Source organism: Myxocyprinus asiaticus, chromosome 2, assembly GCF_019703515.2.
Source record: "Myxocyprinus asiaticus isolate MX2 ecotype Aquarium Trade chromosome 2, UBuf_Myxa_2, whole genome shotgun sequence".
Classification (NCBI taxonomy): domain Eukaryota; kingdom Metazoa; phylum Chordata; class Actinopteri; order Cypriniformes; family Catostomidae; genus Myxocyprinus; species Myxocyprinus asiaticus.
The window spans coordinates 10,453,552-10,597,730 of record NC_059345.1 but is presented as its reverse complement, the minus strand read 5'-3'; the positions used below and the strand labels follow the sequence as shown (position 1 = coordinate 10,597,730).

General features: G+C 38.5%; 1 protein-coding gene across 1 annotated transcript; it reads right to left on the bottom strand.

Moving 5' to 3' along the window:
- Positions 1–44,705: 44,705 nt before the first annotated feature.
- LOC127412749 (copine-7-like) lies at positions 44,706–139,154 on the bottom strand. The gene is made up of 16 exons (XM_051649365.1): positions 139,135–139,154; positions 137,497–138,037; positions 105,176–105,358; positions 104,228–104,302; positions 101,951–102,025; positions 90,318–90,401; positions 90,136–90,225; positions 89,353–89,451; positions 89,081–89,167; positions 83,954–84,013; positions 82,851–82,984; positions 62,995–63,049; positions 60,099–60,150; positions 59,660–59,793; positions 56,533–56,769; positions 44,706–45,847 (listed from the first exon to the last, which is right to left on the bottom strand). Exons 2-16 carry the CDS (start codon positions 137,668–137,670, stop codon positions 45,707–45,709), a joined length of 1,680 nt encoding a protein of 559 aa, XP_051505325.1. The 5' UTR covers positions 137,671–138,037; positions 139,135–139,154; the 3' UTR covers positions 44,706–45,706.
- Between the last annotated feature and the right edge of the window lie 5,025 nt (positions 139,155–144,179).

Below are 144,179 nucleotides of genomic sequence, written 5' to 3'. Positions count from 1 at the left end.
AATACACGAGTTTCACAATTTGAGTTGTATTACTGAAATAAATGAACTTTTCCATGACATTCTAATTTATTGAGATGCACCTGTATAACATTAATTTGGTGCAAATGGGCCACCGCATGGCACAATGCCTATTCACCATCTACTCCGTTTACGCAGCAATATTGCGTACTGCTCTGTGCAGCGCTATTCCTAAAGGACTCTGAGTAGCACTTATTGATTTGAAATTGCGCCAAACCTGAAGAATTCTGAACACTCGCAGTCATTTCGAAATGCTACCAAACAATTTAAAATTAACTGTACATATGTTTCCATTGAACATGGTATAAATACTGGGGGGATTGTACTTGCTAGTTGTGATTATTCATCCCCCCCACACACACACATACACACCCCTGCAGGTTTGAAATGACAGTAGAGTAAATAAATGACAGAACTGTCATAGTTGGCTGAACTACTCCTTAACAAAGAAGCTTTTGTTAGCAGGAAGAGTAAAGTGTGGCAGTTTGTCAATTCAACAGATGAAATAAACCTGTGTATCCCTGTGTTTATCAGTCTGTTTTTGTCTCTGACAGCTGTGAATACAATGACAAAGTGCAATGTAACCCAGGTGGAGTCACATAATTCAGGGGACACTCGGCGACACTGCTGCTGACATATTTAGCACATCTGAGGGCCCGTTGCCTTCACAGTTCAGTTGACAAATACACACACACATACCCAGAAGGGTCGACACACAGCATTTCACTCTCTCTCTCTCTCTTTCTCTCTCCCACACACACACGCACACACACACATGCACACTCCAGACCATGGTGATTGGCACCCCTGTAGTCCTCTCTTAACCCTTGCAGGAGGCTTACTGGAAGGAGAGCCTGTTTGCCACATCGCCTGAGGAGGAAGAACAGCTTGTTTCCTCTCTCCACTTCACAGCAGCTCTGACACTTCCCAGTGGATCATGGATGCAATGGAAGACTGTTTAAAATAAGACATTTTTTGCTTCTGATTATATAGCAAAGCAAGACCGGTCAGAAGCACTAAAATAATTAGTTTCATTTGATTTTTATTACTGAATATATATTTTCATAGAAATAAATTGCCTCCTTTGTGCCATTTACCAATCAAAATTGGAGTTTAGTAGATGTGTATTAGCTTTGAGGCCATCTATATGCTAGTGTACTCCTTAAAATTGACACAGCAATGTAATTTTTTCTGGGAAAACAGGCCAAAAATATTTATGACATCATCTTGCACTCAAGGCTGTATCAAAAGTTTTGCCCAATCAAATAGCCTACTCTCTAAAATGAGGATGTCCCTCCCCCTAATACCACCTGACTAGCAAAAGCAAGTAACAAATCATGGTTCATGGCCAGGGTAAATTTTGAACACAGATTTTTATTTTAGTCATAATTTGTCTTTTGAAGAAATTGTCCTTTAAATTTAGTGAATATTTCATCATGTGCATATTAATTTATTTTAGTAATTTTTACTTGAACTGAAATGGCATATAATTTAAGTCAAGGAAAATAATGTTATAGTAGGCTAATATTAATAAAGCGCATGTGGCAGGGAGGAGGGCGGGAGCTGGGTCGTGATGTTGCACACCTGGCCCCTAATCAGGCTAATCAAGCCCTCGAGAGGGATAAAGGCGACCGGAGGGGGGCTCCTGGCCGACTGCCTGGAGTGGGAAAACCACTGCCAGGGGCAGAGGAGACCCCTACCGTTCACCGAAAATGCGGCAGGGCGTTCCGTCTTCTCCAGGTGGTTGGCCAGGAGCCCCTCTTAAAAATGTGGGGTGACAAATTTATTTTAAAAGGTTCAAATGATCCTTTAATGTCATGAACTTGCATGTAAAATAATATGATCTGTCCTTTCATGTCAACTACACATTTTAACACAAATTATTTAGATGAAACTCTAAAACATTGAGCAGAATTACACGTATACCAATGAAACGCTTGTATCACAAAAAGTGCAGTGTGTCACAGCTATCCGAATGTGATTTGCCAGGTCCAGTTTACCTCCATGAGTGTCGGAAAACACCTCACTAGCATTTTCACATAGTTAAGGGGTGTAGACTCACACCATCAACTCTTGGTGAAAAATCACACATAATCCATTTTGATCTACTCTTCTCAATAGCTTCAATACAAACAGGAAATTAGATGACAAAATTTGGAAGAGAGGAGCATGGAAAGGTGGCGGGTCTGAATAAGGTGAATAGCACATTGTTACAGCAATGACTATTATTAACAACCTGCGATACGCATTTTGACTAGCATAGGGCCCTGTGATTTCCGCGATGTGGAAAACACGCCCGGAATCTTCGGAATCCAGTCATAATTGGTGGGCCTACCATCTGTGTACCTAAGCAAAAATCTAGATTCATCAGACCAGGCTATGTTTTTCCAGTCTTTAACTGCAGCCTCAGTTTTCTGTTCTTGGCTGACAGAAATGGAACCCGACTTGGTCTCCTGCTTTTGTAGCACATTCGCCTCAAGGTTTAACATGTTGTGCATTCTGAGATGATATTCTTCTCACTACAATTGTACAGAGTGGTTATCTGAGTTACCATAGCTTTCTTTCAGCTCGAACCATTCTCCATTGACCTGTCTCATCAACAAGGCATTTCAGTCCACAGAACTGCCACTCACTGGATGTTTTTTTGTTTTTGGCACTATTCTGAGTAAACGCTAGAGACTGTTGTGTGTGAAAATCCCAGGAGATCAGCAGTTACAGAAATATTCAAACTAACCCGTCTGGCACCAACAATCATGCCACGGTCCAAATCACTGAGATCACATTTTTTCCCCATTCTGATGGTCGATGTGAACATTAACTGAAGCTCCTGATCCATATCTGCATGATTTTATGCAATGCACTACAGTCACATGATTGACTGATTAGATAATCGCATGAATAGGTAGGTGTACAGGTGTACCTAATAAAGTGGTCGGTAAGTGTAATCCATCCAATCTGATATTCTTCACACGATTAGAAATCTGTCATCAGTCACGGTGAACAATATTCACATTAAACAGCAGTTCAAAATCTCTAAGTGAACAGAGGGTAAAATGCATAATTGTTGTGCTCTCTGGGGTGGAATCTTACCCTTTACCCTTGACTGTACTAACCTGCTTTAGAACTCTCCCTTGACATTCTCTTTCTTCTCACTCAGTGTCACAAGTGACAAGAGATCCAGTCTGGTGTTATGGTGAAAGAAAAATTTTCAATGTCCAGCTTGGTATAGGGTGCAGTTTATACTGACCACCTCTCCTTGCTGCTAATTACGGCCATATGTGGCCAACTCTCCTGCATGACTGCCCTGGTCTTCCAATGCCATCATCTGCCTCACTGCCCAAATGTTCTAAGAGACACAAAAGAGTCAAAGTGCTCACCCTGCCCAATTATCCACAGCAAAGACTCCATGCTTTGTGGTATGAAATACAAATAGCTTCCACCATCTGGAAATGTGACATTTACCATTTTCTGTTAAAAATTAATATAGAAGCATGTTAGCATTGCAGTCATGCACAGTCTGCTCCCACCTCCTTGTGCATTTATTATTTTAAAGCTCTGCCTTTAGTGTGTGTTATCCTAATTAAATGAAGGTCGTTGGAAAGTGATGAACTGACAAGCAACTGCAATGCTCCTATGACTCATTGTTTCCAGAGACTGATTACAGTACATACCCTGCTGAGAAATACAGCTTAAACCAGCCTAAAATGGGTTTCTGGTCTTATCTGGTCTCCCAAGCTGGTCTGTTGGCTTGTTTTAGAGGGCTTTTGGACAATTGTCAGCTGGTCAGTCTGGCCGACCACCTTAACCAGCAGAAAAACAGCTTGTCCAGGCAGAGAGATCATCTTAAACCAGCCAAGACCAGCAAACCATCTTAGGCTTAATTAAGCAGGTCTCTTCAGCAGGGAATACAGTAAATACATATTGCATATAAACTTTTGCAGTCATTATGTTACACAACCCTGGAATATTTGATTCTGACTGGTCAGTTGTGATATTCTGCGTTCTAATATTTTTGTATTACAACCTCTATACTGTCCGGTTTATGTCAGGGTTTATTTTCCAATAATGACTGGCTGATGCACAGGTGCATCTCAATAAATTAGAATGTCATGGAAAAGTTCATTTATTTCAGTAATTCAACTCAAATTGTGAAACTCGTGTATTAAATAAATTCAGTGCACACAGACTGAAGTAGTTTAAGTCTTTGGTTCTTTTAATTGTGATGATTTTGGCTCACATGTAACAAAAACCCACCAATTCACTACCAATAAAAAAAACATTTTTAGTGAATTGTTGGCCTTCTGGAAAGTATGTTCATTTACTGTATATGTACTCAATACTTGGTAGGGGCTCCTTTTGCTTTAATTACTGCCTCAATTCGGCGTGGCATGGAGGTGATCAGTTTGTGGCACTGCTGAGGTGGTATGGAAGCCCAGGTTTCTTTGACAGTGGCCTTCAGCTCATCTGCATTTTTTTGGTCTCTTGTTTCTCATTTTCCTCTTGACAATACCCCAAAGATTCTCTATGGGGTTCAGGTCTGGTGAGTTTGCTGGCCAGTCAAGCACACCAACACCATGGTCATTTAACCAACTTTTGGTGCTTTTGGCAGTGTGGGCAGGTGCCAAATCCTGCTGGAAAATGAAATCAGCATCTTTAAAAAGCTGGTCAGCAGAAGGAAGCATGAAGTGCTCCAAAATTTCTTGGTAAACGGGTGCAGTGACTTTGGTTTTCAAAAAACACAATGGACCAACACCAGCAGATGACATTGCACCCCAAATCATCACAGACTGTGGACACTTAACACTGGACTTCAAGCAACTTGGGCTATGAGCTTTTCCACCCTTCCTCCAGACTCTAGGACCTTGGTTTCCAAATGAAATACAAAACTTGCTCTCATCTGAAAAGAGGACTTTGGACCACTGGGCAACAGTCCAGTTCTTCTTCTCCTTAGCCCAGGTAAGACGCCTCTGACGTTGTCTGTGGTTCAGGAGTGGCTTAACAAGAGGAATACGACAGCTGTAGCCAAATTCCTTGACACGTCTGTGTGTGGTGGCTCTTGATGCCTTGACCCCAGCCTCAGTCCATTCCTTGTGAAGTTCACCCAAATTCTTGAATCTATTTTGCTTGACAATCCTCATAAGGCTGCGGTTCTCTCGGTTGGTTGTGCATCTTTTTCTTCCACACTTTTTCCTTCCACTCAACTTTCTGTTAACATGCTTGGATACAGCACTCTGTGAACAGCCAGCTTCTTTGGCAATGAATGTTTGTGGCTTATCCTCCTTGTGAAGGGTGTCAATGATTGTCTTCTGGACAACTGTCAGATCAGCAGTCTTCCCCATGATTGTGTAGCCTAGTGAACCAAACTGAGAGACCATTTTGAAGGCTCAGGAAACCTTTGCAGGTGTTTTGAGTTGATAAGCTGATTGGCATGTCACCATATTCTAATTTGCTGAGATAGTGAATTGGTGGGTTTTTGTTAAATGTGAGCCAAAATCATCACAATTAAAAGAACCATAGACTTAAACTACTTCAGTCTGTGTGCATTGAATTTATTTAATACACGAGTTTCACAATTTGAGATGAATTACTGAAATAAATGAACTTTTCCACGACATTCTAATTTATTGAGATGCACCTGTATATACATTTGTTGCATATTATCTTTTAAATTGTTGATACTAACCCAAGAAATGACATAGAAATTTGATTAGGTGTTGTGTTTTTAATGTGCAATAAAGAAGTGCATTATATGCAATCACTGTATAACAGAACACAGAATGTCTAAAAAGCTTAAAGGGATAGTTCACCTCAAAATGAAAATTCTTTCATTTACTCACCCTCATGCCATCCCAGACTTTCTTTCTTCTGCTGAACACACAAAGACTTTTAGAAGAGTACTTCAGTTCTGTAGATCCATACACTGCAAGTGAATGGTGGCCAGAACTTCAATCCTTCAATCCGGATCCGGACCGGAGTCCACCTATTGAGTACCCCTGCTTTAAAGCATCAGATTGCACCATTAAAGCTATTTCTTGGATTGAAAAGGACATAATAGTCAACGTGGCAACACGGTCAATAAAACAGTCCTGTATCATGTCTATTCAGCTACTGTTATGACCCATGAAGAGTTTATTGAGTGTAACGCCAGATGAGCTAATGAGACTGGCAAGGGCATACAGGCCTTTGTAAGTGTGCATGTGTATTAAATGAATGTTCTGGGTTCCAAATAATTTGTAAAAACAAAGAAAAAAATCACGTTTACGCAATAAACTTACAATGGAAGTCAAAGTCCACCTATATGTTAACAAACATATAAACTACACAGTTCTGCTTTCAAACCCTCTAGAATGGCTTATTTCCATTGTAAGTGCATAATTGTAAATAGAATATTTGTTTTTTTACAAACTGAGGGACGAGTTAAAATTACTTTCTGTGCTAATCGACAGCATGCCGCAAATGTTTTTGATAGAGGTAAAACTGTACTGATCCCTGGAAATGTGACTACCATTAATTTGTCCACAATTATGGATTACCTGTCGATCTTTTTCAGATTATACCAAACAACAAATAGCATATAGAATGCATTCATAAATCATCTGTACGAAACATTTCATTCTTTCTATCATGTGCTCCCTGATAGTGATCAGTGTGGACTGAAATCCAGACAGAAGATGGATGAAACTGGGATATGTGATGAATGGCTCCATTTAGCACCAAAAGAATAAATAAACATTTACGGGCTCATTAGTTTCCCATGTTGGAATCTTTTTTTAAACTGAATTTATCAAAATATTGAGACAATTAACACACTCAACAGTGCAGCAAACGAATGAGACATAAACAAAAACAGACTAAATACCCCCCAAAAAGAAAGACACATTCATGTCATTGCTTTATATACCCCCTTCATTGTTAATTTTTCATATCAAACATATAACTAATTTCACTATACTTTAAAATATTAAATCAAATGTATCTCTATGTATCCTTAAATGACTTATATTGGTCTTCTTTATGTTATCTTCTCCATTGATGTATGGTTTCCATTTCCTTCAGCTATCTCCCTATTTCTGGTCTGTTTAATTACTTTCAATCAAGGGCATATATTTGGCTTGAACTTTGGGGGGGTTGCAACGTGAAGCATTTACATGTTTCCATTGATCATGGTATAAATATTGGAGGAGCTATAATTGCTTGTTTTGATTAATTGGGGGGTTACCTCCCCCCAATCCCCCCTGGAATCTACACCCCTGCTTTCTATCAATATTGTGATTTGCTTGAAGAAAGAACATATTTTAAATATATATTTAATTCTGTTCCAGCAAGTCTTAAGAGGATATACATGTAATATTCAATTCCATGGTGGCATATTTACATGAACATGTTCTATCTGATTAACTTCTTTATTTCCAAATACAAAAATACAGAGTCCCTTCAATCTTTTTCCATTTGATATGGAATGTTGTCATTATAAGGTCTTACACAACAAATAAAAGTGTTTCAGTGCTTTAAGTGTCGCTACATGCCTATATCCAATTATTAACTGAAATAAACTAATTTCATCCTGAAATAAATTCAATTCTACAGACCTTTCCTCCAGGCCTAATCTGTAATCTGAGGAATTCTGTGAACCTTACACCAGTATATTGTATAATTTAAATCAGACCTCTTCTATTACAAGGAGAGTCAAGTCAAAGGAAAAATAAATGGCATGTTTAATAATTGGTTCTGAGAAGAAAATATGAAGCTTCTTATCTGTTGGCTGCATATTGGTAAAATGTCTCCTATTTAATAACTAGTCCCTGAAAGGACATACAGTTTGCAAAGGAAAATAGATCTGTTTTAACTCCCTGTTTAGCCTAAGTCAGTCTGCTCAACACAGTGTAAACCTCCAAATAAACCTCAAAATTTCTCCAAATAGGACTTTAGCAAGAAATGGAAGTCTAAATGCATAAATATTGATGTACTTCATGTTGGACAAGAAACATTTCCCCATTTTTCTAAGATGTTAGGTTTAAAGGCGTAAAAGCATAATTTCAATGTCAGTTTCAATGTCTTAATTGCTTTAACCATGACAAAGAATCTTGAACAAAGAAAAACATAATGGTTACAACCATTGACCTGGACATATACCATAGAAAATTAAAGACATTAAAGTCCATCTCAACCATATGATATAGGTGTCTAGACATTTTGGATATGGTAAGGGAATATTCTGAAACAAATACTGGAATAAATGTAGTATATTTCCTTTCGAGGTAGATTCTTCTACCTTTTAGGGAAAAAAACCACTGTTCTATTGAATTTGAGATATTTTAAAGGATAGAATAATTTTTACATATCAATACTTTCCACCTGAGGTATTATTTTAATGGCAGGTGTAAAACATCCAGTTATATTAGTAATCTTGCGTAGCCAGACTTTTGACTTGCAGTATAAAATCTGGTCCACATTAAGGGTTACACAACTGCTCATTTTTATTAGTTGACAAGTCGAGCCCATTAGTTTTGAATTAGAAATTCCTCTCCCCTACCCACTGAATTTTACAGTAAACAATAGTGTATTCAACATAAAGATCTACTATGTTCGCTACAATGTAATGGGTTTTAGCTAGTTATATGTAATTAAAAAATAGCAAGGTAACTACGTGTCATCAGGCATTAGATAGTCAGCTAGGCTGTGCCTGGGAGCCTATAGGTTGCCATGGAAACACATGAATGTCGTTTGACACCTGAGGGGAAAATTATAAAGTGACAGTCTGAGCATTGTTTTGTATGTGAACGGATCAGACAGAATAAACATCAACCATTATGTTATCTCCTCGCAAGCACCTATTTGTTTGAAATATGAAACAATAGATCGAGCTGTAATGTGGCTAAAAGTTAACATAAGTGTCTTGTGATGCCCCCCCCCCCCCCAAATTATGCATCTGTCCTTGTTTATATATTTTTATCAATGCTGAAAATAATTTTGTATGAGATACCTTGCAATTGCATGGCTGTGTGTCTGTCATATTCAGACAAAAAACTGAAGTCCCCCCTCCATTGTACGAGTTGGTATCGACGGTGGTGTCACGTGGTACCTCTTACTTTTCTCAGCGCTGGACAGCATGCAGAGAACAGAGAGAGCCTTTTTCTACCATTCCCTCAGTAAAATCTGCTGGTGGTGAAATATTTACCTCGGCCATTGATATCAATAATGCTTTTAAATAATTCTATCTTGATCTCTATAGTTACACGTCTTCGTCTATTGATGAGGATATTAGAAATGTGTGGAACTATTAGAACTTTCTAAACTGACGGCTGAGCAAAAAAATTCTCTTGATTCTGAGATAACCTTGGAGGGGCTTGGCGAGGTAATTAAGGCCTTGCCCACAGGCAAGGCTCCGGGGCCAGATGGCTTTGCCGTTTTTTAGATCTTGTGCTACAGAATTGGCTCCACTTTTGCTACAAGTTTATACGGAATCATTAAAGCCCAGATCAGCCTGATTCTTAAAAAGGACTAAGATCCAAGCGAATGTAAGAGTTACCATCCAATTTCCCTAATCCAGCTAGATGTTAAAATATTGTCAAAAATGTTGGCTAACCGATTAAGATTATGACATCTCTTATACATATAGATCAGGTGGGGTTTATTCGGGGCTGTAGCTCTTCTGATAACATTAGGCGTTTCATCAATATCATGTGGTCAGTGGCAAATGATCCGACTCCGGTCGCTGCCATCTCACTTGACGCCGAAAAGGCATTTGATATGGTAGAATGGGATTATTTTTTTAAGATTTTGGAAATGTATGGGTTTGGGAATACTTTTACTGATTGGATAAAGTTACTTTATAGACACCCGGTAGAAGCGGTACAAACGAATGGATTAATTTTAGATTATTTTACTCTGGATAGAGGCACCTGGCAGGGTTGCCCTCTTTCCCCATTATTGTTTTGTCTTGCCCTGGAACCATTAGCAGCTGTAATAAGAAAGGAGGATGATTTTCCAGGGGTGGTGGCGGGAGGTGTGGCGCATATGCTTTTGCTTTACGCAGATTATATTTTATTATTCATCTCCGACCCTACTAGGTCTATGCCTTGCCTCCACAGAATTATTAATTCCTTTTCTGAGTTCTCAGGATACAGAGTTAATTGGTCTAAATCCAAAGCTTTGGCTCTAACAGCGTACTGCCCATTAATGGCTTTTCAGTGGCCCAAACAGGGCATTAAGTATTTGGGTATTTTATTCCCAGCAAATCTGTGTTATTTTGTTAGTTAATATTGACCCTTTAATAAAAAGGTTTTCGAGTGATGTGGGCAGGTGGGCTTCATTACTTTTATCTATGATTGGGAGGGTTAATGTTATTAAAATGAATTGTATTCCAAAAATCAACTACCTGCTACAGTCTCTCCCTATAGATGTTCCCTTTTCTTATTTCTAGCAATTTGATAGCATTGCGAAGTCCTTCATTTGGAATGATAAACGTCCCAGATTACATTTCAGTAAATTGCATAGGCCGATTGGCAAAGGTGGGCTTGGCCTACCCAAGATTTTGTTTTATTATTATACATTCGCTCTCAGACATTCGGCTCATTGATCACTTCCACCTGAGAGAGCCCCTCCCTGGTTTTGTATTGAACAGGAAGTTCTTGCCCCTATTTCGACATTACAAAGCCTTTCTATCAAACTAACCGGAGAAGTTAAGTTACACCCCGTTATCTTGCATTTGCTCTCAATATGGACAAAATACCTGCAGTGTTTAATTCGGACATTTATTTAAATGTAGCCTCAAGCATAAGACTGAACCCAAAATGATGTATTAATAAGTCCCCTTTCTGCTGGACAGAGTGGATTGTGAAGGAGGTTAATACGCTTGGTGACCTATATGAGAGTGGAGTGTTGAGATCCTTTGAAAATTTGTTTCAGCATTTTGGGATTCCCAGGTCTCAGTTCTTTAGGTATTTACAGCTGCACCATCTGCTCTGTTCTATTTTTGGGAGTAGAATAAAGTGGCAGATACTCTGGGAGTGGTGATTACTGCTTTTGGAAAAGGTCATGAGGCATCAGTGTATTACTCCCTGCTAATTCAGAGTCTGGGGGACGGAGCTTCGGCTTCTCTCAAGAGATTATGGGAGAAAGATTTAAACTTGGTATTGGAGGAGGGAGTGTGGGCTAGGATTCTAAAAAACATCAAGTCTACATCTAGAGATGCAAAGGGGCGCCTTATGCAATTTAAGATTTTACATCGATTCTACTGGACCCCTCTTGATTGTATAGGCTTGGTTTTAAAGACAAACGCACCTGCTGGCGATGCTAATGAGAAGATGGGGACACAACCCATGTTTTTTGGTGGTGTGTTAAGATCCAAGATTTTTGGTTGAAGGTACGGAGTTTTATGTGTGACGTATTGGGCACTCAAATTTCATTTTGCCCCAGACTCTGTATTTTAGGCGATGGGGCGGTCATTAATATAGGGGATAAACACATAAAGAATTGAGTACTGGTCCTGGGTCCTAGTGAATGTTCGGGGGGGAAGTGTTTAATTTTATATAATTTGATTCTGCATTTTCTGTTACGTTTATTTAATTTGTTTAACGGAATCAATAAAAATTGTTAATAATAAAACACTGTTTCATGAACAAAAAGGCTAATGCCCAGCAATAGTCCAATCAAATCCCTGATCTCTTCTGTAATTAATATTTAAATGTGAAAATGTAGGAACACGCTATCAATCCAATCATCTAGCCAACATCTATCTTGTTTTGTATGTAGGTTAAGAATATTTTTCATCATACATCACATTCAAGTCACTAAATATTTATTTTGAGTTGTCAGTGCTTTGAAATAATATTTCAGTGCTTTCAATAGTCTCCCATTTAGTATTTGTCTTTTCATTGACACTCAGCTGGAGAGAATAAAGAAAAACAGTGTGTGGACTGACGCCATGTATTTTTTGTTATGGGATATTGATTGAGATGTTTTAGGTAACGTGTTTGATACAGAGGCATGGAGCTGACACTAATTGATTCGTGTCAAGAAATCAAATCAATATCAAGATTTAGCACGCTATTTTTTGTTACATAGACAAGTGACATTTATAATCTGTGAAATGTAAATGCATCATGCAGTCTGGCAGCAAAAACACCATAGCAAACTAGAATATTAGAAGAAAAGGTCCACTTCAAAGCACACAATCTAAGAACAAAAGAAAATGAAATTATATTATATTACATTTGCATATTCATAATTGTATTTTCATTGTTTTAATGGTTAATTATTTAGTTAAATTTCCTGCTGTTAATAATAATAAAAACTTGAAGCCTTTCATCAATGTTTGCGCAAAAAAAATAAGACATACCAGTTATCACAAAACCAACCAATTCTAAGTTTGTTGCAGAAACCTGACCTTTGAAATGTCAGGAAAATGTTAAAGATCTTGACTTGATCAGTTCTTTAGATTAGAATATAGCTAATTTTTTTCTAAGAGTTAGTCTTAAGGGATTTTAAGGTATAAAAAAGAACACAGTATTTTAATGTTGTGCTTATTGCATCAGTATGAAATCTGTTGTACTTTGTTTTCACTTTCTACTGGAGTCATTAGATAACCCACTACTGTATGTTTGCTTTTGTATCCAGGGATGTGGTGATGTGCTATGTCACCTGGACAGAGCTCCATTCTCTGATATAATGAGTAGAGATTAGGTGATGGTGAATTAGGCATCTGTAATTGCATCCACATAGTCTGTTTCATCTATTATCTGTAATCCCGGGCTAAAGCAACCGAAGCACAGATGGTACCCAAAGCAGTGGGCAACACAGGCCAGAACCAACAAGATCCAGTAATCCTGTGTCGGTTCAAGAGAAAATACTGTTATTGGCTTCATTTATAAAGCTGTCCCCGCCATCCGCTATCTGTCCACTGTGCTGCTGCTCAATATGACTGAATAATATATACTGTATATACAGTTGTGGCCAAAAATAGTGGCACCCTTGGTAAATATAAGCAAAGAAGGCTGTGAAAATATGTCATATATATATATATATATATATATATATATATATATATATATATATATATATATATATATATATATATATACACACACACACACACACACACACACACACACACACACACACACACACACACACACTGATGAGCCAAAACATTATGACCACCTGCCTAATATGCTGTTGGTCCCCTGCGTGCCGCCAAAACAGTGCAGTCTCGCCAAGGCATAAACTCTACTAGACCCCTGAAGGTGTCCTGTGGTATCTGACATCAAGACATTAGCAGCAGATCCTTCAAGTCTTGTAAGTTGCGAGGTGGCGCCTCCGTGGTTCAGACTTGTCGGTCCAGCACATCCCATAGATGCTCAATCGAATTGAGATCTGGGGAATTTGGACGCCAGGGCAACACCCTGAACTCTTCACCATATTCCTCAAACCATTCCCGAACAATGTGTGCAGTGTGGCAGGGTGCATTATCCTGCTGAATGAGGCCACTACCATCAGGGAATACCATTGCCATGAAGGAGTGTGCCTGGTCTGCAATGATGTTTAAGTAGGTGGCATGTGTCAAATTGACATCCACATGAATGGCCGGTCCCAGGGTTTCCCAGCAGAACATTGCCCAGAGCATCACACTCCCTCCACTGGCTTGTCGTCTTCCCACAGTGCGTCCTAGTACCATCACTTCCCCAGGTAAATGGTGCACATGTACACGGCCGTCCACATGATGTAAAAGAAAACGGGACTCATCGGACCAGGTGACCTTCTTCCACTGCTCCAAGGTCCAGTTCCGATGCTCACGTGTCCATTGTTGGCACTTTTGACAGTGGGCAGGGGTCATCATGGGCACTCTGACCAGTCTGTGGCTACGCAGCCCCATACGCAGCAGGGTGCACTGCAATGTGTGTTGTGACACATTGCCCCCGTAACCACCATTAAACTTTTCTGTGACTTGTGCCACAGTAGACCGTCCGGTTCGGACCAGACGGGATAGCCTTTGTTGCCTTCGCATATCGATGAGCCTTGGATGCTTAACACCCTGTCGCTGGTTTGTGGTTCGTCCTTCCTCGGACCACTGTCAGTAGTTACTCACCACTGCTGACCGGGAGCACCCCACAAGCATTGCTGTTTCAGAGATGCTCTGACTCAGTCGTCTGGCCATGGCAATTTCGCCCTAATCAAAGTCGCTCAGGTCTTTTCTCCTGCCCATTTCTCTGCATTCAACATGTTGACCACAAGAACTGATTGTTCGCTTACCATCTAATCTACCCAGACATTGACATGTGGCCTTGTTAGAGATGATCAATGTTATTAATTTCACCTGTGAGTGGTCATAATGTTTTGGCTCATCAGTGTATATACAGTATATAGACATTACATGGCCAAAAGTATGTAAAAAACCGAACACCACACCCATATGTGCTTGTTGAACATTTTATTTCAAAATCATGGGCATTAATAGACAGTTGGTTCTCTCTTTGCAGCTATAACAGCTTCAAAAACTCTGGAAAGGCTTTCCAATGGATTTTGGAACATGACTGCAGGGATTTGCTCCCATTCAGACACAAGAGCATCAGTGAGTACAGACGCTCATGTTGGATGATCGGGCCTGACTGGCAGTTGGTGTTCCAACTGATCCCAAAAGTGCTCATTGAGGTTTAGATTTGGGCTTTATGCAGTACAGTCCCATACAAAATGAACTGCAGTAAAACAGTTGTTTTAAGTCCTATAGTAATTTGAATACAAGTACAAGTGTTGTAGTTTGGCTGCAGTATTATTGCTACTTTTTAAATGTAGTATAAGTTTTTTGGGATATTCTGTGTGTGTGTGTGTGTTTTTTTTTTTTTTTTTTTTTTTTTTTTTTTTTTTTTGCCATAAATTAAATTCGTAACTTGGATGGAAAAATAATTGACCAATATGACCACTCTTTTGATAAGCATTTGTTAGTAATGAGTGTAGCTGAAACAGACAAGCCTGTTAATTAAAATTAGGTGTGCACATTGCACATACTTTTAGCAACCTAGTCTAATAGAATGAATGTTACTATAACTAAATTTTTGCAAATTAGTTTTATGTGCCGCTTTTGTTTTGCTGCAGTTTCCTGGCGCTACAACAACTGTGCGTTTTATTCACTTTCACAAAATTCACAGGTACTATGGCTGTTTATGCCTAAATAAACACTTATTTTTCACTCTATTACTAACACTGCTGTTATTATATAAATAAAAAATTACTGTAATGCATCATTTGAAAAACTATACATTTTAACACTTGTATTACAGACTCACCTACATTTACACACTTATTCCAACATGATTAACGTCTGTGGTAGCTCCCCTGATAGAGTGTTGGACTTTGGACTTGGAGACTGAGTCTCAAGCCCAGCCAAGGAGGCTTGAAATGAAAGTGAAATGAAAGTGCCATAGAAGTGACATGAAATTACATTGTTGCTTCCGTAAATGTATTTTTCATGTCGAATTTGCTTTTAAAACACTTTCGGTTAGGTTTCGGGTAAGGGTGTCTGTTTTGTTCACCTCTTATGTATTTTTTTGAACACTTTTGGTTAGGTTTAGGTTAAAGTTTTAGGTTAGGGAGGTACATTTTACTTATTAAAACATCTATCTAATAGTCACCTTAAAAACTTTGTCTGATTACAACATAATTTCACTCGCTTTTGGCACCCCCCATTGGACATTTCACTGGGAGACTGCAGCCAAACATGTAATGAAGTACGCAATTTTGGTTTGCAAAAATGTTGCCATTGTCACGCAAATTTCATGAGTTCAGGCTGACTTTTAGCCTTGTAGTGTGAGTTATATATTCAATAAATGCAGTTTTCGGATATTAGTTTAACTCTGTCGTGGTTCATGCCTGAGCAGTCGTACAAGCAGCTTTTCATTGAGGGTGATACCCAGACAACACATACACTCTCTCTCGAACAGAGAGCAGAAGACTCAATAACTGCTCATGCTTTTCATTTTCTCACGAAGATTATGACCCTATACGGCTACAGCGCCATGAATCATTCAGCCCCTGAACTCTCTATTTTGTATCTCTTGCTGAGCCCATTATCCCGAAGATGGGCTGTGGAAGAAAATACTTTTTGAAGTGCTATTTGAGCACAGCCTTGTGTTTCAGTTACTCTAACTGACTCACCTACAATGAGGGGCCATGTCATTTTTTAGTTAGTCATTCATGTTCACAGCTCTGTAAATATAACACATATAGTTGTAGTCGACAACATCTTTCTATGTCAATGGAAATTTAACCAGCTATATGCAGCTATCTCCAATTACCATAAAATAACACCTTTCAGTTTTAGCTTTTACGTTCAACCGATACATGAGGTCAATGTGTTCAGAATGTTTTCAGAGAAAAAGATTAGATTAGAAAATCTAGTCCAGGATTTGACTCATATATCCTGGCAAGATGTGAGGAAATCTTACCAAGTGTAAGACTAGAGGCAGAAACATTTTCACTTGCTTTTCGCAGGGAGGGAGCAAATAAACTGAGGTGCGCAAAATTGTTTTTCCAATGCGAGCGTTAAACTTGACTTTTATTGCATTACACACATTATTGCAGGATATTAAAGGACTTTTAGACAAATCTATTCGAAAGTAATGGTCAGTCTTGTGTTTCATACATGTGAGACACCATTAGGATCATTTCTGATATTGTGCTGCTGAAAATGGAGCACAAAAGTTACTGACCTCACCAAACATGACTATCTATCTATCTATCTATCTATCTATCTGTCTGTCTGAATCCAGGGCGTGCAGAGTGACTCCAGCCAGGTCTTCTAAGCACCCAAATTGGCCCGGTTGCTAGGGAGGGTAGAGTGACATGGGGTAATCTCCTTGTGTTTGCTATAATGTGTGGTTCTCGCTCTCTGTGGGGCGTGTGGTGAGTTGTGCGTGGATGCCGCAGAGAATAGCATGGGTCTCCACATGCGCTACGTCTCCGCGGTAACGCACTCAACAAGCCACGTGATAAGAAGCACGGACTGACGTTCTCAGATGCGGAGGCAACTGAGATTCGTCCTCCGCCACTTGAATTGAGGCGAGTCACTATGCCACCACGAGGACTTAGAGAGCATTGGGAATTGGGCATTCCAAATTGGGGAGAAAAGGGGAGAAAACAAACAAACAAACAAAAACAAAACAAAAAAAAACATGTCTATTCTTTACAGTAAGTTTTTGATCAAAAACAACAAAAAATAAATATTTAATTCTAATCTCACATAGCACCGATGAGATAAAGCCATTCGAGTCTCTCTCATTAACAGGTGCTCTTTACAGAAATGCATGTTTTTTAAAGACACAGTGCCGGTTTTCCTAAAGAGACAGTGCCGGGTTTTAACATGTGTTCAACAAATCAATGTAAATACTTCTAAATAGTACAAATTATGCAATTAAAAAATAAACATGTAACAAAATATAATATATGCAATATATTATAATTGATTGATTGAATACATGGATTTGTTCATTTTTAAAAAGCTAAAATGTGACCAAAATTATAAAAAACTAATAAAATATAATTAGTCAAACTAATATTTCATAATGTCCCTAGTTAGAAGGTCCTCTGTATAATTAACAGCATTAGCTGGGAGAGAATTTCTTTCATTTTACAACTGAAATATACCCCCATATGAATTGATAACGAATCGAATCGTGAGCTTGTGAATCGAATCGAGAAATCTGTATCAATACCCAGCCCTAATGCTGGGTCCACCAACTAGACCTCCCCAAACCAGAACTAACCAACATAAACCAAGCCTGGACCCACATGGAAATTCATGCTGGTCTAAATTTGTCTGTTCAGTAGGGATTCCTGCTCAGGTGGAAGAGAGAGAACAGATAGACCAGAACAGATTAGGCATGTTGGAAAGGACAAGAGTGCATAAAGGAGGCATTTTATAACCTGTCAAAATCAGAGCTTGCACATGGGCGAAAACAAAATAGGGACAGAATATCGAAATTGCTTTTAGTTAGAGTCGAGCACACAATGCAAGCAAATGAACCTGCTCCCATCACCTCAAATGACTCGACTGCATGACTTTTGTAGCTGATTTTTTAATCCATCCCACTGACTAATTAGAATGTAATTAACAGTTAAGAGTTGACAAATGCTAGATGGGACCATCTTAATACAGTGCTGATGAAACTGGGGGTTTGTAGTGTTAAAGATTGTGGGAAAAACCTTCAAAATATTTTATTAACATCAGCTAATCCTTCTGTGTTAAAATATTTATCAACAAACCTTCCCTAGAGGTAAGGCGATATCTTTCTGTGCAGACATGGGCCTCTGTGTTGTTTCTGCAAATCTAAGAGGAAATGGTATAAATTAGTATGAGGAACAGTACTGCATGACATTTGCTCCCATGACTTGCGTAGGCAATGTCAAAAGACAGCTGTACTTGAGTCTGGTTTGACTTATAAGGAAACAGCAAGTTATGTCTACTGAAGATGGAAGATCATGACCTGGAGCAAGATAACAGGTACAGTTCACTTGTTCTGCATATTCATGTAGTTTACTGTTGCACTTATGGGACCTTTAAATATGTAGTCTGTTGGTCTATTGATTGCCTTGCAGAGAAAGTTATCCATTATTCTCTCTTTGTGTCCTCATACATTCTACTAACATAAAAATACTATGATATAACTGTATAAGACAATAAAGATAGTCAGGACTGAGTTAGGTGGATATAGTATTAGGCTCATTCCATGTCAGCCTTTACAGTGTAATCCAATATATTGTAAAGGGGGATCAAAACAACAAGTTTCACCGATGATTTAGAGCAAAACTACAATTCAAAAAACGTTAGAAAGGCGGCAGTATAATTTACTTTTACAGATAGATAGGTAGGTATATTACTAAAATCAGTTGACTTCAGCACCCCTTGTTGCATTATATGCCAGTGGTGTGTTGTTTTTCCAAAGTAGGACTGCCCATCACTTCAGACGTTTTAAAAATATCTTAATATTCTTTTAGATTCTGGTAGTTTACCCAAAAATGAAAATTCTCTCATCATTTACTCACTCTCATGCCACCCAGATGTGTATGACTTTCTGTCTTCAACAGAACAACAATTAACATTTTTAGAAGAAAATTTCAGCTCTGTAGGTCCATACAACGCAAGTGAATGTTGGCAAGACCTTAGAAGCTCCAAAAATCACATAAAGGCAGTAAAAAATAATCCATAAGTCTCCAGTGGTTAAATCCATATCTTCAAAAGCAATATGATAGGTGTGGGTGAAAAAATAGAACAATATTCAAGTCCTTTTTTACTCTTAATTTCCACTTTATCTTTCAGAATGTGAAAGTGAAACTAAAAAGACACCACATGTGACTTTCAGAAGTAAAAGTGAAAGTGGAGATTTAGAGTAAAAGAAGGACTTGCATATTAATCTGTTTCTCACCTACACCTATCATATCGCTTCTGAAGATATGGATTTAACCACTGGAGTCATATAGATTATGCTTATGATTCCTTTACGTGCTTTTTGGACCTTCAGAGTTCTGGCTACCATTCACTTGCATGGTAAGAACCTACAGAGCTGAAATATTCCTCTGAAAAAACATGTTTGTGTTCAGCAGAAGAAAGAAAATCATACACATGTGGGATGGCATGATGGTGAGTAAATGATGAGAGAATTTTCATTTTTGGGTGAACTATCCCTTTAATGCCCTATACTGTATTAATAAATACCCGAAATATGGGGCTTTCAGTGTGGCTCAATGCATAATTTGTTAATTGTTACACATTTTCAAAAACCAAATGTGGGTCCAATGGTATGAAGCTAGTTTTTTCTTTGACATCAAATGGTTTTTTTCTCAACTGAAATTGTGAATCCATGGTCATTTTTAATCCTGTGTAAACATAATCCTGAGTCATCCTGTTCCATTTTTACACTGTTCTTACTTTTCCCTGGGCAAGGGATAAGGTTATGACTATGTTTGTTTGAAAAGACTGATGTTGGACTTGATAATGATAATACTAGACGTCCGGGATAAATTTAGCAGTGTTAAGCATTTAAATGATAATGTTTAGATGTTTAACGCATAAACCTTGGGAACCTGAAAATTCTAAAATTTAAATATGCTGAAAAACTCGCAATAAGCCACTTTCTGGTCTTTATATAAACGTAGTCTATGTGTCTGTAGACTTGTTCTCAGTGAAACACTATGACTCCTCTCATCCTGACAGGTAAAGACAGATTGTGACAACTATACAGTACATCAGTTCTCACACTCACTGTAATGTGACAACAAATAGATCAATGTCATTGATCAGTCTGCTGGGAGGATATTGATATACTATTGTAGACCAATAAGGCACGTCATCTAATTCAACTTTAACCTACCTGCCGAGGAGAGAGATAATTATAGAAAAAAAATTCATTAAACTGACTCGAAAGGTGACTTATGCGTGTTATTCAAACAAGCCAATAAATTGCTTTTTGTTTGGATCTTTATGGCATTTCATGCCATATGCCTAACCATGATGTATAGTTAAGTCCACTTTTAAACCTGGGTTATGAAACCCTGCTCCAGTTTTGTGGTACCCAATGTATAAACAATGTGAAACAATGCGTTAAGAATGTTAACCCTTGGTTCACAGATGTACGGTGTGAAATCTCGAGACCTGACTACCCAGGATTAATTTACTAAGTATGAACAATGTGAAACCCATAGTGTGATTTTGCCAACTAGGATGTGTTCCTGGATCAACTTCCTTGTCGGTTCTAGAACAACATTTCCATCAACCTATGATATATGTGTGGCCTTACAAGTCATGCACTAGTAAATGTGCCTTGCTGTCATTAGAGAGCATTGTTTGAGGAGCAAGTTGAAATGTAAGTGTTTATGGACTGTTAATCTAACCTTTTACTCCTGATTTGTGTGAAAGTGAATAAAACTCTTTGTTGTTTAGCGCCTCTAGCTTTCATTTTACCAGGAAACTGCCACGTTACAGCGAGCCACGTACAAATATAGGTGCAGTGTTTCTATGAGACCCGGCTGACTACAGGATGTTTGTTTGAAAGGAATGTATTCCCAGGACCAACAATGTATGTCCTATCTGGCAAAATAATATCACCTTTGTCCCAAACTGAGCAGTTCAGGTGTTGTTCAATGACAGGTGAATGCGGTAAGGTCAGTTTGGAGGTCAGAGTCCATGAAAAGCATTCGGGTAGAGAAAACTGGGAGGTAGGTGACATTAACGGCTCATGAATTTGGACTGTGGAGGCAAAGTATTAGGATATATATCTATATATATATATATATATATACTGAATATTCACAGGCGGCCAAAAGTTTGAAGTAATGTACAGATTTTGCTGTTTCGGAAGAAAATTGGTACTTTAATTCACCAAAGTGGCATTCAACTGATCACAAAGTATAGTCAGGACATTACTGATGTAAAAAACAACACCATCACTATTTGAAAAAAGTCATTTTTGATCAAATCTAGACAGGCCCCATTTCCAGCAGCCATCACTCCAACACCTTATCCTTGAGTAATCATGCTAAATTGATAATTTGGTACTAGAAAATCACTTGCCATTATATCAAACACAGCTGAAAGCTATTTGGTTAGTTAAATGAAGCTTAACATTGTCTTTGTGTTTGTTTTTGAGTTGCCACAGTATGCAATAGACTGGCATGTCTTAAGGTCAATATTAGGTCAAAAATGGCAAAAAAGAAACAGCTTCTGTAATTGTATCTGCAAAGCTGTCATTGCTGCACATGGAGGATTTTTTGATGAGAACTCTGAAGTAGTTTAAGTCAAATTGTAATAGCAATTTTTCACATTATTAATGTCCTGACTATACATTGTGATCAGTTGAATGCCACTTTGGTGAATAAAAGTACCAATTTCTTTCCATAAGAGCAAAATCTGTACATTATTCCAAATTTTGGCCACAGTATGTGTGTGTGTGTGTGTGTGTGTGATATATATATATATATATATATATATATATATATATATATATATATATATATATATAAGATTGAATCATAATATGTTGTGCCCTCAAAAATGAAGGCAGTGTGGGATTCATTCAAGTGTATATGGAGTTCTCTCTCATATTAATATCGAGCAGTCAGGTTTTTTTTTTGGTTTTTTTTGCTTGAAATATTGTCTGTGTGTGACACTGCAAACAAAACCATTAATCTTTTGCAAAACTTAAAGCAAAAAGTTCCTTTCTTTGTGAGCCTCCACTGTAGTTTATACTTTTTGTCTGCTCTTTCTTATCAGGTGTAGACAGCAGACATTAGAAATGGGAGAAAACGTTCTTTTATTTGCAAAGCTCCTTCATCTACACCTTCTCAGGCTTTCTCAAAGGAAGATTGAAGCCAGGCTAAGGCTATGCTGTGCATGTTATTTTCTTATCCTGCTCACCTGCTTCAGAGAATTTAGCTAATTTATGGCACTAAACATATCTGCTTGTACCCAGAACGCTCGTGATATTTCAGAACAGGATGCCATAAAATCAAAATGATGGATGTGAGAATCTCTTTAAGCTTCCTGTCAAAAGTTTTGAACTGCATTTTGTTAAGTACACATGAAAACAATTGACTGGAAAAGTGTGCTTTGTTACTCAATAACAACAATAGGTATACCGGATTACTACAGGCCTGTAATCCTTAATAAGGGCGCAAAATGTAATGTCATATTACAGTCTTAGATGTCTCTGTGTCAGGCTTATAAAGAGACTGTTATATTTGGTATCACAATAGAGGAAGTATTGATTGATTAGTTATTAGATGCTAAAAACAAGATGTTGTGGCTGTCAGTGTTAGGTGTAATCTAATTACAAAGTAATTCATTAATGTAATCTAATTACTTTTAAGTACAAAAGCAGTGTTGTGCATTACATTTCAAATTCTTGTTATCAGATTACTGACTTTCAAATAAGTTAATTACTTTTAATACTTGGGTTACACCTCTTTCTTAAATAGTATTATATATGTAAAATACATTTTTAAAATGTTATGTTAATATATACATCTGCTTGTGCTTCTGTGACAGCTGAAGGGCTTGCTTCCTCTAAAAAGTCAATAGACGAGGAAAAAAGACATTATTTTGAATTTGTTGAGTGGAAAAACAAAAGCTTTTCTGTGAAAAGAGTTTTAGAAAGTAACTTAAAAGTAATCATTAATGTTATAAACTGTCAGTAAACAGATAATAGATACATTTGAACTATATGATATAAAGTCCCACATACTGTAGCTTGCAAAAATTACATTTATTGAAACTGCAGTATTCAGGGCACTGATGTATGGTGATTTACAAGCAGGATATCAGATATCAGATTTGAGTCAAATCTTTTACATTTGTTTCCTTTGAACTGAACAAAAAGATTCAAAAAGCGATCTGAATGATTTGTTTTGCGAATTACGAATATGAATCAAAATCACAAGTGAAGCGCGTGCCGGATTACATGTTCCGTCCTCTGTCTCCTCTGGGGAAGACAAGAAAGTGCACAATGTGAATGTAATTTTATTTATTTTTTGACTAATTAATTTGATAAGTTTATGCTTAAACATTATGAAAGCTGTTAAATAATGAAGTTATGTGTGATCAGTCTCCCGTCTTTCCAGGAGACCTGTTCATATATCACGTGCATTCACATTTTACATTTAACCAAGGTATGATGTGTATGAATAATTACCAGTGCTCATGAAAATGTCCAACAATATTTATTTTTATATTTTATGAATATGTGAATGGTCTTTGCCTAAGCAAAACTAGTTTTCTGGTGGTTGCTAAAGTGTTACATTTGCATTGTAGCACATTTATACTACAGTATGTGGTAACTTGGGTTTTCTGGGTGGTTGCTAGGGCATGCTGTGTAGTTGTCAAGGTGATCTTTTCTGTGTGTTTTGGCGCATTGCTTCAGTATGTGGTTGCCAGGTTGTTACTATGCTGTTGCTAAGTTGTTTTCTGTGTTTTTGTGCATTGCTCTACAGTTGACAGGGTGTTCTAGGTTGTTGTCAGGTTGTTGCTCTGCTGTTGCTAAGTTGTTTTATCTGTGTTTCAGCACATTGCTATGCAGTTGCCAGGATGTTCTGGGTGGTTGCTTATTGGCCCAAATGAAAAGAGCCCACCCCCACAAGTCTCTGTTCTGTTCACTAATATGGCTCAACTCCCTCCTTCTGTGTTCCAATTTGTATGGCCTGTGGTGTTCATTTACACTCATCCCATAAATATGATCATTCTGATGTGACTTGAATGTGCCATGAAAGGGATTGTTCATTTAAAAATGAAAATTCTCTCATAATTTTCTCACCCTCATTTGATCCAAGATGTGTATGACTTTAATTTTTTTTCTGCAGAACACAAACAAAAAAAGATTTTCAGAAGAATATCACTGTTATGTAGGTCAATTCAATGTAAGTGAATGGTGGCCAGACCTTTGAAGCTCCAAAAAGCACATAAATGCAGCATAAGAGTAATCCATAAGACTTCAGTGGTTTCACCAATGACTTCTGAATGGATCCAATTGGTTTTAGGTGAGAATAGACCAAAATATAACTCCTTTTTCGACTATAAATCTTGACATTAGCATTCTCCTTGGCAATCAGGATTTCAAGCTTGATTACACTTCCTATAGTGCCATCTAAGGCTCTGCGCATGCGTCAAGCACTAGAAAGTGAACTCAAGCTTGAAATCATGATCATGCCTAGAGATTGCAATGCCAAGATATACATATATATATATATATATATATATATATATATATATATATATATATATATATATATATATATATAGTGAAAATTAGTTACAATTTGGTTTGTTCTCACCCAAAACCTGCTGAATTGCTTCAGAGGACATTGATTTAACCACTGCAGTAATATGGATAACTTTATGCTCCCGTAATGTGTTTTTTGTAGCTTGGAATGTCTGGCCACCATTCACTTGCATTGAATTGACCTATAGATCTGAAATATTCTTCTAAAAATCATTGTATGTGTTCTGCAGATGAAAGAAAGTCATACACATCTGGGATGGCATGAGGGTGAGTAAATGATGAGCACCACCAATCAAATAAGTTGCCATGGGTTTAATGAACTGTTTCGTAATTTATGCAATTTATTACTCAGCTTGCTGATGATAATGGAATTTTGGTCAAATACAAGCTATTTTTACGGTGTAAAAATGTACAACATGCATCAAATGGTTGCTGATATGCATAAATGAATATGACCAAAACGGTAAGTGCTAACAATTAACTGTATATAAAAAAAATGAATAAAACCTGTCATTCACTACAGAAACCGTAGTCTCCTCCACCATGTTAAAAGTTTAGGACTCCTCCCATCTCAGAAACTCGGGTATCAAAATGATCTCCAAGGGTGCGTCTCAGTCAGCTCCCTAGTTCAGTAGTCAGGGAGTCGAACATTTTTAGGGCTGTCTCATTCGCAAAATCATTCCAGGGCACTGAAACTTTCGCTCCCTAATATATCCCACAATGCACCGTAAAAAGCAGGGAGCATCATTGCTCACTACGTTCCCTTACCAGAAACGTTGACATGTCTTCTGAAGTCTCTCAAGTCATTAGATGACGAGCACAAGTGTATAACAATCTTTTAAATATTTGAGTAGTTAAAATAAGGTATAAAATACACTCCTATATATATTTTTGTTTATTTATGCCATTTGTTTGTTTTAATAACACGGTACGTTTGAATATCTTCAACGAAAATGAACGACAGTGTCATTTATCCAGCAATGGTGCTGATTAATAACAGCTGCGCTTGAATGCGTGAGCTCATTGTCCTGTCGCAGATGATTGAGTCACAAGTGTCCCAATGTTCAGTGGATGAACACCCTTGCCAGTGCCCAAATTCATTTTCACGATATACTGATTCATGACATAGGGATCTAGGGAGCTGATTGAGACACAGGGTGAGTTTCCCAGTCGTAGTTGCGACTTGAGGGTTCGTTCATGTGCATCTTCTGAGTGGGAAACTCGTATTTACGATAATTCCAAAAGCACGTGAATGCCCTCGGGCAGCTATTTTTCTATGCAAACAAGAAGCATACAAGTGCAGCTCCTATCTACTTCTTGAATGGGGAAAGATAGAAATCTCGAAAACGGTAGTCAAGTGTACAATTAAATAACATATTTCAAATCAGCAGTAAAATCTGACAACACTGGAATCATAAAATGTGCTTCTTTTTATTTTATTTTTTATTGAAAAATCACAATACATTTTACATAATACAATAACATAAGAAACAAACATCAACACAAAAAACTAAACCACACAAAAAAAAACAAAAAAAAAACAACAAATATATATATAAATTGCTTTACTATTTTTTAATCCAAGAAGTAACTCAACATAATGTTCCATTTCTATTTTAAATAACAAAATATCTGGGTTTCCTTTAGCCCATTTTTGCTTATGAGTGTGGTATTTGCTTATGAGTGTGGTATAAAAAAAATATATTTATTTATTTATTTATTTTTTCAGAAAGGTGCAAAGAATGTCTTCCAAATCGATCCAAATTTTTTTACTATACACGCGGTTCAAAAATAAGTGAACAACAGTCTCCTTATCCAAACTACAAAAATCATATTTAGTATCAATATCAGTTTGAAATCTTAGAAAAAGTGTTTTAACAGAGTACACCAAATGAATTATTTTTCCCTCACCTTGTTAGTTATGCAATACTTTTTTGGTAACAACCATGCATATTTCCAATCAATGTAGTCAACTTCTGATCGCCAGAAAGTTCTAGAAGATATGGGGTTTCTCAATAACAAATGTTAGCTCAATAGCACGAGATTACAGGGATTGAGCACAATTTTAATCATTCCCACATGTTTCACTTTCAAAATACGGGGAATTCCCTCTATCGTGTCGCCCTCTCTCCCTCTCACCTTCACTCGTGGTGCAGCGTTCAGCAGCTTGTGCGTGCGAGCAGTGGGGAAGCGCATATTTACTGAACTTTAGATTTTGATTTTACATATATAAACGGGTATAAACCTGTTAATTGCACATGCGTATGGTGTTGTACCACGTCTCTATAAGCGAGCAGTGCCATAAAATTATTGCTCCTGTTTATAATCAGCAAAGATGCCTTCATCGCAAGCACACAATGTCACATTGTGGCGCTCCCTCATAAAACAGCAAGAAAGGCAGAAATTGCAAAAACACTTTGTGTAATAAAACCATCTGCAGAGTGGAGAGAAACACTTAAAACAGACATGCACCCATTACATTTCACATCTTTCTAGAGCTCCATCTAATATATGTATCCGAGGTATTTTCTCTGCCATGTGAATCAGTCAGTTTTAATAAGTATATAACAATATACATTATAATAATATGAATACTATAATATTAATAAATTACACACAATGAAAACATATTATCTTTCTTTAATATGCATATCTGTTTTGCATATACAACGTAACTGATTTAGCAGCAAGGCTGTGACTAAGTTTACTTAGGACTGTATTGACTGGTTTAGGGTAGCTGTGTTCGCACTGGTGTGTCGGTCAGGACGCAGGAGGCAGGAATCTAATTAAAGTTCAGCACAAACAAACAGGCACAGCCAAACCACAGGGCATTGCTTGAATAACTGTACATGTATGTCTGAGTGTGTGTGTGGTATGTTGTCACTGACGCACAACTCAACACATATCCACTCTAACACAGAAATAGCAAAGTTCAGTCCATGTCCCACAAACACCACGAGGCACTCTGGTCTCTCTGCTTACCGGAAACTGTAAGTGACTAACGTCACCCAGCAACCAACACTCTGATAGTTTGGGCCTTCCCAACATTGCTGCCCCCAAATATGTTGAACATATTTGCTCCCTTAATGGCATAGTCAGTTAGGGGGATCTGAGTCTTTGGCAGGTTCATCCTTGTTTGCAAAGTCAGGAAGTGGGATTAGTCTAGCAACTGGCCGAGTATAGATTTTATCCTTCACTTGGATTTTCATGGCTCTGATGTGACCATCTGAAACAGGAAAGGTCTTAACTACTTTACCCACCAACCACATGGCCCGTGGAAGGTGTGGGTCTACAAGCATGACAATTGTTCCAGTGGAAATGTCACTAACATCTGAATGCCACTTGCGACATGTTTGGAGTGTAGGTAAGTAGTGGTGAATAAAGCTTGACAAGAACTGATCTGTTAGAACCTGGCTTTACCTCCATGTCCACTGCCACATAAGCTCTGTGATTGGGTATACAACTGGGGGTAGTGAACTATCAGGCTGCCCCATGAGTAGGTAATTTGGTATAACAGGGTCAAGATCAGCTACATTGGAAGAAGTGTAACCAAGCGGTTTACTATTTAGGATACCTTCAACTTCAGTGAGGACTGTCCAGAGCACCTCTTCAGTTACTACCTGTGAGCCAGTGGTGATGCAAAGGGCATTTTTTACAGAGCGAATTTCCTGTTTGGCCAGTTGCTGTTGTAGTTGAGGACTGAGGGAAGCAAAGGTCTCTTGAAGTTCTCTTTCCCCATCATGGAAGTTGGTGCCCTGGTCTGAGAATAATTCACAAGGCGTACCACAATGGGCTACAAATCTCCTCAGGGCCATCAGGAATGAATCAGTGTCTATGGAGGTAAGTAGGTCAAGGTGAACGCATCTTGTGGTAAGGCACTTGAAGATTATCCCCCATCTCTTCTCACAGCATCTACCGATTTTAATTTGAAATGGTCTGAAACAGTCCATGCCAGTACTATAAAAAAGTGGTTTCTGAAGTCTCAGTCTGGCTGGCGGCAGATCTGCCATTTTTGGAATGACTGGTTTGCCTTTCCATCTGTGACAATCTTTGCATAAATGTTGTTGTCTACGGATGGCTTCACGTCCTCATAGTACTCAGAAATTTCTCCTCATCTCTTTAAAGATTCTCTCTGTTCCTGGGTACAGACAGCTCTGCAAGCGTTTTACCTCGGGTGAGGTCATCAGCTGGGTTGCTTTTGGAGTCCACGTACTTCCATGTACATCCAGTAGTCAGTTCCTGGATTTCTGCTATCCTTGTACCAACAAACACTTTGAATCTGCATGATTCAGAATTTATCCACGCAAGGACAGTTGTGGAATCTGTCCACATGACTGATTTCCAAAGTGAACTCAGTTTTAAGGAATTTGGCCAACTGAGCACCATTCAATGCGGCACATAATTCCAGTCAGGGAATAGTTTGCCGTCGCTCAGGGGCAACTCTGGATTTTGCCATAATAAAGGCAAGCTGAATTTGCCCTTGGTAATCTTCTGTGCATATATAGGAGACAGACCCATATGCCTGCTCAGAAGCGTCACAGAAGATGTGGATCTGTCTGGTAACCTTAGACTGGTCAGTATCTGATGTCACAAGACAACGATGCAGGGTAATGGTAAGGAGTTCTTCTTCTTTATCCCTCGCGCGCCCCATCAGGCTGATTGGGGACCGGGCATGTGTCATTCCAGCCCGGCCCCGCCCTCCTCGGCTCTACAGTGACTTTGGGCTTGTGGTGAAACAGGAAGTTTACATGGGGATGGTACTGGATGAGCTCGAGGTGCTGGTCTAGGAACAGGCTTATCTGGCTCTCTGTAGATAGTTCTTGGTGAGGGTAATGGAGGTGTTGGGGCTAAAGGCTGTTGCTTAGGAGATGGAGAAGCTTGACTTGGCTGATTTCTCATTAGCATCTCTTGCATACCTCTTTGAATTTCTAACAGCTGTCTGATTTCCTCCCTCATTGATTGCTGTGATTGACGAAGCTGTCTGTTCTCTCTTTCGAGGTCATGCATTCTTTCTCGTGATTCTAGAGTTAAGGAATAGCTCTCCATCTGTGGAGAGTATCCATCTCCTTCACTCCACTGGTCTTTTATGAGATACCATGTCTCTGTTTGTGGGCCCCTTGTATCCAACGAATCAGGTGTTCTCCTGCCAGATCCCTCATCTGAACCATAGTGGCTGAAATCGTGCTGATGAGCCATCCTTCTATCACCGAGCTGGTAATCTTCTCGCCCATGTGGCTGCTGTGCTGTTAAAGAAGCTCTTGTTTGATTTGAATACTGAACTTCAAAATCTTCCAAGCATGCTGGATGGTGGACTGAATGTTTAAGATGTGCTCCATGAAACTGGTATTCATCCATACTGGTCCAGTGTAAACACAGATCTGGCTCGAAGGACCAATTTTGTGACCAAGTTTACTTAGGACTGTATTGACTGGTTTAGGGTAGCTGTGTTCACACTGGTGTGTCAGTCAGGACACAGGAGGCAGGAATCCAGTTACCAGTCTTTAATTAAAGTTCAGCACAAACAAACAGGTACAGCCAAACCACAGGGCATTGCTTGAATAACTGTACAGGTATGTATGAGTGTGTGTGGTATGTTATCACTGACGAACAACTCAACACATATCCACTCTAACACAGAAATAGTAAAGTTCAGTCCATGTCCCACGAACACCACGAGGCACTCTGTGCTCTCTGCTTACCGGAAACTGTAAGTGACTGATGTCACCCAGCAAACAACAATCTGATAGGTTGGGCCTTCCCAACAAGGGTTCTCTCAGGATTTTATCTGTTAACATTTTCAATGCATTTTGTCAATATTAAACAGCCATTTTTAATGCAACTGGTGAGAACTGACTTCTACTCTCAAAGAGATTATTTACCCAAAAATGAAAATTTGGTAACATTTTACAAAAAGGTTCCATTTGTTAACATGAACTAACAATAAACACTTTTATATAATTTATTAATCTTGGTTAATGTTAATTCCAACAGACAGTATATTAATACATTTTCATACATTAAAATAAAAAGTGGTATATGTTAACATTAGTTTATGCAGTGGCGGTTGTATGGCGCCCTGGGGGAGGTGGGGGGGCGGTGGGATGGGGTTGGGTATGTGTGGGTGCCTCGTGCCGCCCCCCCCGCAAGATAACTATCCAATGAAAGTAGGGAATCTCAATGATTTGAAAACACCCACTAATTGGGAAAAGCCCATTTTTGTTCTGCAGAGATGTAAGTCCACACCTGGGGTAAAAGGCCCCTAGGAGGGGTTATAGTGATATAATGTACATACCAGGGCAAAAGTTATAATACACAACTTGTCAACTTATGTAAATACTTTTGAGACCACAAGATGCTTTTTTTTTTTTTTAGGAACACATTTAGATAATGCTTACTCAAATAACCAGAAAAGGGTGCATAATTTCTTGGTCATGTCAATCACATTTGACATTGGATCATTCAATGTCAGCCCACTTTGAACCTTTTTCATATCAAATCTAGTCGACCCACTTAAGAAAACAATGAGTTTAATAGGGATCTTTAGCCCCTGCAACAGGGTGTAACGGATGGTTGCCGAGATGAGACGGGAGACGCTGGATCTAAATGCAGGCTTTTAATGAAGACAATAGTGAAACAAACAGACATGAACTCAAAGCAACAAACAAGAACTGACAAAGAAATGCAGAACACAAACACACACACACACACACAGGAGGGAATGGAAAACAGGTGAGAACAATGGGGAACAGATGGCAGTGATGAGGGCAGTGCATGATGGGAAACGTAGTCCGGGGGAAGCACTTCAATATAAGAGTCCTAGGAAACACGAGGGAGACAGACTGTGACATGGGGAGCATTTTACCCCAAATACTATCATTTCACTTATTTGACAGTTATTAAGAAATGTTTTATTGAATCACCTTGAACAAAATTAAAAATGACAAACAAGTATTTTGTCTCAAAATAAATGCAATATTTCTAGGATATTCATTTGCTACATAAATAAACAACATTTAAAAAACATATTAAATATTAGATAAAATTGCCTCAAAATCAACCTTTAGACATTACATGCAATGATCTCATTGAAGAGGACAAATGTGCAGTTCATAGAGACAAACTGGTGTTTAGGAAAATACTGTTCTGGGAGAAAATCAAATCAAGGAGCCTTTTACCCTGTGGAGCCTTTTGCCCTGTTGTACCCTATACTTTTATTTGGTGAAAAATTATGTTTATAAACAAGCAACCAGGAGAGTAGAACTTGTCTATGAAAATGACTTAATTTAAATGCAATATAAAATGTGCTTCTTTACCTCAGATTACGGAGAAGAAAAAAAAAAAAAAAATTCCCGGCTTGTGTAGCTAATGCACATGCGTGCTCTTGAGTGGAGTGACAGGCGTTTCTGTTTCCGTTCTGTTTCTTAAAGGTGATTGGCTCTTTTACCAGTAAAAGACTTCCTTTCTACATCTGCTTACCATTCTAGTTTCTCCCATTCATTTTAATAGAAGTGGCCCATCTCTATTAAATAGTCTCTTGTAATAATTAATAAAACAAGTATGGAAATTGAAATTTGATTATAATCAAAATTCTTATTGATCTTTGGAATAAAATTGTAGAACTTTTAACTTTAGAATGAAGATTTTTTATAAACATGAATTGTTACTAAAACAACACAATTTCACATTTTCAAACATCAATTATTAATTTTCTGTTTTCCATGGACATGAATTTAGATAATTAACCTAAGGGCTGTACAGACTCCACAGTTTTGTTTCAATTTGGCCTTAACAACAGCAAGTTCTTGTTCTGTTGGTATTATATGGGGTGTCGTGTAAAATTGAACCATTAGATGATCTGTGGAAGGTACATTAGTGCAGTCAGTCAATGAATGAAGGACATGAAAAGATGACCTACACATCACTGACATTAGATTTCAAGTATGTAAAAAGAACTGAGAGAAAGGTTGTATATCTGCCATATTTGAGCCATATCCATATTCAGGTGGTGGACTAAAAGATGTTAAAAGCAGCCACCTATGTAGGCAGTTCACTACGTTTTAGAACAGACCTTCTAACTACTATTTATTATGGTTAAGAGATGTCTAACTGCTAAATGTGGCTTTTAAAACAAGATTAAAATATTGACTTACTAAAATGTATTTGTTTTATAACTACTGGTTGCACACTTGATTTAACACCTCTTATCATATCTTGCAATGGTTTGCTAGCTTGGTGTTTTCGAAAGTACTGAGAAAGATGTTAGTCACAATAATTGCACATTAGCATTTATTGCAGAGGAAAATTAAATATTAAACAGATACTGCATGCAGACTACAAATCTATGAACAATTTAGCCCCAAGGGATCATCTTTGTGTGCAAGCAGAACAAGCTGGGTGAAATTAGCAACATTAATCTCATATTCTGTAGTGGCCACAATAATTAACAGAAACAACCTCTTACAAAGGACAATTTAAAAACTAAATTTTTACTGGATAATAGACCAGATAACATCATGTTTTAGCTTCTTTTTTCAGCACGATCATATTGGAAATATAACCAAACATAATTTTGCAACTGATAGGTTTGCAATTCATAATCCACTGATTATGAATGCGTACCATAAACCTTTAAGTGAGCCTTATCTAAATAACCTACTAATATCCAGTTTCAAAGCAGACTCCTGTATTTGCTTTTCCAGACGCTGCCCCAGCTGGCTAGAGAAACATCTCTTTTTGGCCATTGTAGAGTCAGTAGGTTGAAATACCACGGTTCTGATGTGCAGCCTGTGCCTTGAACATTCATTTACATCAGAAATGCAAAGTAAAGAGGGCAGACATCAAATACAATCAGTTCAATTGAAGTTTGTATTTTGTTGTTTGTTTGTGTGTTTTATCAAGACATGGATATGGAACTGCCTACAACCCAGTTAAAAATGTTTGTAGTAAATGCACCTTGTAGCACAATGCCAATTAATTTGTCTTATAAAAGCTCAAATGAGAAAACACATTTTTGACTGATAATATTGAGGCACTGTTCCAAAACTAGTTGAATATTTTCATCCTATTATCAGTGGTCACTATTTCTGTTGCTTATACTTTGGTTATATAGGCATAGTCTCGAAAACGGTTCAAAGATCTGATGCCACATACAAGCAATTTTTTACAAGCTACAAGCAAAACAAAGGTAAACCTTGCATCCCCATAGAGGACTAATTACATCTCTCCACCCCTTACACTCAGAAATTATTATTTCCTCATTAAATCTGTCTGATAGACAATGTAATACCCATCAATATAAAATGCCATTGCAGAGAAGAATCCAGTGTATAATGGTCTGATGCACTGTTTCCCCTCAGTAGCGATCGTCTCGGGGCACGGTGCGACCGCTCTGGTTGCACCGCCCTAAGGATGGCCCTGTTCAAGTTGTACCATATCCAATCGCCATTCTTAAGTAAAATTAATTATGTAAAAGTTAAAGTAGCTCATGATAAAAATCCTTAAGGTATTAAAGTAACTGATATTAAATGTACTTAAGTTTCAAAAGTACAAGTAAATGGCTTTAAGTTAATTGTTTCAGCTTAAATGTTTTGCAAATGTCATTATTGATTCATGCATGGTACCTTGGTTAAATGTAAATGGTAACCGCATTTAATGAATAGCTAAGTATTACATAAATGAACAGTTCGCGAAAATGGCGGAAGACGAACAAATCTTACTGCACATAACTTCATTATTATTTGACAGCATTCATTAAAGCTGAAGTATGTAACTTTTTTCAGTTAAAATATTATTCCTATCCCAGCTTAATATGTAGCGACAGACATAAGTAAGCAATTCATAGGTTAATTTTCTTGAAAACTGTAAACACTGTGTCTCTGTAGTGCAATGAAAATTCCTCTGTTTGTTCTGAGTGACCCGTCTCAAGAGAGACAATAACATTGACTCGACCAGTGACGTGAGTTGTGTGTGGGACTATCTGTTTGTTCGACCAAAGGCAGAAGTGGAGCGTATTCAGAAAGCGGTTTTAAAAAAACGTTTATTTTGCAATTCCGTTTGGTGGTGCAGAAATGACATACTTCAGGTTTGGAAGCCCTGAACCACAAGATGAAAAAAAAAATTATTCACTTGGAAAAAAAACAAAAAAACTTTAGGTGTTTTAGATTATTTTTTTGTTGAGAAAAAAATAAAAAATGATTTGAGAAGAAAAATTAAAAAAAAACAAAAAAAAACACCCCTTTTCAAAATTTCAAAGATTATTATTATTTTATAAGACAGACTCAGGAAGGCATTAAGACACCTAAAATAAAAAAACGTATCCATTAATTTCTAGACAAAAAAATAAATAAATAAATAAAAAACCCACCACACACACACACGTATTCACAGCCTTTGCTCAATACTTTGTTGAAGCACCTTTGGCACCAATTACAGCCTCAAGTCTTTTTGAGTATGATGCTACAAGCGTGGCACACCTATTTTTGGGCAGTTTCTCCCATTCTTCTTTGCAGGACCTCTCAAGCTCCATCAGGTTGGATGGGGAGTGTTGGTGCACAGCCATTTTCAGATCTCTCCAGAGATGTTCAATCGGGTTCAAGTCTGGGCTCTGACTGGGCCACTCAAGGACATTCACAGAGTTGTCCTTTGTTATCTTGGCTGTGTGCTTAGGGTCGTTGTCCTGTTGGAAGATGAACCTTCGTCCCATTCTGAGGTCCAGAGCGCTCTGGAGCAGGTTTTCATCAAGGATGTGTCTGTACATTGCTGCATTCATCTTTCCCTCAATCCTGACTAGTCTCCCAGTTCCTGCTGCTGAAAAACATCCCCACAGCTTTGATGCTGCCACCACCATGCTTCACTGTAGGGATGGTATTGGCCAGGTGATGAGCGGTGCCTGGTTTCCTCCAGACATGACGCTTGCCATTCAGGCCAAAGAGTTCAATCTTTGTTTCTCATGGTCTGAGAGTCCTTCGGGTGCCTTTTGGCAAACTCCAGGCGGGCTGTCATGTGCCTTTTACTGAGGAGTGGCTTCCGTCTGGCCACTCTACCATACAGGCCTGATTGGTGGAGTGCTACAGAGATGGTTGTTCTTCTGGAAGGTTCTCCTCTCTCCACAGAGAAATGCTGGAGCTCCGTCAGAATGAGCATTCTTGGTCACCTCCCTGACTAAGGCCCTTCTCCCCCGATCGCTCAGTTTGGCCAGGCGGCCAGCTCTAGGAAGAGTCCTGGTGGTTCCAAACTTCTTCCATTTACGGATGTTGGAGGCCACTGTGCACATTGGGACCTTCAATGCTGCAGAAATTTTTCTGTACCCTTACCCAGATCTGTGCCTCAATACAATCCTGTCTTGGAGGTCTACAGACAATACCTTGGACTTCATGGCTTGGTTTGTGCTCTGACATGCACTGTTAACTGTGGGACCTTATATAGACAGGTGTGTGCCTTTCCAAATCATGTCCAGTCAACTGAATTTACCACAGGTGGACTCCAATCAAGTTGTAGAAACATCTCAAGGATGATCAGTGGAAACAGGATGCACCTGAGCTCAATTTTGAGTGTCATGGCAAAGGCTGTGAATACTTATGTACATGTGATTTTTTAGTTTTTTATTTTTAATAAATTTGCAAAGATTTCAAACAAACTTCTTTTACGTTGTCATTATGGGGCATTGTTTGTAGAATTTTGAGGAAAATAATGAATTTAACCCATTTTGGAATAAGGCTGTAACATAACAAAATGTGGAAAAAGTGAAGCGCTGTGAATACTTTCCGGATGCACTGTAGTTTAAGATCATTTTTGCGGTGTTCTGTTGAAAAAGTAATGAATGGATCTGAGAAATGTATCAGAGTGAAAGTTTTTTTTCTTCTTGAAAATAAAGTGAAGTAAAAGTGAAAGTCATCTAAAATATTTCATATATTGCATTTAACTAATGTAAATGCATTCAAAATTTAGCTATTGTATCGCTTCAGAAGATATGGATTAAACCACTAAAATTGTATGGATTACTTTTATGCTGTCTTTATGTGCTTTTTAGAGCTTTCAAATTTTTAACCCCACTGACTTACATTGTATGGACAAATACACCTCATACATCCTTCAAAATATCTTTGTTATTCAGTAGAAGAAAGACAGACAGGTTTGAAATGGCAGAGGGGTGAGTAAATAATGAGATATTTATAATTTTTAGGTGATCTATTCCTTTAAAAGGTTTTCTAGGTTTTAACTTTTTACATTGTGGATGGGCCATGTGCTATTTTATAAAACCCTTTTTTGCTGGTTATGCACATTGTCAAAAACTGAGACTTATGCAATTCTGTGCTATTCTTTGAGAGCTCTGAAATTCATTCAAGGTTGTTTGGCTCTCTTAACAATTAAATTCTTCAGCTCATCTCACTCTGTTTCTTTATGGTTGCCCTCTAAGCACCCAGCACAATCTCCATGGCAACTACAATCATTTATGCAGTCACCCAACGATCTGTAAATGGAGTGACGCAACTGAAATACACTGAGATGAACCCATCATCTTCCATGATGACACCAGTGACCCTACTGTTGGTTTCCTGGAGCTGGGAACTTGCTCTGAAATCAAATAATGTGAATCTAAATATTCAGTTAGGTTTTAGGTTTAGTGCAGAACATTAGGAGATCTCAATTGAGAAGGATGAAAAATGACTTGGTTAACATTCAAGATATTTTTGTGTGGTTTGAAATTGGCTTTATTACTGTAAAATGAAAAAGTATAAAAATGTGTACAAAAATCATGCAGAACAGTATTGTATGACCTCTAGACATAGAAGAGAAAACAGGAGTTGAGGGTGAACATTTGACCTACCTTGGATCTTTAGCAGAGCAAATTAATTCCCATGAAATATGACTTTTTTATATCTATTACAAATGGCAGGACCTTAATTGCCCTTTATCACAGTACTCAGTGTAAAAGCCCATTATGTGACAATACTGTGGTTTACTGTAGATGTGACCTAACAGGCTACTACTTGTTCAGTTAAATTACAATCAGACACCCAAACATAATACCTTGCTAACCTCGTGCCATACTAACTGATAATTACATTGGCAAGAAAAAGTATGTGAACCCTTTGGAATTAACTGTTTTATTTATTAGCTATTATATGCATTAATTGGTCATTAAATGTGATCTCATATTCATCAAAGTCACAAGCAGATACAAAGCACAGTGTGCTTAAGCTAACAACACTCAAACAACTATAATATTTCATGTCTTTATTGAACATATCCCATTAAACTTTCACAGGGCTGTGGAAAACGTAAGTGAACCCTAGGATTTACTAACTGGCCGATCCTCCTTTGGCAGCAGTAACCTCAACCAAGCGTTTCCGGTAGCTGCGGATTAGACCTGCACAACATTCAGAAGGAATTTTGAACCATTCTTCCTTACAGAACTGCTTCATCTTAGCCACATTCTTAGGATGTCTGGTGTGAACGTCTCTCTTGAGATCATTCCCTAGCATCTCTATTGGGTTAAGATATGGGCTCTGACTGGGCCACTCCAAAAGGTCGATTTTAGTTTTTTTAAGCTATTCTGTACTGGATTAACTTAGATGTTTAGGGTCATTGTCCTACTGCATCACTCAACTTCTACTGAGCTTCAGCTGGCGCACAGCCACCCTGACATTTTCCTGTAGGATATCTTGATAAACTTGGGAATTAATTTTTCCCTCTATGATGGCAAGCCATCCAGGTCCTGAAGCAGCAAAGCAGCCCCAAATCATAATGCTCCCTCCACCGTACTTCACCGTAGGGATAATGTTTTCATGTTAGTATGCGGTGCCCTTTTTGACGCCATACATAGTGCTGTTTGTTTTTCCCAAACAATTTAACCTTAGTTTCACAAGTCCACAAAACATTTTCCCAGTAGCATTGTGGAGTGTCAAGGTGGTCTTTGGCAAACTTCAGGCGCACAGCAATGTTTTTGTTGGAAAGCAGCGGCTGTTTAATGTTTTCCATATAGTAGACTCATGAACAGAGATGTTAAACAGTTGCAATGATTCCTTCCAGTCTTTAGCTGTCACTCTAGGGTTCTTTTTTTACCTCATTGAGCATTTTGAGGTGTGCCTTTTGAGTCATCTTGGCTGGATGACCACTTCTAGGGAGAGTATCCACAGTACTAAATCGTCTCCATTTATTGTCAATTTGTCTAACTGTGGACAGATGAATATCTAAGCTCTTCGAGATAACATTGTAACCCTTTCCAGCTTTATGCAAAGCAACAATTCTTGATCGTAGGTCTTCTGAAATCTCTTTTTTGCGAGACATGGTCCACATTAGCAGATGCTTCTTGTGAATAGCAAACTCAAAATGTTTGAGGGCTCTAACCCACATCTCCAATCTTGTTTCATTAATTGGATGCCAGGTTTGTCAACTCCTGACTCTAATTAGCTTTTTTTGTCATCTTTAGCCTAGAGATTCACTTACATTTTCCACAGCACTTTTAATGTTAAATGGGATGTGTTCAATACAGACATAAAAGATTATAATTGTTTGTGTGTTGTTAGCGTAAGCACATTGTGCTTTGTCTATACTTGTCACTTTAACAGGAGTGGTGGTGGTGTAGTGGCTAAAGCACAGAACTGGTAAGCAGAAGGTTGCCAGCTCAATCCCCATAGCCACCACAATTGTGTCCTTGAGCAAGGCACTTTACTCTAGGTTATTCCGGGGGGATTGTCCCTGTAATAAGTGCACTGTAAGTTGCTTTGGATAAAAGCATCTGCCAAATGCATTAATGTAATGAAGATGAGATCCCATTTTATGAGCAATTAATGCAGAAAACCAGCTAATTCCAAAAGGTTCACATACTTTTTCTTACCACTGTATCTTAATCATTTGAACAGTAACTGCAGTCTAATGCACTTTCTTTGATGCTTGGTTCATCTAACATCTATTTTGTGGTCTGAATGAGCTTGATTTTTAACTTTCCACATAAATATGTATCTCTGGCTAAGCCCCAGCTCTCTTAATGCCAATGGTTTTTAAATTAAATGTTCAGCAAGCACAAACAGTATAAGTGTGATGTTATGGTGTCGAAATACTTTTGGCCATGTAGTGTATGTCACCCAGATATCTATTTGCTGTCTACTTTTTTGTTTGAAATGTATATAACGTGTAGAGTGTTTACTCATCTGTAATACATCAACTGTTAATTCATCAAAAATACTTCAAATGTTTCCTGTTGGATGTTAGAACGACATTTAGATTATTTATAATGTATGCTTATCTACTTTTAAGCTTTATCAGATGTTAGTGCAATAATTAGAATAATTTAGGCCTATTAGATATAATTATTATTATAACAATTAGAACATCAAGCTTTAAAGATGATGCACTTTTTAACAGATGTTAAAATCATGCTTTCCTTTGATGATAGATACTGTATGAGTGGCCTCTGCCTTAAATATAGAGTCACTATTTCTACATTGAGATAAATATGGAGTCTTGTTCATTGCAAAAACAATTGTCTGCCAAAAATTTAAACACAGTGGGGTTTCATCAGATCAGCCTCTTCTCATTCACAATATCTCCTCGCAATAATACACGATGCACACAACCATTCAGTCAAATTATTAAAAGATTTATTAGCTTCAATGCAGGATTATGAGTCTAGACTACAGGAAACAGGGCTGGTGCAATGGCAGACTTGCATCCAACAAAATAACATTGAAAAGAAACAGACAGGTTTATCTCAATACAGAGAAAAGCATGCAGTAAATCACAGCTTTTACTTCCAGTAATCTCACTGGCTCAAATCAAAACACATTGTCAAAGGATAGGTGCGACAAAACATAGTTAAATGCTTGAATGACTCCTCTTGCTCCCTGCAATCCAGTGCTTTAGGGAGTCATGTGCAATGATAACAATACACTTTAATGATAATCTCTTTCTGGCCAGCATGATCTGTCTATCTTCTCTTTGATAAAAATGATTTAGCCTGCAGCAGACAGCCTTTAATGACTCAGAGCTCTGTGTCTAAATATTTAAAGCTGATGTTCTGTCGGTAAAGAGGCAATGACCTTAGGCTGTAGAAAAGAAACTCATGCTGAACATGTTCTATCCTTCAGCTCGTATCTGAAAGGACACCTCCACACGAGAGGCAGCAGGTAACACCCCAGGATACACTTAGCATGCCATGCAGCCCATTTGGAATTGGATTAAAAAAGACAAGCAAAGAGAAAATGTACAAAATGCAATATACAAGACTAGATGCACAGTTTATACTCTGAAAAACCATCATAATCCATTTTTGCACAATCAGAGCACAACTGAATTATAATGTTGCATTCGTGCAATACTCCTGCACTTCAAATTAATTTATACTAAACTCATCAAGGGATATATTACCTTGCATATGACACTTTTTTTGGAAATTAAAACTGTCATAATCTTAAAAGAATATGCAGGTTCAGTACAAGTTAAGCTCAATCATTTGTGAACAGCATTTGTGGCATGATGTTGATTACCACAAAAAATGATTTCGACTCAAAAATCAAGGTTACAGTGAGGCTCTTACAGTGGAAGTGAATGGGGCCAATTTTTGGAAGGTTTAAAGGCAGAAATGTGAAGCTTATAATATTATAAAAGCACTTAAATTAATTGTTCTGTTAAAAAAATACATATATATTTTTTATTTTTTTTATTAGCTGTGAAGTTGTAAATTGTCATTTTTACGGTTGTTTAAGAGTTTTAGGGTTTACAGAGTTACGTTATCATGACAACAAAGTTGTAAAACTGGATATAGCTTTACACAGACAAGGTTAATAAGCGATTTTATCAAACTAAAATAATTGTAACAGATTGTATTGTTTATGTCTTGTGGCTATACTTTTGAAACAGTGAGTATTTTAACATTTACGGATTGGTCCCATTCACTTCCAATATAACTGCCTTAAAGAAACCTCAATTTTTGCTTTTTTAAAGAAAAGGAGGGACAAGTTGAAATAATTTGTAATGTCAATCAACATAATGCCACAAATGCAGTGAATTGAGCTTAATTTGTATTGAACCTGGAATTTTACTTTAAGGGCAAGATGATTCCATGCTCAAAACCATAAATGACCATTCTAAATAGGTTAATATAGTAATTCTAATATGTTAATTTGGGTTCATAGCATAAAAACATTGTTTAAATATTGTTGCATTGTTTAAACACATTAATATGATTTTTTTATTCATATTTGAAGTCGTTTTAAAAGTACATTATCAGAAGCATATCAGACTGCCTTAGTTTTCATGTTGATGCAACCTTTTGACTAACTGCCATCAGATGCATAGTGTTGGATAACCCTAAATCAATTTATATATCTTATTGTATGAAAGGTTGCAATTCATAGCTGTTATTCACCCAGTCTCAATTTCTAGATATCTGAAACCAGACATACAGTATAATGGGCTGTAATAGTAAAATTTGATCGGTTGGACGGGCATTTCAATGCTGTGCATAAATGCAATAAAATGTGAGAAACTGCATTTATACCTTACCTATGCCTTCAATGTGATAATCTTTATATAATAAGTTGAGTGACTTTTCTCACTGTAGCCATCCTATCTTTATGGTCTTCCATTTAAAATGAAGTTCTGTTGTTTACATGTTTGTTTGTACATGAACAATGTTAGAATTTGTGGTCACGCATAAGAACTTTGTAACCATCCGTATTTAACATGGCTATGTTGTTCATGTTGTTTTAGGTTAAATTTAGATATTATATTTATTTATTTTATTATTTTTTTTACTTAAATGAATAGGTCAATATTTATATATTTCCTTCATATTAACGACAAATTTCTGCAATAAGCATGGCATGTTATTTGTTCTGAACAGCAGTAAATGAAAGAGCCATATCTGATTCCCATTGGAGTAATTAGTGGGCTGAGCCTGACAGAGTGTGTGCAACCCAAATATAACAATGGAAACAACACTTTACACGTATTTATCTCACTTTACTGTGTTTACATATGTAATGAGGGTTGAATGCTTGCTTTGCATAACTTCAAATGAAAATTTCTTACTGTAATTAGAGCAAAGATTTGCGAATGGATCATTTGTGTCTTGTCTTTCTTGTGGTGTAACTTTCAGCTGTTAATGTTGATTCAGAGTGTTTCCACAGTACCTGAGCTGCAGAACGTGATAAACACAAATGTTGAGATAAAGACCCCATGAAAGCATTTGATGAGCTTTCTGTTCAGTGTTGAAGTATTTCCTTTTGAAACAGGAAGTTTGGGCAGGCCACATTGAAAGGCTCATCACTTTTTTTTTTTAAATAGACAATGGGCATTAGGTATAGATACGTCACAACCATGAACACGATACGCTACTTGCTGGTTGGTTGCAGGGGAGGGACATTCTCTGGAAAGCATTTGATTCAGGGATTAAAAGCAAAATATTTTTTAATTTCGTTTCGATCTGAGCAGAAACTGTATTTTTTTGCTCTGGCGTTCTGCGTCCTCCTTTCCAAATGGATAACAATAATGAAAAAACTATTAACATTCTATTAAAAATGACAGCATGCTAAGGGTGGGTGATATTGCTGTTGCAGTGCTACCAGATCTCGCAATAGAAAAACAAGCCCCAAATAACTTGCCTCACCCATGTGGGAGATTGATCTGTATAGTAATCATAATAAACATAAAATACAGTAGCCTATGTAAAATAATGTCTTTTCAATAAATATCCTTAATATTAAATATATCCCCCAAATTAATTAATTAATTTAAAATATACAACTGGCCATCTAAAAACAATTTATAAATCTCTCATGCATGCACACACTGCGTGGCCAAATTATTATTATTAATTTTTTTTTAAACCTTGGTGTACCCACAGAGAGTGCATTCACAGAGCATGTTCTTCTGGAGCTAATAAAAGTCCTGAATCAACTTTATACTGATTTAATAACCAACACTGGGGTAAAAACAGAAGGGAGCCCACTCACTGGTCTTGGCTCTTTAGCTGTAATATGAAACAAAGTAAGGCCTAAATAAAAATAAAAAAAATGTATGGATAATTTAATTTTAATTACAGGTCTGCATCAGATCTGCATTGATTAGAGCTGTCAGAACTAACACGTTAACACATGCGATTAATTAATTTAATTTAAATTCATTTAAGTTTAACGTGTTAATTTTTCTTAATCGCGATTAACGCACGCACCCACACACACACACACACACACACACACACACAGACAACTTCCGTGTCAGTGATAAAATGATGGAGAAAGGACCTCTTAATGCTATTTTATGTACAAAACAAGCCCAGATGGGACATGTAATAGAAATCTATTATTTTTCAGCCTATGTAAGGTGCATTTTAATTACCATAGAAGCATGTCAAATCTTAACTATCACCAAAACGCACAATGAGACGTTTTGTCTGCGAGCACTTTTCATGTGGAGTTCAAAGCGGCACTTGACACTGACGTTGACGCCCTGACACGAATCATGAACGCGGCTTCACGATTGCTATAGTAAAGCGGATAGCCACAGTCTACCGTCAGATTAATATTGTGGATGATGAGAGTTTAAGAGATTTAATGCACATTGCAATGAAAATGCAACCTATGGGGAGACTAGTTCTTTTAATTAGACAAACTCCCACTTAGGAAACATTTATTGTTACTTGAATTGGTGCTATTTTAGCACATTTCTATCTTTATACTGTTGAAGGCTTTGTTTGGAAAATGTTAATAAAGCATTATACTGTTACATATTGTTTTGTTTTCTTTCCTAAGATGTAACTAAATGCATTTTGACAGGAAAAGAAGTATATATAGTGTCAAATTTAAACACTTTCAAAATCTAGGATTAATCATGATTAACTAAAGAATTTATCCGATTAATCATGATTAAAAATGTTAATCAAATGACAGCACTAGCATTAGTGCATCATATCCAACAATAATTCAGTAAAGACTTGAATCAAGAAATCAAAGCACATGCTTTTTCGGATTGCTTTTTCTGATATTTCTGAAATTTTACTGTGATAAACTCTTCAGTTTCATGAAAATATTACTGGAACACAAGTAATAGTGTTATTAACTGGTTACCAGCATTTAAAAATAAAATTTTCACTCTGGAACAATTGAAAGGGACTTTCATTTCAAATTTCATTTTTCGGTTTTCGTTCCTTTCTTGTCCCTGATATTATTGAACAAAAATATGCGTAGTTCAGCATGTCATCAATGTTTTTGGTCTGTTTTCCTGGAAGAAAAAAGTGCATTTTGTCAACCACTGTAGCATATAGATGATCTCAAAGCAAACACACATGGACAAAAAGCCACAAAATTCTCATTTTGATTCCATGGGGTCTTTAAACTAAAATTGCTCAATTTAATCTTCACACACCTTATCTTTACTTTCATCTTTACTTTTATCGAGGTGATGATGATGTCTGCACTAAAATATGCATATTTGTCCGGTAAAACAAAAAGCTACCTCAATCTTTCAGAGTCAATTTACATGTTATAATCTATAGGAATATTTTTACATTGTATACTTCTGAACATTTCTGCTCCAGTCCTCCAGGAGTCCAGAAATGAAAAGAGCACACAGGCAGGCAGAGCCCTCAAAGAGCTCTAAAAGGCATAGAAAACCAGCAGAATGCAGAGGTGGCCTTGTGCATTTGAAAAGAGCCAGTGGGGATCAGAAGCCTGTGGCCCTGATGGGAATTCAGTGATTTGTTTGCCCTTCCGAGGAGCCTTATGCAGGCAGAGGGAAAAGGGCTCCAGTTTGCATGCTGGGGGAGCAGTCATTGTGTCAAGGGCAAGATCTGACACCAAGATCCAAATTCTCAGTCTGTAAAAACACCTTATTTATGAAGACATAGTAATCAGTGTACTGTGTGGTAATGGCTGAACAGCCCAATCCCAGCTCTCACCATTTTCAGTACTGTGGAGGTTGTACAGGGCTTATTCTGGTGTGTTGGCAATGGAGCTGGTTGTAGAATTCAGCACAGGATTAATGGGCGGTATCGCCTTGTGGCTGAAGTACTCCACTACCTGTTTAGGCACCTCTGCAAGTACGCACTTTGCCAGTGCAGCTGGTGAAGCCTGCAAAATGAGAAGCACATGAGAGGAAAAAACATTAACAATAACAGCAAAAGGCAAATTAGCCAGATCCATGGCAAATTGTGTTGTAATCACACAAAGGGATGAAGAAAACACAATCTGTGATTTAAAAGGTTTTGTTCGAAAGCCAAGCAACTGGCTGTTGAGTGCATAATGGGTAAGAGAATAACAGTTTGAAAGCATTTGGAATAATTTTTCATCTTTGTTTCTCCGAAATTAAAGTTTTGTTCCCTATCTGTCACTCACTCAACGTTGTGTCGATGTAGTGACACTAGGGGTCTCTCTTGGGAGCCCGAGACACCTCTGGTCTTTGATAAAAGGCCAATGAAAATTGGCAAGTGGTATTTGTATGCCACTCCCCCGGACATATGGGTATAAAAGGAGCTGGTATGCAACCACTCATTCAGATTTTCTCTTCGGAGCCAAACGGTCATGCTCATTGAGCTGAGTTCTACTGTTCATTCACCTCTGCTGGATCTGATGGCGCATTTCAGCGGCTTCTCCCTCCTCTGCACTGGTGCACTGCAGAGAACGCCCCTGGGCACTTCGGCAGAAAAAAAGAGAGTATATTTTCTGAAAGAGCTTTTTTCCTCTAAAAGAGTATGTATTTCTCTAAATGAGCGGCACACACGGAACATCTTTTTAAAGACGCGTCTTTTTAAAGATGCATTTCCGATTGTGTGTTATTCCTGGTTGCGGTCGTTATCTCTCAACTTTGGATGGTCATGATCGCTGTCTTTCGTGTCTGGGCGCGACCCACACGGAGGCAGCGTTTGTGGATGGTTCATGTTCTCACTGCGAGAACATGACCATGGCAGCGTTGCAGTCGTGGCTTGCTTTCATAAGAAAGCAAGCCACCCCAGCGGCTCCCCGCCTCGGTCCTTCTACCTACGTGTATGAGGCCAGCGCGGCTAGCACTGGGGGCGATTTGGGGACCCCAATGGGATCGTCTCCACCGGGTATCCCCCCGCAGACCTCTCATTCCCCAGCATGCTCGTCTGCCCCAATCGGGCTTCCGGATGAGTTCGCCGGCTCATCTCATGGCGAGTCTGGCTTCTTGTTCGGAGCCCTCAAAGATGATGAGCTCTCGAGCGCAGCATCGGAGAGCGGGTTTGTCCAGTCGGAAGTGCACGAGGAGCTGATGAAATCGTGGGAGGCACCTTTTACTGCCCGGACCCGATTCCGCAGTTCCCCCGCTCTCACTACCCTCGATGACAGGGCGGCCAGGGGCTATATGGCGATTCCCCTGATGGATAAGGCGTTCGCAGTGCACCTATGCCCGCAGAGTGCCGCCACCTGGCGCGGATGCCCTAAGCTCCCGTCCAAGCCCTGTAGGCTCACGTCGTCCCTGACGGCTAAAGCCTACAGCACTGCTGGACAAGCCGCCTCTGCCCTGCACGCCATGGCTCTCCTGCAGGTCTATCAAGCCAAGGCATTGAAAGAACTGCACAAGGGTAGTTCCGCCCCAGATTTGATGCAGGAACTGTGCTCGGTGACCGACCTCGCTCTCCGAGTGACGAAGGTCACAGCGCAGTCTCTCGGGCGGACGATGGCCACACTAGTGGTCCAGGAGCGCCACCTTTGGCTCAACCTGGTCGAGATGGGTGAGGCCGACAAGACACAGTTCCTCGCTGCCCCCATTTCCCAGGCTGGCCTATTCGGCGACACCGTCGAGGACTTTGCCCAGCAGTTCTCCGTGGTGAAGCAGCAGACGGAGGCAATCCGGCACATCCTGCCCCGGCGTGGCTCAAGATCCCGCACCCCATCTGCTCGTCGCCAAGGGCGTCCCCCTGCGGTGACTGCACCGGCTCTGCCACAGCCCGCCCCTTCGGCCCACCCCTTCGGACTGGCTAATCCTAACTCACTCTCGAGACATGTTGTGCGCACACAGGGACCTGGCGCTCTCACACCTCAGCCGACAAGGGCTTCGGGTCAACAGGGAAAAGAGCAAGCTCCTCCCAGTTCAGAGCATCTCTTTTCTCGGTTTGGAGTTGGACTCAGTCTCCTTGATGGCGCGCCTTACGAACGAGCACACCCAGTCGGTGCTAGCCTGTTTGAAGGTGTTCAAACAGAAAACAGCGGTTCCACTGAAACTTTTTCAGAGGCTCCTGGGGCATATGGCATCCTCAGCGGTGGCCGCCCCACTCGGGTTAATGCATATGAGGTCGCTTCAGCACTGGCTCCAGACTCGAGTCCCGAGATGGGCATGGCGCTACGGGACACATCGCGTGGTCATCACGCCGGTCTGTCACCGTCTTTTCAGCCCTTGGACCGACCTCTCGTTTCTACGGACAGGTGTTCCTCTAGAACTGGTCTCCAGGTGTGTCGTGGTCACAACAGACGCCACCAAAATGGGCTGGGGCACTGTTTGCAATGGGCATGCAGCCGCCAGCCTCTGGACATGTCCGCGACTGCATTGGCACATCAACTGCCTTGAGTTGTTGGCAATTCTATTCACCCTGCGGAGGTTCCGGCCGTTGATCCAGGGCAAGCACATGTTAGTTCGGACAGACAACATGGCAACGGTAGCATATGTCAACCCCCAAGGCGGTCTGCGCTCTCGTTGTATGTCACAACTGCCCGCCGTCTCCTCCTCTGGAGTCAGCAGCACTTCAAGTCGCTGCAAGCCACTCACATCCCGGGCAACCTCAACACTACAGCGGACGTGCTGTCATGGCAGGTTACCCTCAGGGGAGAGTGGAGACTCCACTCTCAGATGATCCAGCTGATTTGAAGTCGATTCAGACGGGCACAGGTGGACCTGTTCGCCTCCCAAGAATCCTCCCACTACCCGCTCAGGCTCCCCTCGGCATAGACACGCTGGCACACAGCTGGTCACCTGGCCAACGCAAATATGCATTTCCCCCAGTGAGCCTGCTTGCGGTGGTAGACACAATCACTCAGGCTAGGGCCCCCTCTACGAGGTGCCTGTATGCCTTTAAGTGGCATCTGTTCGCTAAGTGGTGTTCTTCCCGACACGAAGACCCCCAGAGATGCGCAGTCGGATCAGTGCTTTCCTTCCTGCAGAAGAGGTTGAAAGGGAGGCTGTCCCCTTCCACCTTGAAGGTGTACATTGCCGCCATAACTGCACACCACGATGCAGTCGACGGTAAGTCCTTAGTGAAGCACTACTTGATCATCAGGTTCCTAAGAGGCACCAGGTGGCTGAATCCCTCCAGACCGTGCCTCATTCCCTCATGGGACCTCTCTGTAGTTCTTTAGGGTCTACAGAGAGCCCCCTTTGAGCCTTTGCAGTCAGCCAAGCTTAAGGCACTCTCCTTGAAGACTGCCCTCCTGACTGCGCTCACTTCCATCAAGAGGGTAGGTGACCTGCAAGCGTTCTCTGTCAGTGAAACATGCCTGGAGTTCGGTCTGGGTTACTCTCACGTGATCCTGAGACCCCAACCGGGCTATGTGCCCAAGGTTCCCACCACCCCTTTTAGGGACCAGGTGGTGAACCTGCAAGTGCTGCCCCAGGAGGAGGCAGACCCAGCCCTGTCGTTGCTGTGTCCAGTGCGCGCTTTACGCATCTATTTGGATCGCACGGAGAGCTTTAGAATCTCTGAGCAGCTCTTTGTCTGCTTTAGTGCACAGCAGAAAGGAAGCACTGTCTCCAAGCAGAGGATCGCCCACTAGCTCATTGACACCATAACTATGGCATATCTCGCCCAGGACATGCCGACCCCAGTAGGGCTACGAGGCCATTCCACCAGGGGTGTAGCGGCTTCCTGGGCCCTGGCCAGAGGTGCCTCTCTAACAGACATTTGCAGAGCAGTGGGCTGGGCAACACCCAACACCTTTGCAAGGGTCTACAACCTCCGGGTGGAACTGCTTTCATCCCAGGTAGTGGCACGCAATACAAGCAGATAAGCCCGGGATAGCTGGCCGGGTGTATCGCTTGCACATAGTGCCTTCCACCTCCTTTTGAGCTGAAGATGTGCGCCATTAATTCCCAGTAGTGTTCACAAGTTTTGTTCCCTGGGTGACTTCCTCCGAGCCCTGTGGTAGTCAAGTTTTCGGAGAGATTCGCTGCCGTCCCAGTACACGTGCTAAGAGTCCTGTTCTGGGGTAGGTGCTCCGCATGTGGCGGTTCCCTGTAAGACTAACCCCATGCGATATATATCTTCCGCTAATTTGTTTCCCTGTTGGCAAACTGCGTCTTCCTTGGGCAGAGCCCCTCTGCCCCAGTTTCCATGTTTGTAGTAACTCCTACCCCATTGGGTAGGATCTACCTTGAAGACTCTCCACATGGTTGGAAAGATCATGTGACGTATCCTTCCACTTAAATATCCCCCCCTCTCTTTGGGCGAGGTGTGGTCTCCGCTGTGTCTTCCCCTTGGGAGGGACACCCCCCGACTAGACCTGGCGGCCCAGTCGGATAATCCCCCTTCTTTTTTAGGGAGTGGAAAAAAGAGAAGGGGAAAAGAGGCCACGAATGGGTTAAGCCTGTCTCTATCTCTTGGGTAGTCGACTTGTCCACAAAAGGGGCCGTTTGACACACATAACTATGTTGGGGGAGGTTACGTGTTGACCTGGTGTGCTGGCTATGAGGCACACAGTAGTCTGCCCACCACACACCACCAGTTCATGTAACACAGTTCAGCCAGTTGTGGCATTTCATATAGGGACCCCTAGTGTCACTACATCGACACAACATCGAGTGAATGACAGATAGGGAACGTCATGGTTACTTGTGTAACCTCCATTCCCTGATGGAGGGAAAGAGACGTTGTGTCCCTCCTGCCACAATGCTGAACTACCCGCTGAAATGGCCTTATATCGGCTCCTCAGCATAAAACCTGAATGAGTGGTTGCATACCAGCTCCTTTTATACCCGTATTTCCAGGGGAGTGGCATACAAATACCACTCGCCAATTTTCATTGGCCTTTTATCAAAGACCAGAGCTGTCTCGGGCTCCCAAGAGTGACACCTAGTGTCGCTACATCGACACAATGTCTCATTCCCTCCATCAGGGAACGGAGGTTACACAAGTAACCATGACGTTTTTCTGGCTGTGCACATCACTGTGGGTACAAGCAACTCTTATTGAGAAAACTGTGGAGCTCTGAAGCTGGATGCATATTGTGCAATTATTTCTGTCCTTTATGATTGTTGCTCGTCAGATAGTACGATATGAACCAGGTGAGATCTTGCATAAAATGTAGGACATCAACAGTCTTTTAAGTTAGACTGTACGAAATACATCCTAGGACTTTGATCACAATTGACAGCGAGTAATCACATCACATTCTGGCATTCTCATTGATATGCAAAATCGAAATGTTACCTTGCACTGAAAAGTCCTTGTACTGATTTTGGCAATGGTTAATTTGGAACAGAAAAAAGAAGTTGTGGTGTCTGAAGTCTGTCATGGTTGGGAATTTGTGTACTGCTCATTGTCAAGAGCAAACTATAAAATATTTTAACCAAATATCTCTCAAACACACACACACTGGTTCTTTATGAGATTGGCGTCGTAGGAGTTGTCACACTGCACAACTGCGACCCAAAATTCCTAAAACTGTCAGAACTTTGTCGAAGACAAAGATTCATTGCAAAGGCAATTAACCCTTTAAGCTCGGATAGGCCCGCAAGAAAATAAAAATCATAAAAATATTAGTAACTAATAACTAGTCTTGACCAACACAAATATGTATCATTTGAAAGCTTAGAAGCTCTACTTTCCAATGCATGCAGGCATTATGACCAAAACTGAACAAGTGCTTTGAAATTTGCAGACAAATCATAAGTGTTCCATTTTGATTATTAAAACAGAAAACAAAATTGCACAGCATTGCAATTGGTAAAAACATAAAACGGATAAAATAGCCAGTGTCATATGTTGTTGGAAAGCTCTAAAAGAGTATAATACAACCAGCCTATTTGTTTTACTCATAGACAAAAAAATAAATAAAATACAAATAAAATAGCGAGTTATAGTTAAGTATACGTCTTTGACAATTATGTTGGTCTTGCTTAACCAATGGAGATGTTTTTGGTTTAGGTTACGTGACAGCCTGGTGTGCTGGCTATGAGGCACACAATGGTCTGGCCATCACACACCACCAGTTCACGTAACACAGTTCAGATAGTTGTGGCATTTTGTATAGGGACCCCTAGTGTCACTACATCGACACAACATCGAGTGAGTGACATATAGGGAACGTCCTGGTTACTTTCGTAACCTCCATTCCCTGATGGAGGGAACGAGACGTTGTGTCCCTCTTGTCACAATGCTAAACTACCCACTGAAATGGCCGGGACCTGGTCTCGGCTCCTCAGCACAAAACCTGAATGAGTGGTTGCATACCAGCTCCTTTTATACCTGTATATCCGGGGGAGTGGCATGCAAATTCCACTCGCCAATTCTCATTGGCCTTTTTTCAAAAAGCCCAGAGGTTGGGGCTCCCAAGAGTGACCCCTAGTGTCACTACATCGACACAATGTCTCGTTCCCTCCATCAGGGAACGGAGGTTACGAAAGTAACCAGGACATTTTCCTGGCTGCCTGCCTGATTCACAGAAGCAGTGGCCAAAGGCTGTTATTTTTGCAGGGTATCTGTCCTTAAAAAGTAATAAAATGTATTAAATTCACTTATCACAATTTAAATCTATGAGAAATCTTGGTAACACTTTACAATAAGGTTCCATTTATTAACATTAGTTTATGCATTAGGTATCATAAACTAACAATGAACAATATACTTTATTTTTTACAGCATTTATCAATCTTTGTCAAGGTTAGTTAAAATTGTTCATTGTTAGATTATGTTAGTTTATAGTGCATTATCTAATGTTAAAATATACAACTTTTGGTTTTAAAAATGTATTACTATATGTGGACATTAACATAAACCAAGATAAATAAATGCTGTAAAATGATTGTTAGTTGTTAGTTCATGTTAACTAATTTTGGTAACAAATGTTAACAAATGGAACCTTATTGTAAAGTACTACCAATACCTTGAAATGTTGTGTGCAAAATGTTTACATATTGGGATGGAAAGTCAACTCAGCCCCCTTTACGAGATGCATCCTACACTAAAAAAAAATATTTGTTGGCTCAACAACCATAAATCTTTAGAAAATTAATAGCTTCTACTGAGAAACGTACATATTTACAACATGTAAGTTTTAGATTTACTTAATTTGCATTAATATGTACAACACAAAGTATTAATCATTATGTGAACTTAGAGTGATACATAAAGTAAAAGAATAATATTTTTAAAATATATTTTATAATTATTGTTCCCTTTTCTCCCCAATTTGGAATGCCCAATGCACTCTAGGTCCTCGTGGTGGTGTAGTGACTCGCCTCAATCCTGGTGGCGGAGGACGAATCTCAGTTGCCTCAGCGTCTGAGACAGTCAATCCGCGCATCTCATCATGTGACTTGTTGAGCGTGTTACCGTGGAGATGTAGCACATGTGGAGGCTTCACACTATTCTCCGCGGCATCCACACACAACTCACCACGTGCCCCACCGAGAGTGAGAACCACACATTATGGCGACCACGAGGAGGTTAGCCCAACGTGACTCTACCCACCCTCGCTCACTCAGGACGCCCTGGATTTGAACTTGTGACTCCAGGTGTGGTAGTCAGTGTCTTTACTTGCTGAGCTGCCCAGGCCCCCAAAAGAATAATTGTTAGTTCCTTGAACTTCTTTGGCTTAAAAATCCATGAATTTTAGATTTTAAGTACTACTTAAATGATCAAGTACAGAACTGAGGCTATGGGGAATACGCATAAGCTCTTGTGTTTGAATAATGTAAGCCTGTTTGTTTGGTCAGAAAGAACTTATTGGAGCATTTAATTAGTTATTAAGAATTCATGGAGATTTAAGGTGTTTTTAGTAGTATTGATGTTGTTTTACTGTAATTAGTTGTTTTGTGTAAAGTCATCATTAGGGTTATCAGTGTTCCCTTTGGATAAATTGGATCCTGTTCAATCCATGTCATTTGTTTCTTGCACATGGGAATGTGTGTAACTGAAGTGCAGCTTTATCTGCACTTCTTTAGGGAATCGATTGTTTAATGACTGACCACAGTCATTATTTTCTTTTGAGCCAATTCAATTAGGTAGAAACAATAAAATTATAGTTAATTTGAAACAATGTGCATACATTTTTTTTTTTTTTTTCAGTGTATGATGCCTTTTTAACAGTACTGAAGGAGTTACCATGTACTGTATGTAAATTAAAATGTTAAGTTTAACCCTGTAAAGCCTGACATTAAACTGTGTTTAGTACCATTAGGCAAACTTTAAAATGAAATCATTAAAAAATGTATCATATTTGATACATTAGCCTTTAAATGTCATTATCGTCCTAAGGCCCAGCAATTCATTTTTGTGTAGGACATTTGTTATTTAATTTTTCTTAGCCCATACATGCTACAGTAGAAAATCAGTGGTCAAGACTCCCAGGGCTTTTCAGAGATCCCAAATGTTTGAGAGTTTGGCCATGACAACTTCCTCTCCTTGGTCTGTAAATACTGATTGAAATGTATCACAGTTCAATTCAGCACATCAGATGCAATATGAATAAAATATTATTTTTCAATAAACAATTTTATCATATATAGTTTATGCACCAAACACTATATTGACATTTAAAAAAGGGAAATTGTAAAACTTCTTTCACTGGGTCTCAGGAACTTATGGTAAGATGACATCATAATAGCTTTTAATGAGATCTTTATAATGACAGAGCAGTCTGCATATACAGTACGCAAATACACAGAAATTTTAATTCACACTTTAAATATATCTTATAAAAATGCATATGCCAGAATTTTCAAAGCTCTGTGATTTTTTGTGTGTGGTGGGAATTAATGTAATATAATGAGACAAATACCTCAAAAGCCTGTTGTATCATATTTGATACATGGATCACTAAAATAATATTCAAAATTTGAACCAAGCACAAGTTGCTTATATTCAGCAAATGTTCATTTTAAAATATCAGTAACAATATAATCATTACTGTTACTTTTACTTTATTAAAATAAGCTGTCATTTATCCCAACATAAGAGTCACTTTTCCTGCAAGTCTGCCGTCATATTAAATAGATCGATATAAACATTGAAACCATTTTTTTTCACAAATAACCACAAGATGGTGCCATAAACATGTGAAATTTACATACCATAGGTTGTTTGGCTCGTCACCTTGAACAGAGAGTGAAACAGGAGCCATCAAACATTGTGTATCATATTTGACACACACTGCGTTATAGGGTTCAAATTCATTTGACATTTTTCTACAAAACTAAGTTCAAACATTTAATCATAAACCTTTAGATTGAAAGGTTTTGAAGATCCTGAGAATCAAATTCAAAAAAAGTGTGTCCACACTTTAGACTTGTATGTAAATTTTTTTAATTATAATTATTATTTTTTTTGGCTTAAAAAAGCCAATATACTGTTATTCTTCATGCATCGTTTAGGGTTTATCCACAAACCAAGACCAAAATTATCAATTGTAACTCCTTCTAGAGCTTTCAAACTACATCCACCAAACATGGTACAGACCTTTAGAATGTTCCAACTTACTAAGCTAAACTAAGTCTTTTCAAACTGAATGGACTTATGGTTTTCAAACATCCCATAGACCTACGTCGATGGAATGTTCAAAAAGACCAAGACTCTGCCACGGAATTTTTTGCGATTTCAAATTTTTAACTCAAACTGTCAAAACACTCACAAACACACATGAGTGGGAACTCAAAGGTACTGTAAGTGATTTTTTTATTTTTTTTTATTAAATGGTAAGTGATTTTTAAAAAATTAAATAACATGTAGAATATGTCGTTATTTTATCGTTATATATAAAACTTCACTGAAATAAGTGCCATGAACTATAACACCTGTCTCTGTAACAGCCCTAGGCTGGGAAAATAGTGGTAAAAAAGATGTCCACAGGCCCAATCAGAGATAGTTTGTTTAGCCAGAAAGAAAGAAGACTTTCTGCCTGTCAATCATTTTGCGCATTCACAGAGCAGCCCATACGCAGTATGCTCATATTAGTGCTGGTACGGTGTTCTGCTCCTGCAAAATGCACAGGGTCGGATGGCGAATCGCTCAGTGGAACCACCCACCCTCCAATACAATAGTCACAAAATGTATCTATGTGTGTGTGCGTCTTTAGAGTGTGGACAGCGAAGTTTTGGAAAAAGGGGCGTAGGCTAATCAACAGCAAAGTCTGGTGGAAGTTCCAGAATGGCTAAAATCGCTTACAGCACATTTAAGCGTCCTTTTTCTCTCCCTTCTCTCTATACATCCATCCATCCATCCATCCATCCATCCATCTTTCCACAAATACTCTAACAACAAGCTAGCTTGGTGGTAGTAGTAGTAGTAGTGTAAACAAACACCAAAATGTCCAGAAATCCAAATGGATTGAGGATTAAAATGCTGCTATTAAATACTTTTATGGGAATTATTTTGTTTTCGCTTTCTTGCCAGATTAATCTTAAATTCATTTAATTTACATTAAAAAGTCATTAAAATGGAAATGTATTCCCCCAAATATGCAGATATCCTGTTTTTGTGGTGCATTAGAGGATATACAGAAAGAGCTCATGTATTAAAACACCAGTTAACTGCCTTCAATGTGCAAATTCCCAATGAAAATCAAATATGGGGATAAAGAGAAAATCTGACCGTTTTAAAGTCTCTGAAGGGCACAAACTGGACAATGTCCCTTAAGACGGGTTCTCCTTTGGGTGAGCGCAGAACTCCATCATCTCCATCAAGAATCTGCATGTCGGTGAAGTCAGCGTTCCCTACTCCCACTATGATGATGGACATAGGCTGGTAGGACGCCCGGACAATGGCCTCCCGCGTATCGGCCATGTCTGTAACCACCCCGTCTGTGAGGATCAGCAGGATATGATATAGCTGGCAGAGAAGAAGGCTGTGATCAGGTATGGTGTTGTCTTACATTTGCTAATTTATACAGTGTTAAGTATGACTTTATTGTCTTCAAGTGTGTCATTTCTGCGGCACTAGTGTCACCAAATGCAAATGCAAGAATATTTACTGTTTCCAAACGAGTTTCCTGAAAACTCCCACCATCTTCCATGACATTTTTGTTTAGTGGAACACAAAAGGAGATGTAAGGCAGAAAGTACTGACAACCTCATTCACCATTCACTTTAATTGCATTTATATATATATATATATATATATATATATATATATATATATATATATATATATATATATATGTATATATATATACATACAATGAAATTGAATGGTGACTGGGGCTAACATAAAAAAAAACAAATAATAAAAAAAAAAATGTATTTTGGGGTGAATTCCCTTTAAGCTGGGATATGAGAAAGTATTTAACATAAATAAACACACACATTAGTTAATTTTTTATGCCCTAAAAGTAATAAGGAGAATATTAGATTCCATTCTAAAATGGGCTGCCAGTAGGCTAAAATAAGATATATTTACGGGCCTCCCATCCAAGTCTGCAATTTGAATGAATGGCCTGGTTTCTGAACACTGATCTCTCTGAGCTTATTTACTGAAAACTGATCACTTTTGGTGAAGGGGTGATCTAAGATTAAATAATAAATGAAGATCACCACAAGGACAAAGTGTGTGCAAACAAAAAGCAATGAAACGCATACATAATTGGTTTCACAAAAAGCTTAAGGGCAAATATTTGAACTGAGACCATTAAATCACTTGTAATGTTAAGTGAACTAATGGAATTGTAAATTGATTTTTAATTACAAAAATAGCCCTCAAATTACTCATCTGAAAAACACTTTAAAAAGGTTTTTGTTTGTCCCTAATCTGAATAAAATTTCTAAAGTAATATGCACAAACCAGGCACACAAGGAACAGTCAGGGGTGAATTCACTAAACAGTTGCATCACTTTAGCGTGCCGTATTTCAAGGCAAAACCCTGCGTCTCAAACCAAAAGTAATTATTTTCTAGGCAAACACTGAAACGAGGCTCATTAAAGAATGTAACGAATTCACAAACATCAGCGCTTTTAGCTTGACACAATTAATGTAATGCTAATACCACCCATGCAAAGTTGGCTATAAACGGAATTTAATTCTAAAGAGTTTGTGTATTTTGTATTTTCTAGTGACCGTGACAGCAGTAATTCCTCCCATGATGATCAAAGTATAAAGAAGAGCATTATAACCAGGCATATACATATCCAGACATGTGGTGTAGTGAAGCACATTTTTGGCATTTTAAAGAGCTAATTCAGATGCCTGGATAGCAGGGATAAATCGATACTGTACAGTCCCAGTAAAATATGCCTGATCGTGCCCAGGAAGCACAAAATGTTTTCACAATGTTGCAATTTGGTTGCAGTTAGGATACATCACAGTACGTTTTAACAACCTTTAATGGTATGCAGTTATATATTTGGATAATCAAAAATGATCAGTACCAAACTTTAACTTTAAGAAAACTCATCACTCTCTCTTTCTCTCACTAATAAACCTTTTTTGGTAAGCACTATGGCAATGCCAAATGTGGGTTGGACGTGGTAATGAGGTAAAAAAAAAAATTTCAATATGATAATCTATAGCGATTTGAAAGAAAAAATGACTTTATAAAAATAGACAGTAGCCGTATTTAAGGCTGGGTTTTTGATACAGATTTCAAGTTCTTAATTCGATTAAATTCTGATTCGATTTGACTCCTATTAATTGGGTATATTTTAGTTATTCCTATTTTGCATGCATATGAAAGAAATTATCTCAAATTACTATATGAAAATATTCATTTGACACATTTTATTATATCATTAGATTTTATCCTTTTGGTCACATTTTAGCTTTTTAAGATGTATTCTATGTATTACATCAATAAATTGTCTTGAAATTGTATATAATAATGGTATTTATATATGTGTGTGTGTGTGTGTGTGTGTGTGTGTGTGTGTGTTTTATTGTTTGCATACATTATTTGTACTATTTACAAGTATTTACATTGATATGTAGAACAAGGGCTAAAATGGTACTGTCTCTTTAAGAATAGCGGCAGTTCAGCGAGCATCTCGCAGAAGTGGTTTGGTTAAACTCAATCAGTGCATATTAACAAGAAAGAAGTTGCAAGGTTTCTGTACTATGTGTAATCAGTATTCAGTGTTTCTTTTTGTTCTTTTTAAAGTCTAAAGGGTGAAAGAGTATTTAAAAGAGACATTATTCAATGACAAATGGATTGCGTGGATCTCATCTTTGGACACACATATGGAACGGGTCAACCCAAGCTGTTACTCTCCACACCCAGTGAAATGATCTCGGTGTTGAACTTCTTTGTCATGATACTGCTCAACCACTGGCAAGTGAAATCTGAAAATGTAATAGCCAGTGGCTAATCACATAAATTTTTAGTTGCAAAGCACGAAATTTAGTCACATATGTGAGTGATTTACTCGCATTTAAGAGGGTTTCGCATAAAGTAAAAGATCAGTCTTTGGATTTTAAGAATCAATAACAGATTGTGATTAATCTAAAAGTCAGAATTTTTACCCAGCCCTAGACGTATTACTTACATAGTGTAAAATTGATATAAAAATATTTTTTCGACTTTAAAAAACATTTTTACAATGCAGTTGTGCTAGCTGGGTGTCCCAAGCAAATTGCGATCAGCACTAATTTTGTGGTCATTACCTGATTTGCATAATTCCTTTATTGAAATGCGTAGCACAACATGGACAATGTGTGCATTTAACCAATGCTATCAGTGGGCGCAATCCATTCTTAGTGCTTTGCCATAAACAGGAATTTTGAGGATACTCACAGAAGCATCTTTAATTGGTTCTTTTCCTGCCGCCAGTTTAGCTATTCTGTTGATGATGGGAGCCACATTGGTGGGACCATATAGCTGGATCTTGGGGAGGCAGTTTTGGTAAGCTTCCACAACCCCCTGGATCTCTGATCAGAGAGAGAGAGAGAGGGGACACGCTATCACTTCAGCTCTGCAGGCTTATTTCTATCTCTCTCTCAGACTCTTTCACTTTCTGAGAGCCCTGCTAAAGTATTGGCAGCCAAAGCAGCAGATTTTAGGATCAAACCAGTTGAGAGACTGACTTGGAACTATTCCTCTCATGTAGCAATGTGAAAGAATTCAAGCAAATCTAAGATTTTCCACATTCTTAACTGACAAGAGCTTCAAAGGGCTCAATGAGTGCTCCCTAGAGATGTTCCTTCAGTTAAACTCAAGTTCCTATCACTCTTACCTTCACATTCATCATCCTCTGGGTTGAAATTGATGGCAAAGTCATGAGACACCTGTATTTTTGAGGGAAAAATACACACACAGAAAGGCTGCTTTTAGCTAGTTTTAGTTTGCTTAGCATACTCTCATGCACACCTGTAATGTAGGGAAAACAAACATGATTCAAGGTCATAAAACCTGCTGTTAAAAGAAGGCAATACATTTTCCTTGCTTGTGAGTCTAATTTGCATGTTTAAAAGCAGAATACTTTCTGCAACACTATGCATGAAATGATCTGATGATGATGCTTTAAAATTTGCTTTAAAATAGCATCCTCCCTACCCGTTTGCATACATTTCATTGCAATTGATTTTCTTTTGTTGACAAAGACGATTTGATTATAACTGTTCTTGTTTGATTTCCTTGAATAAGAAGACCTCAAAGGTGATACAGTGCAGTGCAATCTGTTTAAACAAACACTCACCTCAAATGAAACCCTGTGACAGTTTGCTGTCAACACTGGGGGAAGCCACTGTTACAGTAGCAGCTATTAATTAAATTCCCAGAGAACTGCTTTTTCCACTGCACAGGTTAGTACTTCATGAAAGAGAGATTGTGAATAAAAATAATCTTAGTTTGTATATATACTGGTGGCTAAAAGTTGGAATAATGTACAGATTTTGCTGTTTCGGAAGGAAATTTGTACTTTAATTCACTAAAGTGGCATTTAGCTGATCACAAAGTATAGTCAGGACATTATTGATGTAAAAAAAAATCACTATTCAATCATTGTTTTGAGGAATTAAGGCTATACAATGCTTGAAATTGCCACAAAAAAAAAAAAAAAAACTGAAGATTTCATACAATGGTGTACACTACAGTCTTCAAAGACAAAGCACAACTTGCTCTAACAAGGACAGAAAGAGATGTGGAAGGCCAGATGTACAACTAAACAAGAGGATAAGTACATCAGAGTCTCTAGTTTGAGAAATAGACGCCTCACATGTCCTCAGCTGACAGCTTCATTGAATTCTACCCGCTCAACACCAGTTTCCTGTACAACAGTAAAGAGAAGACTCAGGGGTGCAGGCCTTATGGGAAGAATTGCACAGACAAAGCCACTTTTGAAACAGAAAAACAAAAATAAAAGGTTAGAGTGGGCAAAGAAACAGACATTGGACAACAGATAATTGGAAAAGTGTGTTATGAATCTTAACCCCATTGAACTTTGTGAGATCAGCTAGACTGTAAGATGCCTGAGAAGTGCACGACAAGACAGCCACATCTATGGCAAGTGCTACAAGAAGTGTGGGGTGAAATGTCACCTGAGTATCTGGACAAACTGACAGCTAGAATGCCAAGGATCTGCAAGCTGTCATTGCTGCAGGTGGAGGATTTTTTGATGAAAACTCTTTGAAGTATTGTTTTTTTTTTTTTAATTGTAATAGTAATTTTTCACATTATTAATGTCCTGACTATACATTGTGATCAGTTGAATGCCACTTTTGTGAATAAAAGTACAAATTTCTGTCCATAAGAGAAAAATCTGTACATTATTCCAAACATTTGGCTGCCAGTGTATAAGATTCAGAGCAAGGGACAATGCCAAGGGTTGCTGTATGTAAATCAGATTGGTCTACATGTAGCCTCACGTGAATTCAAAGATACAGTCCACACTTACAAATCATATACCAATAGACTTTATTTAGGGGAAGCATCTTTTACATTTACATTTACATTTGGCAGATGCTTTTATCCAAAGTGGATTCAACCTATACATTTTATCACTATGTGCATTCCTTTCTAATAAAACCCATGACCTTGGTGTTGTTTGTGCCATGCTCTACCAGTTAAGCTACAAGAAACCCTATTTAATTTGACTCGAGGAAAACAAGGCAGTGAGGAACAGAAGTCTTTCTGTTGTGTACCTGGGTGTCAATTTTTCAGTTGACTAAACATTGAAAATACATCTAAATACATGAGGATCTTAAAATAGTATGTATTAAATGTCTTGGCTAGGATGAAAAAACAAGCATGTGAAAACAGAACTCTTAGTAATCCCAGCTGGCCATATAATCACTGTATAGCAGGGCTCAATAATACTAATGTCAGCCAGGAAAGTGTTTGATGAATGGCCAGTCAAACTTCACTGCTCACATCTTGCAGATTAGAAAAAAGTCAGTCCTTTCCTGTCTAAATATGCTGCACAACTCCTAATCCAGGACTTTGTTATCTCAACATTGGACTAGTGTAAAACTCTGTTAGCCAGCTTTCCAAATAGTCTGATTAAACCTCTACAGAAGATTTGGTCTTCAGCCAACCAGAGAGGGCCCACATCACATCCCTCTCAGTCTTGCTCCATTTGCTACATGTAGTTGCCTGCATCAAATTTTCAACTTCAACAAACTCCTTCAAGTCTATACTCTTTATTAAAACCTTCACTCTCTCTGTCCTTCTGCAGTGGAATGAGTTTCCAACCTCCATCCGATCTGCTGAGACCATCCCAACCTTCAAGAAATGGCTGAATACGCACCTCTTCAGCAAGCACTTAATTAATCAATAACTGTAAATAAAGGCACTTCCTATTAACTAAAAAGGCCTCCTTTTGTCTTTATTCTCCCATACACTTATGCTCTAGATTTTGTACTACAATAGTACTCTGGTTTATTTTTTAAATCTGGCATTGCAGTTCTGCTAATATTGCTGGATCCTGTTTGATATTTTGCTTTCATTTGTTAATCACTTTGGATAAAAGCATCTGCTTAATGATTTGATATAAAAGTGAATGTGAATGGACTGTACTTTTATCCATCAGCCTCGTTTTCATTCACATTAAATTATAAGAACACCTTTCAAGGTCACTGAAGTAGTATGGACAGTTATACGCACAATGACTAAGCAAAGACACTGTCTCTTACCTCATAGTTAGGTGGAATTCTTGCCCCAAAGCCCAAAGCAGAAAATCGTTTGTCACTGAAATAAATAAATACATTAATAGGTAAACACATGTATTGCCAGAAAAATACATTCTACATATTTTTCATTTGTGTGTAACCTTTGCCACTCTTAAAGGGATAGTTCACCCAAAAATTAAAATTCTCCCATCATTTACTCACCCTCATGCTATTCCAGCTCTGTAGGTCCTCATAATGCAAGTGAATGGATACCAAAATTTTGAAGCTCGTAAAAGTAATCCATAAGATTCCAGTGGTTAAATCCATATCTTCAGAAGTGATATAGGTGTAGGTGATAAACAGATCAATATTTAAGTCCTTTTTTTATTATAATAAATTCTCCTCCCTGCCCAGTAGGTGGTGATTTTTAGGAACGCACCGGGCTCTCCCTCACCGTTAGTCACCCGCTCTCACCTGCAGCTTATTATCACCTCGTTAAGACTTGCACTAAACCTCACTCACACTCTGTTAGTGTCTAGCCTTGTTGTAAGGTTCCTTGGACTTCCCTCTTGCTCAGCCGCAGTAGAAAACTGTGTCTCCATTTATTACTTTGTCAGTGACCTGTTCTGGAGATATAAGATAATTTACTCTGAGAATTCTGTGATTACGGCTCATCTACTCACCTGTGTTTAACCTCACCTGTTTGTCAAACAACTGTTCTGGATATATACATCAAGTGAATCTGAGAATACGGTGTTTCCACTCACCTGGGCTAATCTCACCTGTTTATCTACGATCTGCTCCAGACGCGCAAGATAAGTGACTTTGTGAAATCCAAGTTTACTGCTTATCTATTTACCTGTTTGAAACTTACCTGTTATACCACGAACCTATCTGAATGCTCAGGAAATGTGACTTTGAGAACTCTGAAAATACTTTGTTTGATATACTAACCTGATGCTCTTTATGTACGTGATTCACCTGTGATCCTGTTTGACAATGAAGTTACCAGTTTGGGCAAATATTGATTTGGAAATTACCACCTCTGGATTTGTGCCTTCTGCCTTTGTTCTCTGTTTGATCAAAGAACAGTCTCCAAAGACTGTGTACCATACCTGAATACTTACCTTGCTTGCTTACCTGCTTTTCCAGTGTACTGTGTAATAAACTCCCACATCTGGGTTCATCTCAAGCTTCTGAGTCGGTGTGTCATTACAGTGATATGCATGGAGAAAGCGAATTGCCAAAAACAAAAGAATGTGAAAGTGGAGATTGATAGTAAAAAAAAAAAAACAACTTGAATATTGATCTGTTTACACGGACACTTATCATATCTCTTCTGAAGAAATGGATTTAACAAATGGAGTCATATGGATTACTTTTGTGCTTTTGGACCTTCAAAATGTTGGTACCCTTTCACTTGCATTGTATGGACCTACAGAGAAGAAATTCCCTATCTGTCACTCACTCGACATTGTGTCGATGTAGTGACACTAGGGGTCACTCTTGGGAGCCCGAAACACCTCTGGTCTTTGATAAAAGGCCAATGAAAATTGGCGAGTGGTATTTGCATGCCACTCCCCTGGACATACGGGTATATCCAGGGGAGCTCCACAATGACATTTCTGTTGTTCTTAAATTAAAATCTTACCCTTCACTGTGTCTCTCATATCACATTCACACTTTCACATATTTAAACATGATAACCAATGGCTTTTGGTATCATTGACATCAAACCTGGTGTGTTACATTTGCATTTAAAATTTCAGAGCTATTGCGAAGGGGAAGTTTTTAAGTGAATAATTACTTTAAAATTGGTCTGTTCCTTAACATATTTTATGGCTACAGAAGACTTGGAATAAAGTAGACAAGTCATATGGACTACTTTAATGGTGCTTCAGTGGTGGATTGTTTTTTTTTTTTTTTTTTTTTTTTTTTTTTTGCTCAACGTCCATCCCTATTCACTTATTTTAGGGAAAATATCACCCAGGACACATTTTTTTCCTTAGCGTTCCATGAAAAAAAGGTTATACAGGTTTAGAACAGACATAAGGGTGTGTAAATACATTTTGGAGTGAAATCTCCCTTTAGCGAGGTTTAAACATAATTACAGTACTAGAGTAAGCATGATGTGATGTAGGGTCCAGAGGTGCATGTAAGAACATAGTATGTATGGATGGAGTGCTGAAGGGTAACAGAGTATAGTGGGATGAAAGGGGCTCCATAGTGAGAGGGGAAGGCACAGACACAGCGGCACATCTGATCACTCAGCAGGCATCAACTCACAGCCATATGAAGGAGAAGAAAGGTAGAGTGAGGTCAGAAACACTGGGGCACACAGCAGAGAACTCAGGACAAGACATAAGAAATCCACAGGCATAGAACTTTTTTTTTTTTTTTTTTTCCAATTGCTAACGCAAGCTCTATGTGAGATCTTAACTGAGACACTAAAGAGATCATAAATGAGACCTCTTATGTGTCAATTGTTTCTCCTAACTAGCAGTGAGATTCAATGGAAAAAAAGTGTGCAAATCTCTTGTTTCTCAGGTTGTTCTCCTTAGAAATTATCTCAAATGTATCATCATGAATTTAATAGAGATCTTAATGTCTCAAATTGTGCACAGATTTGTAAAATTTCTTAAGGGGATAGTTCATCCAAAAATGAATTAATTTACTCACCCTCATGCTATCCCAGATGTATATCTGTGTGACTTTCTTTCTTCTGCAAAACATAAAGATTTTTAGAACAATATCTCAGCTCTGTAGGTCCATACAATGCAAGTGAATGGTGATCAAGCCTTTTGAAGCTCCAAAAAGGAGATAGAGTCAGCATAAAAGTAATCCAGTGATTTAATAAATGTCTTCTGAAGCAATCCAGTTGGTTTTGGGTAAGAACAAACCAAAATTTAACTCCTTTTTAACTGTACATCTTGCCATTGCAGTCACTTGGCACGATCATGATTTCAAGCTCGATTAAACATCCTAGTGATTGAAGCATGCACAGAGCGCTAGATGGTCCTATAGGAAGTGTAATTTAAGTTTGAAAATCATGAGTAAATGAAATTTCACAAACAAGGAGACTGCTGTCAAGATGTACAATGATAAAGGAGTTACATTTTGGTCTGTTTTCATCCAAAAACAACTGGATCGCTTCAGAAGACATTGATTAAACCACTGGAGTCATATGGATAGTTTATGCTGACTTAATGCGCTTTTTGGAGCTACAAAGGCCTGATCACCATTCACTTGCATTATATGGACCTGCAGAGCTGAGATATTCTTCTAAAAATCTTTGTGTTTTGCAGAAGAAATAAGGTCATACACATCTTAGATGGCATGAGGGTGAGTAAATTATGAGAATTTTCATTTTTGGGTGTACTACCCCTTTAATAAAAATAATGAACTAACCCTAAAACTGTTTCTTGCAAAAAACTAATGATTATGAAAGCTGAAATAAATGTATGTCATGTCAGATTGCAAATAACTCTGCAAGTATCTCCATGCTGCTGAACGCATTACATTTCATATGCTGTCAATCATGTACATCATTGTTTCAATTATTGGCCATTTGTTGCGAAGTCCTGCCAATTTAAGAGCTCGAACAAATCATCATATTAGCAAGCAGGCTTCCAGGCAGGACAACAATACATTGATTGAAATCTATCAGTTAGATAGAAAGCAATAGAAGCACGACATCCGGGCGGGACCCAATATGACATGTTAAGCGCTTCTCGTCCAATGAGCAAAGTTTTTTACTCCCCTAATATCAAATGATACAGGTATCTGCCATAGACTCCCATTGAAGCATGGCTTCTATAAGGCTCTATGAGCCATGCATCCACTAATTTCCATGGACACATTCATGTAGAAAAAAGCGGATTGCATTGCTTTAACGAATAGTGCAATAGTGATGTGTGATATTTTACACTTCAATATTTAAGCGAATAAAAATGCACAAAGAGTAATATGTCGTTTTAATTAATTATTTGTATATCGCCACTGCTGAGAACCCCTTCAAGTGTCCTGAGCTATGAAAAAGGCACCCCTGAGCAATAACATTTCCCACTGGGTAACCATCAGCCACTATTGTTTATTTTTCCAATGGATGTTCCAGATTATACTGGCTGAAGCAACTAGAGTATCAGTTTGATCTGTGTGAAATGGACTTCTTGTTCAGTTTCCACTTTGGACCCATATGGGGTTCAGCTGATTCTCCTCACATTAGCAGTTTGGTCGCCTCAAGATATGATACTGTGACAGCTTTTGAGAATGTTCCTTCAAGCTGAGCCATGAAGAGGAACACATTAATTTCCAGCACGATGCAATCTGCATCTCCATAATTACATCATAGCTGAAGTTAACGAGAACTGCTGAGCCGTGATAATTGGTTTACCATAGTGAAAAAAGGAGAGATTACTGAGATGCGCCCATGACAAGACAACAAGAGGAAACAGTTTGTGGGATGAACTTTGCAGCTTTTCTTACTTCAACTCTTGATTTCCTGTGACCAGCCCTTTCAGCAACTTAATTTAATGGAAAAGATCACTACAAAAATAACTGCAAGCAGTTTTAGATATATGGCACTTATTCCTAAATTTACTGACACTGACTAAAATTTTAGATGGGCAGATTTCTTTTTCACTAATAGGATGGACAATATATGTGACATTTTTGTAGTCTGAAATCAAGAGCTCAAATGGGTCAGCAGCACTAGATTTTCAAATGTTCAAATTTTAAGACCCTTTCACGACTTGCGTCATCGTTCACTAAACTCAATGAAGCAAGCTACCGTGTGACTTCTCATGTGGAGGTCAAAGTGGTGCATGGTGCTTGTGTTAAGAAGTGCATTGAAAACCTGACACAAGTCATGTGAAAGACCCTTTACAAACCCGTTGCTAGGAAATCACAGCTTTAATATATACATTTAGCAACAGAAATAGCTTGAATTTGTGCCTTTTTACACATGATCACAGGGTTACAGCTGTATAAAACAGGGAAAAACAACTAGAAACAGCTTTCTCATAATTCTGTCCATGTCCAAAGAGCATGCATCCAAATTTTTTTGCTAATTGGTTCAGCAATTCATGAGAAAAGTCTTTCAAATGCTTAGTTGAACACCCCTACAATGGCAGTTGATAGTGCCTCACTTTAAAGATTAAAAAAGGACCTAAAAGTATTCAATGTGGTTTGTGTGTCTTATTCCAAGAAACAAACTAAACTCTTGAAAATCTAGTCCATTGCACATCTCCATATTTTTCAGCCTTTTGACAATATACTGTATCTCGATAATTATGTATTTGCTCTGAAATTGCTCAAAAGAACCATAATTTAAACCAAACAGTCACTGTAGCCAAGTAGATTCAATATTTTAAAAGGCACTGAATAAAAATCTATTTAAAAATAATGAAGTCATGTTTCTCACACCAAGGAGAATGAGATTTATTCATTTTTACTGATATGCACTTTTATATTTACATTTATATTTTATATAAAATTATAAATTTTTACTAAAACGTTTTTCATGTGTATTATTGTAATATAACACTGAATTATCATTATTATTTTGAGGATAAGATTTGTTTTATATAAAAGTAATATTTCTTTCCTATTTTCTTTACCTTCTCCAAGAGCTTTTATTCTGACACTGAACGTGCCAAAAACTGCGTATTTGACAGTTTGCAATGTTCCGCATCTGGTGAAACGCTGTCATCTCCATTTTTGTTATACTGTGCCACGTTGGTAGATTTGTATAATAACTTATATGCTTGAATCTGCAGTACTTTTCTTACACGATGCATGTGAACTGCTCTTATAGTGCTTAAAACATGAGCCCATGAGCCCTGAGCGTGCACAAATCAGTGCGTCACCCATTTATTCTGAAGCGCGCACAGACCATGTTTATCTGTTTTTAATCAATGCCTTTTGCAATTTACTAATCATAATACCATATCGCCATTTTTGTTATTTTGATTAATTGTGCAGCCCTGAAGGATCGTGAAATTAGTCTATGAAATTTAACAGCCAAATAAAAAGCACATTAAAATCATAGCGATATTCACAATATTGCTTAACTTTATATCGTCTGCAAAATCATCGCGATTATATTGTGAATATTCGATATATCGCCTGGCCTTATTGCACATTCATGAGCGCTATGAGATAAGTTATTTTGCAATACGTGAGATCTTGCATTGCTTTTAGCAGTGAGCAATATTTATTAAGACAGCTCTTTTTTGTGTTCAGAATAACCATTCCTTTAAGAAGGAAGACTCCTACAAAGAATAATAGGCTTCCAGCAACTTCCTGGACACCTAATAAAATATTCCAGTACTCTTATGTCTTGTATCCATCAGCAAGAAATATGTATGATACAATGATGCTTGACATGCAAAACATTCACACATCCATGATTGAGAAGCAAGCTGTTCTGACAACTTTGACTTCTACCCACATTGCCAACTGCCTTGCAAATGAGTAAAAAAGAATGCCTTATCAGATTCCCAAAAGCATGCAGCTTATTCACACTAGTGAAACTGGGTCACAAGGTTTGCATCCATATTTTTTCATATTTCATGTCTTAGAGGGATAGTGGACTCAAAAATGAAAATTCTGTCACCATTTACTACAGTGGCATAGCCAGAAACAAGGCTCTGGATGTGCCATGGGAAAATAGGATGAGCAAGAAACTTAACTTTCATTAATATCTTTTTAGCTCTTAGTTACAGTATTTTTCAGCCATGTGTTACATTATAATGACTTATCGTAGGCCTGTTTTTACATTTATTTAAAACAAATACTACTTTTGTCAATGGAGTAGTTAAGCATGTTAATCTATCCAAATATTATTCTTATATTTAGTCATAAAAACTGAAATCTGTGACAAATTGATTGGATTATTTTGGAATGATTCATAATTATTTTCCAAAACATGCTGAAGACACAAAATGTACATGGAGGGTCAATTTTCACTGTGCGAAAAAATATTGATTACAAATACACAAGGTTTTACATTTCACTGGCTCAATTTCATTTTGGATAAGAAATTATTTTGTGAAGAACAGCAGTCAGAAGATTCAAAATCTTTATATAACATTGATTATGTGTAATAGATTTACTTGCATATCATCTAACGGAAACATTTAGCCTACTAAACCAATAATTGAACAATACATTAAATCTGTCACCTAAATAGGCCGATATAATTAAATGTATATTGTATAACACGTTATGAACAAATCATCACGTAAAGCAGTGTTACTGTAGCCTAACTTTCCAAGTGTAATCTCTAAATATGACATAATATGCGTTAAAGCTGTCAAAATTAAAGCGTTAATACATGCGATTAATTAAAAATGTTTAACGCGTAAATTATTTTTAATCATGGTTAATGCATTTACCGTTAATACAGAATAAACCAGCATAAATAGTTGTTGGAAGGGCGGAACCTTTGCAATGTGTCTACCCGGATTCATTACACTGACGCACACAAACACACATGAATATGCAACCTATGTGAGGACTAGTTCTTTCAATTAGTCAACCTCCCAGTTAGACTTTGGGAAATGTTTAATGCTACTTGAATTGGTGCTATTCTAGAGCATTTCTATCTTTAAACTGTGGAAGGCTTTGTTTGGAAAACGTTAATAAAGCATTATATTGTTACATATTGTTTTTTTTTTTTCCCCTAAATGCATTTTGACAGAAAAAGTAACCAATGGCATTGTAGAAATGCACTATTCACAATTATGTATAATGACGAAGAAAGCTGAGGGCATTCATCTGTGGCAGACTCTGTACCACAATGAATATTATTATAGTCATTTTAATCTAAACTCAGCAAAAAAAGAAACGTCCTCTCACTTTCAACTGCTTTTATTTTCAGCAAACTTAACATGTGTAAATATTTGTATGAACATAAAAAGATTCAACAACTAAGACATAAACTGAACAAGTTTCACAGACATGTGACTAACAGAAATGGAATAATGTGTCTCTGAACAAAGGGGGGGGGTCAAAATCAAAAGTAACAGTCAGTATCTGGTGTGGCCACCAGCTGCATTAAGTACTGCAGTGCAACTCCTCCTCATGGACTGCACCAGATTTGCCAGTTCTTGCTGTGAGATGTTACCCCACTCTTCCACCAAGGCACTTGTAAGTTCCCAGACATTTCTTGGGGGCATGGCCCTAGCCCTCACCCTCTGATCCAACAGGTCCCAGACGTGCTCAATGGGATTGAGATCTGGGCTCTTCGCTGGCCACGGCAGAACACTGGCATTCCTGTCTTGAAGGAAATCATGCACAGAACGAGCAGTATGGCTGGTGGCATTGTCATGCTGGAGGGTCATGTCAGGATGAGCCTGCAGGAAGGGTACCACATGAGGGAGGAGGATGTCTTCCCTGAGATTGCCTGCAATGACGACAAGCTCAGTCCGATGATGCTGTGACACACCGCCCCAGACCATGATGGACCCTCCACCTCCAAATCGATCCCGCTCCAGAGTACAGGCCTCAGTGTAACGCTCATTCCTTCAACGATAAACGCAAGTCCGACCATCACCCCTGGTGACACAAAACCGCAACTAGTTAGTGAAGAGCACTTTTTTCCAGTCCTGTATGGTCCAGCGAAGGTGGGTTTGTGCCCATAGGTGATGTTGTTGCCAGTGATGTCTGGTAAGGACCTGCCTTACAACAGGCCTACAAGCCCTCTCTCAGCCTATTGCGGACAGTCTGGGCACTGATGGAGGGATTGTGTGTTCCTGGTGTAACTCGTGCAGTTGTTGTTGCCATTCTGTACCTGTCCCGCAGGTGTGATATTCGGATATACCGATCCTGTGCAGGTGTTGTTACACGTGGTCTGCCACTGCGAGGATGATCAGCTGTCCTTCCTGTCTCCCTGTAGCGCTGTCTTAGGTGTCTCACAGTACGGACATTGCAATTTATTGCCCTGGCCATGTCTGCAGTCCTCATGCCTCCATGCAGCATGCCTAAGGCACGTTCATGCAGATGAGCAGGGACCCTGGGCATCTTTCTTTAGGTGTTTAGGTGTTTTTAGGTGTAGTCAGTAGAAAGGTCTCTTTAGTGTCCAAAGTTTTTATAACTGAGACCTTAATTGCCTACCGTCTGTAAGCTGTTCGTGTCTTAATGACCGTTCCACAGGTGCATGTTCATTAATTGTTTACAAGCATGGAAAACATTGTTTAAACCCTTTACAATAAAGATTTGTAAAGTTATTTGGATTTTTATTAAATTATCTTTAAAATAGGGGTGTTTCTCTTTTGCTGAGTTTTATTATAAAATTCCATAAACAATGTGTCGAATGTTTATCATCACATGGATGAATTTTTACACCCCTACTATTATTAAGCATAAAAAAAAAAAAAAACTCATTTCAATTAGATGTGCAAGCTGATGTTTTGGGTGGCATTTGCACACCCATTGTATATGCTACTGATTTATTCACCCTCATGTGGCTCCAAACCCGTTTGACTCTCTTTATTCTGTGGAACACAAAAGTAGATGTAGATGTTAGGCAGACTGTTATTCTCAGTCATCATTCACTTTTATTGCATCTTTTTTGAAAGTGAATGGTGACTGAGGCTGTCATTCTACCCAACATCTTTTGTTTTCCACAGTTTGGAACGACATGAGGATAAGTAAATGACAGAATTTTTATTTTTGGGTGAACTATCCATTTAAGAAGAGATCATGAAATATAGATCTAAGTTAAAATTCCTTTATAATGTGAGTAGAAAGAGACCGCGGAATGTTATGAGAAACGTTAAGCTAGCATAGCTATGTAGGAAATTGTTAACGGCCAATTATACTTTCCATTTATCTGCATAATGCAGTGACTGACCAATCAGAATTAAGTATTTTAGAGAGCCGTGTAATAAAACATATTAAACCTATAAATGAGAGAAATAAGTCACTAAACATTTTACAGAGTCACCATACTTCTATCAGGAAGACACGTAGACTCGAGTGAAATTCAAGATGACATTTATTTGATGAATATAAAACATTGTCTCTCTTTGGCGTAAGCCCCGTCTGGTGGTCCGAAGAAGTTGTACTCAGAACCGTCATATCCTGCCGGAGATAGGAGGCAGGGGCGAGGAGCCTACCCCCGTGCAGGACAGGACTCAACTGGTGGTGGTGGGGTGGTGGAGGTTGCAAGTTAGCACACTGAAACAGCAATGTGATAGATTGTGAGCAGACTTATAAAGTAATGTCTTACATGTGATTGGCTAGGAGTTAACTAGCTAATGGTGTGATGATGTACAGCTGCTAGTCTTCCCGCTAGAACTATGCTGTGCTTACATTTCCAGGCACAATACTTTTTCTACAGACTCTGGAGAACATTTTCTCCTCATCTGCAGAGGCAGAAATGGTTCTGAAAACCTTTATGAAGTGAGCAATCACGAAAACAAGAGCTATTCTTTCTCTCTCCTCTCAAGTTGGTTTACTAGAAGAAAAGTGGCCTTTTTTATTTCTCTCAAAGCTTTTCATGGCTCTTCAGAGTAGTCAGGCTGCCACCGCTGTCCAGAGCAGAAGGAGAAGCAGGAGCAAACTTCAGTAAAAGGTTTTAATCCTGCTTTAAATAAAAGCCCAAATGATAGAGAGGAGCAACCTGCAGGGAGCTACTGTATACAGCAAGAATAAAGTGTCATAGGTCACAACTTAGCAAAGTCACATTTGTTCTTACAATGGATAATAACAATTGCAAAAACAAAATTCACCAGTGGGATGTGATTTGCAAGGAATTTTGTGATTCTGATTATGCTGTGTCACAATGTTTTTACATCATGTCGCGCAGGAGGGATGTACTTTTTTAGATGCCGTGTAAGGTTTAAAAGAACAAAACTTTTTTTAAAACGTATCTCAATACGCCTATGTCCTGTTCTATTCATTTTTACCACAAAAACACAGTTGTTTTTGAGCGAATAAAGACTTTGGGGACAATTATTTGCTTACAGAGAAAGTATACACACTCTCAGACACATATGACAAATAACAATCAAAATCAATTTGAATTATGAAATCTTAATAGTTAATGATTACGTCTCAATGGTTATCTTTGTTTTAGATACTATCCAATTCCAGCTTTGGTGTAAAATAAGAGAATGCATTAAGCAGGCAAAATTAAATCAATATCTTCTTATTTTCATGACCATAATTGGGGGAAAAAACAACTGTTGGATGAATGCTAATTGTAACTTTCAATGCTGCTGCAGTTCTAAGGATGCGAAGAGAAAAGAACCAAAGGATCATATACGAACCATAAAGAAATGTTATCCCTCACATTCAGATAAAAGAAGTAATGAATGTTTCACCTCCTGTACACTCTGAATGTATGCAATCATCTTTATACAATGGCAAGAACAAGTATGTGAACCCTTTGGAATTACCTTCATTTATGTATACATTTGCCTTAAGATCTGGTTACAATAATGTATAAACGCATTCTGTTTTAACTAATAACACAAATTATTGTATTGTTCTTGTGCATATTGAATACATCATTCAATCATTCAAAGTGTAGGTTGGAAAAGTATGTGAACCCCTAGGCTGATGATGTCAACAAAAGCTAATTAGAGTCAGGAGTTGGCAAACCTGGCATACAATTAATGAAATGAGATTGTAGGTGTGGGTTTGAGCTACTTTGACTAATAAAAATCACTAAAATATTTTGAGTTTGTTATTCACAAGAAGCATATACTGATGTGGACCATGCTTCACAAAAAAATATATCTCAGAAGACATATGATCAAGAATTGTTGCTTTGCATAAAGCTGGAAAGGGTTACATAGACAGAGCTTAGATATTCATCTGTCCACAGTTAGACAAATTGTCTATAAATGGAGATGATTTAGTACTCAAATCAAATAAAATAAAATCACTTTATTGTCACACAGCCATATACACAAGTGCAATGGTGTGTGAAATTCTTGGGTGCAGTTCCGATCAACATAGCAGTCGTGACAGTGATGAGACATATACCAATTTACAATAACATCAAATAAACACAGCACAATTTAAACATCTGTTATACACATAATTACACTCAACAATATACAAATAATAACATACACTGTACAGTATACAATATGCACTATATAGATACACATTATTCAATAAAAATTAAAAATAAAAATAGTATATATATATATATATAGAATGTACAGTATTGTACTGTATTGACATTCAGGCTGTCGGTTGATAGTCAGTTGTTAAGAGAGAACATAATATAATAATAATAATATAATTTATGACAGTCCGGTGTGAGATATAAGAGTAAGGGTAATAAAGTGCAGTGCTGATGTATTTTGATCGTGGGAGATCAAGAGTTCAGAAGTCTGATTGCTTGGGGGAAGAAGCTATCATGGAGTCGGCTGGTGCGGGTCCTGATGCTGCGATACCGCCTACCTGATGGTAGCAGTGAGAACAGCCCATGGCTCGGGTGGCTGGAGTCTCTGATGATCCTCCGAGCTTTTTTCACACACCGCCTTGTATATATTTCCTGGAGGGAGGGAAACTCACCTCCGATGATGTGTCTGGCAGTTCGCACCACCCTTTGCAGTGCTTTGCGGTTGTGGGCGGTGCTATTGCCGTACCAGGCGGAGATACAGCCAGTCAGGATGCTCTCCACAGTGCAGGTGTAGAACCGTGTGAGGATGTGGCGGTTCATTCCAAACTTCCTCAGCCGTCTCAGGAAGAAGAGGCGCTGATGAGCCTTCTTCACAACGACTTCAGTGTGGACGGACCATGTGAGTTCCTCAGTGATGTGGACACCCAGGAACTTGAAGCTGCTGACTCTCTCCACTGGTGCTCCATTGATGGCTCTATACTGTGGCTACTCTCTGAAGCTCAGTAGAAGTTGGGTGATGCAGCAGGGCAATGACCCTAAACATCGAAGTAAATCCACTGCAGGATGGCTTCAAAAAAAGGAAATCGAACTTTTGGAGTTGCTCAGTCAAAGCCCAGATCTTAACCCAATTGAGATGATGTCGAATGACCACAAGAGAGTCTTACACACCAGACATCCTAAGAATGAAGCAGTTCTGTAAGGAAGAACAGTCCTAAATTCCTTCTGAATGTTGGCAGGTCTAATCCGCAGCTACCGGAAACGCTTGGTTGAGGTTACTGCTACCAAAGGAGGATCGACCAGTTATTAAATCCAAGGGTTTACTTACTTTTTCCACAGTACTGTGAATGTTTAATGGGATGTGTTCAATAAGACATGAAAGATTTAAGTAGTTTGTGTGTTTTAGCTGTGTTTTAAATGTGAAGGTTGTACAAAGTAACATATATCTTTAACAATGCTATCAAAGTGAATAACAGGCACAACAACAAAGCTACAACATGGGCCACCATCTTGATTGTTTTGGGTTGAATGGATCACATGACTGCATCACATGACAACAAATGCGTCATTGTTTTCAGATACCTCAGTTTTCCTTGTCCACACTTCAATATGAAGACGTTGTTTTCTAATTCATCCACTTGGGAGAGCGTTTTCGAAAAGCTATGTTTTCGTTGTGAAAAACGGCATCTCAGTGTGGACGGAAGGCCAAAACGTAGAGAAAAAGATGCCTTTTCAAATGAAAATATATTAGTGTGGACGTGGCCAAAGTTAATGCTTAAAATAACTGAAAACTCCTTAAGGTCTCCTGAGCTATGAAAGAACAACCTCTGATCAATACAAATTTCCTCTGGGAGCATATTCCCTCACTATCCTGTTGAAATTGTCAGCATAGTTCCCAGTATGAGATGCTGGAGAACTCACCAGGATTCTTATCTGACTCAAACAGCAAGATTTCTTAGGTCAACCAATTTACCAGCCAGGTTTTTAAGCTGGTATTTTCAGCAGAGTATACTGTCATTACTTAGCTGAATTGAATGCCAGTCATGCAGTATATCATCAATAAAATCACATTGTGCTGATAAGAAGTGTTAAGTAAACCTATTTTGATTGGATATTACAGCATTTAATTGCCTTATTTCTCTCATGTGTAGATAGCACAAAGAAACAAGTTGTACTTAATTTGGAAGAGAGGCCAACAAAACCCACACCATCCCACTAGTGTGATCATCCAGCAGCTCCAAGTTTAACTGCAGGTGATCACCTGATGTGTGAGGCTCAACAATACACCATCTCACCCCAAATGAGGAACCCACACAATGTAGGTGTGCAACCCAAGAGGACCACAAGTGTCTTCGGGCAAGTACCTTTATTTAATTTTCTTCATAAACTAAGTGCTCACCATTTAAAATGTAAACCTCAAAAGAGATGTCTTGTGTTACTTTTGCGTTCATTAGAAAGATATACGTTTTTTTTACTCATTTGGCTTTGATCTAAGGAGAGAATCCTCAACTGGAACAGATCTCATTAAAAATGTGTAAGATCGTAATGAACTAGTTCCTCTAAGGCTAATTGTAGTGAGTCAAAAACAACTTGAGAAAATATTGATTTAGTCATTGTGAGTCCAGCATTACCATCAACATTAAACAGAACAGGAACACAATCGATGATCACGGGACACGGCTGTTTAAAAAGGCAAATTGTGAACTCCTAATGCAATAGATACACACTAATGAATAATTTTCTGAATCAGCCAGGAGAAAAGAAGGTTAAAATTGCAGTATCAGACAATTAGAGAGTAAACCAACTATATCTTTCCACCCACACATTGCTTCTGTTCTCAGTTTGGATTAATAAAGACCAAATAATGTGAGGTGTTTCTAGTTGGCTAAAACAGTCAGTTCAGTTTTGTGCCATTGTCTCTCTGTCCGGGATTTCCACAGCTAAGCCAGAGAGTTGTTTTAATAAACCACAAACAGTAGACATGGACAGGTCCCTAGCACTAGTCGCTGACAGGATCAGCATTGCCATGGGTTGTTAAGATGTAGCCAAGAGGAAGGGCACAGGCACAGTCTTATGATCAGATAGACCACTGATACCTTCGGTTAGGAGCTCCCAGGAGGCTTTGTGTGCAGTAACGGCTATTTAAATAGTAAGCTGAACCAAACAACAATGCCTCAAAGTCAAAAACAGCCTCTAGCTAAGCTTATGGAAGTGTTCCCACTAGTATTGTACCAAGACCTTAGTTATCTAAGCCTTTTAACTTTAACTTTTTAGAACAAATATCTTTCTGGATTATTTTTACAATGTAATTGACATGAAACCTGGCAGAAAGCATGTTACAAATCTGTCAGTGACTCCACACCCCACTGGTCTTTGTCCCAATCTCCAAAAACAGCTGGTAAAGATAAGGGCTGGGTGATATATTTAATATTCACAATATAATCATGATGATTTTGCTGACGATATAAAATTAAGCAATATTGTGAATATCTTTAAAAACATATTTATATAACTTTTATATAAAAAACAAATCTAATCCTTAAAATAATAATGATAATTCAGTATGGTTCGAGCTGACAGAAAGGCTACAGTAACTCAGATAACCACTCTGTACAATTGTAATGAGCAGAATATCATCTCAGAATGCACAACATGTCAAACCATGAGGCGGATGGGCTACAACAGCAGAAGACCACGTCGGGCACTTTATTAGGACCATAGAGTGCTCAGTGAGTGTATATCGAGTATAGTCAATATGCTGAAAAATATCCAGATATAACTGTAGCCAAATTGCCCAGCCCTAGTCAAGATAACATATTTCAAATCATCAGTAAAATCTCACAACAATTGTATCATAAATTGTGCTTCTGTAGCTCAGATTAGGGGTGGGCGATTGTGGAGGTGAAGGCGTGGTCGAGCGCCCGTCTGGGGAGAGAGAGAGCGGTAAGGAGTTCCACCTGTGATGAATTGCTACTAATTACTGCCACTCCGTAGTGTAGTGCCACTGGTGTCACGTACACTACGTGAGCTGTATGAATTATTGGGTATTAAATCGATTCGGACAAGCGTGTACCATCCACAAACGGATGGCTTGGTCAAATGATTTAATAAGACCTTATAAAATATGATTCCTAAGTTCGTGCACAAAGATGCTCGGAATTGGGATAAGTGGCTTGAACCCCTGTTATTTGTATTGCGAGAGGTCCCGCAATGCTCCACGGGGTTTACCCCATTTGAATTGTTATATGGGCATAAGCCCCATGGTGTGTTAGACGTCATGAAGGAAAATTGGGAGGAGGGACCTTCACAAAGCAAAAATTCTTGACCTGAGAGAAAAACTTCACAAACTGGGGCATCTATCACAGGAAAATTTGCTACAGGCGCAAGAATGTCAGTCCCAGCTGTATAAAAGGGGAACTTGGCTACAGGAGTTTGCACAGGGAGATAAAGTACTTGTATTACTGCCCACGTCGAGCTCAAAATTACTCGCGAAGCGGCAAGGGCCCTTTGAGGTCAGACGGCGAGTTGGCAAAGTCAACTATGAGGTAGTGTGTACGGATGGGGCGGGGCTTGTCAAATTTACCACCTCAACCTACTAAACCATGGAGAGAGGTGGTCCCCGTATCCTTGGCGATGGTAGTTTGGGAGAGGGAGGAGCTCGGTCCAGAGGCGAGTCTAAAAGCCAATCAGTTCACTTCGGTCCCTTGTGGAGACCACCTCTCACCTCTCCCCGGCTGCACTAATCTCACAGAACAGCACATTGAGACAACCCCAGTGTTAGTGGTTACCCAAACACAAAAAACAGGTAGTATGGGAAGAATTAAAGGCCATGCTCGATATAGGGGTAATAGAAGAATCCCATAGTGACTGGACCAGCCCGGTGGTTCTGGTGCCTAAGAGTGATGGCTCAGTCCAATTCTGTGTGGATTATAGGAGAGTCAATGCGGTGTCAAAATTTGATGTGTATCCAGTGCCAAATATTGACGAACTGCTCGATCGGTTGGGCACGGCTTGCTTTTATTTGACACTGGACTTAACAAAGGGTTATTGGCAGATCCCCATAACGGCGATGTCCCATGAGAAAACGGCCTTCTCCACACCGTTTGGGTTACACCAATTTGTGACGCTTCCGTTCGGGTTGTTCGGGGCCCCAGCGATGTTTCAGCATTTTATGGGCCGAGTCCTCAGACCGCGCTCTGCATTTGCTGCTGCTTATTTATATGACATTGTTATTTACAGTAACGATTGGCAGTGGCACATGCAGCATCTGGGGGACATTCTGAGGTCGCTGCGACAAGCAGGGCTCACAGCAAACCCAAAGAAGTGCGCAATTGGGCGGGTGGAGGTATGGTATCTGGGGTTCCACTTGGGGCATGGGCAGATCAAATCAAATCACAAGTGCAATATACACAAGTGCAATGGTGTGTGAAATTCTTGGGTGCAGTTCCATTCAACATAGCAGTCGTGACAGTGATGAGACATATACCAATTTACAATAACATCAAATTAATATAACACAATTTAAAGTCTAATATACACATAATTACACAAAACACAATATACAAATAATAACATACACTGTACAGTACAATACACACAATATAGATACACATTATTCAATAAAAATAAAAAATATATAAAAAAGTATATATAGTAGTATAAATAGAATGTACAGTAGGTTGTATTGTACTGTATTGACATTCAGGCTGTCAGTTGATAGTAAGTTGTTAAGAGAATATAATATAATAATAAAATAATTTATGACAGTCTGGTGTGAGATATAAGAGTAAGGTGTGACCCCAATTGATAAAACTGCAGCGATTTCATGACCTACCTGAGACCCAAGACCAAAAAGGAGGTGAGACAGTTCTTGGGGCTGGCTGGCTGGCTGGCTATTATCGAACATTGTGCCTAATTATTAGGATGTTACCAGCCGCTGACTGATCTCACTAAAAAGGGAGCCCCAGACCCGGTCCAGTGGACAGATCCATGCCAACAGGCTTTCACACAGGTAAGAGCTGCACTTTGTGGTGGGCCGCTTCTGCACTCCCTTGATTTCTCTCTCCCTTTTGTCTTACAGATGGACACATTGGACAGGGGGCAGGGTGCTGTACTGTCCCAGGTGGTGGAGGGGGAGGATCGCCCGGTGCTGTACATTAGTCAGAAGCTCTCTATGAGAGAGACGATGTACAGCACCATAGAGAAGGTGTGTTTGGCCATCAAGTGGGCAGTCCTTACTCTCCGCTACTATTTGTTGGGACGAGCATTCACCCTCTGTTCGGACCATGCCCCACTCCAATGGCTCCACCGCATGAAGGATGTCAATGCCCAGATCACCCGTTGGTATCTGGCACTCCAGCCATTTAAGTTCGAGGTGGTCCACAGACTGGGGGCACAGTCAGTCGGTGGGGGTATGTGGAGTTAAGGGCATGGTTGAGCGCCCGTTTGGGGAGAGAGAGAGTGGTAAGAAGTTCCACCTGAAATGAATTGCTTCTAATTACTGTTTCCATGTTCGCAGTGAGAGATGGAGGAGATAAAAGCAGCCCAGTCCTCAGAGAGAGGAGAGAGAGACAGACCAGTGTCTTCGTGTCTGTTCCCCGAGAGAGAGAGTTTTGTTTGAGTGATGCTGAAAAGCAGTCTTGTGTTTGAGTGAAGCTGAAAAGCGGACTTTTATTGGAGTGACGCTGAAAAGTGATTTCTTTTTATTTATGAATAAAACAAACTCATGTGAACGGGGAAATTGGCTCCCGTTGCCTCCTTTATCTGCCCAACATGAACCTTATCACAGCGATATATTGGTAGACACAATAAACCGGTAGAAATTTGACAGCCAGTATACATTTTGGATTATCGTCTCTATCATAGTTACGTGAAATCGCCACCAGAAATGTACACCTCATTCTATTCACGTAACTCTTCCTAGATTCACATTCTGTCAGAGAAATGGAGGAGGAAGGCAGAGTGGCTTCACGCTAGACTGAGAGATTTTAAGAAAAAGGTTTTTCAGGCACTGACAATTTTTCAGCGGCCGCCCAAGTGAAATTTCTGGCTGCCACTGATAAAGAAATCAGCTAAAACGATGTCATGTGCCAACAATTATTATCTGTCATGCATTTATTTTTTTTAAAGTACACATCATCACCCTTAAAAAAATTCAGTTTGAATGATGTTAGATATTAGGAAACAAACCAGCCATGTTTGCCTTCAGATATTAAAATAGTCTCTACAGAGATTACTTAAATCATTAAGAACCTAACAAAGTGTTTTTTTTTATTTTTTTTTATTTTTTTTTTATTATTTATTATTTTCTTTGTTGCATTGCTTTGAGAAGATGTTGAGTTTCTTGAGGAAAGTTTATAATAATAATAATAATTGTCAACAACATAAGATTGAAATGTAGCCTTATGTGAAATTTAGCTTTATGGCAATTTTTTTTTTTTTTTTTTTTTTTTTTTTTTTTGACTATGTTTGGAAAATTCCAAATAAAGAGAAATTATATAAGAGGAAGTGGTTTTCATTTATAAAGTATTTAATTTACTGACTGGATTATACAAAAATAGCTCAGATCATTTAAAAAAAAACATGGCTGGTCCAGCTAATGTGCATGTGCATTCTCAATTTGACCCACAGGCGATGTCTGTATCTAAAAGGTGATTGGCTCTTTTACCTGTAAGCTGGGACTTCCTTTTCTCATTTACCATATTGGGTGCTCCAATTTCTCCATTTCATTTTAATACAAGTGCTCCGTCTCATGCTAAATAGTCTCTGATGCGGACAGACTGCGTGGACTATGCTAAAGACAAATTTACATCACGCGTACAGCAGCATGCAGAAAAAAGATGTATACTTTAGCCTTTAGGGTGCCATTTGCACAATCCTTGTTTCTAAAAATTCTGCATGCACTACATTGAAGTCCAACCTACAAACAAATCACATTGTCACAGAGCTCTGAAATCACACTAAAATGCAAAGCTACGTGTTATTGGTCATCTTCACCAACAGAAACATCAGCACCAACCTGTCATAATCCTGGCAGATCTCCCCTACGGCTATCAAAGCTTTCAGATACTCATTCGGCTGATATGGGTTGATGTAGTGTAGGGAACAGCTATTGCGAGGGTCCCCATTGGACGCTGTGAAATCAATAGCAACCTAGAGAGATAATAGAATTACACACTCTGATGAAACTTCAAAATGCATTACAAAATGAAACAATATCACAAAGAGAGACGTTGGTTACATAATCTGATCCATGATCACATATGTTTAATCATTTAGGTTTCACGTCTGGGACAATAGTTGTCTCCATTGTCGAAAACTGAAAGGAAATGTCTGTCTACAAAGAGTCTTTCCTGAGAAACAATACAAAACCTGACTAAAGCACTTCTGCAATTAAATACCCAACTGTACAAACAATTAAAGTGCATTAAAATGGACAAAATGTACATTTGCTCTGCTTAGAGGCATGTAGATATGCAGAGTACCATATGCTCTTTGATACAGAGATACATTTCATATCCCAATAAACTAATAATAGCTTGCAGCAATCACTGTATTATGATTTTCTGAAAATCCCATGACATAAATTAACCTGTTTTAGTAAACTGCACCAAAACATTCACTCTAACCTTTAAAGGCTTTCACTCATTGACATCTGATTATCTATAGTATCTTTAATTTAACAGGCAAAGGGAGAATCCTTACATTTAAATAATGAATATCCAATTGGAATTATTAATACTCTTAGACCTTTTTGCTGCTCTTGAGGGTGGCATGGGGTGGGGGACTTAAAAGAGTTTGGATGAGGTATTAATTTGTTCTATTGCCTCCAGACTTGAAACAATGATTTGCATACTCAAAACTCAAGAGTGGCAGCTGGTCAAAATGAAATGGCTACATTCTAACAAGGAGGAGTGTACTACATGGACACAAGTCTGCATCACAGATTTATGTATGATCTACTATAAATGATCTCCATTTACTGCGAGACGGCAGTTATCAGTCAAGCAAGACTGGCATTAATATCTACATGCTTGTGTGAAGTGCACTGACAGTAAATCTGTGAAGGGTCTGGATCGCACTGCAGTGCTAAATGCGGAGCGCCCTGCTGTTCCCACTTACTGTGAAGTGTATTTGGCAGCCTCCCATGATGTAGTCCAGGAAGGAATAGACTCTGTGAAGCTGCAAGATGAAGAATAAAGAGTAAGTCTCAGAAACCCTATTGCATTTATCTGACAGGCTTACCAGAGAAGACTATGTGACAGACTACCTGCAAACTCAACCCTTCAGGAGAATCAATTTATTAAAGTATCTCAGATACAAATCAATAACCCTAAATCACTAACCCTAACCCTAACCACTCATTATATGCAGATTATGCAGTCTGCGTAGGGCACCAACCCCTAGGGGGGCACCACAAAGTCCACCGGTTGCCCTACCTTGCACGTTATATGTTATTCAAGGACCCAATGCAGTCTCGGAAGCACTCTCCCCGTCAGACAATCACCTCGGACACCCCCCACACCCAAACTGTAGCTTCCCAAGTTAAAAGCTACTCTTAACTTAACCTCTTCAACTCTGGTGCATTTTCTCAAATTTAAAAGCTCACCATTTACACATACTGTGGACTTATTGCCAAAAAATGGTCTCAATTTTTATTTTATATTCAGATGAATATTTCTACCACTTGACCACTAGGTGGATCTTATTTGCGACGCTGATGTTTTAAAGGTGCATTCAGTAATTTGGGGCTAATTTAAAATGTTTTACACATTAACAAATAAATTGTGTTTTTGTCAAAAGTGATCTGAATGGTGTTCACTCACATGAGATGAAGACTACTCATAATAGTTTTCTATAAAAAAGTGTTTTTATTATACATGGTGCGGGTCACCCCCTTCAATGTGGTTCGCCATGTTGAAATGACATGACCCGCTGTGATTCACTAAACATCGAAGAAGCGAATCCTTGCGCTCATTGGCTGCCACCTACGTAGATATGCTTGGTTATGCTTAGCGCAGTGTTGTTTAGTAATGTAAAGAGCAAAAAGAATACAATGGAACATACTTATTATGTGCTTTAGAAGCAGAGACAATAGGAGAATCAGTAGCTGTACTGCAGAAGAAGCGAAAAAGGTCTGAAGCAAGAAGATAGAAAGACCGGCAAAGGCAAAAAACTAGACTAAATATTGATACGGCATACACAAGGTGGGATGATTTGATGACGTAGTGATATAGAAGTTGCTTCTTTTTTGTTGGACAGGTAAGGAATTATTAATTGTTTAGACCACTCTCTAAAATAGTATCAGTGGAATTTACAGAAAACTCATACAAGTTTCCCTCGAACTTTTTAAAATTATGTGTGTAGTCTACGTATGTTAGTAATGGACAGTTTTCAGTGGTGTTTACAAATGCAACAGGAAAGCAACATGTAATTTTAATTTCGTTGTTATCACAGCTATAGTAAGGGGGGTCCATCTACTGTACCTATGAAACGGCATACGTCTTCATTCTATTAGCAGCTTAGCACAGCGATTGTTGTGGATTTTGTGTAAACCATGACATTGGTTTACTTGGAAACAAAACGAGTTCTTCAAATACAGTATTCATGGTCATGCTAAATTTGATAATCAAAAACAATTCTAATCTTTCCTTTACCGTAACATTCTGAATCGCTAGATAATTGAGGTTTATTTTATGCTAAGCAGTTCTCTAATAAAGGTAATAACTGTCTTTAGAAATACTGTAACGTCAAACATAGACAGTCTCCAAAGATTATTGATAAGAGGGACAATAATAATCTGTCCTTAACTCCAGAAGTCTTTTCTCTTAAATTCTGAAGTTTGTTTTTAGGCAAAGCAATTATATTATAGTAGTAATAAATTATTTTAGAAATTACCTTAAAGGGGTCATAAAATGGAGAATAAATTTTTCCTTGAAATTTAGACATATAAGAGGTAACTGTATTATAAAAACATACTGTAAATTTCAGAATTCAAAACTTCCTTCTCAGTCTAAAAAGAGCATTTATAGTTGACACCCTGCTGAAACGTCTCATTTTGAAATCTGTGTGTTAATGATGTCACAATACATTGCTCATTTGCATGGACATGGCCCACAACATGCATCATCATCACGGGTGTCCTGTGTAGGAGACAACGGCTCAAGTTACTGCCTGCGAGGTGAGATGTTTCTTTTATTGAAAGATGCGGTAATGCCAACTGTATTGCACCCTGCAGTAATGCTGGTAAGTAAATCATTTATTTCTAATCTTTAAATGTGTTAGTAATAAACAGTAAGCCATCGTTTATCATTAATTAGAGGTCTGCAACCCGAACAGGGCATGATGGGACCCTAGAACCCATCGGGTTTCGGGCCAGGTTCACGTCAGTTTTTCAAGTAGAACTTCGGGTTATGGTTTTTAATTAATGAAAAAATAAACAGGCCTACCGAACTTGTTTCGTGCCCACACATATCAAGTTTCAGTGCTTGATAAACAGTCTCCTCTAGTGTACTGAGGGGTTGCCGTGCCTTGTTAAAACTGTGTATGTTTACAGTTACAACACTGTTAGGAATGTTGCCTACGATGCTGACATAAAATACAGCCTATTGCAACAGTACTTGCAAGGAGAAGAAATTATAAAGACAGTGAGTGATTCGTATTCGTGCTTAAAATCACTGCTGCTTATCAAATCAATACATCAACCGATAAAGAATATTTGAATAACTGTATTAAGAAAGCAGAGCATTTCAGATGCAATGGCGTTAGCTAATCAGAACAGTGGACGTTTACTTTCAAGTTTTAAAGGAGAAGCAGCCTGAAACCAAGCGTTTATGACAGAGGCTCAGAATGAGGATGGAAAATGATTATGTTTTACAAATATATGAGCATTTTTGGTGCAAAAAAACTTTGATAAAATTATAAGCTAACCTCAGTGAACATAATAAAAAATTTAAAAAAAACCATTTCATGACCCCTTTAAACTCAAATATTTTCCAGATGCAAATGATATTCCAGAGCTGGCAGGGGCAGCAGAAACGATCATGTTAATCCATGTCGATAGATAGCAGTGCAGTGTCTAACACCACTGTCGTATCAGTACTTAAAGTACACGAAGAAGAGCAATGCTAACGCTAGCTAGAGAACTACTGAATACACTTTAAGGTCTTATTTTGTCATTTAAAGTAACATAAATGCAGAAGTGATTGTTGTCTCTGAACCATTCACACATTAGCACCAAATGCCATTAAACTCTGTGACGTCGTTTGTCGGAAATTACATCTACACGGCTGCACCAGAAATGTAGACTTCTTGTTAGAAAACATGGCGGGGTATTATTTTGTATCTGAATTCTGAATGTCGGTAATGTTGGTGATGTTTTAAATTTTTTGGCAAACGTTTACATTTATGCAGTCCGAAGGCAGAGATGCCATCTGAAAATGAAAAGCACAGTAATGAGTCCGTATTTCGCTACAAAGAGGTCTGTGCATTCCAGGAGGCGGCTGGTGATTTTTTTGTATGTAACTAAATCGCTTACTGTCTCTTGTATCATTAGTTGTATCATTACCTATAAATTTCCATATTGATGGTATGCCTGAACAGAGACATAAGATAATCTGGTTCAGTTTGTGCGAGGTCAGGATGCGCTGACGTAAGAAAGTTCTGACGGAGATGACAAATTTACTCTGCATTGTAACACCGGTGAATCAGAGGTAAGAAAAATGTCAACAAATTGGCCAGATAGTGAAAGCAGAGTGCTTCTCTTCATCCGAGCAGATGAAGACATTTTCTGACAGCTTAAAGAAACAGTAAGCAATTCCGTTACGTACACTAAAATCACCAGCCTCCTTTGGGAACGCGCAGACCTCTTTGTTGCGATTTAAGTATTTATTACCGTGCTTTTCATCCGCAGACAGCGTCTCTGCCTTCGGATGCTAGCAACAGCATTTTGTTCTCTGTAGTTCATCAGTCTTATTTAAAGCCGTTGCATATAAAGTCGTTAAGTCTCGAGCAACTGCATAAATGTTAACATTTGCCAAAAAAATGTAAACATCACCAACATTACTGGCCGCATATGTTCAGAATTCAGATACAAAATAATATAATAATATCTTAATAATAATACATGTTCTCAAACAAGAAGCCTACATTTCCGGTGCAAACATGTAGATGTAATTTCCGACAAACAGCATCACAGAGTTTAATAGTATTTGGCGCTGATGCGTGAATGGTACTAGCGAAACTGAATTTTTATTTTAAAAAATAAACGGAAAGTCATTGCATGTGTGAATACCCCATGTGGTACATTTACCAGTAAAGGCAACCCAACGATTTTCCTGTAATTTACCTGGTTGCATGTGTGAGATGGGCTATTAAGGGAAATTGCCAGAGTAAAATTTACCAGTATTTTCAAAAGGGTTGTGTTCACACATGATCTTTAACCTGAAAATTGCAGTTAACTTTCTGGAAAAGGCAGTATGTGTGAAAGGGGATACTGAAATATGTTTTATAGATGTATTGCAGATGAGCAAACAACGTAAAAGATACGTCTTCCAGATGTAAACACACACATCAAATAGACATCTGGGTGATCTGCGTGTGCTATCAGGGATGTTTGAGTACTTTCTCAGGTAGCGTTTTGTGACGCTACAGCTATACTCGTTGGAAAATGTAGCTCGTTACTGGAAAAACTACATTACTGTGAAAATAGCCTTACTACTTTTATGCTTCTGAAAAATATAGTTAAGTTAGTATTGTCACTACTTTTAGTTAACTACTCTCCAACACAGCTGGTCTTTTGCTAACACACACGACTGCACCGGTTGCACCACTCTAAGGACAGCCCTGGAGACCAGCATTCAAAACACAACATACTGTACAGCTAAGCTTGTCTTTATAGCAGGGAAACTGTGTAAAATCAGACACAAAATGCACACAGCTTCTCATTCTGAATAAATGAAAATGAGAAGGATCAAAAAAGAAAACAACAGAACTCATGGGAGACTAAAACATCTCTATCAATGGAAATTTTCCTTGTGTGAATGCATACTAACAAGACGAACAAAGCAGCATCTACCCACCCCACTGCTGTCAGTGGACTAAGCTTGATTGTCACACACACCCACAACAATAATGACTCCACTATCTTTTCCTGCGCAGACTGTTGGACTCTGCTAACATCCCTAAAACAAGAATGGCATATTTGTAAAGCTCTCTCTGCATGCACACAAACTGTCCGATTCTTCCTACCTTGAGATCGCTAAGAATAACCAGCCCAGAGTTCTTGTAGTTCCTCTTCTTTACTTTGTATTTTGGATTGATGCATTCCCATGTGAACTTCAGAAGAATAGAAAGAGATCAACGGTATGAGTTTAAAATTGGAGGTGGCACGGTGGCAAAGTCACATTTATCACACATGGTAAAGGGTAGTGACATTTCTTTAATCCATTGTAGGCTTCTGATAGAAATAGCCGTGACCGATTTCAAACACCAACATATGGCTGAAGGTCTCACACACTGACCTTGTTTTCCAAGGAAATCTTTTGCATTTCTTTGAAATTGGTGTAGAATTCGCCAATGAAGTCATGCTTTCCCCTGGAGTCATAATCCCAGACTAAGCACTGCAATCAACAGAAAATAGATTTACCTTATCTTAAAGGAATAATAAAACCCAAAATTGGTGGTTGGGTGCAAAAATGACAAATAATTTACTTACCATGTCATTCAAAACATATTTGACTTTCACTCTTAAGTTGAACACAAAAGGAGATGTTTAGCATAATGTTCAAAATGTTCTTTTCCATACAGTGGAAGTAGCCACTGACCAGGGGCTGTAAAGCTCCAAAAAGGACAAAGAAGTAGTCTAAACTACTTGCACACTACTATCCAAGTCTTTTGAAGCCTTATGATTGCCTTGTGTGAGGAACAGACTGAAATTTCAGTTGTTATTTGCTGGAAATCTGGCCTTGGCTTCAACGTAGCTCTCCAGTCTCATTTGCTCTCCTGCACATGTAAACTTTGCACCTTAAGATGTGTCGTATCAGTTGTGATGTCAATGACACCAAGTGTCATACGTATGAACTGTACTACTTTTATGGTACTTTGATGATGCTTTTTTGTCCTTATTTGGACTTGATAGGGCCTGATCACTGTATGCATTCATTGTATGGAAAAGAGCATATTGGTCATTCTGCCTAACATCTCCTTTTGCATTCCACAGAAGAAAGAAAATAATTTGGGTTTGGAATGACATGATGGCAAGTAAATGATTTTCAATTTTGGGCGAAATATTCTTTAATAATTACCTTTAACTTTCTTTCGTCGTCACAGCTGCACAGAGAAATGAGAGACACTTTAAAAGGCTCCCACACAGGGTTCAGGTTGTTTTTGATTACCTGCAAAACAAAAAATATCCATATCTCTGTATAAACTAAAGAGAAATAAAGCAAAGGAAAAAACTGTTGCTCCATGAGGCAGAATGACTTACTTCAGTTCTGTGTACAAGCTGTTCTGTTCCATCATCATTAATCCGGTAAATCTCCAAGAATGGATCTGACTTGCTGAAGAGATCCTATTCAGTCACAAGAAAATGTCAAAAGTGCCAAGAGCATTCAAAGAGAACAACATGCAATAGACAATTTGATAAAGACTTCATGAAATGGGTTGATAATCATCCAAAGAAGTTGGACTAGTTCATGCTGAATATAGTCAATAGCCTTGATTTACTACTTACTATTGATAGTCAATGGAAGGTACTGTAGTATAAGGGAGAAGGGACATTGGCTATGTTCAAAATAGCATACTTGCTATTGCTGCATTATAGAGTATGTATATTGTGCTCAGTAAGCAAATTGTCTTTATGCACATAACACCCGGATGATCCACCATTGCGAAAATGGGCATTATATAACAAAGAACACTACACGGAATTCTGTATCCCGCAATGCGGCCAACTTGATCTTCCATTTCCAGTGTGATGGACGAACTGGATGTAATACCAGATGCCATTTTTAACATCCCTTTTTTTATTATTTCTTGTAAGATGAGAAATTAAAAATGCAATTGAAAATGCAAAATAACCCTTTTTATTTCCATGATATAACTGGATGCCACTCATATCCAACATGATGAGGTCATGTGACAACAATGTTTCATAACAGATTTGTTTCACTTACTATTTAAAAAGGGTGTATAAAGTGTATACTGCTCAGTATTCAGTAAGTTAGGTAAGCTACTATTCAATTCCAAACATAGCCATTGTCATTCTAGAGAGCATTGTATTGAACATAATTTTTTGATATGCCCCTGCAAACATATTTATTATGGTCCATTGAAAAGTATGATGCATGAAAAGTTTGCTAAAAGTTTATTTTGTCAGTAGCCTAAACTAGCACATAGCTGGCCCTCAAAGCTAACAGGCATGGACTAAAAGCCACCAAACTCATTATTCATGTGGTCTTTAAAGCTGAAGTGTGTAATTTCTGTGCCACTAGGGCATTGGTGTAGAACTGGGGGGACAATGTTGTGAAGGGGATGATTTGTCCACCCCAATCATGCATCTTTCCTTGTTTATATATTTTTTATCAACACTGAAAATAATTTCGTTTGAGATACCTTGCAACTGTTGTGACTGTGAGTCTGTCATAATAAAAAATCTGAAGTCCCCCCTCCGTTGTACAAGTTGGTATCTAACTAGTGTTGCACACTCTCCTTCTAGCATAGACAGTGATGTCACGTGATACCTGTTACTTTTCTCAGCACTGGCCAGGATGGACCAATCACAGTTGTTTATTATTACTGGATGAAGATTTTTAAAAATGCTTTGATTGATAATTCTGAGGCAAATTTCCATTCACAGGTATGAATCCTTGCAATTATCAGTTTTTTATAAAAATAACTATCCAGCGTAACATGTCTCCAAAGGGATATAAAATGTTCTGAGATTTAAATGCGGATGCATGGATGATTCGGTTTTCAGAGCGTCAAGCGCCCCCTGCAGGAATAAAACTTTGTGTCTCACAAGACACAGTCATTGGCTGACAACATGTGCAATTTCGGTCTGTAGGTCTGTTACCTACACAAAACTTTAGAATGAATTAAGAAAACATGAAATATATCACACTTACTATGCCATCTACGCCATTGCACTAGGGCAACCAAATGGAATTGCCAAAATAAACATCGTTTTTTTAAACAGCTTTCCGAACACGTGCCCCCTCTTCTGTTGACTGAGCAAACAGATAGTCTTGACCACAACTTTTGTTGTGAGTCAATGTTGTTGTGTCTGGCTGGACGGGTCATTCAAACAAACAGAGGAATTTTTATAGCACCACAGAGACACAGTGTTTACAGTTTACAAGAAAATTACCCTACGAATGGATTACTTATAGTTGTATCTGCATATTAAGCTTAGGAAGGAGAAAGTATTTTAACACCGACATTTTTTTTACACACTTCAACTTTAATCAAAAATTGTTAAGGGAAAATACAGATTTCTTATATAAATTATTTGTCGAGGGAAAGTGAGCATCATTTTTCAAACTCATGCCCATGTGTATTGCTGCTGATTGTGCTTATAGCTGTGGCAAATCAAATCAGGAATATTGTCTGAAACAAACACTCAGCGTAAGGCTTCTGAATTGAAGCTCTCTAGAGAAGCCATGCACGTAAGTGTGTGCAGATGCGAGACAGAGAAAGAGAAAGGCACTGAGAGATAAAGGGGGAGAGAGAGAGAGAGAAATGGGTAGTGCAAAGAATGAGCCATTTAATATCCTCATTTCTCGCCGTGTTAGTGTGCGACATATCCACAGGGATGCTGAAAGAGGAGGTGCTCCCACTATCTGGTTGTCAAGGTAACATCTTGTCAGTGGTTTGAGTGAAGACTGATTTACACAAGTGATTTGTCTGTTGTCTGTACACATAACATGCATCACACCTCTGACAACTGTCATTATATACACAGAGTTCAGTAAATCCCAGTGATTCCTGAATTCGTTATTCCCAGAAGGCTGTCGAACTCCAAAGGGGTTCGATCATTAAAGGGACAGTTCACCCAAAAATGAAAATTCTGCCATCATTTATTCACCCTCATGTTGTTCCTGAAAACAAAAACAAAAGTAATTTGGGTTTGAAACAACATGAGTGTGAGTAAATGATGACATAATTTTCAATTTTGGGTGAACTATCCCTTTAATTACATTTTAGCGCTCTAAAAGTTTAATTTAAAGATGATTTCTGTGCCTTTCTTTTATGATCTGGTGAAAGATAAAGCTATCAGTGGTTCTTAAAAAGACAAAATGTCTACTCAATCACTGAGCACCCCAAATGTGAAGAAACAGTGCCAAATTAGGCATAAAAATTGCCTAATTGCCAAGGGAAACGTCTTTGATAAATGTCACATCACCTTGAGCATTAAACTTTTCAATTCAAAATGCATTAGCTTTTTCTTCATAAAGAGAAATGGCATTCACATCAAAGGCACACGCTTCTCTAGAATGGATCACGTGAGGGAAGCTGTCATAAATTCCAATATAGTTTGATTTGCTAATGTGTCCATTTTCTTCAAGTCATATCAGTCTTTTTTCAGAGAAAGCCAAAGTTATTTGAACAGACAGATCCCGTCCAAAGATACTGTAGCAGCACAGTCCTTATTCTACCTAGCCGTTTAGTAGACTCTATCCATCCTCTTGCTATATTATCTGAGATTCTTTGGGCTTTGAGAATGAGTGTGAACAAGCAATGGTAATCAGCTATACAGTTAATTGAGTCATTAATAATTTATTTTTCATGAACCTGAAGGACATATGGTACATTGATAATAAGAATCAATGTTAAGCATTCAGAAAACACAATTAGATAATTGTATCCCCTAATATGATTGTTAAAGTGATATGGGTACATGATAGAGTAAATGGTAACAGAATTTTCTTCTTGTGTGAACTGTCCCTTTAAACTAGGGGTTGCTGCAACTACTCACACTAGCTAGTTAGCAGGTTGGTTAGTCATGTCAGTAGTTTATCTGTTTTGATTAGTCTTCACATTAGGATTAGGATTACATGACTTGAGTTGTACTTGTTGTATATATAGCAACACCAGAAGGAAAATATGTCCACAAACTACGTGCCTGTGTAGCTGCATGTCATTCATTTTAAAATAATAATCTGTAATGGACAAATATATTTGAAATTACACTAAAGGGAATATATAGTGAACCTAGCACGCTTTGTGCATTAAAGCACACAGTGTACATGCTGCGGACATCTGAAACGGTCTGATTTCTGTTTCTGTTTCTGTTGTACTGTTCACATACAAGTCAATATTCTTGCAAACCACCCTGAAACTAGCCATTTGTTGCCCAGAGGCTGACAGAAACTATGAGTTGGACATGACTGCTTTTGTGCAACAATTTATGACAATGCAAGCAGCATGAATCTGGCAATGGAGATATGCAGATTTTCTTATAAGGTAAACATTGACTCGCGACTAGTAAACTGCATTTCAGGAAGCCCTTGTTAAAACAACACATCTCTTTCCTAATGTAAGATTAGCCATATAAGGATGCCAATTAATAGACACAAGAGTAAAATGTGAAAATGTAAGCTGCAATATAAACTGCGATTTCAGAAGGGGAGACCAAGAAACCAGAAGAAACCAAACATTAAAATGGTTGGCTGATGAGAATATGCCTGGACTGATGGCAGAGATCACTAAAACTGAAAGTGAGGATTCAGTTTTATTGTCGTATGGAATTTGCACCATTAGCTTTTCGTAATTAGGCTGATTAATGTTCTGACGGGCAGGCGGACAAGCTCGATGCTAGGATGGAAATGTTGCCGCGTAGCATCTGCTTTAATGAATATGCAATGTGCAAAAAAATTGGATCCATATTCTGTATACAGCAGAACTAAACGCGAGTTCACGCATCAGCACATAACAAACGTTAGATGACCTGCTGGATTAGTTTAACCATACAGAACCAAAGCACATGCCCAACATTTAATTTAAGAGGGGGAGTACTGTGTTCAGTCATGAGTCTGATGAAGAGCTTCTTGCTCAAAACATTAAACATGAGACCAGATACAGATTTTATTAGACCAGAAATCTGTATCTAAACAATTACAATGACTTTAACAAGTAGGACATGTTCCTGGATCAGCATCCTCTTTGGTCCTGGAACAGCATTCCTCTCAATCAATCAGACTTCAGGGTTTGGGTTGGGGTTTGAATGACATTGTTCTCAATACATTTTTTCTCTCTGATTTTAGGGTTAGTTCAGTTAGGACAACTCTCTGAGTAGTATATATTCTATATATATATATAACATGGTATGGGCTTGGTGTTGGCGGACTAGATCTGCTCTACGCATGCTGCTGCTGCTGATGCTTGACATGAGTAAATATGCTGCTGCTGTTGCACAGAACCCGTGCGCTGCAGCTGCTGACAAAGAAGCATCCTGCTTCTACTGAACAAACATAAAATCCCCCAGACCGTGTTAAAAGAAAATAAATAGACAAGACAAGCAAATAAGGTGATCCCTCCCCCGACAAGCAGATCTGACCGCCAGACATGTGTGCTGCAGTGAGGTGGAATTCAGTCGCGTGTAACTAGCAGTGTATCCCTAGCATGTTAAAAAGGTGTTCCCACTGGGGTTTGTCTAGTTTATCTATTTCTTTTTATTTTTTTATTTTTTTGACAGCACATTTGTGCTGTTGCAGTGTCAACCCGTAGATGCCGCAGTTGCGGCACCTGGACAGCACATTTGCGCTGCTTGCAATTTTTTATTTTTTTTTCTTGTTAGACAAGACTAAGCGTGGCGCAAGCTGACAGCACACCCTAGCCAGTTTAGGTGATGACTAGCATGGCACAGTTGACAGCTGTTTGATCAACTGAATACAGAATACATCACTTGAGCATTCAGAATAAATTGAACTGGTCTAAGATACATGCTGCTGAAAACTAACATTCGATCTATTAGATAGCTGACAAGGTAACTCTGGGTGCTGAAGTGATCTAGCTCCGGCTTTGAAGAGTGCTGGTGTATGCTTCTGTATACAGAGTCCCTTGAGTAGACATATTTACTTCACTGCAGGCGAACCATGACTCGTCATAGGTTATCCGTCGACCGTTAAGAAGAGAGGGTCATAAAAGGAGGCAGAGTTCTGGTCTCAGGTCCAGAGACATGTGGAGAGAGGGCAGAACTCTGGTAGTTTGGGTTAGACAATAGGTAATCCTTATTAAAGTACAGGAGAAGTAAATAAGTGAAGATAATTTTTTTTGTAGATGCTGTAGTTGCGGCACCTGGACAGCACATTTGTGCTGCTTGCAGTGTCGTGAGAGGTTTAGTTGCTCGGCCTAAAGATGCTGCAGTTGTGGCACCTGAACTGCACGTTCTGCTCAGCAGGCAGAGTAGATGGCAAGCATAATGAATTATGATTGGACACCACTGACTATGAGTTAAGAAGTGTAAGCCACAGAGGGAATATTCTTCTATTTAATATCTTATACTGAACAGTAGGTGTGATCATGCAATACAGCCTCAGAACCTGTTGGATACTGGTATGGATTTGTTGCTGCATTACACGAGCGGTATGTCTTTCAAAGCTTATAATGCCTGTCGTGCATGAGTGACTCTAGATAATACATACTGATTTATGCAAATCGAATGTACTAAAATGACAGACAGGAGAATGCTGACCGTGCAAATAAAGTCATCATATCAACAGGATCTTATGATATAACTGGTTGTTTAAAATGCCAAAGCATGCAAAATACAGCCTTATGTCCAATTACTGCAAGCCTGCTGATTTCGATTTAATGATAAATGGTTTCAGTCTGTGGAAGGAAGCTTCCATAATAGTCAGTCTGATATTACCGTGAGAGGGTCCGAACAGTAAGTCTCTGGAAGATGCCTAGCAGCAAGGGTTTCTGCAAGGAAAACTCTAGATCGACACTGAAAAGGTGGAATAGAAGCTGCATCTAAAACAGTGGTTCTCAACCGGGGGTGGGGACCACTAAGGGGCCTCGGCACACTTCCAGGGGTCTCAAGATCTTTAAAATTATTTAGATGGGAAGAATTATTTAAATATTTATTACATTATAAAACTTACTGAAAATGCTAATATAAATACTCCCTTCAACATCTTGCTTTAATGAAGAATATACAGTTCTAGACGTTCTGGAGTACAAATCATAATGATTAATAATTTGAATCTATTGTCGATAGTAGTTTCTTTCACTAAAACTTGAAAACAGGCTTTGTCATTATTACAGAAGAAATAGAGGAAATATCTTATAATAATACAATTCCCTACATGGAAGGCCTTTGAATATTTTCTCTGACAGTGGCGGGCTTTGAAGTCAAAGGGTGGAGACCCACTGATCAAAATGCATTCAGGTAAATTTTCAAACAGATTAATGGTATTCAGTGGACACGCATTCATTTATACATCAATTACGTTGCAACAACTGATGATGACCATTATGCTTTAAAATATCAAATATGCTTAAATGACAAGTTTAAAGCTGCTCTGAAGCTGCCATCATTTATGCAAAACCAGCATATAAACTTACACCCAGGCTGAGTTTTTAGAGTAGGGAGATTTATGCAGAGTTCGGAATGGCCCCCACTACCTCCGCCACATGTGTCAATGGCAGAAATAGCATGAGAAGTATGGTAGTATACAATTCCGATCCCAGCCCTAGTCTGGTTTCAATGCGGCACTGCGTTCAATCTAGACAGATAACTTTCTGCTGAAATACTATTCCAAATCGTTTAAAACAAATGATTAAAAGCACTTCTGTTCGCTAAAAACTGATTTGTGCAGGTACAGAGCAGGCTTAACACATCTATGTAAAGATACCTTTAAAAGCTTGAATTCTCTTCTAAAAAAGTCTATTATACAATTGATCTCGTTACCTGCTAAAATCTCCTATGAAGGATGGTGGTATGCTGCTGCAGAAGGAATCATACAGCTGTAGATAAAGGATTTGTTGCTGCCAAAAGAACGGTGACAACACGATCAGCCGAAGGACCCCTGCGGTCCCTGCAGGTGATGCCAGAGATCTTTTATATACTCTTTATAAGGGCTCTGATGATAGCTGCTTGTAATAACATTCTAAAATAATGCTCTAAAATAATGCTGTCTTGCTTGACTATGAGGTCTTTAGATCACATAAACGCTTCATCAGCCGCAGTTTATATGTTGCGTTTAGTGGCAGTGTGGGTAGATCGCCGTCATTGTTGAGATGTTAACACTTGGTCTAGTAGGCTCGGGCATGCCCAGAAAATGATGTTTCCTTTGGTGTGTTTGTGGATAGGGATTCCAGAATCTTGTACGATACTCAATCAGCTCCTCGATCTTCTAGGAAAAAGGTACTTTCTGGGTCTGAAGCTCGAGATGAGGCATGGAGGTGGGAAAACAAGGAGAAAATAGCGAAATGATGACTGCAGGAAGCTTGAGAAATGCTAAGTGTTACCATGCTGCTGCAGCCGTGCCACTGAGGAAAAAAGGGGTTCTGATTGGTTAACGAAGCAAGGTGTGCTGGGGTGACCTATCAGCCTGCCCCACAGAGTTTCCTAACTGGACTTAATTTGTCATTTAATGGTTAAGGTTAGGATTAGGGTTTGGGTGTGACCATGATTTTGCCGAGTAGGATGTTTTGCTGGATCAACATCCTTGTTGGTCTTGGAACAACTTTTCTGCCAACCAATCAGATTTTAGGGATTGGGAAAAGGGTAGGGTTAAGCCGTGATCACACTAGGATTTAAGCATGTGAATTTACTTCAAAACCTGCAACGAAGGACATGATGTCACGCTTTAGGGCTTCTGTTTTTAATAGTGCTGTCAGTCGATTTTTTTTAATTGCGATTAATTGCATAATTTGTTGTAGTTAATTGTGAATAATCACAGATTCTGAAAGTGCTGAAATTTGACACTTTATATTCATCTTTTCCTGACAAAATGCATTTATTTCTATCTTAGGAAAGAAAACAAAACAATATATAACAATATAATGCTTTATTAACTTTTTTCAAACAAAGTCTTCTACAGCATATGGATAGAAATGCACAAAAAAAGCACCAATTTAAGTACATTAAACATTTCCCAAAGTCTAAGTTGGAGTTTGACTAACTGAAAAACTCATCAAAAAGTAGTGAAAAGCGCTTGCAGACAAAAACATCTCATTGTGCGATTTGGTGGTAGTTAAAACTTGACGTGCTTCTGTGGTAATTAAAATTGCCTTACAAGGCTGAAAAATCCTTGATTTCTAAGTCCTATCTGGGCTTCTTTTGTACAAATAGCGTTAAGAGCTCCTTTCTTCATCATTTCATCATTTTGACATAGAAGCACTGTTTTGTGTGTGTGTGTGTGTGTGTGTGTGTGTTTGTGATGTGTATGTCAGTGTAATGACTCTGGGTGGATACATCTCAAATGTATTGCCATTCCAACAAGTGTTTATGCTGGTTTATGCTGTATTAAGGGTAAATACGTTAATCGCGATTAAGAAAAATGAATGCATTCAACTTTTTTAATCACATGCGTTAACACATTAATTCTGATAGCTCTAGTTTTTAATAAATAAGATTAAAGATAAGATAAATTACGACTAAATAATATTATATTCAAATGTTAAAATAAGTGTTGTACAGTAACTAAAAGTAGCGATGCTATTAGCATTTTGAGTAACAGTAGTTAAGCTATTTTTACAATAGTGTAGCTTTTACAGTAACAAACTGCATTTTCCAACAAGTAGCGCTGTAACGTCACAAAACGTTACATTTGTCAAATTGTTTTGAGAATGCAGCAATGGAGCCGGTGGAGTTAATCAAACGCACTTACTCACCCAAACCATCCTCTCTCTCTCATATGTAGTGCTGGGAAATCCAAATCAATTAAGTGAATTTTTGTAAATGACCCAGTTAAAATAAAGGATTCACTTAGATTTAGCATTGGTAACCAGTTCATTTTAGAGAGTCGGTTCGTTCGGGTGGTTCATGTGAATGAACTAGTTCACGTGAATGATTCACTAATTCACTTGAGCCCCTGTCCAGCCTAAAAGGGACTTTGCCAGATGTCACTGTCTTCTTTTTCGATCTGAAATATTTTGTTATGTGCTGCTGTTTATTATATCTCAATAAATAGGGTGTTTTTTTGTTTTATTAGTTTAGATTTAGTATAAATTTATATGTTTAATTTATCTTGTCACACTAATTGTTTAATGTCACCCTAATAACAAATATAACAATCAGGTGATATTATTTAAATAAATAATAGTAAATTTTATATATATATATATATATATATATATATATATATATATAAAAGCTTCAATGTAGTTATAGCTACATTTTGTTAGTAACTGTGTTGTAGCTAACTACTTTTTTTAATGAAGTGACTATTTGCACTCAAATAGTCAGGTGAAAACACAAATATTAAAGAAAAACTGCACCTCCAAGTGTTTTGGCGTAGTGGGTAAAGATGGTGCGGCTATACTTTTATCAAGCGGATGTTCTGGTTTCGATTCCAACCCCAAATTCTATTTTTTTGTAAGGTAAGGTTAGGGGTTGGTGTAGGGTGTCTTTGGCACTCTAAATAAACACAATAAACATGCTGCAGTAATGCCCCTATAATGTTAATATTTAATCAGAATTGCAAATAGCATCTATCGCTATTTACACTTAGTGCAAATAGCAGCTGCCTTTTTTTAAAGAGTAGCTTGAGTGTAGTTGAACTACTTCAAGTTATGAGTAGCTTGTAGCTTAAGAAGCCAAAGTTTCAAAGCAGCTTCCCCAACACTGATTAAAATATACCAGCTGATCCACTTTCCAGAAACTATGCAAACCATGCAAATTTTAAATATGTATTTTTGTATTGAGCCAAGAAGTTAACGCCAAACACTTATATTTATACTCTACTGGTCAAACATCATCTGGCTATCTGAATTCACCAAACTTGAACTTTGGTACGCAGCTAAATACTAACTTTCTTAGCATGAGCTTCTTCACAACACCATTTATTTATAGCCTAGGGCTAGTTTATGGTTAGATTTAGGACTTTGTTTGTGTAATAGGAATCTTGTTCCAGAACCAGCTAAAGACACTGATCCAGCAACATGCTCTACTTGGCAAAATCACAGTCTACCAATGGTTTATGTGGGAGCTTTTGGCTTAATGTATAAGCCAATGAGAATCACAGCCTGTGCTCTCAGAGTACAGTTGCCAAATGGCATCCCTGTCTCACTTCATGAAGAAGAATGGACCATATATAGATTTTGCCACCTAATTTGAAGTTGTGAAGCTTCAGTGAACAAGTCACAGATATCGATTCGCTGTTTCCCCTCATTACTTGAGGTGTATGAATTCATGAATGTCAGATAAAAAGGCATGTGAAATGAACTGAAAAAAGCTGTGTTTCGCAGATAACCGCTTAGCACTAACGTTGCCCCAGGCAAAGCGAAAGAGAACAACGGCATATGAGAGAGGGAGAGTGGCACATACAAAAGAGAGAGAGGAAAGAGTAGGAGATCAGAATGAGATGAGTGCCGAGAGTATGATGAGGAGTGCAGAGGCGTTTGTGTACTGTGCAGCAGCGCAGCGGGGAAGTGCTGACACCTGCAGAACCACAGGGCACTAAGAGAGCTGCGCCGTGGGCTGTGCTGTGTGGGAGAGGCTGTTTGCACACAGAGAGTGAGCCAGCCACCCTAAGCTCCCACAGCTCTCGTCCCTGCCTTTAGATCTGTTAGTTCTCACTTTCCAGAGAGCTTCCATAGTCTCACTAGGAATCCTCAGCTGAATGAATAGCATTTCAAACAGTATGTCTGAGCCAAAAAAAAAAAAGGGACAGAGGGATTTTATGAAGCCATAATAGCCCTAATGGCTCTTAACAGGGCTGAAATAGAGAATCCAGAACAATAAAAGAGAAAGTCCTAAGCCTCTTGAAGCTGATTAAAAAGGTCTATTAGAAGTTGCAATTATCCGTGTCAAAGGGGCAATAATCTTCACAATAATGCTTCACAAACAAAGAAAATTACTTTCTGTCACTGGGTTTACATTAATGCTGAAACACACTGATGCTTGACAACCTGATTTTTCAATGAGGATAGAAAAACACCACCTCTCACCTTATCATCCAACTTTTTGGCACAGAAGGAAAGCTCCACATAGCCATTGTTTCCAGAAATCTCTTCTGCATGAATCTTGAAACATAAGAGAAAGACGTGTTACTGTATTTTCACAAAATAAATAAACTGTTATTGCTCACATTAAGGATTAGCGTATTTTTCTAAATCCCTACCCCAATACCAGACTCTACTGTAACTCCACCTACAGCTTTACAGTTTTGTCCACCAAATTTGACACAGACCTTCAGCTGTTTCTAATTCATTGTGCTATATCTTTTCTAACTAACTGGACCAACAGTTTTAGCATCCTATCTATCTATCTATCTTACAAGCAAGGCTTTGTCTGGTCTTACTTTCCTTTTCTTCATCCTTTTTAGATCCAAATAAAAAAATACTTCTATTGCAGTTGCATAAAAATGCCCTTGAGAAAAGGAGAAGAACAAAAATATAATATGTATACACTCAGTTAAAGATAGGCAGATGTTCAAACAACTGTCTTGAGTTTAAAATTTTAAATTAACTTTATTGCTGTTTCTGGAAACATTTTACTGCCTAATTGAATGTGAACAACACCGAGTGAAATATATGGAGTTGTCCTTGACCTCTGTTTGTTGAGAAATGCTGAAATAGTCCCATTTTGTCTCACCTCATATCAAAATGTGATTTCCACTGCATTAAAAAAAATCTACAACAAGAGTGTAATCCAATGAGGAGATCCAGAAAAAAGTCATTTCTGTGAATATTTAAACATGAAAAGGCCATTAGTCTACAGTGTGGTGAGGATAAACTGCGATAAAATTGATGAGAATGCAGAGAATCAACACCTATGACAAGGATGTGGAAATACATTTTGACTTACAGATGAACCCTGCCTGCAATAGAAACACACAGAAATAGCTTTGGGCATCACTTTTTAATGTACATTCTGTGTGTGTGTGTGTGTGTGTGTGTGTGTGTGTGTGTGGCTTGTTTGAATTGTGGTGAAACTAGCTGCGATATTGTATCCCAAATACTATTTTTACATATTGATATTGATTTCCTACATTATTTTACACCATGTTAGCAGATATTGTGAGATTATCCAGGGCCTGTTGACTTACAGTACAATAAGGTGTAACTGTGTTACATGATATTTTAGCCCAGATAGTTGAATTTGAGTTGGAGGTCAACATCCTGAGTTGCAACCCAAGCATAGAAGTGTATTTCCACTGCCAAAATGAGGTCCCTTACTCAGGTTACACCTTATTCCTGAAATCTGATCACTTTTTAATGCGCAGGTGTTATAGAGATTTAAATCTCCCATTACCTTTCTCTAACTAGCTGTCATCACATGCATTAGCAGTTTCACCCAACTGTATCGAGAAATATTTTAAAACTGACATTTCCAGAATTAATAAAGAAAATCACTATTTTTATAATATGTGCAACCAGGCACGTAGGCAGGATTTGGCATTTCAGTGACACTCCAAAAAATGGGTGTGTCTATATGCAAATTAAAAAATGGGCAGTGATATTTCATAGGATACAAAATTGTGCATTATGATGGGGGTGGACATGAGTGCCAACAACCCACCTGTAGTTATGCTCCTGAAAATGACACTAAGATGAAGATAATTATTGATTTTGTCAAATTGAACACAGATTTTTGTACACATCAGTTACAAGCCAAACAGTGATTTTACAAGCCAAAGCCCTTGATTTTTTTATGTATATTTAATTATTATATTAAATTAAAATATCAATTTGTCAATGTGGCTGGATTACATCTGGTCAAATTAGCATATACTGTGTGTGTAGGCATGTATGCTTTATATAATTTGTTTAAATATGTGCCAACCCAGGTGGGTTTCCCAACCTCCTAAGGTTTCTCATGAACTTAAACAACTTTTAAGTACATGGGGAAATTTTTCCTGGCTTCTGTTGCCTTTGGATTGCAATTCACTATTCTTTGTAAAGCTGCTTTGGGACCATGTGTCTTGTGAAATGTGAAATGCTCTATAAAAATAAATTGAAATTGTTTGCTTTGGTTTTACAGCTCACAGCCTCCTCCTTTATTAGTGACAATATCCTGAGATCCTGTCTACAGTAATATAAATTAATGATTTTGTTCTAACCAAAACCAAAATGCAGTTGCTGATGTTACAGTTGTCTAGAGCTATATTAAACTATGTACAGAAGGGTATCAGAACACTTTTCCACATTCAGTGAGCGTGTAAATGTGGAGAGAGGCAATTAAATATGAATTATCTGTGTGCCAACAAGATTGTTTCAACTCACTGTAATTGTTGATTTTCCAGCATATTTTCCATATTTCAGAAGAAGAGGTTTCACCATCTTTTTTTGGGCCACTATCTGTAAAACAGATTAAAATGTACTAGGAATATTAAAAATGCCAAAATCAGTACCAAAATTGATTAAAATATAAAACTGTAAACTAGATTTGCATTTTATGAAGGAAAATAACAACGCTTGCAAGGAAGAACAGTGTTAAAGTTTTAGGTAAGCTAAGGCCACGTCCAAACTAATACATTTCAGTTTAAAACGCATTGATTTTGCTACGCTTAGGCATCTCATCAATACTGGTCTGGAACACTGTTTCCCCCACTGGAAACAGAGACTTTCGAAAATGCGCTCCAGAACTACATACTTTGGTAAATGTTGCTGCCTACCAAAGAGTTTTCAACCGAAAATGTATTAGTGTGGAAGTGACCTTAGGTTTTAGACTTTGGAGGAAATCAAATTAAATTAAATTAAATTAAATGCTGCATCTGAAACACTATAGATGGTTATAGTGGCTATAGATAGTTAAAAAGATTTGAGTAAGAAAAGAACAATCACAATTTAGCATGCAAAAAAATACATTCAAGAAAGAAGGCCAGCTGCACTTCGGTTTGCAAATATTATTATTATTTCATTGCATTTGGTTAAGTTTTAAATGGCAAACATTTAAACAATGCAAATCAGTTGGAGATTTTCAAACTTTGATATTAAATTTCGAAAAAGTTCAAAAAAACAAAAGTAGATAGCACACCAATGGATAAAACTACTGTATGTATAAAACATAGTATGAATAAGTTAAGCACTTCAAGATGAATGAATTGCAGAAAATTGTGGTTAAAGAAAATGAAGAAAAAGAATGGGAAACTTAAATAAATTGATCAGTAGTTGACAGTAGCGTAGTATTTTAGCAATATTAAATGAAATGTACAAAAAAAGTGACGTCACCTGTCCAAGTGTGCATTCCACACCACCCAGGAAGTCGTCATCGCGAGTTCCAATACTGTGAGTTCCATGGATGTCGTAGACTTCAAAGCGCAGTTTCTGTACTTCCTCGAAGTAATAGTCCAGCATTAAGACTTTAGCGAAGACTGGATTCAGGTTACTCTTGATCACTTCAGTACGGTCCAACTAAATTACAGAAAGACAGATCAACAATTACTCAAAATGAAGCTAAATACATTGTCAAACTAGCTGAAAATGGTCCATTTCAACTCCAATACAAATGTGAGTGCATGACATCACCACTTGGGGGCGGGACCCAAAGCTTTGTGGTCTACTCTGGCTGCTAAAAGCAGAGAATATTGGTTCACTCCATAAGCATCTAGATTCTCTACATCACTCACTAAATTTATTTTATTTTCTAACATGTATGTATAAATATACAAATACAAATATACATTCCAGGTTTTCTTTTTTTTCCGCCCTGCCCCCAAAACACTAAGTGTGGATGCAAACATGAACTGTCTCAGTTAACCCCCACCCAACCCACCTTCATCCAGTGGAGGAGAATAGAAAGAAAGGAAAATATAAAAAACAACAAGTGCCTACATACCTAAAACTGATTATATATGTATATATATATATATATATATATATATATATATATATATATATATATATATATAGGTGTTACAAACGAATGATGCACTCTCAAAAGTAACAGATCCCAGTTCTTATAAAATCTGGAAGTAGAGCTTCTTAGTGTTTTTTTCTAAATAAAGAAAAGACATCAAACCTTCTAACCTCGAGAGAGTAAAAGGAGGCTTAGAAGATTTCCAATGCAATAAAATTCGTCTGCGTAAGTAAAGCAAAGGCAATATCATTACCAAACTTCTTCGTATGCTCATCCAGTACAGCAGGGACACCAAAGATAGCAATCAGGGGGCATGGTTCAGAGGAAATATTAAAAGTGCTTGAAAGAGTGTCAGAGAAAGATGTCCAAAAATCACTGTTTTGGACAAGAAAAAAACATGAAAGTATGATCTGCAGGAGCCAGAAAACACATATTACAAGTTCCATCTGAGCCTGGGAAATTAACTTAATTTATCCTTTGTAAAATGAATTCTATGGAAAACCTTAAATTGAATCAGACTTAGTCTGGCACAGGATGATGTAGAATTAGCCCTGCCAGCAGCATCCACCCACCAATCCTGGTCCAGACTACGTCCTTGTTCCACCTCCCATTGATTTTTGGACTGAGAGGAAGGTGGCAGTACACGTGAAAGAATCAAATTGCATAAAATGGACACAGAAACACGTTTCTGAATTAGACACTTTTCATATAGAAGGTTCAGACAATTCTGGAAAAGAAGGACAACAAGAGCAAGCAAAATTACAGGCTTGAAAATAACTAAACAAATTAGATTGAGGAACCTGAAACTTCCCAACAAGGTCAGAAAAAGATGCAAAAACTCCTTCAACATATAGATCTGATAAATGTGCAAGGCCTCTGTTTTTCCACAGAACGTAAGCACAGTCAAGTATTGAAGGCACAAACAGATGATTATTACATATAGGGCAATAGAGAGAAGAAGTAAGTTTAAAATGTTGTCTGAATCGTTTCCATATCTTGAGAGAAGTACAACCAAATTATTTTCTGAAATTTGGATGTTAGTAGACAGAGGGGCACAAACCAAGGCAGAAAGTGAAGATGAAGAACAATACTGCGCCTCTACCCTACACCAGTCTGTATCAGGAAAATTATACCACCTATTAATTTAGCTAATATTAGCTGCCCAGTGATAAACCACGAAATTAGGCAGAGCTAGACCCCCATCTTTTTTATTCCTCTTAAGAATCACCTTACTAAGCCTGGGAGGTTTGCCCTACCATAAATACAGTATGTGGAAAAAGCCCCATCCAACAATTTAAAAAAAGATTTAGGTAGAAATACTGGAAGAGTCTGAAAAAGAAAAATGCTCAGAAGTCAGATCGCAGTCTGTGCAGTTTATTTGTCCCTGAACGAAGAAGAACAGAAGACAGCAGGGATAAAGACCTCATGAGTCTGATTGTTGAGCAGTTCCACATATGCAGCTGTGACGACCATGGCCTTTCTTTCATACAGAACGCATTTGTTCTCGTTTCTCATTCATCAGCTGTCTCTCTCTCACCTCCCCCTGCTTTCATATTGTTCAATGGTGCATGTTAAAAACAAACTATTATTGTAAAGCAAATACAATAATTTCTGAATTAAAACCTCACTAAAGCAATTAGCCATATGAGTTAATGCATCGTTCTCTGAGATGTCTTCTAAGATATTAAGGAAATCATTATGTTCAAAGATGCAATCTGAAAATTACAGTACAAAAAGCATTGCAAGAGACAAACATATTGGATTGTCTGTGCTTTGCTTTCCAATGTACTAAAGCCAAGGCTGCAACAACAAAGAATGAAAGTTCAGAAAAAAGAAAGCAATAAAAGCAAGTAAAGATAACTGGCTCTAGTATTCAGCCTTGGCAACCCAATATTTTGCCACTGGGCATCTATAGCACAATAGATCACGCTTTTGTTCAATATGCGATTTTTATGCAGAATTCACATTGTATGTTCATACGATACACCTCATACGGCACTGTGTGAGTCAGAACTGGGGTCGTGTATACTTGTGGGCTATTTTCTGAAGCTCCAAAGCTGTACCATAGCTCATTAAAATCTGCCACTGTTGACGATACATGTGAGAACAAATGTACTTTGTGTGCTGTTGTGGATGGTCAGTGCTTCTAGTGTGTGTAACTGAAGAAGTTCTTGCACATATTCTAACATCGACAGATTTGAACATTATTGGGTAAGTTACTCAAATAAAGTAATCCTCAACAAATTACTAATTTACTTCTATAAAACTGTAATAAGTTTATTTTACTGATTATTTAATCGAAAGGTAATCACATTACTACGTTTCTTTCTAAAACAATTCTTTCAGAAAAAATAACTTAACGCTTAACGAAAAATAAAAATTGTGTCAATATTTCCTCCTTGTTCATAGTCGCACGCAAGTCACTGACTTGTTTCTTCCTTACAATGACTAGTTAGGAAGCGCAGACTCTTCAGCTGTCATTAAAATGCAAACAGATGTACATATTTACAATTCATGTTTTAAATGTTTTACAAAAATCAGATTTTTTTTTAAATATGTGTAGCCAGGGGGCCTGGGTAGCTCAGCGAGTATCGATGCTGACTACCACCCCTGGAGTCACGCGTTTGAATCCAGGGCGTGCTGAGTGACTCCAGCCAGGTCTCCTAAGCAACCAAATTGGCCCGGTTGCTAGGGAGGGTAGAGTCACAAGGGGTAACCTCCTCGTGGTCGTGATTACTGGTTCTCGCTCTCAATGGGGCGCGTGGTGAGTTGTGCGTGGATCGTGGACAGTAGCATGAGCCTCCCGTGCTGTGAGTCTCCGCAGTGTCATGCACAGAGAGCCATGTGGTATGATGCACGGATTGACTGTCTCAGAAGTGGAGGCAACTGAGACTTGTCCTCCACAACCCGGATTGAGGTGAGTAACCGCGCCACCACGAGGACCTACTAAGTAGTGGGAATTGGGCATTCCAGATTGGGAGAAAATGGGATAAAAAAAAAGAAATATGTGTAGCCCATGTAGTGTACTGAACAGTAATTAACTTAATTTAAAGACTGTAACTGTAATCTGATTACAAGAATTTCAAATGTAATGTTTTACACTACCTTTTGACTTGAAGTAATTAGATTACTGTAATTTATTACTTCGTAATCAGATTAAACCCAACACTGCATTTGAAGTCAAAATTCAAAACTTTTCAATTAAAATTAAAGTCAGTTAGAATTAGGATTTCGGTTTAGGAAAAAAGCAGGTGTGGGATGTGCTATCCATGCACATTTTTGATCAACAAAATTCAACGGATGGATTTCACAAATAAAATGCACATGAAATGTGATGGTAGTTAAGTAGGACATCAAACTGAAGCATAAAAACCATGCAGTAGATCAGTGTAGGAGAAGCTACTTTGAAACTGTATTTTCCCCAGCTAAAAGATACTCATAACCTAAAGTAGCTTAACAGTCAAGCTCTTTTTAGTCCAGCACCTTTTTGAGGGGGAAACAATTGGTTGGCAATAATACACAATGCACTTACTAGAAAGAAATTAGCACTCCATTCCTTCATACCGAATGTGTATGTCTGTGTGTGTTAGCCCTGTGATGGACTGGCCACCTGTCCAGGGCGTCCAAGTATCACACCATTACTCTGATATCAGTTTAGCTTCTACGTAGGCAAATAAAAAAACACTAGAGAATTGGAGAATTGAAACTGTACATACATATTTCAAGATGTACACACTCACAATTTAACTTTCCAGTGCTTGTATTTAAAACATTTTAATTAACATAACAACAAATCCAGTGAAAATATATGCACCAATTAAATGCGCAAGGAACCAACTGAAGGTTGAGTGATTGTCATTAAAGGGGTCATGATATACACTTTTTATATAATTTTATTATCTTCCCTGAGGTAAACTGATAATGTTAGTAAAACTTTTTGCACTAAAACATTCATAATTTAGTAATATATGATCATTTTCCACCCTGTCTGAAACCGTCCTGGTTACTTTCGTAACCTCCTTTCCCTGATGGAGGGAACTACACGTTGTGTCGATGTAGTGACACTAGGGGTCACTCTTGGGAGCCCCGAACACATCTGATCTTTGAGAAAAGGCCAATGGAATTTTCATGCCACTATCCCGGACATACGGGTATAAAAGGAGCTGGCTTGCAACCACTCATTCAGGTTTTCTGCTGAGGAGCCGAGACAAGGTCCTGGCCATTTCAGCGGGTAGTTCAGTGTTGTGGCAAGAGGGACACAACGTCTCGTTCTCTCCATCAGGGAACAGAGGTTACAAAAGTAACCAGGACGTTCCCTATCTGTCACTCACTCGACGTTGTGTTGATGTAGTGACACTAGGGGTCCCTATACAAAACGGCACAACGACTGAACTGTGTTACGTGGACTGGCAGTGCGAGACGGGCAGACCGCTGTGTGCCTCGTAGCCAGTGCACCCGGCCATCACGTAACCTCCCCAATGCTCCAAAGAGCGTCGAACGGTCCCCTGCAACTCGGGGACAAGTTGACTGCCCAAAAAAAAAATGGGGACAGGCTAGCCCAGCCGTGGCCTCTTCTCCTCTTTTTTTCTCCCCAAAAAAGAGTGGAAATCGTTTACCGACTGAGGGCCATAAGTGTCCGTGTCGGGGGGGTGTCACTCCCAAGGGGAAGACACCGCGGAGACCACATACCACCCAGAGGGGGGTATTTGAGTGGAAATACATCACATGGTCTTACTGAGTTTTGTTGGAATTATGTCATGTGGAGAAGTCCCGTGGTAGGTCCTACCCGAGGGGGAAGGAGCTCTACAGACACGGTGACCAGGGACAGAGGAACCTCTGCCCAAGGAAGACGCAGTTTACCAAGAGGGAAACAATTTTGTGGAAGATACATCACATGGGGTTACCTACGGGGAACCAGCGCATGTGGAGCACCTATCCCAGTACAAGGCCTAGTTAGCACCCGTACTGGGCCGGCAGGGAGTTTCTCCGCAAACCCACCTGCCACAGGGCTAAGGAGGAAAGTCATCCAGGGTCCACAACTTTATGAACACGACTGGGAGTCAAAGCGCACGTCTTCACCTCGGTGAGGGGAAAGGCACTATACACAAGCGGTACACCCAGCCAGCTGTCCCAGAACTTACCTGCTCGTACCTGACAACACACGAGACGAGACTGGCTCAACCCAGAGATTGTAAAACCTCACAAAGGTGTTGGGTGTTGCCCAGCCTGCTGCTCTGCAGATGTCTGCTAAAGAGGCGCCATTGGTCAGGGCCCAGGAGGCTGTCACACTCCTAGTAGAGTGGGCTCACAGCCCCAAGGGGGGCAGCACGTCCTGGGCATGATATGCCATCACGATGGCATCAATGACCCAGTGGGCGATCCTCTGTTTGGAGACAGCGCTCCCTTTCCGCTGGGACATAATGACAGTTATGACATAATGCACATACAACACATTGCATCTGAATATATTAAACTCTTCATTTAAGCACAGCAGCACCCTAAACTATCAAACAGTCATGACGTTTGAAATATTCATGAATGAAACTGTTTACTCACGGTTTTGCGATCGGGTCCAATAGTGTTTTTGACTGCCCTATCATTCAATAACAGTTCCTTTGCAAAGCTTGAATCACATTATGTCTGGTTCACCAGCATTCCACGCTAATATGAGCCAAAAAAATGCACATACTGTGTATAGTTCAAATCAAATCAAATCAAATCAAATCACTTTATTGTCACACAGCCATATACGCAAGTGCAATGGTGTGTGAAATTCTTGGGTGCAGTTCCAATCAACATAGCAGTCGTGACAGTGATGAGACAGTACCAATTTACAATAACATCAAATTAACACAGCACAATTAAACATCTGTTATACACATAATTACACTCAACAGTATACAAATAATAACATACACTGTACAGTATACAATACGCACTATATAGATACACATTAATCAATAAAAATAAAAAATAAAAATATATAAAAAAGTATATATATATATAGAATGTACAGTATTGTACTGTATTGACATTCAGGCTGTCGGTATATAGTCAGTTGTTAAGAGAGAATATAATATAATAATAATATAATTTATGACAGTCCGGTGTGAGATATAAGAGTAAGAGTAATAAAGTGCAGTGCTGATGTATTTGATCGTGGGAGATCAAGAGTTCAGAAGTCTGATTGCTTGGGGGAAGAAGCTATCATGGAGTCGGCTGGTGCGGGTCCTGATGCTGCGATACCGCCTACCTGATGGTAGCAGTGAGAACAGCCCATGGCTCGGGTGGCTGGAGTCTCTGATGATCCTCCGAGCTTTTTTCACGCACCGCCTTGTATATATTTCCTGGAGGGAGGGAAGCTCACCTCCGATGATGTGTCTGGCAGTTCGCACCACCCTTTGCAGTGCTTTGCGGTTGTGGGATGTGCTATTGCCGTACAAGGCGGAGATGCAGCCAGTCAGGATGCTCTCTAGAGTGCAAGTGTAGAACCGTGTGAGGATGTGGCGGTTCATTCCAAACTTCCTCAGCCGTTTCAGGAAGAAGAGGCGCTGATGAGCCTTCTTCACAACGACTACAGTGTGGATGGACCATGTGAGTTCCTCAGTGATGTGGACACCCAGGAACTTGAAGCTGCTGACTCTCTCCACCGGTGCTCCATTGATGGTGATGGGGCTGTGTTCTCTGTCTTTTCTTCTGAAGTCCACCACAAGCTCCTTTGTCTTACTGATGTTGAGGGAGAGGTTGTGCTCCTGACACCAGTGTGTCAGAGTGTGCACCTCCTCTCTGTAGGCTGTTTCATCATTGTCAGTGATCAGACCTACCACCGTCGTGTCATCAGCAAACTTGATGGCACTGGAGCTATGTGTTGCCACACAGTCATGTGTGTACAGGGAATACAGGAGTGGGCTGAGAACACAGCCCTATGGGGCTCCAGTGTTGAGGGTCAGTGATGAGGAGATGTTGCTGCCTATTCTAACCACCTGGCGTCTGCTTGACAGGAAGTCCAGGATCCAGCTGCACAGCGAGCTGTTTAAGCCCAGAGCCCGGAGTTTCTCATCTAGCTTGGAGGGCACTATGGTGTTGAATGCTGAGCTGTAGTCTACAAACAGCATTCTCACATAAGTGTTCTTTTTTTCCAGTTGGGAGAGAGCAGTGTGTATTGTAGATGCAATGGCATCATCAGTGGAGCGGTTGTTGCGGTAAGCAAACTGCAGCGGGTCAAGAGAGAGAGGCAATACAGAGCAGATGTAATCTCTGATTAGTCTCTCAAAGCATTTGTTGATGATGGGGGTCAGAGCAACAGGACGCCAGTCATTTAAGCAAGTTATTTTTGATTGTTTTGGAACAGGCACAATGGTGGATGTTTTAAAGCATGTGGGGACTACAGACAAAGAGAGGGAAAGGTTGAAAATGTCCATAAAAACACCAGCCAGCTGGTTCGCGCACGCTCTGATGATGCGGCCCGGAATGCCGTCTGGGCCCGCGGCTTTGCGGATATTCACCCGTTGGAAGGATCGGGTTACATCCGCTACAGAGACGGAGAGTGAACTAACCTCTGTAGCTTCAGCCGCGAGAGCTCTCTCCGCGAGGGCGGTGTTATTTCCCTCGAAACGAGCATAAAAAGTATTTAGCTCATCCGGTAGAGAGGCAGCGGTGTTCATGGTGGAGTTTTTATTCCCTTTAAAGTCCGTGATGATGTTAATTCCCTGCCACATGCTTCTAGAATTGGTGGTGTTAAACTGTCCTTCAATCTTGCTCCTGTACTGGCGTTTTGCGGTTCTGATGGTTTTTCGGAGGGCATAACTGGCTTGTTTATGCTCCTCCGCGTTCCCGGAATTAAAAGCGGAGGTCCGCACATTAAGTGCCGCGCGAACATCGTTATTTATCCATGGTTTCTGATTCGGATAGATCCGTATTGTTCTGGTCGGAACGACGTCCTCTACGCACGTTCTGATGAAACACATTACGCTATCAGCGTAAAGCTCGATGTCATCATCAGAGGCGGACCGGAACATCTCCCAGTCCATGTGATCAAAACAGTCTTGTAGAGTAGAATCTGATTGGTCCGACCAGCACTGGATCGTTCTGAGGGTGGGTGCTTCCTGTTTCAGTTTCTGCCTGTAAGCGGGCAGAAGCAGAATGGAAGAGTGGTCCAATTTGACAAATGGTGGGCGGGGGAGGGATTTGTAGCCATCCCGGAACGGAGAGTAGCAATGGTCCAAAACCCAGTCCCCTCGTGTGTTGAAACTAATGTGCTGGTGATATTTTGGTGCGACTGATTTTAAACTGGCTTTGTTAAAGTCCCCGGTCACAATGAACAGGGTGCCTCAGGGTGCGCGGTTTCCTGCTCACTTATAATCCCATACAGTTCCTTGAGTGCCTGGTCTGTGTCGGCTTGTGGCGGGATGTACACAGCTGTGATAATGACCGCTGTGAATTTCCTCGGTAGCCAGAATGGTCGACACAGAAGCATGAGAAATTCCAGATCAGGAGAGCAGAAAGACTTGACAGAATGTACGTTCCTCTGATCACACCAGGATTTGTTGATCATAAAACATACACCACCTCCTCTGCTTTTACCTGAGAGGTCTTCCGCTCTGTCCGCTCGGTGCACGGAGAAACCCGCGGGTTCAATGGCTGAGTCTGGAATCTCCGCAGACATCATCCGTAAGGCAGATAATGCAATGCAACTCTTTGATAGTAATGCAGTATCTCGTTGGAAAGAGATCCGCGCTTTCAGCTCGCAGAGCTTGTTATCCAGAGACTGAACATTTGCCAGTAGAATACTGGGTAGAGGGGTCGATTTGCGCGGTGTCTTACTCTGACGAGAACGCCGGCTCTGTTTCCCCTTTTCCTCCTGCGTTTCCGCAGCCGTGCTGCCCAGACAAAGGGCTCCGCTTGCGTGTTTGTAAACAGCGGGTCGGCATTGAGGAATGTGAAGTCCGGTTTACGGTGTGAGATTGCTGAACCAATGTCCAAAAGTGTTTGTCTGTCATAGACAATAAGGCAGACAACATCCAAGACAAAAAAACATAAGAATTGTGAACAAAACAAACAAAACACTACTATGTTGTGTCGGAGCTCGCAACGCAGCAGCCATACTCGGCGCCATCTTGAGTCCAAAAAAAAAAAAAAAAGAGCAGGATAAACAAGACGTGCACACACGTACAATGGGATATAATCGTGCTCTGAGGCGCACATTTATGGAAACGCATAAAAACTAACAAAGGCGCCCATCTCGTGCATGTTTACATACACCAACGATTAAAAATAGGGCAGATGGGCACGAGAACGCGTCCAGGATGCGTTTGTGCTCAAAACAACAAGATGCAGCAACTGAATGAAACAGGGTTTCTTTTTCAGAGTTGTAACCTGACACTGCATCATTTAAAAGCAGCTCGGGTCTAGTGCATGTTTATATAAATAATTACTTAAAATAGTCCAGATGGGTCCCCTTTGGAGTTCAGGAATAGTTAGTAGGCCACACCAGGACTATCTGTCCTGCTCTCTCTCTCTGATTCCGAACTGAGCCCTAAGTGGGCGGGGCCAAGGGTGCAGTGATGTAAAGTAGGCATTGATGTTATTGCTTTAGAGGCAGGTATGAATTAATGGGCCCCCTAGTGACATAGGGAAGTCGTGAAGTAGAGAATGAGGCGTTTTTGCAGCTTGGTTTCAATAAATGCTTTTATTGCATTGTGGATTAAGTTTGAGTTCTGAAATTTACAATGTTTTTTATAGTAGAATGACCTCTAATATGTCAGAATATCAAGGAAAATTTTATTCCTCATGACATGACCCCTTAAAATTTTTAACATTACTGCCATTTACAAAAAAATTATTATACAAAATTCAGGTGAAGTGTACAATAAGAGTGAAAAAAACTAAAAATGACACATCTGTACTTTTCTATTTCTTGGTATGTAAATGCTATAGCCACCGGTAATAAAGTTACTGTCTCTTTAAGAAAATGGGCTTCAAGCACATGTTTTGAGAGATGTCCTATTATTTCCCTACCATGCCATGCTGTAGCATCTGTATTTACTTTAAGTATTTTTTTTATTTTGTGACAATAAAGAATATTGTTAGCATTCTGAACTGCAAGGGATGAAGATTTCAGAGATTAACCAATTAACTGAGATTGTGAAGCTACAGTAGGTAATGAATTTCTCAAGAACTGCTACTTAAAGCACATTTATCTATTTAGCTAAGTATCTGTTCTCCCTGGATCTTCTGTGATCCTTCCTCCACTGTCAAGTGAAGCATCTGTGTAACAGAGCAAAATGTTACATATTTCACACGTCTATTTGTGTCTAAGATACTAAAATATGGGAGAGACTGCATCCCGTGTGGCTTTAAACAAAACTTATGGACTTATGGACTCACATTACTGAAAGTTTAATAATCAATATGTAGCCCTGCCGGCCTAGTATATGAGCGGCCCACAGGAATTTTCCCGATCCTTCCACTCCAGCCCTGTATAGGCTATATATAACAGAATCGAAAACATAGTGATAAACAACAGTTAACACTACTAGTCATTGGAAAAGTGCAGTAGCTCATTACTGGAAAAGCTACACTATAGTGAAAATAGCTGAGCTATGTCATGCTACCGAAAATTTATTTAAGTTAGAAGTGTTGCTACTTTTGGTTAATTACTCCCCAACACTGATATTGACATGTGGTGGCAGAAGACTGGGTTGGCCTTGAGACCATCCACTGTGACACCAGTTTGTGTGTGGAAGAGGGACAGGGGTGACAGTCGTTGTCTGGAGCATTTTAAAAAATAAAAAAAACGTACACTTACACTAAATCAGATTAACAGTGTCAAACCTCTAATGTGTTTGTATAGCCTATATCAAGCAAGGAATGACCCTCCTCCATCAGCACACATCTTAACAGAGTCTGTCTCAGCAATTACATTCAACTTCACAAATAAAATTCCTCCTATCTACTATGTATGTGCCCTTCAACTGAGTTGAACTCTATAACACAAAGCATTCTCATAGCAAGTAGTCAAATCAAACTAAAGGAACTGGTTTAAGAGTGAATCTTATGAAACCTGTCAAGAACTACCAAAGTTATACTGGTATATCACAAAATAATTTTTGTTAGGATGATTTTTTTAGGATGACAATTAAGAACATTTACCCTTAGATTCTCATTAACGTAATGGAAAAATCTCTTTCCCATTACTTAAATGTGAAAAAGCAATAATATATTATTTAAACTGACAATTTGGTAATGTCCCAAATTATCAAGAAAATAATGTCAGAGGAGTCACGTGACGCTATGAGAGGGTTGGTCGCTTAAAGGCGAGCTCTGCTTAAACTTTGCTACAAATATCCATTTAAGCTATTTTAACCAGTGAGAACTGTAATAGTTTTGTTTGTTAAACTGTGCAGGGAGGGCAGGATGTCAAAAAATTTGAAATCGTCAGCCTGTGGGGACATTAAAAGCACTTACACTCCCATGCATCAGACACCTCACATGATCAAGATGGCAGAGGTCCAGTCGATAGTGACAGTAGTGAGCTCCATGACATAGGTCGGGATATCTCGAACATTTATGGAGCACTGACGAAAATCTCGACCGACATGGAAAGCCTCGCAGAAATACGTTCAGTGATCACATCTATGGAGGCGAAACTTTCCACCCTGATCACAAGAATGGACGATGTTGAAAAACGGTCAAGTTTCTGGAGTCGGCCAAAAGAGAGCTACAGCCTAACCTGCCTGCTTCCAAGGCTGATGTGGAATGCCTGTGGGAAAAACTACAGGATATGGGAAATTGGAGCAGCTGTAATAATGTTCGTTTCGTTGGAATCCCCGAGGGAATTCCAGGTCAAGATATGATGAAATTTTTGGACGGGCTTATTCCGAATTTGATCAACACAGCGGGCCACCAGTTCGAGATGAGAACTCTGAGCGCACCCACAGAGTTTACGGTCAGCTTCCCAAGGTGGTTGACAGACCCCAATCTATCCTGGCAAGATTCTTGTGGTCGGCTGACAGAGACTTTGTCCTACTAGCGGCAAGGAATAAAGGCAAGTTGTGCTGGGAGGACCACAACATCGTGGTTTTTCCGGAATTTGCTATATCGACTCAAGCGAAGCGGGACGGATTCAAAGAGTGTAAAAAATTGCTGCACCAACAGAAGGTAAGCTTCGCACTGTTCTATCCTGCTAAGCTGAGAATTGACGGCAAGGATGGGTGTAAGACTTTGTAACGGGTAAGGATGGGCAAGGAGGAGGTGGGAACCATCAGAATAGAAGGCTATGGCCTTCATTAAATCAATGAGTGAGTGGGTAACATAGCCTGCACTCAATCAACAATACAGACTACACATCGTGCATTTTACTGATGCAGCCTGAGAGAGTTTGTTGTTCTGTTGTCTGCCCACTGGCTCCTGACTGACTCTTTTTCTTCCTTTCGATTTTTTTTCTCCCTTTGTTAACTTGTTGTAGAGCTTATTTGAGTTCGATGTTATTGTTTACTGGGGCCTATTTAATTTTTTAATTTTTTATTTTATTGAACATATTTATGTATAATTTATTGACACAGTTTATGTTAAGAAAAAAGGGGGAAGAACAACAAAACAAACAAACAAACAAACAAACAAACAAATTATATATATACATATACGGTATATGTATAAATCACCGGACTTGAGCAATCTGGTAGCAATAGTGTCGCAGAAAGTCTCATGAGCGCACATGGCCTGTGGATTTCCGAGCGATGGACAACAGTTGGGACTGTTATGTGCGAGGTTGAAGCGCATTTTTGTCTGTTCTGTGGGTTATTAAGGATGTTATGGTTACATCAATGTTGGATAGTGGTCTATATAATTTAGCCTTGGGTACACAATTTCTACATATCAATATGTCACACTTTAATATAGGTCAAATGTTTCTCTCCACGTGGAATGTTAATGGGCTGGGGCACCCTAAAAAAAGAAGGAAGGTTGTATCTTAAGTGTAAAACATTTTATATAGTGTCTTTCTTAACAGGAAGCTGAAAAACTTGGCAGGGCACGGGGTGGGCATGTGTTTTGTAGTGCTGGCTCGAGTAAGAGCAGGTGAGTCATCACATTGATAAGTAAGCATTTACAATTTAAATGTCTCAAACAGATTAAAGCTAATTTAGGAAGAATCATTATTGTTTTGGCTGAAATACAAGGGCAAAATCTGATTTTGGCTTATATTTATGCACCCAATGCTGATGATCAGAACTTTTTTATAGATCTTGAGGGTAAGCTACAAGCTGCTGGGATCCTCCATGATATGGTTTTGGTGGAGATTTCAATCTTTTAATGGATCCGGTCCTTGATCATAGTGATGCAAAGGTGTGTAGACCCTTTAGAGCAACATTGACACTACAGAGGATGTGTCAAAATCTTGGTCTTACAGACATTTGGAGACTTCTAAACCCATCTGGGAGGGACTACACCTTTTTTTCATCAGTTCATAAGATTTACTCTAGAATAGATCTAAGTCACTTATTCCATTTGCCACTGACTGCTCAACTGGGAACATTTTAGTTTCAGATCATGCTTTGTTGTGTTTAAAGATGTTGCCACATATAGAGAAAAAGAAATCGTATAGATGGCACTTTAATACATCCCTTCTACAGGACCCAGCATTTCAACAAATGTTAAAGATAGAAGCTGATGCTAACCTAGAAACCAATTGGTCCTCAGTGTCCTCTGTGGGCATGTCATGGGAGGCGCTTAAGGCAGTTCTTTGGGGATGGATCATACAATATGCCTCATTCATTAAAAAGATCAAAGCACAGGAATTCATAGAATTGGAAAGAGTATTAAAAGTACTGAAACAGAACGGAAGCACCAAATGTCATCCAATGGTCTTAGAGAGTTGACTCAGCTAAAATATACTATTTTGTCACAGATGGTAGAGATTTTGTTATTCAGGGCAAGACAGACATATTTTGAGTCGGGGGACAAGGCAGGGAGACTTCTTGCCAGATACATAAAACAGAGAGAGTTTTTTTTCCACCATTCCTTCAGTGAAGTCTTCCGGAGGCAATATATTTACTTCTCCCAAAGATATTAATAAAACCTTTAAAGAATTATATTTAGATCTTTACAGTTCCACGTCCACGTCTTCCGATAAGGATATTAGCAACTTTGTAGAGCCATTAGAACTTCCTAAATTGACAAATGATCAAAAAGACTTTCTTGACTCAGATATTATTTTGGAGGAGCTTGTTGAGGTAATTAAAGCCTTTCCAACAGGTAAGCCACCGAGGCCAGATAGTTTTGCTGCAGAATTTTTTAGATCTTATGTCATAGAACTGGCTCCACTTATGTTAGAAGTTTACACAGAGTCATTAAAGAAAGGTGAACTACCGCCAACCATGACGCAAGCCCTGATCAGTCTCATTCTTAAAAAAAGATAAAGACCAAAAGAATTGGTAAATGTTATTGTCCAATTTCCCTGATCCAGTTAGATGTTAAAATATCAACTAAAATTCTGGCTAATCAATTAAGCAGAGTTATTACATAGATTATACCTATAGATCAAGTGGGGTTTATACATGGTCGTAGTTCTTCTGATAATATTAGACGTTTTATTAATATTATGTGGTCAGTAGCAAATGATCAGACCCCGATCGCTGCAATCTCACCTGATGCAGAGAAGGTATTTGATAGGGTGGAATGGGACTATCTTTTTAATATTTTGGAAATGTATAGGTTTGGGAACACTTTTATTGGGTGGATTAAGTTACTTTATAAACAACCGGTAGTGGCAGTGCAAATTAATGGATTAATTTCAGATTATTGTTCTCATGGTAGGGGAACCCGGCAAGGCTGTCCTCTCTCCCCTTTATTGTTCTGTCTTGCCCTGGAACCATTAGCAGCCTTAATAAGAGCATGATTTTCCAGGCATTGTAGCAGGAGGTGTGGTGCATAAACTTCTACTCTACGCAGATGATATATTATTATTTTTCTCTGACCCTAAAAGATCTATGCCTAGCCTCCATGGAATTATTAATTCTTTCTCCAAATTCTCAGGATATAGGGTGAATTGGTCTAAATCGGAAGTTCTTGCTCTGACAGCATACTGCCCTGCCATGGCTTTCTAACCTGGCACCTTTCAATGGCCCAAGCAAGGAATTAGGTATTTAGGCATTTTATTTCTAGCAAATTTGAGAAATTTAGTTAGAGTTAATTGTGACCCATTAATGAAAAGTTTCTCATGTGATGTGGATAGGTGGGCTTCACTACATCTGTCAATGTTATGAAAATGAATTGTATCCCCAAATTAAATTATCTACTACAGACTCTCCCTCTAGAAGTTCCTCTTTCTTATTTTAAACAATTTGATTGTCTTTTATTTGGAATAGTAAATGACCTCTGTTGCATTTCAGTAAGTTACATTGACCAACTGACAAAGGAGGCTTAGGCCTCCCAAAATTTTGTTTTATTGCTATGCTTTTAATCTCAGACACCTGGCCCATTGGTCTCTTCCACCTGAGAGAGCCCAACCCTGGTACAACATTGAACAAGTGGTCCTTGCCCCAATCTCACCATTGCAAGTCTTTCTATTAACTTGCCTAGAGAAGCAAAAATGCATCCCATTATTTCACATTTACATTCAGTATGGACAAAGGTTCTCACATGTTCAATTCTGATACTTACCTAAATGTTTCCTCAAGTATATGGCTGAACCCCAAATGATGTATTAACAAGTCCCCATTTTGCTGGAAAGAATGGATTGAGAGGGGTGTTGCTACACTTGGTTACCTTTATGAAAACGAAGCTTTGAGATCATTTGAAAATATAAGCCAGCAATTTGGGATTTCTAGGTCTCAATTTTTCAGGTATTTACAGTTACACCATCTACTTTGTACTATTTTTGGTGGTAGTACAGTGCCCTCTAAAGCTGCACACACCCTCTGTATGATGCTCACAGCCTTTGGAAAGGATCATGAAGTATCAGTGTATTATTCCTCGTTGATTAAAAATCTTGGTGATAGGGCCTTAATTACTCTTAAGAGGTTATGGGAAAGAGATTTGAACTTGGTATTGGAGGATGGGGAGTGGGAAATTACTTTAAAATATATTAAAACTATGTCAAGGGATGCAAGGGTACTGATTATTAATTTTAAGATTTTGCATTGTATCTACTGGACTCCCTCTAGATTGTTTAGGCTTGGTCTAAAAGACACACCTACCCGCTGGCGATGTCAGTTGGAGGATGGAGACATGGCCCATGCTCTGTGGTTCTGTGCTAAGATTCAAGAATTCTGGGTAAGAGTCCATAATTTTATCTGTGAGGATTTAGATACTCATTATTTATTATAATGAGAGTTAAGTTCATTCTGTGTGTATATGATCTGTTTATTCCATATTTCACATAAGAATCAATCAAATGTTAATAGAAAAAAGAAAATAATGTCACAGTGAAAAAAAAACAGACAAACATATGTTTTCTTATTTCTTTAGATTTTTGGCTGAAATATTACCATGACATGTTTTCATGAGATTTACCAGTAGAGGGAATGGAAAGATATTTCGAGCACTGGATTGTTTGGGGATATAAATAGACGACACTTACTGAGATGTCAGTAATGAAGCTGTTATCATTGGTTATGCAGGAGTATTGCTAATATTCCCTTTGAGGAGCATCTAAGATGTAGAGCATGATATTGAGAAACTATTACATGCAATAAACTCTATACTAGATTGCTGCAGCTAATACTTTGCTGGCAGAATGATTTCTGAATCCCTACATAGGCTACAGCTAGTTCCGAACACTGCAACTAGAGTTTTGTTATCACTCCAAACACCCGATTGCCTCCCACGGCTCCTCCAATCACAGGGAAGCAGGCATCTTATCAATTCCAAGTACATCTGCTGGTGGAAACCCATTTTGTTATAGAACAACCCGGTTATGAAGCGGCCACCCTGCCAATATACAGAAATCAGAAACACTCCCAATATTGAAGTCTAGGTTCTAAACCCTCCTGTTAAGTCATGTATTTGGCTAGGTCAACTTACTTAGACAGCCAAAATTGCCCTCAAAGGAACAGAGCTGTACTGGGTAACTATATGACACAGAGGATCGAATTCACTAAAGAGTGACACTTTTGTGCGCACAGTATTTCAGCACAAAACCTGCATTTAATTCACTAACCACCCGCAATACAGTACAAATAGGTGTAATCAGCACTGAAAGTCACTGTTATTCTTTTCAGCATGAAAACACCTCCATTCTATGTAAATTCAACATGATCACACAGTAAATTGACATGTCACTACCAAATGTTCCAGTACCCTGATACTGATTCCATTCTGCCGAGTTATAGAGCTGTTCAGCCATGAGCAGATTGCGCATGGAGCTTCAAAGATATGGGATCTGGTCCCATGGTAATCAGTAAGTAATCACGTTTACATAAGCAATGATGAACATTTTTCTGAGGTATATTCGCCCACTTTTTGAAACGTCTGTGTTCCGGAAGTATTTTCCCCATTCATTTCTTCCACAGACTTTTAATAAAATCCTTCATAAAAGAGTTGTGAGCCATGAACCAAACCAACCAACTCAGAGATGAATCACAACATCACAAACTTTGTTTTGAGGCAAAATAGTATTTGAAAATCAGACATAAAGACACAGGTACAAGGCTGTGTACTTACCGTCTTTCATAAGGGCACAAAGTACAATCCCAAGAAGCATTACGAATTATGTCATTGAATAAAAAAGCGATGGGAATATATAAAACTATTGATTTTAAGTATAGAAACAATATATTTTATGTTTATTGCAAAATATCCCTATATATACAAATATATAAGTAGTTTACAGGGAATGGAAACCGACTCGATTACGTCATTCACAGTGTGTCATGGGGTGTCACACAAACACAACATAGTAGTAGTAGTAGTATTTTTAATTTATCCATTTATCCCCAATCCATTTTTATTGTATTTATTTATCTTTTGATTTTACTTGGTAATTTAATCATCATTCTCCAGGTCTCCCCTGACATGCTCTGGTGCCCTCCTCGGGAGGCACGCCCCCCAGTTTGAAAACCGTGGCTTTAGTGAATTGGGCGCTACACTGTGCAGACAGCACAAGCAAATAAACTTGCACAATTAATTCTTATGGAGTTTCTTCTTGAGAGTTTTAGTGAACTGAGATAATGATGTTGTCATCCTTCCAATCACTTGTGTTTACTCAAGTCAACAAGTGAGGTGAGGCGACACGCTGAGTGCCTTTGAATGGATTTCTCATCGGGTGTTTTATCCTTTGCTCACTGATGGTTAAGACTTATCACCATACTAAGCTGCTTTGCTTACAATTTCCATTAAAATGCACTGAATTAATAAATCTGAACTAAACTGAAGTTCGGCACAATGAAAGAAGCTCTCAAATAAAGAGGGTAGGACCCGTGCACACATTGTGAAAGAAAAGACTTTTGAGGCTAGGAGAATATCTTATTGTCAACATGGAAAACATCACAGTGAGTTTTACCAAGCAGTAAAGGGGCTGCTAAATGAGCCAATAGGTGTTTCTTTGCCATCTGACAAGGCTGTTTTAAAATATTGGGCTTGTTTGAGTACTGTAAGAGCAGCAATGACAGGAATGCGCTGGTGTTTGTAGCCTAAGGGTGTTGTAGAAAGATTCCTGAGGGTCTCAGTGTCGATAGAATATTAGGTTATATTTACACATACTATGTAATATTCACCTTGAAAGAGAGAGACTGAGAGAAAGGGAGAGCAGAGAAGAGAAGAGAGATATGAGAAGGCTTAGCTCCCACTTATTTTAGCTTGTGATTTGCATGACAATGGTACTTCCCCATTGTGGTGCATGAGCAGATAGTATTTCCTAACGTTTCAAGAACATCAAAGCAGCAAAGAGTAGATGGCTGCAAAATGGATGCAAAAATCCATACCATCACAGTCAATTGCAATATAGTATCATGAAAACTTGAATAATTCATACAAGATGGTGAAATTTTAAGATATTGGCTTGTATGAAAAGGTACTTTTATTCCCATAGATTTCAAAAGTGTTGGGTAGGCTACTCAAAAAAGGAATTCACTACAAATTGCTAAATACTATAAAATTGTAATCAAATTACTGACTTTAATGATTACTTCTTTGGAAAAGTAATCACATTACTAATTACTTTCAAGTTACTCTCTAAAAAACTTTTCACAAAAAGCTTGTTTTTTCGCTCAACAAATTCAAAATAATGTCCATATTTCCTGTTTGTTCATTGATTTAATAGGTGACACATGCCTTTCGGCTGTCACAAAAAGCAAACAGATGTACATATTAACCTAATTCATGTTTTAAATGTCTTCTGTTTTAGAAATATGTGTAACCCAAGCAAAGAATTAAAAGTAATTAACTTAAAGTCAGTAACTGTAACAAGAATTTCAAATGGTATGTCCTTTTAGTACAGAAACAGTATTTAGAATACAGTAAATAATTACTTTTAATTATTTACTGTAATTATTAGGGCTGGGTTTTGATACAGATTTCCCGATACAATTCACAAGCTCTTGATTCGGTTTGATATTGATTCATATGGGTATATTTCTGTTACAATGTCCATTTTGCTTACATATAAAATAAATTCTCTCTCAGCTAATGTTCTTAATTACAAAATAACCTTCTAGACAACCCTTTTAGGTACAATTCTAAAATATATATTTTATAAATTATATTTTATTATTAGTTTTTCATCAAATTGGTCACATTTTAGCTTTTGAACAATGTTAAAATTCAGTCTATTCCATCAATTAATGTCTTGAAATTGCATATATTATGTTAATATTTGTGTTACATTATTGTTTACTTGCATAATTTGTACTACTTTCAAGTATTTACATTGATAGGTAGAACACGTGCTAAATCGGTACTGTCTCTTTAAAACTAGCGCCATCAGCCAGTAAGCGCATATAACAAAGAAGACGTGCATGGTTTCTTTTTTTATCCCCTTTTTCTCCCCAATTTGGAATGCCCAATTCCCACTACTTAGTAGGTCCTCGTGGTGGCGCGGTTGCTCACCTCAATCTGAGTGGTGGAGGACAAGTCTCAGTTGCCTCCGCTTCTGAGACAGTCAATCCGCGCATCTTATCATGTGGCTCGCTGTGCATGACACCGTGGAGTCTCATAACACGTGGAGGCTCATGCTACTCTCCGCGATCCACGCACAAATTACCACGCACCCCATTGAGAGCGAGAACCATTTATCATGACCACGTGGAGGTTACCCCATGTGACTGTACCCTCCCTAGCAACCGGGCAAATTTGGTTGCTTAGGAGACCTGGCTGGAGTCACTCAGCACGTCCTGGATTAATAAATAAATAAAAATAAGCACATCTAATTAGTGGTACTTCCTTAGGCAAGCATCACAGTTGCAACTGCTCAGATTTAATGTTAGGGGCTTTTCAAAACCCCTAACCCTATATATTAAACTTGCACTATTTGTGTTAAAAACAAGAATTATCCCTCAAATCGTGGGGATTGCAGCCTAGCAGATGATAAAATAAATAAATAAATAAAAATCTGTAGACTTATATTGGAAGAAGGGACCTGAGCCATATATCGAGACAAGAATATCATAGACTTAAAAGTGGGCTCTTTTAACATGGGCTAGTAAGTAACTACCTAGCAACCAAACAGATTACCTTTGCAACCACCTAGTAACACCCTAACAACTACTATGCAATGCACTAACCACTCAGAACACATTTTCAACCATTAATCAATGCTCTGGGAATCTTTTTCCATGCAATGAAAGCAAATGGTGACTGAGGCTAACATTCTGTCTAATGTCTCCTTTTGTGCTACACAGAAGAAAGAAAGTCAACATCAGGGTGAGTAAATGATGACAGAATTTTCATTTTTGGGTGAAAATGCTCTTTAAATCTAGTTCCATGTCAGTCTTTTTATGTTGCGGACCGCGCTTGAAAGATCTATATGATCAAATCTGACTGCAGTCAGATATTTGAGAAGCTTTTTACAAAGTGCTTGAAGTCTTATCATAAGGATCCCATTATTTCAATGCCTAATGTGTTCATAGAGCTATGATTTGACAGAAGACTTCTTTGCAAAAAGGGCAAGGGCTGGTGTATTTGTTGCTTTAAACATTTAACGACTGTTGTGCAGAACTCACTCAGAGCTTTTCACGCTGTGACGATTCATACGCTCACTTTTCTCATGAGGACATTAAAGCTTAATGTTTAACATCTTATTGTGGGTATTCTGATAATATGATCATGGATCAATGTAAAATGCTACAGCTAATCAAGAAATCATGGGATCTAATGAGGATAATACTGGGAATTGGAATGGGATGGGAACGGAAACATATTATTCGTGTTTCATAATGTTCCAGCGATGTGAATCTGGCTAGCTCATAATTGTTTTGTCTCCTTTAGCAGAATTAGTCTATATTGCAAGACATGCATGTCAGGATCGCTAAATTTGCTTGGCAGACAGTCAAGATGTGAAAATGTGGACTAAAAGCAATGGCAGGAAACAGTATTGCATGTACATTTTGCACTGACTTTGGCACATTGAGTGCATCTAAAATTAAGCGCATGTGGTTATAAAACCTCGTTTTCTTTAAAATAAAATCTGGGTTGCAGTGAGACAATTACAATGGAAGTGAATGGGGCCAGTCCGTAAACATTAAAATACACACTGTTTTAAAAGTATAGCCACAAGATGTAAACAGTATGTGTATATATATATATATATTTAAGCAATATCACACGAGCAAGAGTGCGATATGGACCTACATCAGCACTGCTATGATTCGGCCGCAGGTCATCACAGCAGTGCTGATTTTGGGCCATATAGCACGACTGCGAGTGTGATATTGCTTATATACAACAGTTCAATGAACAAGTAAATAAAAAAAAATTAGGAAAAACTGAGTACGGTCATAAAAACGCATTTGTGCATGAACTACTTTCTTACATGACGGATCAGAATCTGCCGAGGCTGATTCAAACCAAATGATAAGTCCAAGCCTTCGTTAGTAATTCAAAAATATCACTTTAGAAGTAGTATCACGGCTTGTGCTGTTTCTAACAAGTTATTGGATAAACAAGGATGGATGTGTGTGTGTGTATGTGTGTGTGTGTGTGTGTGTGTGTGTGTGAGAGAGAGAGAGAGAGAGAGAGAGAGAGAGAGAGAAAGAGAGAGAGAGATGGAGCGTATGCGATCACCTGTTGACACTTCCAAGCAGCGATTCTGTCAGCTTTCTGAAGATCCGCTTTCTCAGTGGAAAAATAGCTGTCCAAGCAGGGGTATTTCTCCCTATTTTGCGGAAGCCGTTGCACAAAAGTCTTTCACTACAGAAACCGCAATGTCCTCCGCCATTTTAAACAGCACGTCCTCTCCAATGTGGAAAGTCCGGTAAGAGGTAAGTGCCTTGAGTTGTGTAATTAATCAGTCTGTTGTGCCTCTCAGCTGTGATAAGCTTTAATGCTGAAGTTGTTCATTTAAAGCAGTTTAAAGCTATTTTCTAGCTTTAGTAGTGTAGTAGTAATACAAGCAATCAAGTAGTGCTGTTGTATGTAAACACTGACTGACGTGGATTCACTTCATGTCACCAACTGGCTCATTTTACACACAAAAATGGTCTTTTGCCACCATCTGCTGGCTAACATATGTAATGTAAAAAAAAATACACGTAAAGAGACACACGTACAGTAGCTTTTAACACATATGCACTGTTCTTACACTTTAGTTTAGCACGAATACAAGCGGAGTGATACACACAGTGAAGCGTCCAAGTGCTGATGATGTCAGACCATCAGCACTCATGGAGTGTCTCTTGTCCAATCAGATTCGAGGACCGGAACTAACTGTTGTATATACACTTTGGAATAATGTACAGATTTTGCTCTTATGGAAAGAAATTGGTACTTTTATTCACCAAAGTGGCATTCAGCTGATCACAATGTATAGTCAGGACATTAATAACATATAAATGACAGCTTTGCAGATCCTTGGTATTCTAGCTGTCAGTTTGTCCAGATATTCAAGTGGCATTTCACCCCACGCCTCCTGTCTTGTCGGGCACTTCTCACACTCCTTACAGTCTAGATGATCCCACAAAAGCTCAATGGGGTTAAGATCCATAACACTCTTTTCCAATTATCTGTTGTCCAATGTCTGTGTTTCTTTGCCCACTCAAACCTTTTCTTTTTGTTTTTCTGTTTCAAAAGTGGCTTTTTTTTTTCTTTTTTTTTTCTTTTTTTTTTTGCAATTCTTCCCATAAGGCCTGCACCCCTGAGTCTTCTCTTTACTGTTATACATGAAACTGGTGTTGAGCGGGTAGAATTCAATGAAGCTGTCAGCTGAGGACATGTGAGGAGTCTATTTCTCAAACTAGAGACTCTGATGTACTTATCCTCTTGTTTAGTTGTACATCTGGCCTTCCACATCTCTTTCTGTCCTTGTTAGAGTCAGTTGTCCTTTGTTTTTGAAGACTGTAGTGTACACCTTTGTATGAAATCTAGGCAATTTCGAGCATTGTATAGCCTTCATTCCTCAAAACAATGATTGACTGATGAGTTTCTAGAGAAAGCTGTTTCTTTTTTGCCATTTTTTATCTAATATTGACCATAAGACATGCCAGTCTATTGCATACTGTGGCAACTCAAAAACAAACACAAAGACAATGTTAAGCTTCATTTAATGAACCAAATAGCTTTCAACTGTGTTTGATATAATGGCAAGTGATTTTCTAGAACCAAATTAGCAATTTAGCATGATTACTCAAGGATAAGGTGTTGGAGTGATGGCTTCTGGAAATGGGGTCTGTTTGATCAAAAATTAGTTTTTTCAAATAGTGATGGTGCTGGTTTTTTTACATCAGTAATGTCCTGACTATGCTTTGTGATCAGCTGAATGCCACTTTGGTGAATTAAAGTACCAATTTCCTTCCAAAACAGCAAAATCTGTACATTATTCCAAACTTTTGGCTGCCAGTGTATATATATATATATATATATGTAAAGTAGTGGGGTCTGAGATATCTTTTCTACAAAAAGATTAAACTATTTCAGGGGTTCTCAACAGGGGCAGTACCGCCCCCCATGGGGCAAACAAAGGATGCCAGGGTGCGCTGAGAGCAAATTAATAGAGAGGGGGGCGTTAGGTTACAAATGGGGGGTGTTTATCAGTCATAATAATCAAATCTATCGTCAAGTTCCTCTTTGCTAAAGTAAAATATACTTTGAGTATATCAGTTGGTTCTCAATTATACGGGTTGGTATGCATTTGTACCTCGGTTCATCTGATTTTGAAGTCTAGCGACGCATCTGAAGTATCTGGTTTAGCAGCGTCAAATACACAGACGGAGGCACAACCTCGGCTAATGCACCTGAATGGCTCTGTAGATGGATATGGCTCAATGGACAGAGCAGCACGAGTGCAAAGCTCTTAAAGCTCGAGCTCTTAAACTCACAGCTGTGCAAGTATCAGTGAGAAGCAAGGTGCGAGAAGCGGAAACCATTTGAATTCGGCGCAGAATTCACCACCCTTGAATTTACTATAGTAACACTGACTGTACTTTAGGAAGAAATAAATTGATAATCAATATTATCAAATTACTACTTCAGCTCTATTAAATTTGTCATAGGCTACATTAGGGGAGTGAGGGAATATAATACATTTTTGTTACAACTTATTTAAATATATATATTTTGTATTTATTGATTTTACATGTGTTTAGAGTAGGTCTACTGTTTATAATTACAAAAATGGCATAGTTTCATGAAATCATGTTACATCTAACCATGGTAGTGAAGAGGATTCCATGTGTTTACTATGGTCTTGTTACAAATACCACTGTTAAAACTATAAAAATAAATAGTGAATAAATAAAAAAAAATCAAAAAGGAAAATGTAAAATATATTAACAATATCACTTTTATTATTAGTTTCTGTTTTTGCATTTTAATTTTATAGGCCCCAGATTTAGCCCTCCATCTGCTTGAAGGGAATGAAGTAGGGGGGGCGTTCATCAAAAAAAGGTTGAGACTCACTGAACTATTTCATCAAGACTCCATCATTCGAGGGCACTTGGAAATTAATATTAAAAGATAAGATCAACAGTTCATTTTGAAGCTGAATGACAGCAGTACAATTTTTGTGTTTAAATATTTATATACATGTATGGGACACAGGAGGCCTTTTGACAGATAAAAAAACACTGTATGGGGGTTCAGGGTAGCGCTGAACGCGATTTATTCCCGCTCCGCAAGTGTATACACGTATGCTTTCACAATCACTTAGCCAGGTGTCTCGGTCCAGATTGAAATGTCCTTCAGTCTGGATCTGGACCAGAGTCTGTCTATTGAATACCCCTGCCCTAAAACAACTGTAAAAACTATTTAAACAATTTTAAAGCTCAAATACATGAGTTTTAACAGAAGGCTTTTTAATAAATATAAGATTCACATTTCTGCCTTTTAAACCCTCCAAAAATTGGCCCCATTCACTTCCATTGTAAGTGCTTCATTGTAACCTCAATTTTTGCTTTTTTTAAAGAAAAGGAGGGACGAAGTTTTGCAGTACACGTAATTTGTTTTCTCATTTATCGTTCATTTATTCATTAATTTGTTTTCTTTTTTAGCAGATATTTACCCAAAGTATTTTCATCGCTGTTGGCATTCTGAAAAACACATCTGCTCATCCAGTCACATACCAGCACTCCCATCAGCAAAACCACTACAAACACGCCACAACATCCAACTAATCATGTTCACTATAATGCATCTCAAACCATCAGTTTTTAAACAACTTATTGGCGCAGTCAGACTTAATCATCATCACACAGTGTAAAGATCATACATTTAGCTTTATGATTGTCTTATCCACACTAATGAGAACACTTGGGGCAGAGCATAACAATTCTTTCTGCTCTACTCATCTTTGTTTGCTTCTGTTTTCAATGTGTGTTTTAAATTGCTTGAAATGAAAAGTGAACACATTGAAATGTGTTATGTAGAAGGAAAGAGTCTCTGCAGAGAGCCAATTATCTTAAAATGGACAAAGATGAAGCACACATGTCTTCGGCTATTCTTCTCAGTACAGACCTGTGTTTTGCCAGCACATGGAAATTTCCAACAAAATCTGCAGTGTAAAGTGTCTGATTATGGTAATCAATTTGTGGGAGACACAACTCATGTTGATGGTTAAACAAGTCTTGAGAAACCATGCCACCGCAACAATATCTCACAGTTCTATGTGGCCCTCCTTAAATTGAATGTTTTCAAAGACAGTGAATGTCTTTTAAATAAATGTAGGGAATAAAAGACCAATCATAATTAAGTATGGAAATATTATGATGATGTCATGATGACGTTGCAGTGACTGTCGATTAGATTTTAATTGGCAACATTCTAACAATGTAAGTCTATGGAAACTATGAGCGTTATGAGTGTTCCTGGTTCAATATAGCAATTGTAGCATATTTCGATTACCACAGAATATAATTTAGACTCATACCTGATTTTTATTTTTACCCCTTTTTTCTCCCCAACTTGGCATGCCCAATTCCCAGGCCTCCATACGTCATTTATAAAAAGCACAATTACTTTGGGAGGGGGGGGGCTTATAAAGGGTTATAAGTTGATTCCGTTTCTGTGGCTAAATTTATTCTAGTCTGTGTTGCAATAAAAAAAATTAATAACAAAACAAAAAAAGAAAATCACAATTACAGTAAGGCACTTACATATAGAAGTGAATAGGGCTGCTCCATAAACATTAAAATACACAGTTTCAAAAGTATAGCCACAAGAGGTAAACAACATGTGTGTTAAATGAGTATTCTTTAAATTGAGTTTATTGAGTTAAATTAACAGCATTTGTGGCATAATGTTGATTATCATGAAAAATAATTCCAACTCATCCATTTTTTAAAAAAAAAAAAAGGACTTTACACATAAAAGGTGTAAATAACTTTACACAGAAAAGGTTAGTAAGCGATTTTATCACACTAAAATCATTTAAACACACATATTGTTTACGTCTTGTGGCTATACTTTTGAGGATTTTAACGTTCACTTCCATTGTAAGTGCCTCACTGTAATCCAGATTTGTGCTTTTTTTAATAAAAAGGAGGGGCAAGTCAACATTAATTTAGTGGTAATATGTGATAAAATTGTAATGGCAACAAAGTTGTAATATTAGATATATCTTAACACTGAGGTTAGTGAAGGTTAATAGATGATTTTCTCAAACTAAAATCAATAAACAATGTGCATTTTAAGGATTATGGAAAGGCCCCATTCCCTTTCCATTGTTAGTGCCTTACTGTAACTGGAGGATAATTCAAAATATTTTTTTTGCGGAAATCAACATTATGCCACAGATGCTGTCGATTGAGCTTAGCTTGCATTGAACCCTGAACATTCCTTTAATCTTTAAAGGTGCATTCAGTATTTTTTTCCTCATTAAAAAGTTTAACCTATTAACCTCCTAAAGACATGAATTGTACTTGTGCAATATATGTAGGAAATCATGAGCACTCACATTAAAATGAAGACTCCAGTAAGGTTATACTGATATAACCTTATAAAAGCTGTTTTATTCTACATGGAGAGGGTCCGCACATGGGGGCTGCCATGTTAGAATCACATGACCAGCTGAAAACTACTCGCTTAATCTCAGTAACCGTCCTGTTATTTGACGCTTTCACTCATTGATTAAAGTAATCATGGCTGCCTGTGAATACTAAATTACTACAATGGCATCTGAAACTGAAAACTATTGATTTTAAATGATGCTGCATCCAAGCCACTAAGTGTCAGTGTAAGTGACACAAAAACAAAAGTTTGACTTGAGTCTGTAAATTAAGCAGTTCAGCTAAATTAATGGTGCTGTAAGCGATTTTTCCATGGAAAGGTATGCAAAAACTTTTCATACTCCCTGAGAGATATTACTGAAATAAGTGTTGTAAGATATCTCACCTGTCTCTGTGACAGCTTTAGACTCACTTTCGACTTGTCAATCATTTTGCACGTTCTCATAGTGTTGTAGCTGCAGCGAGTTAGTGAGACTTACTGCCTTTTTTAAGCCATGTTGTTCATAACAGTTGTCAGTTGAGAGCGGTATTTTGCTGCTGTTGTTTTTAACAACCGTTTCTGCTCCTGTCGGTCTCAATAAAGCTGATTTGTTATCTTTGGAGTACTGGGTTTTGGAAAGAGGGGGCGTGGCTAATCCAACGGCTCAGCCTTGTGGAAGTAGAACGGCTAAAATCACTTACAGCAGATCGCTGAAGTTGATGATTCAGGCAGTGATGATTCATATCAATTGTCCACAACAATGTGTACATGATTTAATCTTATTTTAATCTTAATGTGTTAAGTGGCCCCTCTTTAAAATTGAATCTTTGAAGACACAAAATGCTGCAGCTATTCTGGTGCAGTTGAACTAGGGTGGCATCTCTCACTTTGTTCACTGTGATGTTGAACGTGACACAGCTGTTGGAAAAATGGGGCCAGGATTAAGATTTCATCCTTCAGCCTGACACATTGCTGCAGCTTTGCCGAGCTGTCTTCAAAACCACCACTGTGGCTCCAGATACGTTTTTTTTTCTTACAGTGATTGCTTTGATATAGGGGAAAAAAACAGAGTGGTCGCTCTCTCTCTGCTTCAAGCGCCTTTCCCTGCTGTGTGACAATTCCCTGCCTCGACTCAATCCCAAAAGAGCCCACTCCCCGCGCTCACTAGGACTTTGAACAGTCCAGTCAAGCTTCACTGTCAAGCCCTGCCATCAGAATGTCAGTTGAAGTCACTGTGCAACACTACAACCATCCAACTTTTTCTAACCTAAAGACTGTCTTGGCCTTTCTCAAAGCCTCTTAATTTAAATCATTAAGAGGCTTCAAAATAAAATCAATGGCTGATGTTGCAGTACTACTAATAGACCGATGTATCGTCTGGGCCATTTAATTGCCAATAAATCGCATCACTTCAGAAGACGTGGAATATACCACTCAAATCGATAACTTTTATCTTTTATGCTCCCTTTATGTGCCTTTTGGAGCTTGAAGGTTTTGATCCCCATTGACTTGCATTGTATGAAAAAAAAAACACATCATACATCCTTCAAAATATCTTTGTTTGTGATCCACAGAAGATAGAAAGTCATATTATTAGAATTATCATTAAGATGCTTTAAAACAGAATCAGTGGTTGATGTGTAAGTACTACTAATTTAAAATTCAAAAATGTCATTTATTTATAATTATTGATACACCGTTGTATCGGCCAGGCCATTTAACTGACCAATGATTGGCCATTTTGAGATTATCAGCATAGGCAGATAACTATGCCCAATTGGACGATTAACAGAAGTGGTCATTCCACCTAGGCAACATCCCTATTAATACATTTTTGCTTGAAAACTAATTTCCGTTTTTTAACGTCATTGTTTTTTAAAAGTATTACGTACTAGAGAGTGTTTTCGAAAGTCTCTATTTTCATCCCAATGTGGATAGGAGGCATAAAAATCAATGCACTTTCAACCAAAAATGTATATGTGTGGATGTGGTCCTAGTGTCAGTTCCAAAATCTAAATCTATTTTTTTGTTTTCATATATTTTTGTAGTGCATCTTTAGTAAATTCTGTATCAAATCAGTGTCCATATAAATTCTGCAATATTGCTTACATTTTATTTGTTATCATTGAAGGAATAGTTAAAAATATAATTTTCTCATCATATAATCACCCTCATGCCTTTCCAAACCCATATTACTTTTTTTTCTCTGCTAAACTCAAACATGTTAGTATAGTACAATGTTTTTTTTCCTTCTGTTTAATGCAAGTCAATGGGGATCAAAATTTTCAAGCTCCAAAAAGTACATGAAGGTATCACAAAAGTAATCCAAATTATTTGAGTGGTCTATTCCAAGTATTCTGAAGTCATTTTTATCTATTTCACACCCAAAATGGTTAAATCACTTCAAAAGATGTGGAATATACAAATCAAATAAACTACTTTTATCTTTATGCTCCCTTTATGTACCTTTTGGAGCTTGAAGGCTTTGATCCCCATTGACTTGCATTGTAAAAAAAAAACACACATCATACATCCTTCAAAATATCTTTGTATTCTGCAGAAGAAAGAAAATCATATTATTAGAATTATCATTAAGAGGCTTTAAAAAATTATTAAGAAGGCTGATGTTGCAGGACTACTAATTTAAAATTCAAAAAAGTAATTTATTAATAATTATTGATTCACTGTTGTATTGGCCAAGCCATTTAATTGACCAATGGTTGGCCATTTTGAGATTATCAGCATAGGCAGATAACTGTGCCTGATTGACTGATTAACAGAAGTGGTCATTCCACCTAGGCAACGTCCCTACTAATACGTTTTCGCTTGAAAACTCGTTTTCTGTTTCCTAACGTCATTGTTTTGTTTTGTTTTTTCTCCCCTTTTTCTCCCCAATTTGGAATGCCCAATTCCCTATGCGCTCTAAGTCCTCGTGGTGGCTTAGTGACTCACCTAAATCCGGGTGGTGGAGGACGAATCTCAGTTGTCTCTGAGTCTAAGACCATCAGTCCGCGCATCTTATCACATGGCTTGTTGCGCGCATTACCGTGGAGACATAGCACGTGAGGAGGCTTCACACTATTCTCTGCGGCATCCACGCACAACTCACCACACATCCCACCGCGAGCAAACCACATTATAGCGACCACGAGGAGGTTACCCCATGTGACTCTACTCTCCCTAGCAACCAGGCCAATTTGGTTGCTTAGGAGACCTGGCTGGAGTCATTCAGCACACCCTGGAATGGAACTTGCGACTCCAGGGGTGGTAGTCAACGTATTTACTTGCTGAGCTACCCAGGCCCCCAACGTCATTGTTTTTTAAAAGTATAATGTACTAGAGAGCATTTTCGAAAGTCTCCATTTTCATTTCAAAGTGGATGAGAGGCGTAAACATAGCAAAATCAATGCACTTCCAACCAAAAATGTATTTGTGTGGACGTGGTTCTAGTGTCAGTTGCAAAATCTGCAGATATATATATATATATATATTTTTTTTTTTCAAATATTTTTGTTGAGCATTTTTAGCAAATGCCATGTAAAATAAGTGTCCATTTAAATTCAGCATATATATTAATGCAAGTCAATGGGGATCAAAACTTTTGAGCTCCAAAAAGCACATAAAGGTAGCACAAAAGTAATCCAAATTATTCGAGAGGTATATTCCAAGTCTTCTGAAGAGATTTTGAACTATTTCTCACCCAAAGTGATCGAAACGCTTCAGAAGACGTGGAATATACCACTGAAATAGATTACTTTTACCTTTATGCTCCCTTTATGTGCCTTTTGGAGCTTTTGATCTCCATTGACTTGCATTGTATGGAAAAAAAACACATTATACATCCTTCAAAATATATTTGTGTTCAGCAGAAGAAAGAAAGTCATATTATTAGTATTATCATTATCTATAGAATTATCATTATGGGGTTCACTATTCCCTTAAATTGTTTTACATATTTTGCAATTATATCGGCCATTTGGCCACCTTGTTTTCTAGATAGCTATGTCAGTATCGGCCATGTTATTGTAAAGTGAATCCACCCATATTGCAGAAAGGGACAGAAAGGGACAGCATTGTCAACATAAACAATATACAGTTAAATCAAAAAGAAAAGATGAAAACTCACTTCTGTCCATTGGCCTTGATTCTGAACCATAAGCATGACGCACGGGTCAGACTTGTTGAGCGTGTCACGGTCCAACAGGGACTTACAGGACACACGCAGCTCCACCTTGGACACGCAGGCAGCAGGTCCTCCGATGCCTGCCACCGGGGATGTCGCTTCCTGTGAGTCACTCATGCTGACAGGGAGTGGAGTGTGGAGGACCAGCCAGAGACGGGAGACAGAGGTGTCAAATTGAAGATAAAATGGTGTAATTTTGAGTAGCTTACTTTTGATTGAAGCAGTATTCACCCATGCAGGGAGTCTAGCTTTTGACACAAACTTTTATTGCAATAATTGTAATGTCCTTGCAAAGGTGCAATTTAAAGTTCTTTATTGAGTGACATCTCAATGTCTCATTCACTCTAGCAGAGAACGGGCTGCTGGGAGTGGTTCCGATTTAAAGGAATCAATTGGTATGTTGTAAAGCAGAAATGTCCATTAGTATTACAACATGATGGAGAAAATCCCAGATGATATCTTCAGTCTTTTCCACAACAAAGCCCTAGAAAAGAAATAAGTGTGTGTGTGTGTGAGAGAGAGCAGCACAAATTTCACAGGATGTACATTGTAATGATTTACTTTCACTTTCATCGCATTAATGGACATTTTGAAACCACATTATCACTGCAAAAAAAAAAAAAAGACAGCTTACAGCTTAAATTGTACATAAATACATACTGAAGCAAGGTTATGATGTTATTACAATTACAGACAAAATACATGCATATGCCGGACATAAACATTACGAAATGCTAAAAAAAAAAAAAAAAAAAAAAAAAAAAAAAAAAAAAAAGAGAGAGAGAGAGAGCATTAACCAGTAGGGATTTAGACCCTGCATAAAAAGTAGCCAAGAGTAACTCTGTATTATCCAATAATTATAATATCATACATTAGCTAGTCGCCCTGTAAATAAAAAATGAATAAAATATAAGGTAGAGTGAATAGCCATCATTCTCAAAGTGTTGTGTGTTTCAGCACCACAGACCATGGACAGCTCCTTTCACATCTACTTTACTCAAGGAACCAATCGAGCACATCCAGCATGGAAATTACAGCAAATGTTGGCTATTTATCTCACTTTATACAAGACATAAAATGTCATCATTTTAAACACCTTGTGGCTAAAATATAACTGATTAGAAAAATTAACAATTGTGACCTGTAGTTGAACACTGTAGCAAGGCTGCGGTAAGCACTATAACAGTTAGGCTATCTCGAGACGTGTTTTTAACAGCTGAAGTACTTTTTAACTTGAAACGGCGTCTAGGTTAATTAAACGCTGGAGCATAGACATCAATATAGTGCATGTTTACATGGTGCAGACGGACGCAAAAACGCGTTCGGTGTGAACCTGTAACTAACGCTTGTACATGGTTAAATAGTTTTAGTAAACTACTGGAATACTACATCAGACTCCATTAAGTGTAATTGTCGATTTTTAGATATCACAAGTGTAAACACCCATATGATTTCACCAACAAGCTGCCACGAGAAACTGCATGGAATAATAGACTAATAACACTAAAAATGTAGCATTTCTTTATGACTAACACCAAACATTTAATTTAGCGCGTGTAAACAAGAGCGCGAGTTTCTTACCTGCTGTTGCTCTTCCTTCCACTGAAACTCAGTGTCTGTTGAGAGGAGAGAGGCTGAGACATGCCCACCGCGATGATGCTGCCGTTAGTTTGGCTTCACGTCATATTACGTTGAAGAGCAGCTTCTTATCGGACAGCATGACCGGAAAAAAAGTCTTTAATGGACTTCACTTAGTTTGACAAGAATCGACAGTACGATGCTTAAAGTGATAGTTCACCCAAAAATCCTCACATCATTTACTCACCCTCATGCCATCCCAAATGTGTATGACTTTCTTTCTTCTGCTGAACACAAGCAAAGATTTGAAGAATATCTCAGCACTCTTGGTCCATCCAATGCACGTGAATGGTGTCACATAAAGTCAGCATAAAAGTAATCCATTCGACTCCAGTGGTTTAATCCATGTCTTCTGAACAGATCCAATTGGTTTTGGGGGAGAACAGACCAATACAACTATATAACTCCTTTTTCACTATAAATCTTGACATCAGCAGTCTCCTTGGCGATTATGATTTCATGCTCGATTACACGTCCTAGCACCATCTAGCACTCTGCGCATGCGTCAAGCACTAGGAAGTGTAATCGAGCTTGAAATCATAATTGTACCTGGAGGCACAAATGTACAGTGAAAAGGGAGTTATATTTTGGTCTGTTTCTCACCCAAAACCAATAAGATCACTTCAGAAGACATGGATTAAACCACTGGGGTCCTATGGTTTACTTTTATGCTGCCTTTATGTGCACTTTTTGGACACCATTCACTTGCATTTGATGGACCTACAGAGCTGAGAAATTCTAAATATCTATATCTGTGTTCTGCAAAAGAAAGTCATACACGTCTGGGATGGCATGAGGGTGAGTAAATGATGAGAAACTTTTCATTGTGGGGCAAAGGTGCTTGCCTTACTGAGCAAGACTGGAAAACCGTATCAACGAGATTTCTTATATTTCAGTGTACCTATTTATGCAATATATACTGTATATAATAAGATTTTCGCTTTCAGTATATCTGTCATTTTTGTTAATAAAAATCGTGTCCCATTTCGGAGAGATTTGTCATGCTTGTGGGCAGGGCTCTGCCGAACTGAAGAGAGCCATTGTGATGAATAGTAGTGAACTTTTTATTCAACCTTTTTTCCTTTTATTTCCACAGCAGTTATCAGGGTTCAAGTGGCATAGGGCCTTTAAGTGCATGTGTCACGATGTTAAAGCATTATTCAGATAGCTTGTAAGCACCTAAAATAGAGCTAAAGCAATATAATTTTATTTGTTTATTTTTAATTTATTTTATTATGATATTTATGATGGTTTGGTCTGCATGAATAAAAATAACAAGCATCAATTACAGGGCCAAGCCAACCATCAGCAGGTAAGAAAATATGATTGGACATTTCTGATAATGATTTTAATAAAAGTTGTAAAAAATTAAATAAATAGAAATGGTTATAAAACATAACATTTCATGATAACTTTTGACCAACAGTTGGCACTGTCACCGAATTTGTGTGGTGCTTTCAGGGTTTGATGCAAATGAGAAACCCAAAATCCCATGTCAATACAGCAAAGCATCACAGAGATACAGCCTCTGATGCTTTTTGGCATCTTGCCATCTAATTCATTAAAGTGCTGTTCAAGAACCATTTAGTCTATCAATAAGCTTTTGATAACTTTTTGTTATGAATGTCCCAAAATGACACATGACAAATTTCAAGCGAATTGGATTTACGGCCTAGGAAGAGTTCTAAAAAGTAGGTTTTCAATTAACTTCAAAATGGCATACAGGAAGTATGGCTAGTTGTGGCAAACTGAGTATCAGTGTACTCGGCATGACCCAAGAAATCTTAAGACAGCAGTCGCAGAAATCTATGCACAACTATTAAAAGACACCAATACCATGAACATTAGATAGATAATATGTCTCTTTTGACCAATTGTGTTTGGATTTACTTTATACCACTCTGCACGCGGTTAAAAAGCATTCAAAGCCACTGTCGGTTAATTATGATCTGATGGATGAACTCACGCCTCGATTGGACTCATTTATTTAATAACGCAGCGGCAATTGTGATAAGACATGCCAGTGTTATGGATGTCGCCATCTTTTAGTAACTTTCACTATGGTTACAGGTGTTAGAATACGGTTGTGACTTCAGTTGTTCCTTCATACAGACATCATTCAAACTACTACTGTATGCTGTTGTATGAATGGGACATTTCAAGACTTACTTACACCTGACTTACGGTTGTCAATCCCAAACGGCGGTTATACAAAGTATTCGGATGCACCTTAAGCAACCAGCCTGATCTCACATAAAATACGGCAAGTGCGTGCCGATTTTTCTTTAGCCGAAATCGGTATACGCTGACCGAATTTGAAAATACTGCCTCCAGAGGCTAAAGCGGTAAATGTTTCAGAGCTTATTTCATTTCAGAGATCATTACTTTCCCAAGATGTCCAACTTGAAATGAACAGAGATAAGTATGTGCACTTGGGGTACGAGACTTAGTTTTGAAACATAGAAACATAGTTAAGAGTTTAAAAAATGTTGCAATAACAAGCGACGATCACCTGTCGCTTGTATCTGCTCTCATTAAATGCCGAATTAATGCTGTTTTCTCATTTCTCCTTGAGAGAACCGTGTTTGTCCCTTGTCCCCACATACAGGGAAACAGTAATCACGCTGACATCGAGATGAGCCATCGCATTCGCACCCCGGATTTGAAGGCATACATTGCAGCTGATGGCCAAAGATTTCGGGCCATAATAAAAATAAATAATATGATAAATGTCTTTCAGAGGGCTGACGGCACATTCACTGTTCTCTTTCAAAGTACTGGAGCAACAGGATTAAAGTTAATTCAGAATTACTGTGAAATTGAAATCAGGATCAAAATGATGGTTTAAATGTAACCCTGATTATTTTTAAACAAAGTTTAAAGTTTTGTGCAACATAATTATCAGATAAACCTTGATTTAATATATGTTTAAGATTAATTCTGGTTGGTTAAACCCACACTTAGTCTACCTTATATACTCTTTCAAGACTCTTTGAATGATTTATTGTCATCTGGCTCCCTATGGTGGACAAACAGTACAACAGTCTTTTCAGGCTATTGCCTGAAATACAGTTAAGAAATTAAGTATTTCTTATGTTAAAGCCATGCCAAATTGATGACATTTTGCATGTTACCTCAAAATGTTCTATTTTGCATGAATATTAAGTTTTGTTGGGTTTAAAAATTGTACTCACAAGATATGAGTCAATTAGTCATAACAGGCCACATGCAAAAACCTATCGGCTAATATCTTCTGAATGATTTGACATATCAAAATACTTTTGATTACATTTTGTCAGGAATGTCTGTAGATAATGTATACAAAGTTTCGTGCAAATCTGGCAAACAGCCTAGGACGAAGTAGGTTTTTCAATCAAATCAAAAAGTTAGACAAGTTTTTTGTGGAAATGGAAATTTATGCAACCAAATGATTTAGAGGCACTGATGGATTCACAGAAATACAAAAAAATATGTTTATCCAGTACGGTTCTGGAGTTATTTCAACTGCTTTGAGCACAGTTGCACAATTAGGATTTTCTTAAGTTATAGTGCCCCCTAGCATAAAAAAATTAATTAAACTCGGCATGTAACCTCAGAGTGATCTCTTGTCTATGTGTACAAAGGTTTGTTAAGTTTGAAAATTGCGCTCACAAGATACAGGCTAATTAGTCATAATAGGCCACGCTCCAAAACATATTTGCTTATATCTTCGGAACGATTGTACATATAAAAAAATTTTGGAAACTTTTTGTCAGGAGAGTAGATGATGTATACCAAGTTTTGTGCGAATCGGGCAAACGGCTTAGGACGAGTTTGAAAAAGTAGGTTTTTCAAATAAATCGAAGTCATAGAAAATGTTTATTGTGGAAATTGAAATTCAAGTGACCATATCATTTGGGGGTTCCGGAGATATTCGCAAAAACGTGAATTATCTCATTAAAGTGCCACCATGTGGCCGATTGTCACAAAATGTTATATACCACTTCATGTAGACACCTTGCTTATGTACAGTAAGTTTCATGACCGTCTGCCATTCCCAATATGAGTTATTAGGTGCTGAAATTTGACTGGCTGCAGGCGGCCATATTTGTTGATTTGTGGAATCGATTTTTTAAGAATATGTTAGCATTTCAACCAAAGAAGATGCATATTTAATTTGAACTTTGTCACTCAAACAGCTGCGAAGTTACAACATTTTATTTAGTTGTAGTGCCCCCTAGTGGCGAAATTGTACAAAACTTTGCATACATCTTCAAAATGTCCTCCTGACTACTTATACCAAGTTTGGTTACGTTTCAAGTTGGCGTTGAGTAGATATTGATCAATTACTCAAATCGCTTTCAACCGAAGGAACTGTTTCGCTAATATCTTTGGAACAATTTAACTTATCGAAATTTTTTAAACAACTTTTGTCAGGGGGGTATGTAGATTATATATACCTAATTTCGACTAATTCAATCACACAAACGGTCTAGGAGGAAGTAGTTTATAGACGGAAATGAAATTGGAGATAGCCATTTTGTGACCCAAGGAATCAGAGGGAAAAATAATTTTGATTTTAGCCCTCATGGTTGCGGAGATATGAGCCAAAATGTAGAAGTGCTTATTATAGTGCCACCAAGAGTCAGATGGGTGTGCAGGTATGCGCCTGAGTAGCAGTCGGGATTTGGGACCATCCTGCCAAGTTTGGTGTCTCTAGAACTTACGGTCTTTGCTGCCCATTCTCTTTTAGGGCAGAAAATCACACCGTTTAGGTGAGCATTTGATAGCATCTTTTTCAATCAAATATTTATATAAAATTGCTTAGTTGTGTGTTTAGTGCTACACATGTAAAAAATGATCACCGCAGTTGTGACAGAAATGTTGTCAGCACATACTTTATGCACATTAGGCAACAAAAGCAATCAAATATGAAAACTGAACGTTCAGAGAAAATGCACTGAAAAGTTTGCTTTTATTCACTATACTTGATGTGTCAAACTGGTGTG

Coding starts and splice junctions, on each gene's coding strand:
- LOC127412749 (XM_051649365.1), bottom strand. CDS start 137,670: ATGAGTGACTCACAGGAAGCGACATCCCCGGTGGCAGGCATCGGAGGA. Junction 104,303..105,175: donor TGGAATGCACACTTGGACAG/GTGACGTCACTT, acceptor TCTGTTTTACAG/ATAGTGGCCCAAAAAAAGAT. Junction 102,026..104,227: donor CTGGAAAATCAACAATTACA/GTGAGTTGAAAC, acceptor TTATGTTTCAAG/ATTCATGCAGAAGAGATTTC.